This window comes from Streptopelia decaocto, assembly GCF_964273445.1.
Source record: "Streptopelia decaocto genome assembly, chromosome: 2".
NCBI lineage: Eukaryota > Metazoa > Chordata > Aves > Columbiformes > Columbidae > Streptopelia > Streptopelia decaocto.
Genome location: NC_138655.1, coordinates 131,970,237 through 132,114,415, shown reverse-complemented (window position 1 = coordinate 132,114,415; position 144,179 = coordinate 131,970,237). Strand labels below are relative to the sequence as shown.

Below are 144,179 nucleotides of genomic sequence, written 5' to 3'. Positions count from 1 at the left end.
ATATTCATTGCTGACCTGCTGGAACAAGCACAGAAATTTCTCCCAAGTGTTACATAATTCAATTATGGGCTTTGTTTAATGATTCAGAGCACACTTCAGATCATTTTTCCAATGAGCTCCTTAACTAAATAATCACTATTCTCTTCTTAACAGGATTAGAAGATATGTAGTAACTCACATGAACTACAAGAGAATTAGTTGAAATAGTCACTTGAAGAGATCCAGTGTAGAATAGGCAGAAGTAATTTGGACGCCAAGATCAATTTTCCTGTTACTGCAAGGGAGTTGGTGCTTCTGAAATTAATGATACTGAACTGAAAGACCGTCAAGATTATATTACCAAATAGTTTTAATAAATTAATTGGAAGGGGTGAGGGATGGTCACTTATTAAGATGTGCCAAAACAAGTAGCCTACAAGTTTAGTGACATATTGAAGGTGTTTCCAAACAACTTTTAAGTATGTCATTTGAAATCCCCTTTTGACATAATCAACTACATATCTTAATGCTGATGGGTTTTGCCTGTGCCTAGTCAGTAATAATGCTCAGGAGGGGACCTGGGTAGCTGGGGGAGGGACAGTGTTTGTTTTATAGTGTAGGCATGCAGATATTTATTCTTCTGCAAACATGAATGTTACCAGTCACAAACTTTTTTAAGAATGAGCAGACTTATGTGGTCAGCCATCTCCATTTTCTGTATCAGAAGAAAGGTACAAAATTTTTCGAAGTAGTTAGTCTTCATTTGACTTATCATGTCAAGAAGTGAATGATTGAAACAGGTAAGCAGAAAAGTTAAATTAATTGCTTTTCTTAGTTCAATTACTGATTTGAAGGAAACAAAACAGCGCAGAAATAAAAATGTTTTTCTGGCTGAAAGGAATAAAATGTTTTTAAAAAGAAGGTGTCACAGACCGAAAGGAAATTTTTATTTAGACAGAGAGTACTTCCTTCAAAGTGTCTGTAGTAAGAGCCTCAGAAACAAAAACTAGATTTAAGAAGAATGATTAACACTTTCGCCAAATACCTCTACAAGTAAAATAATGCCCACACCTATATGGACTTTGGCTCCATTTATTGAGGAGTTTTAAATCTACGTCACCTAAATAAATGTCTGAACAATCAAGTTGTAGACTTGTATTGGAGAGAGTACCCTCAGACTCTCATTGCTTTTCCTCACTTCATGTTAAAACACAAGGTAATAATCAGAAATAATCACAGATCAGAAATCTGTTTTCCCATCTCCCAAGGTGATGGACCTAATTATTGGGCTGGAAAATAATATTTTCTGTGCTTCCAAAAAATATTTAGATAACTTACAAAAGAAAAATATAGAAGAGGGCAGCCTGTACTGGGATACTTTAATAAGGAACATTAGAGCACTCTTATGAGTGCAGATTATCCATTTTATGCGTGCAATGCTCTTAAAACCCTTTAGAGTTGAAAAGTGATTAGATCTAAATCTCCCAATGTCTAAATAAGTCCTCTGACTTCTGGCTATTATTCACAAGATTCTTCATCCCTCTTCTCATAAACACACCCCTAGCAACATGTTAAGATTAATCTTATACCATTACTATGTATTAGGAACCATAGAAATAACAGCCCCAGAAACGAAACTTCCAAAGAACTAAGGCAAGGGGAAGTCTAATTTCTTGACCCCAAACCTCATCAAGCAGAAGGCAAGCTACTGTCGGGAGTTTAGTCAAACCCAGTCATCATCTCAAGCGACTGGAATGGCTTATTGCCAGTCATCAATGGCATCTGTTACATCAGGTGTGCTCCCAGGGGCTGGATCAGATTTCTTGCTCTCCATCTTCCACATGTTCAACAAAACTGCAACTCAGCTGCTATTGAAAATCTTTCCCACCATGCATTTACCTAAATTTTGCAGTTATCAAAGCCAATTGCCATTCTGCATACACAGATGTGTTGAGAAAGACCCAGTAAAACCATGTAATATTCTCCCAGGCTTCTGCTGGATTTCCACGGGCCAGCTGTCCAGTGGAGCTCCACCTTATGCTGAGTCTCTCCACTACTATGGCCAAGTGCAATGCTTGATGGTTTCCTCTTCCTCCAGCATCTAGAGTATTAATACCAGCTCAGGAGTCATGTTTTACACTGTCCATTTCCATTTTATAGATATTACTGTCAGTCCTCAGCTCCCTGGTGAACTACCTTCCTTGCTTAGCAGATGCATGCTAGATTGTGGTAATAAGAACTACAGTGTTTCAAAAAAGAGGAGTAAAAGGATGCTCTTAAGCATATTTTGAGGTTAAAGTCACCTCCTCAGTAAGAGACCAGCAGTATGATTAAGGACAAGAAAGGTGATAGGGGAGGGAAGGGAATGGAAACTTCCAGTGATGGAGACATAGAAAGAGCAGAAGAAAAAAAAATACATATATATGCATCCATACAGATGTACATAAGCCCATTAAAATGTAGATCAGTAAGAAAACAAAATGAACTGGAAATAAAAGGAAGATTCAAATAAATGGTAATGGAAAGAAAAAAAAGAGCAAGAAAATAAAAAATATTAGAAACTATTCAATCCACCTCATTTTTCACAGTCAGTCTAAACCTGAAAGTGAAAAAAAACCCAATTTTCTAGGGAAAAAAATACATTATTAAATAATTTATGCTTATTGCCTTTATAAAAGCTATAAATGTTTTTGTCTTCTTAGCACCACTGAAGTGAATGGCAAAACTGGTTATGACCATTTTGGTAAGGAAACATCTTCCATGCTTTTACAAAAGATACAAGCAGAATATTTCCAACCTGATCAGGCCACTAAGGCTTGAAAAGCTATAACAAAAAGGGGAAAAATACAATAGATTCAAAGAGTTTAATTAGGAGATCCCAATGGATTGTGTCAGCTTTCCCTTTACTCAAAATTTAATCTGGTGTTAAGTCTGAAGCTGACATGGATAGAGCAATAATGATTAGAAGAAGATATAGAGCAAATGCCTTTCTCATTTAATTCTCATTCATGTATTTTTATGAGTGAGCTGGCTCTCAAACAAACTGGGCAGTGGGAAAGATTTAAGAGAAGCAGCAACTCATCTGAATGGCAGCAGTTTTCCAGAATAAAGAGGAAAATGCTTTTTATTTACAAAAACTCAGCTGCTTCAAAGTGGCAGAATATGTCTCCAAGAAAAAAACATCTATGGTGAACTTAGCTGAGACACTGAGGTTTTGCAATTGAAAAAGCCTACCCTCTAAATGGATAAGACATATATGAGATCTCTTTCTTCCACTGGTAATGGGCACAGACAGCGTTGCAGTGTCACAGCTGCCCCTCTCCCCTTGCCAGTGACAGCAGCAATGCTGATGATGAAAATTAGATTTCCCTGGGTGCACACAGTGTCCAAAAACCAAATCGGAAGAGACAGTGTCAATGAGGTTTTTAATAATCATGGGAATATGGAGGAGATTGTCAAGGAAATGAGGGTTGTGGGAAGAAAAACTGCATTGAAGATGGAAGGTAATATCTTGAAATTCAGGAGTCAAGGGCAAAACTTCTGCAGGGCCAGGCACTCACCTTCAAGATGTAAAACAGTGAATGCAAAACTTATTAAAGAGGCCGAATCATTTCAACATCAGAAAAAATTCTGTCAAGCATTCACTCCCCCTGATAAACCTGCTATGATGATTTAGAAGAAAATCTGTTCATTGCCACTAATGGTGATGTAAATGAAGTTTAAAATGACCATGAGAAAGAAGCTTCTGAAATTATGGGATGCTTGTTATGGCAGCATGTTAACTTGTGACAGGAGTCACAAGACTTCTCCCTAAAATGAATAATTTGAAATAAATTTCAGAGCACGACCGAGGTATGTCAATTCACAGTGGAAAACCTCCCTACACACTCAGGGACCAATATGTGTGAGGGCCTTCCTATGATCAAACAAAACTGAATAACATATCCATAGCTGGCCTTGGTCAGAATACACACCTTAATCATCTTACTTTGACTATAAATAGGAGTAACATTACAACTGAAATAAAATTTATAAGACGGCAGTTAACAACACCAGCAACCCAGAAGAGAATTAGCCTGGATGAAAAGCTGACATCCCAGCTTCCAGAAGTTAAAATCTAGTCCAGTTTCTTCCCTCTCTGTTCATTTTCCTCTGCTGGAAAGTGACAGTGATTGATGTCTTCTCCCACCCGAAGTATGCTGCGGTTATTGCTCCTTATGGTTAGAATTAAGCTAACAGCCCAGCTCAAACACTCACCCATTTAGATGAAGTATTTATTAGCCACGAATCTCTCTGTTCTTACACCACCTCAAAGTTCTTGTGTACGTCACTGAGGAACACAAAGGGAAGGACCCTGGTGTTCAGTCAGAGGCTCCAGCACCAAACCCTCTAATAAGGCAAGCAGGCATGGAACAGCTCCGAAGGCCCAGATGTTTAAACCATATGAAGCTGCAGAATAAAATAAAGAACAGCTGAATTACAAAGGAGGGAAGGATACAATGTTTGTCTATGGTTAAACTACTGTAAACTTTGAAATCTGTATTATGGAATCCATTAGAAAACCCATAACTTTGATTTAAAAGTAATAGTCATAAGATTCTTACTTCGCCATTATTTATGGTATAATGAGAAGGTATGTTACTAGAATCCCACAAACTAAATAGATGGATTTCATTAAAACTGTCCTCATGAAGAGTAAAATTGAAGGAAAAAGGAAATAACAATTTTTATTTGATGCCAATTTATTTTCATAGAGCTCTTTGCACAGCAGAAACCTAGGAAGATGAAAAGACAAGGAAATTTTTTTCTTTCCTTCCACAGCACTGTGGAGCTTTTTAATAGTATTTGAAGGGCGGAAATGACCTACTTCCAGTTGTTTCTATATTAAGAATCTGGCTACATATCCAAGACTGCCTGAAGAATCAAAGCAGTGTACAAAATCAGATCAGGATTGATTTGTCAACACATTGGTTAAATAGAAAATTTGTTGCTAAGAGGGTGTTACAAAAAGGAGTACTTGAAAGTCCACCCTGGTAGGGTCCTTCAGGGACATACCTCAGATGCTCTCCTTGTCTCCCACTCTGCTCCCGCTTCCTCTCTCTGCTCTGATGGCTGTCCTGGGGAAGCAGAAATCGCAGGAGTATTATGGCTTTGTGCCCCTATTTCAGGTCAGCTTTTCACTTCAAAGAGCCCACAAACCAAGTCTTCACAAAGTGGAACCAGGCCTGCCATGGACACTGCACTTTTCATGAGAATCCTCTCCCCGCTGGACTCAAAGGAGCTCCATGAGCTCACCCACTCGCCCCTTCCCCAAAACAGCTCCTGCCAGAGTGATTTCTCACAAGACAGCACTCTTCTAGAAAGACTACCATGACTACAGCAAAGAGACTGTCCTGTCTTACAGATTCAGTTTCAAAATAAGCATCAGGTGAAGTCTGCCTGTCTCTTTGGTGCGAAACCAGCACCAAGCCAAGGTCTGCCCAGGGCATGAAGCAGAAAGGCTGCTCTTCTCTCCCTCCTCCCCAAGAGCATTACGTAGTGATTTATACTTGTGGTATCGAGACAGATGATACATCATGTAACATCATTTCTGGGGCTGAACCCACCCCATGCAGATCGCAGGTGGGAGGGGAATGAATGATCCAGTATTTGCACATGATTATCTCACAGAGACGTAGGAAGGATACAGCCTTTCCTGAACTACATACTCAGAATTAAAGACATGGTATAGTCTACAGTTGGTTTTGTAGTAGAGGGGTTTCTGTCCCCAAACCCCATCTCTCTACTTTCAAGCTCAAATGGCCACTTCCCCCCTACTAGTTCTATGCTGCCACTTTCCTGCATTCTAGATCTTTTTTTCTGGCAGGCTACCATTGGCTTCCCTTGGCATGTTAGTGCTTGTTCACTTCCAGGCTACACTCACCGCTACTCAAGGCTGGGTGAAGCCTTCCAGGTGAGTGCTCAGCTGGCCCCAGGCCAGAGGTGCCAAAGTTCTTCTGACTTTACTGGAAAAGACTCTTCTGTTTTATTCTAGATCACACTTAGATTTTTGAATGACAGAGTATATCAGTAGCCCATTAGTCACCACCATAACTCAAGCTTTCTTTTCACTTGTTGCCTCATGATGTACTTTTGGCTTACTGTTCCTAGATGTGAGCCTTTGCATTTTATTTTAATATGTGTTTCTCCTTCAGATGGCTGGAGCCCTCATGCTCATCCACCCTTGCAGCACTGTGTTCCAGTCCTTACCAACATCAGCAGCACTTCCCTAATCTGTGTCACCCTCTCATTTTGTAATAGCCTCTGATGTGTTGTGCTGAGACCATAGCCCAGCAGAAGTTGAAGTCTGAAAACAAGCCACATCTTACTGAATATCTGGAAAAAATAATAATTTTTTTGCAGTTTTTCATAATAAGGTTGCATCTGCTGGTGCACACATGTGCTTCTCACATGTACTCCTGTGTGTACACACAGAATACAAGAATTAAAACACTGGTCTTTAAAACTGCTCAGTCATTTTAGTAATTTCACACTCTCAGTTATTAAACTAATGGCCTGAGCAGCTGAATTTCTTTGGGATGATATGTTCTCAGATAGATTGTAAATCCAAATTTTGAAGAAACTTCGATGCTCCCATTTCTTGTTCCTATTCTTATGTTTTAAAGTGTTGATGTTGATTTATTTGAAGTTAAATAATTGGAAGAAAATAAGAGCCATGGAGTCCTTTTCATTCGTTTATTTTTAAATCTGCAGATTTTTTTAGCATCATTGCCTTACAGTGACACCTTCTGGAAAAAGCTTGGAGAGCGGAAAAGCTTCTCTGTGGAGGAATGTGTGCGGGACGAGCATGAATGAGCAGAGATCAGCTTTGGAGCACTCATTCCTGGCAGACTTCTGATGTTAAAATACCTGTGTAGTGCTGTTATAGCCATCCTTCAGCTTCAGCTGTCTTTAAGAGAATTAATCTATTACTAAGTAATTAATCTCGTCATATTTGTTTTCTTCCATAAAAGAGTACTCAACTGTAGGATGGCAGTAGTATCACACTCTGATTAGCATTTCATAGAGTCAGGAGAAAAAAAGAAAAACAGAAGAATGTATTTATGCTGGATATAAATTTCTTCTGCTTCAAATCTTCTCTAAAAATATTGCTGTATTTAGTACTTTTGAGAGTAGTCAAAGTAGACTTCTAGTTTGGTTAGGCAGACAAAACAGCGCAGGGGTGGGAAATCTGTTAAAGGAGAATAGCAGAAGATGTGAAAACACATTATCCATTTCTAGACAGCAGTTCAGCTGCTGACAATCCACTGTCATGGCACAGCTCCCAGTTTCATCCGCTGCTACCTCAGTTTTTAACTCCGAAGGGAATTATATCGGCATCAAGGGTAGTTTCTGAGGCCGCTCACAACACACTGTTGCAGAAGTGGCACTGTTGTGTCTCACTAGACTTCCAAACAAAAAGAGCTTTGAGACTGGTTGCCATTTAAGCAGAAACAGGTTTTACAAGTAAGGTCTAGGACCGGGGGATGGCCACGTTTGGTTCGTTAGCAGCACTATGCTGAAGTATAGCTTGTGCAAGGATTGTGTAGAAGTAGAAACAGTGTATTATGAAAAGCTGAAATCTAATGGAAAGCAGAGCTCCAGGCCCCTGCAAAGAGTACGGAAGGGTGATTTTCCAAATTCTCAGCTATGGACGTCACAAAATGTCTCAACATCCTTACTCACATTGTCACTGATGACCCAGTGCCATGAGTCTCCATCCATTTATATAACAGTGCTAGCTGTAAATTTCCAGCTCTTGAGTTACTTTACGTAAGCTTGTGTTAGAACTTCTCTAACACATGAAATCAGCATAGTCATCGTGATTTAAACCAGATGAGGGTCTGACCTTTAGTTTGGACACAGGATCATGTAGGAGAGGAAACTGTATTATATGGGAAAGAGCCATTACAACTACCAAAACAAGGCATTGGTCAGGTGAGCTCAGCTGTACTTGAAGGGGACTGAAGCTTGTACCCAAAGCCACCAGGCTGGCTGGCACTGATTCAGACTCAAGTACAACAGGCTGAGTGCTGCTACCACCAAGTCCTCACCCCTGAGAGATGAGGCAGGCTGGCACCATGCCATGCTAAATCCTGGTCTGATCTGCCACCTGTGCAGATAGGCTGTACTCTGACATACCTGCCGTGGGGACATGCCAGATTTCTGATCTCCAGAGCAGTTCAGGCTGTCCAACTGGTCCATCTGGTCCCAACATGGAACTGACACAGGGCCAAAACCTGGATTCAGGCTGAAGAAACTGGAAGTCATCCCAGTGCTGCCAGCAAGAGAGGATTCAGTCTTAAAGGCGTTTGCTGAACTCATAACAGAGATCTTCCCAATGTTGATTAGCACAATTATTCATTTATTTCCAATGGTTTCCCTTATCGTTTGTGTTTCAGCAGTTCCTTTTTTCTGATTCTATCTTAAAGAGGACTTTAACAGTTCCAAAAATAAATTGTATTTATAACACAAAAAGAAACCAGGGAGACTTTGCTATGCACATACACTTTCCAGAAGAAAAAAAAAAAATGAAAAAAAAAAAAAGTCCAACGAGCAATTAAAAAAAAAGATTTCTTATAATCAGGGTTGAACACAGATTTGACCTAAAACCCCTGAAATTTCCAGACTTCCGATTTCCGTCCCTTAGAACTGATTTAGTTAGGTCCTCCAGCCTCACGCAGAAGGTGAGGTCCTCAGGTGACAAACCTCCAGTGGCCGGTGATTTCAGAAATACCAGGTACTCTGGAATTTGCAATAAAGCAAAGAGTAGACAACCCTGATTTTATTCCTATATAAATCTAACCGCGTTGTATCTGTGTTGTTCTTCCAAAGGCTGTGCCCTCTTGTACCAACCCACTACGAAGGAGATCACAAGGCTGGGTAAAAAAGGTGTACTATGGAGAGTGTGAGATAAAAGGACACATAACGTGTACTCACTGGAACTCGTGGGAGCATAAAGAGGAAGAGGGAGAAGCAGCAGGAATGAGACCAGCACAGTGATTTAAATTAAGGGGCCTCAAAGCTGGAATGCAAGCAGATGTTTTTCTCAGAATTTGATTTTCTCTTAAAAAACAAACAAACAAACAAAAACAGGTAATCAGATTTTCACAATAAGCCCAGACCATTTTTTGAAGACTCGCAATAGGTGCCCCTTACTGAGAGTCTAGAAACGCCACTGCAATAGAAGCATTAGAGGAACTGAAAGAAGAAAAATCTCTTGCAAAGAACAGCTTAAGACGGTGACTATAATATTTCAAGATACAAAAGACACAGGTATTTTTCATTGATAACTGTGGGAGTCACATGGCTACAACAATAAGTTTATTTCAGCCTGGATGTAAGCCACTGGTCTTGAGACCACAAAATTAGAGAGAAAGAGAGGAAAACTGAGACACAAAGAGAAAGCGTGTGAATATTTGCAAAAGGATACAGTATGCTGGCTGGTATTGCTCAGCAAAGGACAGGGAGCCTTCTTTATTGTATATATAATTGTGATAAACTGTCCCTCATAAAATATTGAAATGCAAGTTTCTTTTCAATTCAAGAAGCAATCTTCAAAAAGGACCATTTTGCTGCAATAGTAATCCATATTAGTTTACTACAACAATAACAGAAGTTTGCCAGTTGGTCTTTGCTTTTACTATAAAGCTTGAAATGGAAACTGTGGCCTTGGTGAAAACTGTAAAATTCCAGTAAATGGGATTAGTCATCCTTTTATGTGCCCCAGTTCCATGTATCAAATAACAAGCAGTGACACCCTCAGCTACCAAGTGGAAGCAAACATACTTCAAAGAGGGAAAAAAAGCCACAGAGAGGATGAGTAACATTTGACATTTTTATGTCCAGATTTTCTGTAAATGTCTCTTTCCCAGGGGAGAAATATCTTCCAAAGTATTTAGTTCATTGTGGTAATTCTCTTTGATAGAGTACTGTGAAATCAAGAGGTGGGAAACCCTTAATAAAAACATCTTAATATTTAATTAACTCTTTGCAACCTGGGACAGTTGAAGGCATTTCAGTTCAAGGTTAGTATAGCTGATGGCAAATGGCAATGAATTTCAATCTATAAGATTCCTGATGGTCATGGAGAATTTCCCTGCCTGCCCTTTCCCTATCTGACAGGGCCCCGAGGCTTTTAATTTCATCCTCAGGAGAAGAATTTCATCAAACAAGAAGCTATTTATCACATAAATATGGTACATCTAATCACTTAGGTTTTGATGAAATATGAAAGCCCTTAGAAAGGATTAATATTTCCACCCCAGACCTCAGCGTCCCCAGTAGAAACCCTGTATATTCATCTTCTGCACATCAGTCACACAGTATATTGAGCCAAAGCCTGATACATTCTGCTGCTTGTGCAATCCCAAGCAAGGCAACTGGATTGAAAAATTTACATATATAAATTTCTGAGTTAATTGTCTGTTGTTATGGAGTAAAGCACTCAAATTTCCTAAGATTTCAACATGTTGAATGGATCTTAAACAGGTTTCCAATGCAAACATGCTGCCAAGCATATTGTATAATAAGGGTTTATTATTCTGATCCATGGCCAAATTACAGAACAGTAAAAATACATTTTAAAAACATAGTTACAAGTTTCAACAATTGACTCAAAATGAAACTGACTGTAACAAACCCAAATCCTTGCAAGCGCTTAGTGCTTTTGTAATTCTAACTTCATGCCACGGATCAGAAATAAAAATCCCAACATAATACCTCACTAACATCAGTTAAATCCTCACAAATACTGGTAACTCCACAGCACTGGAAACATCCCAAGCCATTTCTCTCCATCTTGCAAGAAAGCCATGCTCTACAGCAAGCCTGCTCTTTAGTGCAATGAGGGGTCTGCCTCCAGAAACTCAGCCCTAGATGCCTTCCCTTGGCAGTATTGGTAAAAAAGCCAGAATGGGAGTGCTCCAACCTCCAAGATGGCCATGGTCTATTTCTATTAGTAAGTTGGCATCTGAAGTCCAGAAAGTGCTGTCTCCTCTTCTGCAGTGGTAGAACTGGCCATAAAGGGATACTGCTACACCTCAGTCTTTCCATCCTGACCAAATGGCCCAAGAAAGTGGTGTACAGGTGAGGAGAAGACTAAAGCCCTTATAAAAACCACCTGCTCTGCTTCTCTTGGGCACCCACAGCTATGGCAGTAGGTTTACACCTCAAAATGCATTATTTTAAATACTGGTCCCACAATGGAGATAATCCTGTCTTTATAGCTGATATAGACATTAGTTGCACCACACTCCCATCAGGAAGAATGAAAATTTACCTCTCCTTTCGAGATGAATGGGAGAATCCATACTACACAACCAAGTCATTCTTCTCACATTGCATATGAGCATTTTGTGGACCTCAGGTTGAAATCCCCAATATTTCACTGTTTGGTTTTCACAAGTTTATGTCATACATTTGATATCAGCTCTTTCTGAAGGAGCACTAAGTTAAATGAAGACAATTAGGTGCCCTTCACTGCATTCACTCACAGACCATGCCAGGAAATGCCTGTGGATGAAAGGACAGCTGACACAGGCTAAGGTAGTTTGTACAACAGTAGGAGAAGGCTGTGTTCTCCAGGCTCACAGCAATTACAGCAGAGGGAGTGCACATGTGCTGCACAAAGTCCAGCAAACCCAAGTGGGGCTACAGCCAGAGCTGGCAGCGATGCCAGCAGAAAATCCCAAACGCACTCAAAATTCTCCTTTTAAGCTACAGCTGACTGCCAACTGTTCAACAGCTGCAGAGGAGGAGGAACAGGGAATCTTTAATAGTATATAGCTTTGATAGGAATAATTTCAGGGAGAAATGCTAGAAGGAAGAAACTACACAAAACATATTGCCCTCCCCCCTGTTTGAAAAGGCAAACCTCAAGGCCATTTGCAAACACCAGGTTTCTGTACCAGCTGAAAGATCAGTAATAACAGAACAGCACAGACTATACTGTTTCCTAGCTGGGACAAGGACTGGAGTTTAACTGCCCTACAAATACCCAAACGAGACTCTTCAAGGTCTATAATATAAATAAAATGTAAATACCAATGCACAAACCCCAGTATTTCAACATTTAAAGAAAGCAAAGGCACATGAACAGATGGCTCAGGACACTTGAATCAGAGCATGGTTACCAAATGAGACACAAGACCTATCAGCACACTGCTCTATGCTCATAGCATCCGTTGATGAGACGTATCATCCGTTAAGCTAAATTAAGATGCACAAAGGAAGAGTGACTTCTGGGAAAGAATTTCCAGTAAAGCCGCACTGGCATGAGTAGCACAGACCACGTAGTCTGACACAGCAGATCCACCACAGAATAAAAATTAGTATCAGAGCTTTGAGGTTCACCAGGCTGCCTGCTGAAGGATACCAATAGGTATGGCACAGAAGAGAAAACCAAGAGCAGCATGTCACTACCTTTCTAAACATACTGACATTGGAGATTTAAACTCATATGGTGATGATTTCCTCAATAGAACAGCACTATTGCACTATTTGCAGACAAAGTTACTACCCAGCATGTGCGATATGTCCCTAATCTGGCCCTTAATAGGAACATATTGATACACACTCCATCGGATGGAATGCATTAGACATTAAATATGAAAGTTGTTTTTGTTTTTAGAAGTCTATGTAACTTCACACACACATTAAAAAAATATCCCACAGACTATATATTAATCATGTTTACTGATCTCTGGAGAGTATTAGTACACTTTGAAGTGAGCCTACTGTGCCAAGCCTCTGTCAGTTGAAGGCATAAATTTTCTTCTTTGCTCCTTGTGTAACTTTTTCTTTCTCTCCCCATTCCCACCCCCAATGAAGCAAGGTTAGACTGGAACTAGATATATTTTTATATTAGCCTGCAAGAGTTTACTAGATGTGTGAATGAGTGATTTCACTTTGAAGGTACCTGTTCTACTACCCAAGCCATCTTTTCCACCCTGTAAACTTTTCTAACAAGCTTTTTTTCTTTTTTGAATCGTTCTGTAACAGAATGAAAACTTGTCATAAGTACAAGTCTACCCGTTAGCACCTCATTAGCCAGCCCAGCTTCAAACCTAGGGCTGCAAGTTACCTTTAGAAAGCAGTGATTATAAATAAATCCTCTGAGATATGTTTTCCCCACATTATGAAGCATAGTAATAACACACCTCCTTTACATGAATAGGCATTTTGAATTGGAATACCAATTAAAAAAAAAAACAAAAAAAAAACCAAAAAAAAACAAACAAAACAGGAAACAGCTGCTAGAACGTAATGAAAAGATGTGCTGTTAAAACCAAACAGTCATACAAAATTTCCTTCCTTAAGACACAATGCCATCTAGCAGTGGAAAAGGAGTTATCTTTCAGCCATCGGCTGGTGTAGGCATGCACAGATATGGCATCAACGTGGACATGTCATCAGCACAGATGTGGCATCAGCATGGACATGGCATCAGCCAGGCAGCTAATGGCAAATGCTCTTGGCATCTTTCTGCAAATCCTGGTACAGTGGGAATATCTCTCGAGAATCTCTCCACAAAAGTCACTGAGAATTATTATGAATCCCAGGTATGAAAGCACTTACTGGATGCTAAAACATAAGTACTGCTTGATCAAAGCAGGTCAGGAAAGTCAGTCTAAACTATAAATGCTTCAACTATTCACACCATCTTAGGCAGAGCAAACAAGTAAATGCAATACTACAAAAATATAACCCTATTCACTCAGAAAAGAAACACGTACTGCATATAGAAAAAGGGCACAAAGACATCTCAGCTGTAGCTAGCATACCTGTCAACATTAATGAAGTAAGATGAATGTTCCTTGCAGTCTCATCAGCATAAATGATTATTTGTGGCTGTGCATAGTTGATATCTGTATCTATCCACACTGCTTTTGAAAACAGGATTCTGATTTTGACCCTCTGAACGGTACTCAAGCAAGCTGCCTACAGCAGCCTGAAATCAGCAATGAGAATACATGATCCTCAGTATAGTTTTCATAGCAAAGAATTACTTCAGTCACGAGTTGCCATCTGACTGCAGCTGTTTAAGATCAAAGACACCTATCTCAGCTGGAAAGGACAACGATCAAGTGGCCTTAAGAAAGCATATTGGGAGACTTTTTCCTCTGCCTTCCAAAAAGTCAGTCTGCCCACAGCTAATCAAACAAAAATTGAAAGACAGAGTGCACAGAAAGCAAAAGTGCCTCTGAAGATACCGGTAGCACCAAAACCAGCAAAACACAATAGAGCATTTTGAACATATTAACAGTCAAATTTATTTATTTATTTATTTAATTTTGGTGGAAGTGGGTTTTTTTGTAGAGCCAGCGTTAAAAGCCAACTTGCAAGAAGTACTGAGAAGCTCCTCCCTCAGGATGGTCCCAGACCACCAAGCAGGGGAAGTCACCCCTCTGGATAAGGGCTCATATCTGCCATGGTGGGAAGTGGCTCAAACACTATTTTTCTCAGCTGCTGGTAGGTTGGGAATGTATAACAGACAAGAATGGAGCACAGAAGGGAGATTTAGGACAGAGATGTGACACAAAATATTGCTGCCTCAGCCCCAGGAAACTGTAATTAGCTCAATGACATCTGAAAAGTCATTGGTTTGACTCACCAATAGGCAAGTAAATGTCTTTTATCTGACTATGCAGCCAAATAAACATGGTTTTTCTGAGTGTCTGACTTGTGAGATACCGCGGCAAGGGCTGTGCAGGCTCTCAGAAAGAGCAGTTTTGAAAGGTATCTACCTCCATCACCTTGGAGCTGCCTGACCTGTGCTGTGTCTGTAAACAGTGAGTGCCAAAACCTTACCCAGCCTGGGATGCTCACCAGTTTCTGCTTTGTTTTTTTCCACCATTTTCTGGGGACAAGAATCTGATATTTTAGTAAATAATTGTTGAAAAAAAAAAAAAGAAAAAATGCTACATTCATTTTTAAACTCTAAATAAATCATTCTAACCCACTGTCTTCCTATTATACCATAAACACACATACATTGAAATGAAAAGGTTATATGAGAAGCAAACAAAAAAATATATTAGTAGGTCAGAGTAGCCCAGGTTACATGATTGTGTCACGAAAGATCCTGCTATCAAAACAAACGAACATTATTCACAAGGGAGTGTTATTAAGGTGACAACAAGCCACCTTAACTCTAAATTCCCAATTTTAAAATCATATATCTGAAATCTAAGCTAGTAGGAGTATGATGGTCCCTTGGAAAAATACACCCATCAGCATGCTTATTGCTGCACTGACACAAGTTCTCTCTCCCTATTCTTAGTATGCCCAGATTGCACAGGCTCTTTCCCACATAACCCAGTATGAATAAAGATAAAAGATCAGAAACTCTTCAGAAGGCTTTAGAATTTGTTCCTACTTTGAACAGGTTAGTTATCAGGACTAGAATACAGTCCAGAGGAGGTTTTATGATGAAGCTGAAATGGCCACTCTCCTGGGCTGGGAAAGGATGTTACTCAAAGGGCCCCATTAGTCACCAAAGCATTTTTCTCTTAATTGTGCAAGTTTTTAACTTTGGAAGTGAGCAACAGACTGTATGTCTGTTGTTGGTTGGTTTTCCTGAAGACTCACATCTCAGCACTCAGGATGATGTTTCCCTTATTGCATTTCCTTTCTAGAACAATTTGCCGTGGCTCCATTCAAGAAGGAATTCATCCAGCCTGGAAGGGCTTTTTGAGGCACTTGGGACAGAGTCTGCTCCATTATCTCTGGCCAAGAAAGACCTGCCAGGCAGAGCAATCACAGACCTTCACATGATGGTAAAACCAGCCAAAAGGATCCATTCAGAGCAGGGAAGCAGGGGGGGTGGAAAACAACAAAAAAAAAAAACCAAAACTCAACCATATATATATCTATATATGTATATGACTAAATCAGAGCCATCCTGGAACAGGGTCCAGTCAGCATGTACCAGGCCACAAGGGAGATTTTATTTGCATTCAACTACACGCAGGGAGATCCTAGTGTATGAACAATGGTATAGGAAGGAAAGCGACAGCAATTACTATCAAAATAAAAAAAAAAAAAAATTAAAAAGGCAAAAATGGAATAAAGACATGTTTTCCTAAATAATTCAAAAAAATGAGTAAAACTACAAGGAAAACTTTTCTCTTTAAGAATCTCTCTCCTTGAAAAGACAAATACATCAAAGAAGGAAGCAAGCAGTTACAATGAGGGTTATTGGTGGTAAGTGTTGTTGTTTCCAGTAACTATTTTGATCTCAAACATGTGCTTCAGATGGCTTAAAGAGAATATATATATATATATGTGTATATATATATATAAAAGAAACACTTCTGACAAATGCAGAGAAGCAATTTTTTTTTCTTGCTTTTCTTTCTATGTTACTTCCCTTTTATGTGTGCATATTTTAAAGCAAATACATTTAACAATTTGTTTGCATTCACCCAAGCTGTGATGTAGAAGAAAGGCAAAACACTGAGTATCCTGTCTATATCTTCTGCAGATGCGTAAGACTAATGTTTTGCAGTGCAAACCTCTGTGCAAACTTATACTATTGGGCTATGATAGAGAAACTCAGGTTCTATTTACCCTACCAGCTGAGCATGTTGTTAGTAGTCAAGACTGCCTGAAATCACTCAGAGTTCCACCATGTTAAAACAGTCCCTAGAGGAACAAAAAGCAGACCCCAAGATCACCTTGGAGATGACAGATACAACATATGGATTAATATTTTGAATCAAAGCCTGAGATTTCAAAGTTCCTTTAAAAAAAAAAATAAAATAAAGAAAAAGCAGTCCAGCTGCACTTGATTTCCTGTTGTCATATCCTTAAACCCTGCCAGTGAAAATGTCACTCAGGAACAGCATTAAATGCACATGCTACCCTTGTGTGCGTGCTTGAGCATAAAACAAGTTTACACAGACACAGAATGGAAAACTTTTCAAAGAGGTCATGAAAAATAATGCACACTGGCTTCATGAGAAATTACGTACCTGAAAAAAAAAACAGCCCGTGATGTGACGTATATCACTTTGTGGCAATACTTTGCCAAACAGACAAGCCTTTTCACAGTAGCATAAGTACAGTGTGATATTTAAAGTCCAAACATTTCAGACTTGAAATTCAAGCAAAATATATTTACTTAGCAAAGCTACTCTTTTACACGTTATGATATAGTTGTAGAAGTTGTAAACTCATTTGGTAGAGGGTTGTAGACGTTTGTTAATTCCTCTTTATTCACTAGGTGGCACTATTAGTCCGTCACTCTTACGGTAATGAATTTATTTTTTTCCAACGGTTATTGCAGACGTCTGTCTGAAAAGCAGCGTTATGCTTTTAAGTCTTTTTAAAGAGCTCTTGTGAATTTTAACTTGATGTGTTGTCATCTTAAGCAGGAGAGCAAATTTCCAAAAAGACTGTAGAAAGCAAAGCCACAAAATGCATCATATATCTATCTCTATCTCACTGTCTTTACAATGCTCTGAATGGTGATATAACCACATAAAACAAAAGATCCAGCATGGAGAGGGAAGGAGCAACTGAAGTGTGTCTGAAGCTTCGCTTAAAGCGTTTATGTTTTGCACAAGTTTTCTGTGAAGAAAATATTGAAGGAAGAAAAAAAATTCTGAGGCAGCAGAAAACTTTTTCCATTTCCAAATGTTCAGTTGTGGAGCCTGAGCTGTAATAATAATACATTATAGTAATTCTGTTTGTAGGCATTTGGCTATTGATTACCAAAACTTAAAGCAATCACCCACATGGTAGAGGTTAGCTGATCTTTATTGAGAAATAATGTGAAAATGAGGGGAACTGGAACCTGTCTTTTCTTAATCTTAAGAGCTAATAACGCAGGACACAACACGGAGAGCTTTCCAGCAAGGACCATACACTAACAGGGAGGGCAGATGTGCCAGCCCAAGGGTCTCTTACTCAAGCAAGCAGTAAGACACTCTGAAACCCAGCTGGAGCTCTAACGTTGGTTTGGTCTTTAGGTCAACAATTGGAAAGGCTGATTAGAAAGAGGAAGAGGGAAAGAAAAAAGCTGATTTTAGCAGAGGAAAACAGCAGCCCCTGCTGTATACCTCTGCTGTTTCTCCAGCATGCTTGATAGACTACTTTTCCTGGAGAACCCTGCAGCTTGTCCATGGGCCATGGACGTGGTAAGCACCAGCCCACAGAGCAGGAAAAGACAGAGGAAAGCCAAAATAAGAAATGGCTGTGGCACTGCTCAGCCCAAGTGAAGACTCAATGGTTGCCTGTGAAAGGCCAGTGCCTGTTCCCCATGAGAGTCTTCTCCTTGATGTCAAAGTCCCAGACAGGCTCTGCTATGAAGCTCCTGTCCACTTCCATAGCAGAAAGGATCTGTGTGTACAGGAAACAGCTTTTAAGAAGTGGCCTGTGGTCTAGCCACAAAATAAGGCCAATGCCGGAGACTGCTGTATGGGAGACCCGAAGAGGAAGGGTCGGACTGGCAGGGCAGGCCTGACAGGTTCCCAGTACCCAGGGAGAAGCTGCACCAGCTCTTGCAAGTGCTGCTGAAAGCCGTGATACGTGTCCAACTGGTGCATCACAGAAAATAAAGGTCCATTCGGACATGTGTCCCAAACTTCACAGAGGACAAACTACAGCCTTGCTCAGAGACTAAATCATGCATCAGCTTTCCAAATGACCTGTAGGTCTTTAGAATTCTGTTTTCAAAAGCACTTAGCAGTTTTTTCTGAAAATCTGGATCTCAAGTGGTGAAAAAGGAGGTGGGATAAATCTGATTCTTAGAAGGTGTCAGAATAATAACTATGAGAGGTGAAAATCCATACTAAATCATCCCTTCCATCTTAAATCTTTTTCCAGTGCTTCCATGTGGAGCATTTATTTTAAATCATATATTGAAATTCACAAGAATGGGCACTTTTAAGTAATTCCTGAGGTCCTTTAAAAGTATTTATTTCAATGTTTTTCTTCTTGCAATTTGTCACTTGCTCAGATATCAGAAGTTTAGAAAAAGGCACAGAGCACCACTGTGCTCACAACCAGCTCCCTGAATAGTCCCTCTGCAGCTGTAACTCAGCAGGAAAGTTGAGCTGCTTGGATGTGTTAATTAGTTGGCAGCTCTCCTCAAATTTTCAGCAGTAATGCTTAGTGCTACAGGTCTGTCTCCAGGCATACACTTTCATTTTGCTGTTTCACCAAGCAAATCCTGCAAAAGGAAGAACAAGCACCGAGTTTAACAGGAGTTAATGCATTACTTTACAAGCTCTTCATGGTTAGAAGTCTAAATTCTTCCTTTCGGTGAAGTAACTGAGACAGCTGCGAAACGCTAGTAAGGACCTCCCTTAAATGAGCCAGTTGGTTCAGTGCAACTCCCAGCAGATAAATAATGGCAGATATATCTACCCTTCAGCTATTTGACTAAGCTTTGGGAAGGAAGCGGTGAGGTGACCCTTGTCCTGTTGTAGCTGCACAAAACCAGCTGTACCCAAGTGAGCAAGTGTGAGGCTGATGCTGTAACTGCAATCTCACAGCCACCGTGAGACTGGACAGCCCTGTCACATGAACCACCACAGAGCGTTAACAGCCTATGACATGGCATCAGTCCATTAAACATGGAACCCAGGCAACTTTTTGTTCTGTTTCATGTTGTCAGTGCCTTATCACATTGCCTCAGCCAAATGCATGATCATCCAAAACTCTAAGATGGGGATTTTACTTCTTTTTTAAACTCAAAGTAGCATCTGCAATGAAAAGTTAGCTCAACTGGTTCTTTTTCAAAGCAAGATTTTAAAACTGCTTGCTTTATGCATTTACTGAGTTAGTTTAAACACATGCTAGAGTATCATGCTTTATCTCCTCAACACTGAGGGCACTTTCAGACACTGCATTATTCAGCACTTTCCACACTGCAGGAAGCTATTTCAGTTTTCAAAACAACATAAGGCAAAACTAGAGTCACCTCTGAGCACTGAAAGAGTCCAGTTTCCAAAAGCTTGAGATTTTTCTTTTTGTCTGTTTCATCAATAAACAGCAAGTAATTATCACTGTCAGGATTATTTTTTCCTCTGTTTTCTGGAAGTGCTTAACACTGTACAGACTGAAAGGTTTCTTTGATGAGTAGGTTTTTTTCAGCATCTTTTCCTTACAGCAGGATAACATCATAAGAGGACTTCAGTCAGCTGTATGCAGTGGATATGAGATCAGTTCACTTGAAGTGACATATTGTAACCAGCAATCATATATAATTATTTGTACTGGTGCAAAATAGATGCATGAGCTGAAAATAAAATACAATGCACTAACATAGTCAGAGTTCAGTTAAGGTAAATGGAGTTTACATAGTTTTGTTTGGACAATACAGCATTTAACCACTTCTCTTATATACTGGATAAGTGGGTTTCTCCTGAGTTTGGATGTGTGGCTATACAACTTCCATACTGTTTGCCTTCTCACCCCTTACAGTTGAAAAAAGATCAGTGAAGCAACTTCAGTCATCATAAATAATTTTACATTGTGGTGATATGGCAGAAGGGCCATTTCTGGTGGCATTTGAACAGCAGAACAAAACTGACAATGAGGTTCTCCACACACAGTGAGTGGTTCCACCCAGGCAGCTTTGAAAATTACTCCCTTTAAAATTTTTACAGACATAGTTTATTTTTAAAAAATACTGCATCATAAGGGTCAGAAGGTCTTTAGCCTCACTGTCTTCAGAATGACTTAGGCCAACTGTTACATGCATGTTTTTAAAAAGAATAACTGCAGTAAGAGACTAAATGTGGTGCTGCTTGCTCCACTGGAAAAACAGGATTATACACTACCTGATCAGTGAAGCGATTCAGTTCTTATGTTGAAGTTTCTGCTTTTTAAGGAAGTCCTATATAGTTTGGAACTAAATAGGACTGCAAGTGTTTACCCATACAGTGGTACATTTAACACTGAGACATTATCACAGTGCTTGAAAGAAACTTTGCTAAACACATTTCCAGGCTTTAAAAGAAGGAATTAAAAAAAAAAATATGAAAACAAAGCATTATTATTAAACATCTACATTTTCCATCATTGTATTTGCCAAGAGATTGTTTAAAAGGATCAAATATGAAATATTTGTCCTTTCTTATGCCCATAGGAATATTTGAAGCACTACAATTTTTGGGGAGTTTTTAAGGTGGCAAAGACAGCTCTCATTGGTTACAGTTCACACGTCTGTAATTACTTAATACCTTCAAATTGGTTATTATGTATGTCTCCTGTATTCTAGGGCTTTCAAGGGGCAGCAGAGGTGGCTAAAGCTGATGAAGAACACCCTCACCGTAATTGCAACAGCTTTCCTGCATCGCTCTCTCAGGGTATCATGGACTCATCGCAGTGGAGGAACTCAGGCTTCGACCAGCTGTGCAGTTTCCTAGCACATAGTCAGAAAAGCAGAAAATAATAATGACTACCGTCTTAAGATTTGTTAAAATAAATAAATAAACAACATTTTAAAAAAATCCCTCATTGCAAAGCATCCCTTTCCACTCAGTTTCCAAGGCCTTTCCAGAAGGTGGCAATCTTGTTTCATGTTCATGCCGTTTCCAACCAGACTCCTGCAGCAAGAACTGCAACCTGTGCCCCTGCAGAATAAATGGAAACAAACAAACAAACCAAAAACATCACCCCACCACTCGATTTTAAACTGGCAGCTACAGGCTTGTTATAGGCACAAAATCAAAGGAAAGGGGGGCAAAAAACGCTTATCTTTAGAGATAAAGCTGTTATAAAGTTGAGCATTTCGACTGAAAGCAACATAATTTTTAAAAGTTGTTCTTGGTAGGTAGATTTATTTTCCAACTGTCCTTTTATTTCTAATTACTTTTTAAGACTGAGAAACTGATCATAGGCTCTTTTTACAGACAGAACTTTTTGAGTGAAAGTACATGCAATGGAAAGCTTTTATTTCTCACAAAATGAGCACAACGGAGCTCTGTACAGAAAAGACACTGTGAATTTTGCTTCCTGGAAGAACCTGGAGTAATAGAAAAGTAATAGAAAAGTAATAGGTGTCTGAACACACAAAATTATATGAACAGTTATATTAAAAAAAAAAACAAACAAACAAACAAAAAACAGACTACGAACCAATTCAGCCCTGGTTTGCAGAGAAAATAATTTCCCAGGAATAAAGGGGAAGGAGTTATTTCTTGCACAGGGCCTAATCACACCTGCAACACCTTACTCAGAGAAGGAAATGGGAGATTCACCACAGAAAATTCTGTGATCTGGAGCAAACATGAGGCCAGGATGATTTTTCGCTCCCCAGGTCTACTCTTCTTGCACAGCTTTCCTGTGTATTTTGTGACAGTTTTGGCCATTCTGCCCCTCTGAGGTCCTTGGGTGCAGACAGAGACACACCACGTCACAAAACTGTGTCACAGAAAACAGTTTTACCGGGAACTTTCACAGGCATCACAGTCACGGGCCTGGTTATGACTTTTGCCAGTGCACATGCTCTCTGGGGGATTAGTGTAACACATGCAATACTGCACACAATTTGGTATTTTGTACCCCAGGCTGAGGACCTCTTGAAAAATACTCCTTCTTACAACCTGTATGTAAGACCCAGAGCTTGGTCTCTACAGAGATCTGATCAGGTAGTAATAAAACATTTCTGATGTTAAAAATCTCAAACGTAATGTTAAAGGAAGATTTCATCCACAAACAGCACCAGAAGTTGAGGTTTCTTGTGAGCATCCCACAATGTGCCTGGTATCAAGATTTCCCGTCACTGTACCTCGGAGACGTGCCAAGTCAGGCTTTGGGTGCATTAATGTATTAATAGTTCTGTACCTACAAAGGCAGCAGCTGAAAAGGGATCAACTTCTCTATCCCCTGGGAGTGGCTGTTGCTCTGGACATCAGTACGGCACAGTAACTGTAAAGGACAGAAGGTAAGAGTTAGGCCAATAAATTTTATGTTCCAGAGCACAACAATCATTATGTTGTGCACAGACATTTGCAGTTAGCTTAATGAAGTGAGAGTGAAGGCCCCAAGACCAAAGGGTGTAGAAACCTTCAGTTTCCTGCAGACACATAATAGCAGCAACCACCCAACTCAACATAAGGCCAAAATAAATCACCAAGATAAGAGAGGATTTCTCCAGGAGACTGAAAAAAAAAAACAAAAAAAACCCAAGCACAAAACACCAGAACATCTGGACTGAAGGAAAAAAAAATGAAAAGGAAAAAAAACAGTTGAATGTATGCTTTGGACGCTCTGTAGGAAAAATATCTGCAAGAAGACTGTCTTGTCTTTAAGCACTGAACGTTGAGACCTGTGACATTTCCTGGGGATTAATAACTACCTAGGAAAGTTAATGACCTAGAGAAAAGCTGAGGGTCAGTAAAACCAGTCAGTCATCAGCTCATTGGGAAGTGCTCTCTGCTGAAGTTTGTTACGGTTTGTGCTAACATCCCCTCCCTCTTGGTAAATAAAAGAAAGAAAACGAGCATGCTTTCTGCATAGCCAGAAAGGCCTGCAGCCATGTCTCTGCAAGGGGAAATGCTGGGGGCACCACCATCATGCTAAGATTTCCAAAAAAGACAATCAAAATTCTCCCCTTGAATTTAATTGCACCTCATAGACAAAATAAATAAAATAACACTTTTTAAAAGCATTCAGCTGGCAAGGTACTGATGAGCTATCAACAGAAGAATGTCTCTAGCATTGCAGCATGTTGATGCACGACAGAAGCTGTCTCTCTCTCCTTGCTGTGAGAAGAACTTCACAGTCTACAGGGAAGGGATGGAGAAAAATTGACGCCAGTTTTCTGTGCGTCCCTAAAAGTGAACACAACACAACTGAAATTAGGGCCTAGAAATAAAACATTTATAGACCTGAGAGTGGTTTCTCCCTTCCTTACTTTTGCTTAGCAATCCACTGCCTCACTCCTGCTTCAAAAGACTCCCTGAGCCAAGCTGTGCTGCCCGTCGGCCCACATGTGGGGGATCCAAGAGATGCCCCAAAGCTGTGTCACCCCCAGCAGCTCCATCTCACCCTGGTAGCAGGGCACACGTGTGAGTCAGAGACCTGCCATGCCACCGCAGGCACTGCACGGGCTGGGGCACGGCCGCTAACACACGCAACCCCAGCAGAGCCCTACGAAAAACAGCAAGAAGTAAGAATAAAAGCATCATGACAGTGTACATTTCTTGCAAAATTTTGTGTAACGATTGCTTTCTTCTTCAGTTGCCTTAACTCTGGAGTGTGGAGATGCACAAGGGGAAAAGCAATGTTACGTTGTGAAAGAGATTGAATACACCAAGTTAGGCAGCCAAGCAAAACTTTGCAAAATCAGGTATTTCATCTATAAAATCTGCACATTTCAAACATTAAAAGTAGTATCGTTATATCATATTTCAGTGCTTTTAGATTAGGTATATTTGCACCTGGAAAGCCTCAGACATTTTTCAGTAAATACTAGATATCCGTTAGCTTAAGTATTACTTATTTAAGAGGTTCTTTACATAAAATATTTATTTTATTAATAAGTGCACTTAGTTATTGATAGCACTTTTAGCTGAACAAGGACAGAGCAGGTTTCTGTCTTAAGGCACCCAAATATTATCAGTTACTTGAATTCTCTGATTTAGCAATCAACACTGGGAGAAACGTGCTTATCTGAACATTTCATTCCTCTGAGGGTTCACCAGCAACAAGGGTGAGTACAACAACAGGCAACAACTACAGTCACGTATTTCCTACCATATTTATATGCCATGATACCATTGCAGGAACCAGCAGCCAAAAGCAAAGTCACAATTGCTCTGAAAAAGACATTCTTTCAAGGAAATCTGCAGGTGTGTTTAAGTTAAGGTAGTCAGCCATAAAAAAAACCAGAGGCAGCAAAGCTTCCTTTAACAAGTAGATTTGATAGCTAAGCATGTCTAATCTAAAAATGCATCGTTACAAAACTTGAACAGTAAGAGGCAGGGGGATCCATTTAACAAAGACAGCTTGAACAAACAGCACTTATCAGGTACAGCGATCAAAGGACCTTAAACACCAGTCTTCATTCTCAGCTGTGCACAAATATCCAAATGGGTATAGATGGCCGAGCCAGTGGAATAACATGGGTACTACATTCCTGGGGTCCTCTATATTGTGCTTCAGGCAGACAGCAGGGCAAGAACAACCAGGGACTGCCCAGGCCATCTCCTTCAGCAGCAGAGGCTTCAGATAATAGTCAAGAGAATCATAGAATCATTTAGGTTGGAAAAGACCCCTAAAATCGAGTCCAACCATAAACTTAATACTGCCAACTCCACCACTAAGCCATGTCCCTAAGCACCATATCTACACGTCTTTTAAACAGCTCCAGGGATGTTGACTCAACACTTCCCTGGGCAGCCTGTTCCGATGCCTGACAACCCTTCCTGTGAAGAATGTTTTCCTAATATCCGATCTAAACCTCCCCTGGTGCCACTTGAGGCCATTTCCTCTTGTCCTATCACTTGTTGCTTGGGAGAAAAGACCAACACCCTCCATGCTACAACCTCCTTTCAGGTAGCTGAGAGAGCGATAAGGTCTCCCCTCAGCCTCATTTTCTCCAGGCTAAACAGCCACAGTTTCCTCAGCCGCTCATCAGAGGACTTGTTCTCTAGACCCTTCACCAGCTTTGTGGCTCTTTTACCACATGATAAAAGGCCTACTGCATCCTTCCCCACCATGCTGGGGTGGGCAGTGGAGCTGTGTATGAGCAATTTAAGAAGCACAGGGCAGGAGCTGTTCATCTCAGACAGGAAAAATCATACAGACACTGCAGTATCTGTGCAGTAGGGACCTTCCGGAACTAAATTATCTGGAGCAGATAAAATAAATTCTGTACAAAATCTTGCTTCACTTTCAACTGGGAAACCTTCTTGCCTCTCTTGACTGAACATTTGGCTCCTCTTGAGAGAAGCGTTCCACCAAATTTCTCTTCCTCCCCACACCTCACAGGAAAAGGATGAACCACTGCTCCTTACAAGCTTTGTTTGGACGTTACTCCTCATGACTTTTCAAGATGTGCTGGGGCTGAAATACTTGGGATAGAAACTTCTCTTTCACTGCAGGAAAGGGAGAAAGCTTATTTTTAAATGATGCTACTTTTGAGCCAAGAGCCCTAATCTTTGGACTTCAGTTGTAGAATTTCTCTGCGCTTAGAAAAATAAAAGTTAATCAGGAGACAGGATGGTCTTAAGAAGTTTGGTTCAGCCCACTCTCAACAATGCTAATTAGGCAAATTTATTTCCCCAGTGTTAACTTCCTTTCCAAGCTTCATTTTTATTTTCTCTGTTTCAGCATGACAATCTGTAGCAGCAGCATCCTTCATCAGAGAGAATGGAAGAGAAATTCAGCAGCCTCCACAGACTAACTCACATGTGATGGAATTTTAGCAGTCATTTCTTTGATCAGCAATATACACACAAGTAAAAATGTTTGTAATATCAGCCCAGTGATAACTTTTAAAGGGGTATGGTTCAAAGTAAGGGTTGAAATAAACACAAAGAGGGAAGACTGCCAGCAAGTCAGAAATCTCCTCTAACATTTTATACAAACCTTTCGCTTTCTGAGTTTAGCTGGAAATCTGTCAAAATAGGGCCTTACCATTGGCACATTTTTTATTTGAAATAGTGGCAATCAGCATGAAACGTAAGTAAATAGAGGCACATAAACAACAAGAAAATGTCAGCTTAATAGTTCTATTATCGCAAATCTGCAAGGCTAGAAGAGAGGAAGGAGAATATATAGAAATTCAAAACGCAGAGGCAAAACACAGGGAAGCCTCCAATTTCACTGACATAGTATCGTTAGATATCAGGCACTACATGGAAGATGAACGTCAGCAAAACAAACCCTTATCACACAGTAGGTGGATGTCACACATCACAGTGGGGTGATTAGGAAGGCACTGCCACGAGCAGGTCCAGGTCTTCAGTGGCACCAGCAGCCACCAGGCTCCACCTGGGGACCAGACTCTTTGCTCCACATTTGCTTGAAGAAACACTTGCTGTACACAGAAAGTAGGTGTAAGACGAGAATAAAACAGTACAGCTGGAACAGGTTCTTGGGGAGGAAAAAAAAAATAGTCTACTGCAAATCAAAACGAGTATGTGGATGCTTTTTAAATAACATATGCCAAACACTGGCAAAGAGGACTTTTCAGATTTTGTTATGGGATCTCTGTGGCTTAATTTTTCCTGTCTCAATTACTGCTTCTACAGGTTCTGGGGGACTAAAAAGACCACGTACTCTGAAAACAGTTACAGAAGAAAAGGAGAAAATTATAATAGCCTAAGTTTAAAATATGGTCTTTTTGAGAGCACTCTGGAGAGGTAGGATTGCACTTGCCAAGGCCAGAGGAAAAAGCAAGCTACAATAACCTGTATGATGATAGCCTTGACACTTGTTAAGTTTCAAGCTTCAAGCAGCAGCCGGCTGTGACAGAAGTGACTGTTCTAAAAATTCCTCTTTAGTCAACATAGGCAAGCAGAGACTTACTAAAAATCAAAACCTGAAGACTGAAAGATTGCCTCTTCTCAAATATCTGTCCTCCATCCATGAAATACTGGTAGAAAGAAAGTAACATTTTAATAGATGTTTGTTCTCTTTCCCACCAGGAGCTTTTACAGACAGATGGAGGCAAGAAACACAGAGAAGGGCAACAAAGAACAACCTGCTGAAACTAAGCAGGTTATGGGGACACCCTTAATAAAACAATGTAATTGTTTTGGGGTTGTAGAAAATAAGAAAAGTTTCTAGACCTTCCTAAGCACAGTCCCTGCGAGCTGGCAGGGCTGACAGCTCAGCCACAGCTTCCACCCAGGTCCTTGCCTTTTCCACCTACAAGATCATGTGTCCGATGACAGCTCTGCCAACATCGTCTGCAGCCACAGATTGTGCCAACCAAGATTGCTTCTAAATTAAGCATTTTTCAAATTTTTCCCATGAAGCCACAACCTTCCCCAGCCCCCCCACTAACAACAAAACAATCAAACAAACAAACAACTTCATGCAGTTCCTCAGTTTAGGACCCATTTTCAGAAACACATTTTCAATCTAGCTTATTATTCAAAGACAACTGTTAACATATTCACTTCTGGAATAACTTATGGAAAGAAAGAGGAGCCGTATCATTTAGCATAAAGAATGTGCTACTCTACAGGGCTTTTCCCAAATTAAAACAGCAAAACTTGGTAACAGCACTCATATTCTTGCAACAATAACAAACTACTAATAGTGACAATGAGCTCTATAATAGAATGAGGTTATAAGGACGGAAAAATCCTGAGCTAACAGGTTTTAGCGGTAGTCAGTGCTGCTAACTTGGATTAACTTCTGCAGAGCAAATTAGCAGCCTATTTAATCATATGCACCACCTCATACAAACACTGCAATTTTTAGAAATCGTCAGAGCTGACAGAACACGAGAAACATTTGCTCAGGGAGAACAGGGCTGGGTAATTTGCTTCTTTCTTGACCTGGAACGCTGAGATCCTCTACAAAGGGAAGCTCTGGAGATAACACTGGCTTCTGTGTCTTGCAAATTCCTTGTCTTTTAGTCTGTCCATTAATTTTGCCAGACATCCATGCCTCTTATTTTTGAAGATAGTTGTTCTTGAGAGGAAGAATTAAGCCATCATAGCCTGACGTCCAAGAAATTAAATTTGCTACTTCTCTGAACGTCACTTTGGGACTGCCTTAAACTTTTCTGGGGCACGGGGGTGGGATGTTGGATTTCTCCAGCCCTGCTGCTTTTTGTGTACTTGCACATAGGAGGGAAGGAGAATGCAGCCCTTACACGTGATACCCTCACAACTGCCGTGCAGCCAACCCTTCTGCAAATACCATTAGGAATTTTTCTGTTCAAAAAAGCAAACTTAAATCAACATTAGCACAGTAATTATTGCAAAGCTGCTGAATGGGCCACTCTGTTACCTAAAGTCCATTTTAATCCCAAAACAACATAGTTAGGATGGGAAAGACTTTTTAAAGGTATTTGAAATATGCATACTCCATTTCAGGTCCAGGGAATCAAATTACCGGCCTGTAAGTGAGATAAGGAAGCAGAGAGTGCTGAGACCAGGGGCGGCAGTGGGACTTGGGTAATTTGCTCAGCTCGGTCCTTGGGCTGAGCTCAGCCGCCAGTAACACCAGCTGGAACCTGTGCACTGTGGCCCCGGACAGCTGGGAGGAGAAAAGGCCAGTCACAAATTAAATTAAGAGGTGTAATATACTGTGAGAAGAAAAACAAATTGAGATTGTGAAAACAGGTGCCAACTGACATTTACTCAATACTCAGTCACACTTTCCTTTCTCTCTATGTGATTAGTAGCTAAGCTGAATTAGGATAGATTTCATGCTTCTGTGACCTTCCAGAACCCCGCTATGGAAAAAGAAAAACACCTGTAGCTACAAGTTTTTTTTCAAGTGGGTAAAAGTGTCCAACTGCTGTGGAGCTGGGTTGGCCAAACTGATACACTGAGGCAAAAATATATGTATATGTTGGGTGACTGAAATTGGATTTTTTTTGTTATTGTTATTCTAATAAGTAGCACTAAACACGAGGCTTTAAAGTAGCATCACACTGGCAAATTAATGGCTTTAGTTATCTGCATCACTCAAGGCTGTCTTAATAGCGGTTATTTGGAGAATAAGGTGAAACTCATGGGCACTATCCTGAAGTTCCTGGGAAGGACTGAAGTGAAGAACAACAGGCCTGGTGACTCCCTGCAGAGACCGGCACTGTTCCCCCACCTGTGCAAGCAGGGCTGTGATTTCTGGATCAACTCCATTTGGGGTCCTTGAAAGAGAGGGTTTAGCCGGGATGGTGCAAGAAATCACCCCGATACAACTGCACCTGAACATCGTTCCTCCACTGGAGCTCTAGCTGGTCACAGCACAAAACACCCCTTCCACTGCCCAGGCAGCTCCTCCTGCCCAAGCATGGAGGCTCCTGCAGGCTCAGCACTGAGCCTGGCTGCTCCTCAGCTGGAGGGATCACCTGAGGTTTCTCAAGACTTCTGCTCAGCACAGGCTCTGCACAAGTGGGTCCTACTCTGAGCTTCTCTCCTAGCAGGGAAGCTACTGCAGATTTTCAGCAAATCAACCTGCAATCAAACTGCTCATTTCTCTTGAGCCAAATTCAGATGCCAAAGAGGTCCCTGAGACAAAGCCCTCTGGTAGGGTAACATTAAGTAGAAGATGTGTCAGGTCTAACTGCTAAATCCAGGACAACCTCCTCATACACCGCCAGCCCTGGCAAATGCAGAAGAGTCTTCTTTGAAACAAAAGAATCTGCAGGTCTGTTAAGTAGGGTCTGTGGCCACAGGGCAGACGTTTCTCTTTTTCCCAAACCCACCAGAATTAGCAGAAAAAATAATTTTGGTGGAGCTTACCACCAGCAATGCAAGGATACAACCAACCTGATGACACCTGGCTCCAGCAAACATTCAGCCTGTCCTGTGGGGTCAGTACCAAACTCACTCCCACTCCCCAGTCTAACTGCAAAACATGCGCCACCCACAAACACGCTACGACGCACAGAGCCCAAGTGCTTCAGCAAAAAATTCTTCAAACTACACCTTCCGCTTATTTTTATCTCACTGACTTCATGTGATAACATGAAATGTTGGGGCTCTGTTAAAAACAGCAGCCTTGAATTAACATTTTTTTTTCTCAAAACTCTCCACAGCTGAACAGATGATGGCAAGCGCGTACCGTGAGACCACTTGACGGAAACGTCAGGGGCCTTAGAAATAGTTTGCATTCTCTGGCCTTCAGTTTCATGATCATTATAATAATAAAATGTTTTTGCTTATTCCTCGCACACCTGCTGTGTGTCAGTTTTCCCCCATCGCAGCTCCATTACCGCAGGCACTGCTCATACTGACATATACAATCACTTTCTTTATGCCAAGCAGATCTTAGGCACTTTTGGTCCATCACACACTGATAAAAACCACAGCACATAAAAAACGCTTTGTAAAGAGAGAGGAATGTAGACGGGGAATGTGGTTCAGGGTTAGATTAAATGAGAACAGAAGTCTGGAACTTGCTGTCATGAAGTTTTGGATCAAAATTCATAAATATTTCTAAAGCATTTGTTTTCATCTCATACAACCAACTATTGTGAAATGTCAGCAGCAAATCAAGCCAAGAGACGGGCTCCTTGAGTTTTGAAGCCATAAACCAGAACCAAAACACCCTGCAGGGAGTGGGAAGGATGGATAGAAGGGGTACAGATCCAAGAACTCCACTGCCTGACTTCTTTTAAACCTCTGCAATTCAAGGAGACATTTGGAGTTTCAGCTCCTCTATCCCACATCATCCTAACTGCTCTCAGTAAGCACAAACAAGACTAGAAATGTCTGGTTTGCTTAAAACACATTTTTTAAGAAAATCAATAGAAGCGCTTTAATTTTTTTTTAACTTGACATGTTATACTAAGCAAATGTTGGAAATCTCAGGTAGTTACTCTTGCAAGATTTTCTTGTTAGCTCTTGTGAATTGAACTCACCTAAAAGATGCAGCAGGGTATCAGTATTAAGTAATGGAATTTATCTTACATGTGGAATTGTTTGTAATAAAGAGAAGATTCATTTAAGTGAAATTATTCCAGGCCCATTAGAGACATGCCCAGAAATAAAAGTCCTAAGAGAGATTTCTTTCTCAATTAACCTAAGAAATTGCCATCATGTAGAAGGCAAAAATGTACACAGCCAAATTGGCCTCAAGGACAGAAACTCATGAACACAAAATTTGTATTACTGTGTTGTAATCGGCTTCTGTTAGCCAAGATTTCACTCTGTGTCCCTTCCTGCATTTATACTGAAAAAGTGTTCTTCAACAATTTAGGTATTTCCATGCTCTGAACATCTGTAATTGCCACAAAACACAATTCTTTGCCCACATCTTCTCTACAGACACAACCTCTCTACCTTTAAGCTTGTCCAGTATTCTTGCAATGCGCAGATCTATGGCACCACTCACCATAAAGGTGCTTATAGTGTCTATAATTCAAGAGCAACTTCACAGAAAACCTTTCAAGTATCAGAAAACACTCAATATCACTGAAGAAGATATGCAAATGTATAGCAGTTTTTTTAAAGCCTCTTGTGATGTAAGGGCTAGTAGCAAATATCAAAGTACTATGATAAGACTAAAAAAAAATAATCTAGAAATCAATCAAAAAAGTCTTTGAAACAAACATTAACATGGTCATTTTTTAAATGAAAAATCAACAGCATAATGCTTTGCTTCCTCATATTCAATTGCAAAAGTATAAAGTTCCTAAAAGATTGAAAAATGATCTGTTTGTACTTAATACTTTACATTAAACACATTATAGAAATATACACAATTTTTGTATGAAGTATAAAACCCCTAATGTTACAAAAGGTGGCAATGGGTATATATTTCTGAAATCCTTGTTTTATTTTTCCTTGAAAAAAGGAATGTGGGATTCCCACATTGGAAAAAAAAAAAAAAATCAGTGAAAAACTGTACATTATCTCTGGCAATTCCTAGTGGTGCTTATTAATCCATTTTGTCTTCTAACAAAAAGACAAATATTTTCTAGATAAGCTGACTGGCCAACACAGACTGAACTAATTTTTTACATGGTCAACAAACACAGTTTACAAGGACTATGCAGTTTATGTGAAGAGTAATTCTCTCAGCCTGTGGTAAAACCTACGAATAGTTTATAAGAAAGGAAATAAGTATTTCTCATGAAATAGTGTTTCTCTGATGTGAAATGCTTAATGTTTGTGTCAGAACCACACATGCACACAATATTAGAGATGCACAAAAAAATTAATAGACCGATAAAGAAAACGCCACTCCAAATCTGCAAAGTTCAATTGCTTACAGTGTATTCAGCATAAGCAATGGGAAAGCTTAAAGTGTTGGGGTGGGAAAGGAGGCAGGTGTGTGTTTGTTTGTTTTGGTGTTGGTTGCAAGACACAGAAGCCAGTGTTATCTCCAGAGCTTCCCTTTGTAGAGGATCTCAGCGTTCCAGGTCAAGAAAGAAGCAAATTGCCCAGCCCTGTTCTCCCTGAGCAAATGTTTCTCGTGTTCTGTCAGCTCTGACGATTTCTAAAAATTGCAGTGTTTGTATGAGGTGGTGCATATGATTAAATAGGCTGCTAATTGGCTCTGCAGAAGTTAATCTAAGTTAGCAGCACTGACTACCGCTAAAACCCATTAGCTCAGGATTTTTCCATCCTTATAACCTCATTCTATTATAGAGCTCATTGTCACTATTAGTAGTTTGTTATTGTTGCAAGAATATGAGTGCTGTTACCAAGTTTGGCTGTTTTAATTTGGGAAAAGCCCTGTAGAGTAGCACATTCTTTATGTTAAATGATACTGCTCCTCTTCTTCTCCATAAATTATTCCAGAAGTGAATATGTTAACAGCTGTCTTTGAATAATAAGTTAGACTGAAAATGTGTTTCTGAAAATGGATGCTAGACTGAGGAGCTGCATGAAGTTGTATGGTGAGTTTTTTTGTTTGTTTGTTTTTAAATTTTTAAGCTTCCAAAATAATTCTGAAGTTAAGGGATATTTCTGACCCATCTCAATTTTTCTTCTGCAGTGCTTTATTTTCAGTTTATTCAATTCCCTAAGGTAATGGGAACAGTCAGAATATTGTACGTCACATGCGGTTACTAGGTTAAAATTTTAGTGTTCGTTTTCTGAAGAAACTGGTTAAAGGACCCATTATGAGAGTACATCTCAGTTCAGTAAACTATCACTTGACTTGGCACAAACCATCAGTACAGTATTTTTCAGTTAAAATAATTTTTAAAATTAAAATGTAGCTTCTTATGGATTCTTACTAATTCCAGTCCACAATACTAAAAAAAACAACTGTTAAGGTGGCCACAATGGTGCACAATTTCACAATGAAAATCAAGTTAAAGATTTCTTTTCAATAGACAGCTGAAGCTGTGATTGTCAAGTTATTTATGTACAAATCAGCCAACTAGTTTTCTTAACTATGAGTTCGTAGATTATTTTGTATATAGGATTATAACCTGCTCACATTTTCTTGTGCCATTTACAGTGATTGTGTACCTATTGTCTCGTCCCTTGGCACAGAAAACACCACCAGAATGGACAGAGAAAGCCTGGGCAGAGCAAGATGTGTGGTAAGAGAAAAAACCTGTGTTGACTGATAGCGTTTCATCTGATGTTACACAAGTTTGCAAGAGCTCTCCCCTCACACAGATCACTGCAGGAGTAATAATCGAGCTTTGGTTTAAAAAACTAAAACTAATGCTGATGTGACTTAGCCAGCTGAATTCAGCCATGTTTCTGTTCTGTCTTTTCTCCACAGAGATTCCAGTGAATTAGAAATTTGTCCCCCTAGTGTTGTCAAGAAATGACACTGCTCCTTAAGTCGAATGAATGTGCATGTAGTACAACTGATGTTGATGTCATTTTGCTGAAAACTGTCCAAGATCAATCCCACTTCTTAAAAATCAGGGTAGGTAAAAAATAAAGCAAAACAATCCCTCCTCCCTCTCGTTTTCAGACTGCAGTAAAGCCCCTACGATACACACAGGCTCTATTGGTATTACAACATCCCTCATTATCCAGTATTCTCAACTCAATATACTACATAGAATGAACAGATGACAGAGTCCAACTCAGAGACTTCAGATTATATAAATCCCAGTAAGACAAAGAATGAAACTAGTCACATGAGACCTCACTTTGCTAAACTGCCCATATTGATTCTTTTAAATTCTTCCCTTGATTACAATAAACTCAATTATAAAGGAAATTGCTGAGAACAATTTTATGTATGAATTCTACAAATTGTAGTGAATTATATTGGAGATTAAATGGTCATGCTATTACTTTTCCACCGAGCAAGTAAATCATGAATCATTTCAACCAGTGCTCCATCAGTAGTGGCCGTAACAGCAGAGAGAGAGAAAAAGATATTTTAATAAAAGTTTAAAGAGTCGGATTCTTGACAGTGGCATCTCTTTCCATACTTAAATCAATTTATTGCTGTTGTTGGTTGGTTTTTCTGTTGGTGAGTTGGACAAAAATGCAGAAGTTTGACTCTGCCATCACAGCCAGAAAAAATTTGGAAAATGCTTTCCTGTCTGGTGTCCACCTGCACTCTAGTCCATACGAGGTAGTGATGATCTGTTGTGACAACCTCCTATGATTACTATGAGATCAATTCTAGCTTTTGAATCATGGTACAGCCTTTGCCACAATTAAAATCTTGCCATATGAGGTACCAAAAATTGAACTTAAGAAATCCAATGACTGCTTAGATAACCCAGTTTATACATTATTACTTCAAAAAACTCTAATAACGTGGATGCAGCCTGCAAGCGTGTGGGTTTGTCAACGGGTTTTCTTTGGAACTGAGACATGGGCTCTCACCAGTGGAAGAACTTGAAGTATTAGAGTTTTGCTACAGCACATCCAAAGACATTTAGCACAACTGTTAACTGGAAGCCTCAGCATCACTTACAACCTTCATATATGAAAAATATCCTTGTTTTCCTTTTATATATGTGATATGCAGGAGAACCCTGGGCCCAAGTTTCCTTTACTTTGCACTGCACCAAGTCAGAAAAAATGGTCAATTCCAAATTGCATGACATTCCAGTTTCACTTTGCACAGATAAGATTACCCAAGATAGAAGAATACCGAATGAAGTTTCCATCCTTGTCTCCCCAAAACACCTGTGTTTTAACTATTAGGTAGAAGCAGGCCTTGCTTGTTTGCAAAAATGAATTTACGGATTACTGGCAAGCTAGTGATTTAAATCAACATAGAGAATAGAAAATTGAGCAGGTAAAATGTGAAACCAATTTTTAAATAAGACTATAAAGAAATGTTTTCTATTATGTCCTTCAAATCAAAAAGGAAGATGTTGTCATTGATAATCAAATTCTAGCTTCACCTTCAAACTGAGAAATAAGAATCCTGTAAATGTTCAATGTGAGATGACTTGTGTAAAGAAAGTTTTGTACCTACCTGAGTATTAGCTGGCTATTTTAAGACAAAGAACAAAAAGAATAAAAGTTTATTTCGAATTCTGGCTATTCTGTGCATGGAATCATGAGGTAACTCGTACAGTCATCTTCCACATATTCTAAATGAAGAAGAGTTCCCAATTCTCATAGTTTTATCAGAATCTCTTACCTAGAACACCAGTAAATTGGTAACAATAAATTGGTATCTCTACTTAATTCAGATTAACATGTTTTTAGAGCTCAAGATGAGAAAATTACGAACACAAAGACTCAAAAGGCTTCTCTGGACTTGCATTTAAAACATTTCTTAAAGCTACATTTTTTACTCCCACTAAGTAGCTCTTGATTGCAAACAAACTCAATATAATCTAGTTTTCTACTTAAACCCAATCTCAGAATTAACTTATGTTCTGTTCAAATTTTCACGTCAGAGGAAAATTCCAGTTAGCCCTTTCTGAACCAGGTATCAAATAATTTAACTGACCCATGCAGATCATCTCAACCCCAACATACCATAGTAATTCAAAGAGACACAGCATGCATGGGAACCAGTTATTTGAGATAGTTGAATAGGAAAGTATTCAAATACATTTTCATGAGCGGGTGGTGGAAACTGCAGTGACACAGATGTTTCACATGTTTCACGAAGAAGAAAGCTTAATTTCTTTCCAAGTAATTAACAGAAGTGAACTCATTGTTTTCATTACACAATTACTTTTCTTCCAAGAAGTAAATAATGAAATTTGTAGTCAAATAAATGGATGCAGAGTGATGCTGATTACCAAACTTTACAAAAACTTTATCAATCCTCACACATTCACTAGACATCAAAACCAGTAAAAAACAGACAACATGATAGGACTGGAGAGCTAAATAAGCACCAGACACATGTTACCCTCACTTAGCAAACAGCAGATAAATTTTTAAGTCTTCTAAAGGAAGTTGATAATGGAGTTAATTTCTTTCCTTGAAGTGATCCTAGGATAACAGCTTCAACAAATAAGAACTTGCAATCAGCTAGTGGATGAGATGTGTCTATATCCTCTAGCAAAAGCATGTAAGTTAGTGAAGATAGTAAACACTTTATACTAGGGTCAAAGAACTATTATAACATCTCTGCAGCTCAGGACATCTTTTTGATGAATGTGAAACAGCTGGAATAAATACATCAAGGGTAACAATTGTGCTCCCATGGTACATCCAGCTGCTGCAAAAATAAACCCAGGGGGAAAAAGCCAAAGAGTAAAAAAACCTCCTATCCCATGCAACTCCACTATTTTTGCACATGTCCTTTTAAAAGACAGGACTACCTGCAAATACGGCTTGAAAATCATTGTAGGTATTAATTTTTTAAAAGCAAAACCAGTTTATAAACTGTTTTAAGAAAAAAAAAAATCAAGGAATGATTGTTCTATTTAAGCAGCACTTAACAGCAATACTTTAGCGATTTTTCCAGACTTGAGGAACACTGGTACCTGCTAGTGAGAAAAGTTATTTTAAAAGTAAACAGAGACTCATAATAATCCTGTTAATACTTTATTAGTGTAACTTTTTAGCTTTCTATTGGACAGAACATAAATGCAAACTCCAAAAAAAATAAATTCAGAGTCCTCTGCCATTCAGTAGAAGTGACCATGGCAGCCTGTTTCATGTTCATTCTTTTGTTACAGAAACGAGAGGGGCGGGGGGAAGGGAGGGAAAAAGCATCAAGAGAACAATTAGGCACACAGCTGACACTTACTGTACAATGATATGCACAAGTAATTTTATAACAGCTAAATTCATGAGATGTGCTCTTCACATTTTTCCCTTGAAATGCATGAGCTTTGCTCAGATGAGCAAGGATCATTGAGAACAAGGGAATTAACAAAGGAGTAACAAATAAGACTTTTAAAACAAGTCCTTAAAAAAACTAACACAACAACAGAATGCAAAATTGTTCAGCTGAGAAGACATTTTTAACCTAGACTTCAAAACATTAAAAATTCATTTATTTTCAGTTATTCAAATACACATGCATTAAATGAAAATATTGCACAAAATTAAAATTTAGATTGTGGAATCCACGTGTTTTTATTTTGGTACACATTCTGGTAGCACTTAAAAGTTACTCTTTAGGTCTAGCAAACACCAGCAGCACAAGCTTGAGGATGAACCAAATGAAAAATACAATTGCTCGTTTTCTCTTAAAAAGAATTAAGGCTAAAACAAGTGCATTTGTTGACAATGGCACAATTTTCAGTGGCCAGTCACAGCACCCAAAGGCCAGAAGATACATCCAGACACTTAAGTGCTGTAGATTAACATTCAGTTGTGGAGAATTTCTAGAATAATAGGCTGCGTGGGTTGACTGGGCAGGTATTTTAAATCGTCAACAGGAAAACCATTTAAATAAAGATACATACGAACTCTTTTTAATACAAAGTATTCATTTCTGATGATTCTTGCCAGCCAACAGGCACCACTGAATTATGAAGCCACATTCTGTAATTAAATACAGAAGACAAAACTTCAATACATATATACATATGCACACACATGTATATAAATGTGTGTATAGGTATATATATGTAATAAATTCATTAAGTAAAACGACTAATAAACATGGCATATTATGTTCAGTTCACATTCCTAGAGATATTATTTTATTTTTGTAAATAAATGTACCAGATAATTAAAAAAAAAATTCCCAAATCTGCACATGATCACTATTCCCTTGAAATTTTTCATGGTACCTACAGATAAATAAAAGGTTCCACAGATGTGACAAAACAGTATTTGAACTTCCACTTTCATACTGCATAACAAATTCAGTGATTTAAAAGACATAAATTAGATTGGGTAAGGATCTATGATATATTTACTATATCGCCATGAACAAGTGCTGAACGATCTTTCATCAGTCAGATGTCAGGTACTCTGGAGCACCCTGACATCGGAGGAAGATACACGCATGTAAACAAGAGGAGCTGGCTATGTTGTTTACTTCACATAGAACTCAAGAATTTTGTTAAATTCAACTGCATTTCATCATTACACTTCTACAGAATCTGCAGAGAGGAAGGGCGAAGGGTTCTTACATATTTACCAACTTGTCTTCCTAGGGATTATAAACAAAAAGGATTTCAATTACAGTATTTATTTCTGCAATATAGAGAAAAAAAAAAAAAAACAAGTGCACTTGAGCCCATGCATACTGTATGAGAATGTTAACAGTACAATATGATCATCATAAGTAGTATAATAAAAGGCTACATTGCATTAATAGAGTCCATGAGAAAAAATGATCTATATAGAGGCTTCAGTCAATCTAACTAGGTCCTTTGAGAGGCTTCTATCTTCTCTTAGAACGCTTTCATAAAAGGTCTATGTTCCTCCCTCACATTAAAGGATCATTTGTTCCCATTTAGACACAGATTACTATAAGGAACCTTGATCAATAGCTGTATCTTACCCTGTGTCTAGCATTCAGAAAAAAACGGACTCTATAGGATTAACTTTCTATTCACCCAGACAGCGGTGCTCAAACAGTAGGGAACTAGGAAAAGGAAAACACAAACTGAGATATGCTGTGGCCAAAAAGGATGATTCAGTTGTTACTTTATTTTTAATCGGACAGAAATTCTTCAATGAAACTAACCAGATGGATGTGGGGCCTTGATGTCAAACTTTTATTAAAATTTTACACTATGCAAAAAATAAAAAAATTATATAAAAAAATATTGTTGTTTTATCTCCTTTTTATTTTCATATATACAATGAGATGCGTTCAGGAATTTCCAAGTGTTTGCATATGACTAATGAAATCTTTTACCTGTGAGGAACCAACTAATTCTAATATTTTTCCATATGACGCTTACACACTAAGAAGGAAGGAATCTTTCAATTAAGTAGGACATAGTCTTCTACACCCAGAAAAAGTTCCAAATTTTAGTGGGGAGTTGCATGTAAACTGTGTCTTAGTGCAATTTCCTCATCTTCTAATATGATGTCTATCCTCTCTGAAACATGTACCCCCTTCCTTCTACAACAATCAACTTGACATATGGTCAAATATGCCAAGTGAACATAAATACCACGCCCCTTCTCCACTGAGGTTACATGCAAAATGTATGTCAGGTGCCGTAAGAGCAGAATATGCCTCTTAAAGCTACAAAATAATCAGAATAAAGGGTTTATTTCTACTGCACCTCTGCCTTTACTGAAACTCCCATTAGATCTAATGTTAGTTTATTTTTCAAAACATGAAAGGTGAAGTAAATGTGGCGTAAAAGCCACATTACCTCAACTTTTCTTTACTAAATGTACTTTTTTTATGGGGCTGTAACTATTATTCCCCTCTCCTATGAACCTGCTACTCTAGAGGCTGCTTTTCCTGTCAGCTCAGCCTTTACAGGAATGTTAAAAGAGCCCTACAGAGCCTCAACAGTCGTAACACAGAACCAGTTCCACCTGATTCTCACACATTGCACTATCTCCCAGCGCCAAAACATCCTTTTCTTCCATTGTATCACCGCAGTTGTGCTTTACTTGAACAGTCTGGCACTTTTCATTGCTGGCAAAACATCGACTCAGGAACGGAAGGAATCAGCATTCTTGTACATTGGGCCAGTATTCTTCTCAAAGTTGCATGAAGACGCACCAAATCATTTAAGACACACAAACCCTTCTGGTAGTGGTTGAATTACAAGTGAAGATGAGAAGATCCACAGGTCTTACAGATGCATTAATAATCTAATATGTGACACTAGAAGACTGGTGCAGAAATAACAGCATGTGAGTTTGAAGCCCCAGAGAATCTGCCCAAGTAATTAGTCCTGGACAAACATACACCAGCTTAATAGGTTTGAAGTGTCACCTTTTCTGCAAGGAAGGCGCTTGAGTACAATGTAGTCTCTGCTTATACCTCTGCATCTGCTTTGACCGTGAATGCAGTTTGTTGAAGAGCTCATGGAACTTATTTTGTGGAAATAAGGTTTCTAGGAATCTCTCCAGAAACACGTACACCATTCTCTTATTGAGTTGAGTGTGCTGGAACATTTCGAAGACCCGAAGAATGCCTTTCCGTGTTGTCTCAGCACCTATGATGTGCTTCAGTTCATCTACAAAAATGAAAGTTACACAGAAGCTTAAGCTAAATTCTGCTTCTATGTGAACGAACATAAACTGAATATTAAGTCTTTCAAATTATGCAGCTTGGAATTTGAAGTAACAGTGCCTCTGTTACACAAAACATGACTAAGCTAAAAGTTCTCTTACAGCAGAAAGGATTTCTGAAAATTACTTCACTTTTACACTATATATGTGCAACCATGTTATTTTACATGAAACCATGCTGCAAAAAACTTCAGTCCTCTAGTGAAACTAGATACCAGGTTGGTTCTAAGAGAATTGCAGTTGCAAAGTCAGAGTACCTGAGAAAATGTTGAGTGCTTTAATAATTTAAAACCTTTTTATTTAAATACAATTTGTATCTCAAGATTTCCTTTCAACAATCAGCAAGAATACTGACATTAATTCCAGTAACAATGTATGGTAACAATTATTAGGCTTCAACCCCCGAATCACTTACCTGGCATTACCTCCAGTAATTTGGTCTTTCCTGCCACTCTTGTTCTCATTCTAATAGCTTTGTCCCTTCGTGGAACAGTTTCTGCTAAAATGCCGTTGGGCCAAAAAGCATCTCTGTAACAAAAGCAAATCTGTCAAAATACATTAAAATTTTATCAAGTGAAAGGCTCTTTTTAACCCCTCAAAGCTAATTCATAAAATACAAGAAAGTAATTTACACACAACCTAACACACACTTGAAACATTAGAAAAGAGAAAAGATTAAAAAGAAATCAAAAGCAAGAAGTACAATACACTCAACCTATTAATAGTTACCATATACTTTTTTGGTACAAGGATCACATGAAAGAAAATTTTAAGAAAAATTTAAGAAAATATTACACACCAAAAACACTCAAATACCACATGGTTATTAAATAAAATGTATCTAATATTTGCCTTTACCAATCAGCCTCTATTGCCACTGAGAGACTCCAGGCTTAAGTCTATTAAATGTTTCTTTAGATCTCTGACAGCAGTTAACTTATCAACAAGCTAAAGCTGAGATGAAGTAGTTCCAGTGTAGTATAAAACCCATGGTGTAAGACATGCCTTTGTCTGAAAAGGTATTTAGCCTCAGTGAATGACATTCTGTTTCTGAGTAAGAAGTGTACATTCTTTCTTGGTTTTATTAAAGAATAACAGAATATCTTTGAAGCATGACCCTTTGGCTAATAGGCTACTTTATCTCTTTCACCCCATCAAAAAAAAAAAAAAAGGCAAGGGCAGGAGTGGCTTTCACTCAACAATATTGCAGAAACCATTAACACTTTTAGGAAACAGAATGACAGAGCATTTGATACATTCAAACTCAGACTTCAGTTCTGTTGTATCTGCCCACATGCAAAACATATCAGCTTAGCGCTGTGGGTTTTTTTTCCATAATTGTTTATCTTTCAAGAGAAGGCAGGCACATGCCTTCAGCAAGGTAAACAAGACACTTCATCCAGTAATAAGACGAAATTCATAAGTATACCCATACTCTAGCTCTTTTAGACTGGTTAGCAAATAACTTTCTAAGGAAGAGGAGAAAACTCAAAAATATTCTTCATGTCATATTACTCTCTCTCACTTTACACATAAAAAGCAGTGTATGCTCCAACTAGAATTCTGTAATAATAATTTCCTCAGATAAAAGGAATAGGAAGGATACACAGATATTAGACATGGATTGGCAAGTACTTCATGTTTATCATCTATGATAAAAGACATACCTGAAGCGTTTCACCGCATCTGCTACTTGCTCAGGAGATGTCATCCAATCAACATGATCAACTATTTTTCTAAAATCAAAGCAACAAGTCTCTCATTTAATTTTTAAAACAGAGCACAAGTAAGTATGGCATTTTAAAGAGAACTCTAGGGCAAAATAAGTATAAGTTCACCTTTCTCCAACTCCATAAGTAAGTTATACAAAACTTCACAATCATAAGGCAAACACTGATTGTCAAGATAAAAGTCTAAGCTCACTGATCACTCTAAAAGCTAAAGTGATTATAGCTTTTTTTTTTGTTTCTACTTTTTCTTTTTAAGTAAATGTACTATGACTATGCAGTCTGGAAAACTGACGTTGCAACTCAATTCAGAGAAATGTTCTGCTTGTAGAGCACTCCTCTTCATGGAGCACTCTTCAAGTTCTGCCTCTATAAGCAAAGAACCTACTTAAAATCTCAAATTACCATACTTATGTATGCACTTCATAATCTTTAACAGGAGATACAGACTGGCCATAAACTTTGACCTTCATTCATCAACATACACACAACTCAATAGCCAAATATAGCATGTTTACAGAAACAATATACACATCTGTGTATCGCCACAATCCCAGTTATTTCTCTAAACATTATTTGAATTTAGTTTTCTAAGAAACAGAATAACACAATTTTGCTGCAGAATGCCCTTAAGCCCCAAGAACCTGCTAGGATTGACTGCTGGTCTGGCTGCTGAACCAGAGGAAGCTGTGAGCATCTGGAATAGCTCCAAATGCAGAACAGTTCTGCACACATCTCTGCAGAAAGAAAACACCAGCCTGTGCACAAACTCGGCTAGTTATACTACAGTCTGAAAACAGCAAAAAGGATTCAGAGTTGTTCAACAGGGCAGCATGTTTTTGGAAGCTGCTGTTATTACATGGCTGCATCACTACTGGTACCACAAGAACTGTCTATACGTTTAACAGTGATGATGAAAACATCAAAAATTTACTTGTGAAAGGTAAAAAGTAATGATACAATGAGGAATGTTCTTCAGAAGTAATAGGAAATTACTTGTCGCCTGCCAGAAATTAAGTTTTTGATTCATGGCACTAATCCAAAGCGACAATTTAGTGCTAATCCTGTTTCAAGAATTTTTTTGTTCTACATTTTTATTTACTTTTCAGAAACAAATTATTAGAAGGGAAAGCCTGGAAACAGTAGATTTCTAAGCTGTAGGCAAGAAACACTGCTTATTTAGCACTAGTAAATTGCTTTGCATTTGCATGAAAAAGGGCATAAGTGAATTACAGAGAACATGGGTGGCAGAACAGACCCCCAGTCCTTTCTCTTCTTTTCAAGTATGACAGCAAAATCTTAACACAGCAGCTCCAAACAGTTCACATAATTTGATAGTGTCAGCATATTATTTGTGGCATCAAAGAGGTGTAAATAGAAAGAGTGCAGAAAGCAATAAATATAATTAAAACCAAAAAGTATAGTGTAAAACACAGAGCAAAAAGCACAGACACCATCAGTATTAAGTTACATTCACAGAAACGTGAACTCTTGCTGATAATGTGAAAGCTCTTTCGGAAGCTCTCTAGCATAAAAGTTACGGGAATTTGTCTTTAAGGAATGTCCTGTGTTTATCTCCATTTTACACCACATTTGTGCTTGGTTTATTGACCCTCTTCAAAGGGGAGTGCATGCAGATCTACACCACAATAATTCAGTAATACCAAAAGGGATTTATACACACATTCTACACAGTCTCACTCAATCGCTCTAAGAAAAGCATTACCTATTAATTGTGTCACCATATGTTGCTCTAATAAGTTGCTGAAGCAGATTTTTTATATTTCTTCTTAACCACTGATTTCTTTCCTTTAAATCAAAGACTTCGTCCATAAGGAGGAGCATTACTCTCAGTGGAATATTGTCATCCACCTGATCAAGTGAATAAAAAAATATAATCAGTAAATTTTTATTTAAGAAAGCTACAGTTTTAGCTGCCACTTCACAGGCCAAATGCTTCAGTATAACGACAACAATGTCAGAAATACTTTGTTCTGTATTTTACTGGAATATGACATCTTCACTAAATCTTCTGTAACATCACTGATAGCAAAGAAAGATTAAAAATTAAAAGATAAACTAGGCTCAAATCCATTGAAGATTTAAAATAAGACAAAAAGAAACAGTTATTTCAAAGCTGAACAAAATTAATATTAATACAAGTAATAGGTCCTAAAGAGAGCTTATCCCTGACCTCTTCCTTTGGTAGCTGTGCTTTCCACTGCCTAACATTAAATCTCTGAAAAGAGCTTCTGTTTGGCATCTTTTTCTTATGGATGCACCACGCCAAATTCAGAACCTCCTAAGAACAATGACCTTTTGCTGCAATGAACTGCCCTTTATTTAAATATTGCACCAACCAGCATGGCTATTAAGTGCTTTTATGCTTATAGATTAAGAAAAGCATCATCATTTTACTACTTAATAGAAGATGTTATATATACTAGCTTACAAAACCCAACTTTTGTGGAAATCCTAAACCAGAGGATTCACTAACTTTGGATGGCGTACACTTGTAGTAACTGACAACATTTTTTCAAATATTAAAATATGAGCAAGAATTTACTAAATTCTGTCATATGAGATTTTAGATTTTCATCTTAGTCGTTATTAATGTTTCTCTTATAGAAGCCTACATATTGTTAAGCTATTGCATAAAAGATAGCATTTGGAGTTAAAGTCATATTCCACAAGACACCGCAAATATTTATCTCATATACAGCATATTAATTTGATATTTTGACTGATTCATTATTTAAACTTTGTGTTTACTACTAAAAACCTTATAAAAATCTTAATTTTAGCTTGGTATTCTACTATATCCTCAGCAAAATGTATTTAGAGAGTGAATGCTCTTTGGCTTTTTGCTTGTTTTAATTAGGATTTTTAAATTATAAGCATAACATTCAGAATTTTGTTTTGCATTTTAAACCTGATACAGCTCTACCTGGAAGGGCAGTAGTTTGCACTATATTGTTAATCCTACACTGGAAGAAGTAGCAAGATCTCATAGCTCCGTGGACTGCACAACTACATCTATAAATGGAACACAGACAGTGGATTCATAATTCAACTGCAGATTTTACAGATCCATGTCTCACTTTTACAGTGCTTCTCCACATTTAAGAAACAGGAAATGTAAAATTCTATTCAGACTGGCCTATTTTTTGACTGATTTAATGACTAAGTTGTGAACGTGTCTTAAAAGAGCAGCTTGAGAGTTGAAAGGTTTTAAAACATTTGAAATCCACCTTTCAGAAAGCTGGTGTGTTAACTTAGAAGCTTTCAAGAATTGTAGTTTCTATTCATTTTACAGAAGATCAATGAAAATATTTGCAGAGAAGGCGCTCATATACTTCAATGACATTGTTTTGTTTCGCCTGTGAAAAACAGAAGCCTTGGGACTATCAAAGATACACATTTGTAATTACAAACTTACGAATACAGTGAAAAATAATGGTGAAAAAGACTCCAGAAGAACTAAAGGCTGTGTTATTTGAGCAAAACTACATCTATCAAGTCATCACGCCATCATAGCAGTTATACACAGAAAGACAAACTGGAATGCTTTGATGTGACCAAAAAACCCAAAATGTGAAGGGCAGAACAGGTGCAGATTTATGACCATAACAAATTGCACATAATCACTGGTAATCTCCTGGCCCTTCTGTCCCACTTAAAAGTTTTTTTCCAAATTGTTTTCACATATATGATCAATATTTCAATCAAAACAACAGCAAAATACCACAGCTTATGAAAACAGCAAGAGCTTAAAATTCACTTTCAAGTTTCTAATGCTACTATTTTATATATTTTAGGTATCCACATACTAGAAGCTTATTATTTAGGAAAACATTTGGAAGGTTTTTTTCCATAAAAACATAGCAAACACTATTTCTGATCCATTAAACAAATGCTCCCTGAAATGTCACATCAGAAATCAGAATCCATAAAATGCCAACTGAAATGATGCTAACAGTCTGGCATCGCACGTTCTTTTAACAGACAGAAATAGGAGGAAGGAGGAAAAAAAAAAAAACAAAGAAATCCCCACCCAGAAAACACAGAAGCAGTAGCATGGATACTCTAAGTTATTGCACTATTGTGCAAAACATTTTAGTACTAATAAAATGTTAATTTTAGAAGGAAGCATCTAAGTTTCTTTTTAAAAAGCTAAAAAACTTGTAATTGCCTGGTATAATATCAGAAAAAAATAAATATGTAGTTTAACATAAAATAAGTAACACATTTATTTGGTTTTAGAGGAGCCAACTTTGAATTTGTCCGACTCACATTATCATCAATGGGTGCTGCAACACGGCAGTGTTCAGGATCTGAGTAAGTTTTCTGGATCAAAGGAGGCACCTACAATGAATAAAAGGTAATGTTTATGAAGGAAAATATACTTTAGAATGCCAATAAAAACATTGTTTTTCCTAATAAATTTGGTTAGGAAAATGGAAACCAAACATATGATCAAAAGTCTACATACTACCACAGATGAGTATACAGCAGTCCTTTCATCTTGCAGCAAACCAAGCCTGTATGTATTATCCTATAGCTATCAAAGTTATCAACACCTTTAAGACAATCCACATATATTTTCTCAAGTGCCTAATGTTTCAACTGAAAAACACCCGAGAAATTCATATGGGACTGATATTTCTTTTGGTATTTCCTCTTGATCTTAAGTACTGCCCAGCCACGGACTTCCCAGTGAATATAACTGCAGATATAATATATTGTTAGTCACCCGAGGGAAATTACGAGTAATGAGAAAGTCCAGAGCCAGTCATTTTATCTCACAAGTAATAAAAAAACCCAAACAACAACAAAAACAAAAGGAAAAAGCCCTCCCCCACCCCACAGGTTTATTATTCCATTTCATGGTCTAAGGGTTAACTCATCTCAGTTGCTGTCCTACATCTGCCACATGTAAGTGTTGTGGTCACATCAAATAGAACAATTCCCGACCACAGACCTTACAGCTACACACAGAAAGTGGAGGGTAAGGGAAATGAAGTTAAGATGGACATATTAGGAAGATTACTACTTTCACAGGACTTCTAGACAGCCTGCCATGCAACCACTCCCCCAACTCTAAGGTATTATGTTTCAGGAATATAAGATATGAGGAAAGATGACAGGAAAGACAGAAGAAAAATTAATTAAAAATTCAGCAAAGAATAAGCAGAAAAGAAGATAACTCCTTATTCTAAATTTCAAAATATATATTTTTTTATTTTTCTAGTGAAAGCAGTAGATGCAGCAAACTAACTTTGTGAGAACGGTTGGTTAAAAAGAAAATCAGTGACTCTCATATTCTTCTCAGTGGCTGCACTGAATTAAGTGAAGGACCACTGTAACAGTCTGCAGATGTCATCTTAAAATGTGTTACTTAGTAGCAAAAAACCCTCATGTTCATAATATAATGACTGCTGAATCTTTTTTAAAAAAGGGTGTAAGCATAAACCAGATTGCTCTCCTGTCTAATGACTTGACTCTTCATTATAGTATACAACATAAGTTTAAGCGAGTTGATAGCTAACCTCCTATTAATTTCCTAGTATGTTTTAACTACCAAATATATTCTTACCTTGAAAAATGATTGCTTTATGTCTTGTCCCAATCTCTCTGACATTTTACCCATGTTGTCTGACATTTTAGTCATTCCCTCTGCCAGGCTGTCAGGGAGAGACTTGACTGCATTTGATACATTTCTCATAGAGTTACGCAGTGGGTTTACAAATGTGTCCATCTGAAGAGGAAGATGTTTAACCAGAATTGTATAATCTGAGGACACTAGTACATTAATACACTATGAGAAGTATCATACTGTTCCAGAGAACAATAACATAAAGAACAACTCAAATTGCTTAACTTCATTACAAAATGCAGAATAAAGTTTTAGCTTCACTTTGATTTCTATTTCTTGCTCCTTACAGCCCTACTGTAGCTATCTTCAACTTTCAAGAGATCTTTTTCCTAAATCATTTCCATTTCCCACACCTCAGTTTTTCTTAGCTTGAATTTCTTTTCCTTCTCTTCTCCATTCAATGCATGTCTCCCTTCTAAGCTTCCTGCTTCCAGATGTTTCACATCTGCTTTCAACTCTTCATCTTCAAAACATGCCTCTTAAATACTACTGCAGTAGTATGTTTTAATATCATGGCAAGTATAATTAAAAAAATATAAAGTAGTTCCACAGAAACTGTTACAATTTTTCTTGCAGTATGTATTCTAAATTCAGTCCAAACAGAGGCAAAAATACTAGTGTGATGACCTTTAAAAGTTAAGTTTATGAAGAACATAAGCTAGAAATCTTAGTCATTACATAAACCTTGATAAATATTTAACTGTTTCATTATTAAATATTTAAGGTATACAGGTAGATCACCAACTTGAAGTGACAATACAGTTGCAGATGCTCTTTATATCAAAATCACTAGAAGTTTAGAAATAGCTATTTTTGCAAAGCAGATGCCCACACAAACTGGTCAACTAAACAAATAATCACTTGTCTGAAGAGAGTTCTGGTGGCTTAACAAAAAGGGTGCACAGCTCAGGGCTCCATATTTGACCAATGACTCCGCTGTTAGTTAAAACAGCTAAATACATCACAGCTGCTTTTGAAGGGAAATGCATTTCATCTTTTCAGCTGAAGAGTGGAGAGCATGGTAACAGCAGCAACTACAGAGAAAAGAACTGAAAAAAGAAACTAGAGGGAATGAGACTACAGAAAAAAAATCACGGGTGTCTGACAGAAAGTAATTTGCAATGAACATATTTTAAAGTAGTCTGATTTGAAAATTCTATTTCCATGTCATACGAGTAAGTTTACCTGGTATAAAACCAGTAAATTTTTGGTTCCGTATGTCCTCAGATACTTTGTCACTCACAAAGTATTAAAGCAAGTCACTCGCAAGTTGTTTTTAAAGTGTCATATAGCTGTTTAATATCAGTTTAACATCTCTGTTTAATGCAATCATTGCACTAATGAACGTTCTTAAGTTTCCTTGACAGTGCAAAACATTCTTACCTTCCGTGCAAAATCTCCCTTCCCTTTGCTGTAGGCTTTATTCTCCAGGAAGTCATACACGTAATGGGCTAAAGCTGGAGAAGCTTTCATCATTTCAGGATTTAACAAGAGCTGAGGAAAATCATTTTTAAAAGCCGCTTTTTAATAAATAACGAAAAAGGCCATAGCAGTCAGCCTACTAAAAGTTTAGCATGCATAATCAAAGACACTACATCTTGCAATGTATTTTTTCATTTATTCTCTGAATTTTATAACATTACACTATTCTCAAGATGAAAACAAGGTGCTTCTTGATAATTCCCATAATTGACTAGTATGTCAATTATAGCACCTCACAGAAAAATACACACCCTTCTCACCACCAAAACTGCTTCTAACACTCCAAGAAAAAAAAATAGCTGTGACTGAAAAAAATATTTCTATTAAGATTGGGGCACATATGCCACACAAATTAAAATAGCCACGACTGAAAAAAATGTTGCTATTAAAAATAGGGCACACAAACAAAAAATATATTAGTATTCCAAACAGCACAATCAGATTTCACAATTTCTTATTCATTTTCACTGTTTACTGTTAACATGCCCATTGTGTTGGTTGACAGACTTTAGTGCTAAATGACCAGAAAATCGCTATGAAAAAGACAGCTTCATTTAGCCGGGCTGATACAGGCCATATCCAAAGGGAGAAGCTGTGTGGTTTGCTGCACGGCCAGAATGGGTGCCACGTCCATCCTTATGCAACGGCACAAGGGAAAAACAACCACAAACACAAGTGTAATGTAAGAATGAGTCAATGGCATAGAGCTCCAAACCAACACAACTGGAACATCACCAGCTCAGAGTTGGGACAGAACTAATTGAGAATAAACCAAAACAGCAAAAAAAGGCAAACTTATAAGATAACATGAAGTTCTTACAGTATAATATTTAGGATTGTGTACCACCTACAGCACAACTGCTTTTTATCTACCTCAGTAAAAAGAATTACAACCAAGAACACAACCACAAAAACATAATGGCTTACCTGCAAATATGCATTTAAATCTTTCTTCCTCTTTTCCAAAAATTCTCTGTCCATATTATTAAACGTCTTTTTGCCAGGAAGTTTCAGTATATTTGCAAGGTTTTCAAACTAGAAAAAAAAGGAGAAGATTTTTTGTTCTTTTAAGAGTTTCAAATCACAACATAATCTCAGAAATGACAGGGGTCATTATATTCACCTATTCTTATCTACCATGTAACACCTGAAAAATAATTTCTCCCTCAAGCCCAGAACTCAGATTCCTTGGAGAAATGAAAATAAAAGATAGATCATCAAGAACAAATGCACGAAAATTCTCAGGCAACTGCCAAAGGTAAAATTTAATTTCTGAACACACACGATACTCACTTTTGAAATACAGATTAGTGTAGCGTGCAAAAGGTTTAAACTGGATATTTATCATTACTATTTGGGCAGAAGTTAGGAACGTTATGAGACTACATCAAGAGAACTTGCAAATCTTTCTAAAACATCTTCCCTTTCCTCTCCTGATCAAACCTACTACGGTAATGATTAAGCTTTTATCCCTGGAGTGGACAGCAGCTCCCAGTTTACACATAGGTTATCACACCATGCTTTACAGGCCATCACCTGTGCCTCTTCTCCAGGTAATGACAGCGATTGGCACTGGTTGACATGTCTTTCGCTGTCCCAGTTTTACAGAAAGAAAGGGTGTTCCACAGAAGTAGGAGGGAAAAAAGAGGCCCTAACACTTAAGAAGGTTGAAAATTTTTGCTACAATGCGCAAAATATTAAGAAGTGACAAGAATAAAACTCAAAGAATCAGGATTATACACATACAGAATCCAGACTTGCTGTAAATAATAAATAATACTGTTAAAGTGATAAAGAGAGAGAAGTATAGTATCTAGGATCTATGAAACAACCTGGAAAAAGGTTCTGTCCTTTTTTTCCTCTAGCAAAGACCACAAAACTACAGATTTAGTGAGAGATTGATTCCATTCAGTCCCTGCAAAGTGCCTTTTTGCAAAGACATCATTGAACTTGGGAAGGTCACAAAGCTCATATGACATCTATGGCCTGTAGAAGCACCAAAGAATAACTACTTCCAAATTCACGAATCCCATTCCCTTACAAAAAGCTCACAGCCTCTATTTTACATATAGTATCTACTTCAAATTATATTTCTTACATTACTGACTAAAGAAACTGGTATGAATCTATTCAGTACTTCAAGGAAAAAAGCTCATACAGATACTACAGACAACTAACTTCAATTCCATTTTGAATCAAGTATCTATTTCATCTGAAAAAAACACAAACAATAATCTCTGCCCTTCCTATTAATTTTAAATAAAAGATTCTAACCTTCACCGTCAGCATGTCAACAAAAATGTCTCAGACACCAGAAGGGTGTTCAGTGTATCGGTGACATTCCTGTGCCCCTAAAGCCAGTAGAGATGTCCATTTTCTTGTTGAAACAAAACAAACTTGTTGGGCATTTCTGAAATGCTACAGTAAATCACGGGAATCTCTTCACCTTTCGCAATCTTAGTGTTCTAGAATAACATTTCTATTTTCTGTAAATCCAGAGTCGTCATATTACAGTAACAAGAAATTTCTGAGCTTTAAACTTTGAAAACTTTTGCTTCTGTCACTTTTTTCTAGTCATTTACTGGCAGGTCAGTTTTAAATGACTGCCCCATACCAGCAGAACATTAACTCCACTATAAGATCCACGAACCCGTACCTGTTTCAGGTCACAAATTCTTCAAAGCAGTGAAATGATTAAAAAAAAAAAAAAAAAAAAAAAAGAAAACCAATGCAAAAAGTCATATTTCAAATTTACTGACAGCACACTAAGATAATCAGAAATTAAAAGAAAAGTCAGGCTCTGCTTATAATTAATACAAATATTCAACACAATGTTTGCCTTGTTTTAATAAATCCTCCTTCGTTTTTACTACTGTTATGACTGTGCTAACCTACCTGCATAGAATTTGTTCTCTGTGCCTCTCTATTAATAACAAGCAAAGGGATACAATCCAACACTTCTGACTAGTTATATGCAGTCAAATCTGACTTCTCCAAAAACTTGGTCTAAAAGCATTTCACCTTCCTCTTTTAAAAGCACTGCATTTTCAGCACTTTTTCATGTCAGCAGGTTCTACGTTGTACCAGCTGCTGAATTACAAGTCTCTGTTTATTCTTCTTTCATCTTAGAAGGCTTAAGAGTCTGAAAATACAAGTACAGCAATAAAAGGCAGACTGTCTAGCCGCACACTGAACTGCCAACAGCTGTCCCTTTTAAGACCCCAGCACTCCTTAACGTTTCACTTAAAACCTAAATACTTATTTTCCAAGCTCAGTTTTTATTTCTTAATCTCTGTGACAAATATAACAAATAAAACACACCACTGCTTGAGACCAGTAGCACTTCCATACAAACATTTTAAAGTAAAATTAAGCAAATGGGGGCTGGGGGAAAAGCTTTCTAAGTTCCATTTCTATTTGTTAGAGCAACTATATAGCCATCAGGTACTGAACTATATACACATGCACCTGTAAACTGCTCAGTACAAATAATGTACGATACAAACAGTACAAAAAGTACACTTCAATGGAAAACAGCGTAGTGCTGTAACTCCACATCTTAACGCACTTTGAGAAAGGCAATACACAATGCCATACCATGACACGGAAAAAGCACCTTCCAAAGAAACCGTGAAAGATTTATGAGATTAATTACCTGCTCAGTGATCCTCATGTGAAAGTCATGGAAATCACTGTAGCGTCGATATGTCTTCCATGTCTCTTCGCCGTTTGGATTTCGCCGATGGACTGTGATAGCGTACAGCGCGTATGTCTTGCCATGGTCATTACACACTCCTGCCACAGCATATGGGTCATAGTCAGCATAGACTAGTAGTTTAAAAACAAAAACAAAAAAGGAACAAACAGAAAAAAGGAAGACGGAAGGACACAAACGTGAAGTGAAGAAATGTCTGGAATGACAGACTTGAGAGACAAAAATGGACATGCAAGCAGAAAAATAAGCCATCCCTTTATCCAAAACCCTGCATAAGTGATAACCTTCAGAAACTTATTACATCAACTTAAATAGAGAGATTAAGCAGCCTTAAAGTTGGACAAGTTTCACTGACATGCAAAACACAAAGCATAGCAAAAGGTTTCAACTTAAGAAGAGTGAATAGAGCTTTTAAAAAATAATTTTAACCTAAAAAACTCAAGATAGAGGTGAAAGCTGTAAAATCAGAAGAAATTACAGTCAGTAATAGTGTTGAATAGTGCACTAATAATATAGAAAAAATTGTTCCATCAAAAAAATCTGTAAATACAAGACAATGCTAGCAGGCTGTAAGCATTTGGTTTTGTTATCAACACGAGCTGTTTGTTATTAACTGTAAGATAGAAAACACACCCCATGCTATTTATATATAACTATATGTACACTCATATGCATTCTGCATGTGTATTACATTTATATAATGTATTTTGTATGTGCACACACACATTTTATGGAAAGAAGACATCCATCTTAAACAGAAGTAAACATCTTTTTGTTCTCCACTGAATATTTAATTTCTCCTGGACATTTGTCCACCACAGAATTCTCCCAGTATAGAGTTTGTTTCAAAAATTTTCATTTCATCTACAGAATAACCCAGAACCAATATTGTTTACACTGCACAACATGTTACCAATTTAAAGAGTGTATCTCAAAGTATTGAGCCAATACCCGGTAGCAGCAATTTTCCAGTGGCTAGATTAAACTGATTTTTAATCAAGTTCTGTGAAATTTTCAATGCACCCATGCTTCATAAAATACATTTTTACTGACAAATCATCAGCTACAACCTCTGTTGTGCTTCCAGCTTTGATTTCTCTCAAGTATAATGCCAAAGTCTGAGCAGTCAGGGAGTGCAGCCTCTAGAATAGGGGGGAGCTACTGACAACGTAAGAATTACTCCCTAGCAAGGTGCACAGTGGGCACAGAACTTCTTTGCCATCTGTCCTCTATAAGAAGAATGTTAAGTGCTGAAGCCCAAGAGGAAAATCAGGCAGCCAGGATGTTGCTAAAAGGCTGCCCAAAGAATGGAGCTGGCAAAGCCCAGTCCCAAAGACAGGGAGCAAGCCCAGTTCTCGGAACTCCCACTGACCACCTTGCTGTGCAGCCACCAGACCACATCTCAGGGGCGCTGCTCAGCTGCACCTTTAGGACAACCAACCACTTCAGGGCAGGAGTGGCAGAAAAAGAAAGAAGTTGTCCCTGCCATAGCTTATGTTACAGCTGTTTAAACAGTGTTTGTTTTGAAACATGAGACAAGGTGAATCCTCAAAGATGATGGAGCAGACCTTGTTTACACCCCTCAAGCACAGTAAAGGGTAACCATCAGCAGAGGAAAGGAACCTGCGGACAGATGCAAGATGCAACTACTGCCTGTAGCATCCAGATAGCAGGGACTCATATTTCTTGTTCAAACACGAGGCAAAGAGCACTAAGATTGCCAGTTTAACCTTGTATTACAGCATGACCTGGTACATATCCCCTGGTTCAACTGGAGTATTAAGGACTCACAGAGCCCAGCTTATAGTTATGAATACACACTGCCATCAAGATTATGAATTGAACATAATTTGTGTGGTTCTAAGTTTACCTTTTTTCTTAGATCAAAACAATGACGCCTCCGAGTTTTATTCAGAAAAAGGTATCAAATGCCATTTTAATTAAGCAGCTAAATTGTGATTCTTAGCTTTTATTTTTCCCCTTCTCCAAGGACTGACTACATGAGACTTTCACTCACACTGGTTCGGAGGAACAGAATTTAATTAAAATATCAAGCAGCTGAATTCTTACTCACAGCTCCTGTGTCCACTATATAAACACATAGATTTAAAACTCTATTGCATAGTAAAATCTACCCCAAATAAGTATCTGAAGATTCATTCACAATTTGATCACCCAGTGCAATCTCGTCTAACTAGAACATTATAAATAATAACTGAGAAGTTTTTGTTATTTATTCTCACATAGTATTTTTTTTCATTTATTACTAGGCAATTTTTTTCAAAAGACAACCAAAAATGCCACCACTGTAAAGACTGAAGCCACTACCTTAAATGAACCTAAGTCAATAAGGAAGCACAAAGAAATAGGTGAAAATATTCTAGTAAGAGAAATAACAGTCAAGAGTTAGAATTGTGTGACTAGAAAAAAACAACAGATGGTTTTTTTGAATTTGTTCTTTAAATAACTGTTAAAATAAATGCTACTCAAAATTAAATTTAATGAATGATTCTCCAGAGATACAAAACAAAAATCCCATAAACAACAAAAATTAAATCACATTTTAAGTACAGATATACAGTTTATGACCTACAGCACCAATTCTGTAAGGATTTCCATTACAAGGACTTCAAGGGAAATAGGAATTTAAATGTTTTATGAGGTTAAAAAAAAAGTGAAAGCATTAGGATTTCAAGGGCCTGGAAATATCAAAAAACTGAAAACAAATTGAGGAAAACAAGTAAGCAGCCATCGTAACAGATTCACTTACCAGTATCTGAGATGTATGCATGGAGCTGAACTGTCTCATCAGAAGGGACATTTGAAAGGTCATCTAAGGACTGCAGGGTTGGGGAGAGAGGGGAGAAGGAAGAAATGAGCAAGAGAGAATAAGACTGCAGATACATCTCATTTAGAGAGATGCTTTTTGATTCATCTATTTTGTTTTCAAACTTTCCATTCACTACACTAATAGAACAGCTTAATGCACTGTAACATTGCAAACAAGTGTCGCTATTACCTGGTTACTAAAGCCTTTTACAGAGTGTATGGTCCCTCATTTCCCCTACCAGTTTCACAAAGTTCTGTAATCACTCTAACGTATTTGCCACTTTTGTTTGATTTCTCAGTTCCAAGAGAAATACAAATAGTTTCCTACTGAGCATAAAAAAGACAACGAAAAACCCCCACACACAGTGGAGATACAGGTGTTGTATACTAAATCTTTTGTGTACAATTCTGTTTTCTTTCAACTGACTTAGAGCACTACACAAAAGTTACAGTGCAGCAGAAGTTGAATAATTTCTCTGCTGTATGTAAAAAGCAGCAAACTCTTTTCTCAGAAATGTTTTCCCTCATAAAAAATGAACAGGTACATCACCAGCTGGCTAAAATCCTGTCTCCCTATTCAGTGATTATTGACATCAAAAGAGGCCCAACAGGTCTTTTATAGCAGCATTGCTACTATTTAAAATTAATACATTCGACTACTAAGATTTAACAAATCCCTACAAGATTTTTGAATGAAAAACTTGGAGCTACTGAAGTAGAATTCATAGGCATTGGGATCCCAGCTTCTTTATATATTTTACTCAAAAATTCTAAAATTCTTCAGATACAAATTCAGAATGAAAATGCAGCTATGAGCCACCTTTTATAATTTAACCAAGCCAGTTTAATAGCAAATTGCTACAAAAAGTTACCTAGAATGGGACCTACTTGCTAGCAGGTTAGTCCACCTGTGTCGAACTAAAACCTCAATATGGGAGACCTCATCATGGCTACAGCTTCCTCACAAGGGGAGGAGGAGGGGCAGGCGCTGATCTCTTCTCTCTGGTGACCAATGACAGAACCTAAGGGAATGGCAAGAAGATGTGCCTGGGGAAGTTTAGGTTGGACATTAGGAAAAGGTTCTTCACCCAGAGGGTGGTGGAGCACTGGAACAGGCTCCCCAGGGAGGAGTCATGGCCCCAAGCCTGACAGTGTTCAAAAAGAGACTGGACAATGCCCTCAGACACATGGTGTGAACTTTGGAGTTGTCATATGCAGATACAGGAGCTGGACTTGATGATCCTTGTGGGTCCCTTCCAACTCAAGACATTCTGTACATGTCAATCAAGTTTCCAAACTGTTCAGTTTCCTTGAACTTAAATCAATCTTATGTGATAAAACATAGGTTGTACTTGAAAACATAAATTATTCAAGACTCTGCTCTTGCCTCTTCTTCACCTGAATCTTTCTCATCTCCACGATGCCCCAACATAATATTCCACTCCTCCCTTCTCAAGCTCTCTAGAGGGAACAACTCTTCTCTGCCTCAATCACCTCAATCAGTCTCTGCCTAAATATCCACCATGGAAGGTGAGGGGAATAACCTTTCTGTTATAAAGTCTAGATACTGACTAAATGGCATTGTTAAAAAGCTCTGAACGCACTAACTATGCTTTAACATGTATTGAAGCAAGGTGTCTCCTAAATACCTTATGAAACAGTTTGTAGACTTATAGCACAAAGTCCCAGTTTAAAAAAAGGCAGAAGAAAGAAGTCTGTTCAGGGAATCTGTTCTGCCACCACATGCTATAGTGCTAAAAGCTTATGTCTGTTCCATGGTAGAACTAATGAAATCACGCAAAAATATTTTGTGAGCAAACATCATCTTTTCCTCAACGATTCTCAAATCTATAAGTTACTGGATGCTGAAGACTACTCTGGTAGAGTATTGCCATCAGCTGACTGTTCCTATTGTCTTCATTAGACATTTGCTTTTGGTCACTGTTGGATACAGGGCTTGACATTCTCTGACCTAGTCCATTCTTAAGCAACTCACCCATGGACAGCAATAACCCTGTGCAGTGTTCTCTATACTGCAGTGTCTAAATTTAAGAGCAGAATATCACCTGACACTGACCAACAGCAGGAATTTGTGGAAGCTTGGATAAGTGCTTGATATTCTGAGAGCTCTAGGATTTGATTATCAGTAAAGTGGAAGGGATATTATTAAAGAAGACAGGTAACAGTCAATTGCTCTAATATTTTGTTTGCTATGAAATACTGACATTAAACTGTTATATTTTCTAAAAGGCATCATTATTTCTTGTTTTCCTGCCTCTAATTCCACTCTGACAGTTCAGTTTTCTCTTTGATAACTGAATGGGGTTCAAGCTGACATACTAATGACTGTCAGAAGATCAACCCTGTCATTTCTGCTGCCATTCAAGGTCTTGGATATGTAACACCTGTGTAACTACTATTTACTCAATGCAAAAGCAATATGTATAGCTCACATTATGGATCCATTTAGATGAAATCTGCAAGAGTCTATAAATATTCTATACCCCCAAAATACACCCTACCGGTTTAATATAGTAGATCAATGTATCAAATTAAAAGGCAGAAATTAAGATATATCTGTAAAGTAACTTTTCCTCAAAATAGTTTTGAGTCTCTCTTCCATATAATCTTAAAACACATTCTTACAGTGAGAGTATAAACTGCAAGCAATGTATTTTATAATAGAAACTTGAGGAAATACTCAACTGCTGTGGCAAGGCATTATGCAGCCACAATTAATAACAGTAAATGAAATGGTTAAAACTTGAACAGATAAAACCCAGACAGTTGGCATTTAATATGATCAAATATCTTTGACTTTAGGTGTATTCGTTGGAACAGAAGTTAATTAAAAAGCAAAAATATCACACCACAACCCAGTGTTATTTAATGCACAGTCATTAGCTACAAGTACAGAATTTCCCTGACCTTTGAAGTAGCCTCTCCAAGGTCTATTTTTCTTCATGCAACTGACTAACACAAGGGACCTCAACTATGTGTACAGAAATTTACACTTGACATGGATTTCAGCCAGGAAAAACTCATCTACCAGTATTCAAACACCTGTAAAAGCACTGAAAACCCTGAACAATATGGACTACAGAAAGCAAAAAGTTTTTTTGCATAAACACAGTTTTATTACACATTTCTGCTAGATTCTTCCTCACTCTCTACAAAAATAGTGCATGTAGTATTCTAATAACTCCAAATTATGTGTATTTATAAAACCAAACAGGGGTAACAAAAAGTATGCCTTGCATAAATTAACTCTAGATTATTACTGTTTCTGTGAAAAACAATTACAAATTTCATTAAACAAGGGGGAAAGTCAAAAGGGAGTTTTAACTTACAGATTAATGGATGTCTTACGTGTGCTTCAATTTGATTCCAGAACTTTTTCAGAAATTAAACTGTACTGAAATAAAACCTCTATGTTACATAATTTCAACTATTTTTATCATGCTTTGCCCAGTGTTGAGGAGAAAAAGTAATAATAATTAAAAAAAATCCAAGCACTTACCAGATTTATGCTGCCAGTTGGAGACCCATTAAAAGATTCTGGAAACAGTGAGGAAGGGGAAAGGAAAAAACAGGTAAGAAATTTTTTCCAATGTAGGGCCACACAAGAAATAAAAATGCAAATACAAACTATCATGGAAAATAACAGAGACTGTGGCACTGGGCAAAATGTTACACCCAACACATAAGCACTTCAAGTTCCCAATGAGGACACGTAAAGAAAAATGTATGTAAGTTTATGCAACTACAGACATGAAATAACACTCCAGAGAACATTCCTTTTTAAGCTTCATGAAATTGCTTCATTAAGGAGTCAGCTGAATAGTTAAACAATTTCCATTAGATTCGTACTCCAGTTAACAAGAAGAAAGATTTTAATTGCCTTAAAAAGCCACATCTCCTACATACTCTGAATTTCTATTTCCAGGTGAAGAATATAATTATGTATTAAAACAACCCAGCATGTTGAAGAACCTCAAAAAAATCAGAATGAAACAGTCACCTCCTTATTTTAGCAAAACACTTGTTGCCAAGACGTGAGAAAAAATTTACATGAGATGAATAAAGTTACTACATAAAAAACTATTTGACTCCCTAAACACTTTACAAAAAAGCACAAAGAGAAAATGTTAATTTAAACATCAAAGATATTACAGGAACTTTTTTATTTCTCAAAAACGGTGTGGATAATTGTCTTATTTTTATTTTAAAGCAGAAAAAACACTGGATCCAGGAAATCCACCTTACAGGTATGCAGCTCACCTCCTTCACCATCATCCGATCCTCTGAAACTGGGATCCTTCAGCATATCCAGCTCAGCTAACATACGTATATACAACACATTCTGTTTGAACGAAGGGTAGAATCTTTCATCTCGCAGCATTAATTCATACACCTTATTGAAATAAAAATGCCCACCTTAGCAATACTTATTACATTTTTTAATAAATCAGACAAGCTTTCATAAATTATACTTGACCAACACCTATCTGTGTATCCTATAGTGTGTTTCTGGGTTTTAAAGGAAATGTGAATCTGCGAAATTTCAACTCGTGCTTACTCTTAATGGAAAAGTTATGAGGACTAATTGTGCCAGAAGTATAAAAATACTTCTCTAACTAGTGAGACATGCACACATGGGAAGAGAAGCAGCATGTTAGCTGTAAATATTTCCTTCCTCTCCTCTTAACCCTTCCAATTGCACTATAAACATATTTGGTCTCTACACATTTCACAATAGGTTCTCTATCAGTCCTTCCTTGTTCAAAAACTATAAACGTGGACCTGCAAACACTTAGGGGGAGAGGTGAAAAGAAAGAAAGGAAGGGAGAAAAGATACCACATACTACTTTCCTGAAAATTTCCAGTTCAGCCAATACAGTATAACCCTAACTCACGAAGATTCAACCACACCATCTCAAAAAGTTACCTATATAGCCTATACAGTGACAGTATATACACATACACGCATTTATCTGTAGTGCGAATTAATTCATACTAATTTTTAGCATGAAAGAGAACATTAAGTTTATGACCTAAAATAAAAATCTCTCAGACTGGGTACATAATTTACTGCCAGAATACTAATAATTCACCTTTTTTTTTAATATATATATTGGACTTGTGTGATAAAGTCTATGTATGCAGTTAGTAAAAAGTCTGGTTTATCTTCAGTACTTTCTGCTTCTGAGTGCCACACTGTGCAGGCTTGAAGAAACAGAACAGTCAAAATAACTTCTGGAAATACATACAGAATTTAACACGGTAACATGATTACATCCACCTTTAAAAAAGAGAGCTAAAATTGGACCAAAATTGTATCACTTAGTTATTCTACATAGGCACGTTTTCGCAAACTGGTCCATAAACAAAAATAATGATCCCATAAATTCTAAATTGTGCTTTGTAATTAATTTCAAAACAGACACCTACTCTTTCTGTCTATAGCTAAGCAGTTGGAAAATGGTAAAACAGGTTTTAGGGTTCAGATATACGAGTTCCTCCTTTTCCAATAGCTGTAGTGACAGTTAATACTCTATAGCATTAACAGTTCTTATGAAATACAAGATGAATACAGTATACCTTTCTCTGAATGTCATCAAAGATTTCAGGTGTTGGATCCTCATGGTTCAGTGTTTCTGCCAGTTTTGCTACTAAGTTGTCATCAATATTAACTCTCGGAGATGCCTGTGATAAAGATCTAAATCAACTTTTGCAGCATAAAAATAAGAAAGCTTCTATTTTCACAAATAAAATCCAATACAATTCTGCAATTACCTAAATAAACTAAATTTCTTCTTGATGAGTATCTCTAGAATCATCTAGAACACACGAGAGGATAATCAGATCACCTCCTCCCCGCAAAATGAAGTTCAGAGTTTGTAGTAAAACTGAGAAGTTTCAGGACTAAACACTAAGAATCACCTCAAAAACAATTTATGCACTTTATATTGAAGCAATATCTAACCCAGATTTACTCAGACTTAAAACCAGATTTTATTTATTTATGAGGAGAAAAATCAAGATTCAGAAATGAAGAATGAGCTGGTAAGAAAGTCAATGGAAGTTCTGAAGCATTTGAGGAAAGGGTAACAGTTTGTCAATTCTGTCAACTTCCAGAGAGATTGCCAGTAGCTGTATGCAGACTTTATCACAGCTACCAGCATCCTAACTACATCAGCCATCAGATTCCTAGTCATCCCTTGGTATGACATATTTCAACCACCCTTTTAGATGGGCCCAAGTTCACACATTTTCCCCATTTTCAGTAACAGAGATGGGGATCCAGCACCGAACCAAATCCCACATCACTTGCTCTACTAAGCACAGCTTAGAGGCTGTATTTCTTGGCTTTGGAACAGCTCTGGTGTTAGGTGGCTTCTGACTTCAACCTGGTGAGCATTCAGTCAACTCAAAAACCCATCAGAGCAAGCTCTGCACAATCTAAAAACCACGTCACTAGACTACTGAGGTGGAAAAACAAACTGAAGGAAACTATACGGAAAGAGCAGTGTCCTGTAGGCAATCCAGGAGACTCCTGGAATACACTGAAGATAACTTCTTGAGCCAGGTAACAGACAGACCTACCAGAGGGAATGCGGTACTGGGCCTGTTGGTCACCAACACCAGTCAGCTAATCAGTGACATCAAGACTGGTGGCAGCCTGGGCCGCAGTGATCATGCACTGGTGGAGTTTGCAGTCCTTAGGGATACACATCAGGCAAAGAGTACAATCAGAATGCTGAATTTCAGGAAAGCCAAATTCCAGCTCTTCAAGGAGCTGGTCAATAAAACGCCCTGGGAAACTGCCCTCTGGCACAAGGGAGCAGAACAGAGCTGGCAGATCTTCAAGGATTCTTTCCATTGAGCACAAGAGCTCTTGACCCCCAGGTGTAAGAAATCAGGTAAGCAGGGCAAGAGGCCAGCATGGCTGAGTTGAGACCTGCTGGTCAAACTAAAGGGCAAAAAGGGAATGCAAGAGGCAGTGGCAGCAGGGACAGGTATCCTGGGAAGAGTACAGGGACACCGCCCGGTTGCGCAGAGGTGGGGTCAGTATGGGCATGGTACACCTGGAGCTGAACTCGGCAAGAGATCCAAAGAATAACAAGAAGAGCTTCTACAGATAAGTCAGACAGAAAAGGAAGGTCAAAGAAAGTGTACCGCCCAAAGAACAAGACTGGCAAACTGGAAACAAAGGCCAAGGAGAAGGCTGAACTACTCAACGACTTCTTTGCCTCAGTCTTCACTGGCAAGCTCTCTTCCCACACTGCTTGAGTAGATGGACCGCAAGATGGGTTGCATCTTTCTGCAAACATTTCTTTTTGGGGCTAGGGAGACACATGTGGGGATGCTGACAGAGGACAGAGTAAGAAGAAGTGAAAGGGGAAAGGACAGCATACAAAGGGAGAGAATTTTTTATTCTGTCTTCATATTTGCTCTAGCTTTTCTCCATTCTAGAAAGTCAGCTTCTACAGAACACATTTCACAGGAAAGTCAGTACCAGAGCCTTTTTAAATGGGGAGGAGAAGAGGGAGACGTTTTCTTAGTGCTTGACATAAGGAGAGAGAAGATACACAAGTAATAGCTTTAATGTCAACTTGTAAACAACTTGTGCTACACTATATCCATTTCATATTGTTGTAGCCATAACTAATAAAGAAGCATCTGTACAAAGAATAAATTCCAAACAACGCAGAAATAAGTTATTCCTACCTTTTCTGATAAATATTGCTCATAAACTCCAAATGCAGCTGCTCTTAATAGCCCCTTGGTTTGATTAGTCTGATGTTTTCCATCTTTCTGTCGGCTTTGAAGTACCTCCAGCTGTTGCTGTGCTGTCACTCTGTATCCTTCCACTGTCATCCAGAAAAACAGATGTGCTTGGCCACCAGTCTGCTGCATGTAATCTACAGAAAACAGCCACCAAACAACCATAGTTATTGTTGTGCATCTTAGAATAAGAACTCTCTGTGATGTTAACCATATATGGAACTCCAGGATCCGGTTATACATCTGGAACACTTATAATCTATAGCTGAAAAATAAAAAGTGCTATACACATAGTGGCAATAATCAGTAAACAAAACTGGGAGCAAAGTCCAGGAACTAAGGACTGAGTCCTAAAATGCACATGTAAAAAGTGAATCCACCTTTACTGGTGTGGATGTAACCGGCTTGTACAGCATGATACGAGAGGAACTTCAAACTGGAATTCTAACAAATCATGTGCATTTAACTGCATCAATAGGACTATCACCACCACCAAACAAATCTACATTCTTAATAATGACCATCAGCAGCCCAATTAATTTACAGAAGAGAATAAAGCATTAGAAAGTATTAAAAATTAATTACACAACTTTAATCCACCTATCAATTTTTTAATTATATAATAAACCTAAAATAGTACATAAATTACTGCTGTATTAAATAGAAAGTCTTCAGTAGCCTTGTAATCCTCTAAACTTCAGCCTAACATCTATAGTCATTAGTTCCATTAGCTTCAGTGAGACCAGCAAAAGACTAACAATTGCAATAAGTTTCAGTGTAATTCCAGTTATAAACCTCTAAGCAATTCTTGCAATGATTCTGTTCTAAACAGAACAAACTTGTTAAGTGACAGACCAATAATCATTGCAAGAACAGTCTTACAAAGAGATCAGTATTAAAACAAGCTTGAGACAAGCTTTTGGAAGTACTGAGTACCATGTTCTGAACAGTTAATTACAGACCAATTTGCCAAAAAGGTTTTGGTTCCCTCTGGCAAGGGGTTTATACACATTTAGCTCTCAGTAGACACCTATATTTAGCAATTTCAACTGTACAGCCCTGTGAGTCAGCATATTCTTTATAAATAAAAAAGATCAGATAAGTTAACACTCACCCATAAAAAACTGTAGTGCAACATTGTCTACCAGAATATGGTCCAGAGGGACTGTGCAAAGTTTTCCAAAGTTTGCTGCCAGTTTCACAGTATCTATTTCCTGTAAGACACAGTTCAGCAAGTTCACAGGCCTTATTTTTTTTTATTAGCTTTTAAAACTCCTCCTTACCAGAAAGCAGATGTAATAGAAAGTAAATTACATTACAGATAATAAGGCAGCCTCTCAATGATTAGTTATTTTCACAGTCACTAATAAGTGAAGATCTACATCATAAGCTCATGGTCTCATAACTACTTGCCTTCAACACAGATGATCTCTGCGACATAGGAAGCTGGCTTTTAACACTGTCATTCATGTAACACTATACAGGTCAAATTAACACCAAAATCCCCACCAACAGCAGCAGTGGCATGAAAATGAATTCACAAGATGAACTAATTTCAGAATTTGATGGGATGCGGGTCACCACAACTTAAATTCATCTCTGCCCAACTTTCTTCTGCTAATATGACATATCTTGGTCTTACAGTATTGCTTCCAGGTCCAGCTGTAGAATACTTGAAATTTTAAAAGTAGGCACAAGATTACATAATCTTGGAGACACATCTAGGTCCAATTAAGAGAGTTAAGAAACTAAGCAAAGTCAAACATACTGACTCTGTCAGCCTCAAAATATGTAAAACAAAATATAAAAAAAAGTAATAACGTGAGGTTCTTAAATTTAACATCCAGTTTGCCTCAGGCTTTTTGTTGAACTAAAGAGGCAAATATGTCTGACAAAAGGCAATACACTGGGTGTACAAGGCATTGCAAAATATTCAGCAAGTGGTGCCCTTATCCACAAGAGATCTTGCCAAATACTAAGCTTGAAGCACATAAGGTATACACTGGAGCAGCAAAACAGAACTGGATCTAGGTATATAAACCAAAAGATGCTTTGCATCTATGTAACATTTTGGTTTAACTCCTGTATTAAGAAGATAAGAGTAGTTTTAAGATATACTGACATACCTAAACTCCTAAAGCCAGAATCAAAAAAACTCAAAACGTGAACCTTTAGAAATTATTTCTATACTTAAACTGCAAATTCAAGACTAACTTCACTTCTATAATGCATTCCTATAACTGCATACTTCCGGTAGCGTTTCAAAATGCGAGAATTAAAAAGCGAGACCAAACTAGTAAGTCATCTGCAACTTCACTCTTTCAGAATTAAAAAAAAAATATAAACCACTTACTTTTCCTGACTGCAACCTCTGAATTCTTGAATCACATACTTTAATAACATATAATAAACTGTTTATTTGATTTTTTATAGTGTTGATATCTGAAAGCAAAACCAAAGAGGATTAGCAATGCAGATAAGTAAATACATTCTTGTTTCAAAATGTTCTAAAATGTAACACAAAAAGTGACATACCACATACAAAACATATCAGCTTTGAAAACAAGGGTTTTTTTCAGTTTAAATACCTTACTGATAAAAGTGAACAAGAAAAAAGATTTTTCTTCTTTGTTTTCCAAAATAACTGTTAACTGACTATCCATTAATATGTAAAGTATTACTGAAATTCAGAACTGCCAGTCAGACAACGTTTCAATCCAGTGGAAGTATACATACCTAACCAATTTGTCTACAATTAAAAAAAAAAAAAAAAAAAAACCACACACCAACAAAACCAACCTATGAAGATTCAAGTTTTAACACTTCTGTTTTATACTATGCTGCACCAGTTTTTATTTCCTAAATTGTTTTAATATGCATTTCATATTTTGCACAATACAGCACTAACCATCTCCTGCTGTATCTAGAGATCGAAGATATTGCAGTTCTTCACTTGCTTTATCTTTCACTGCTTCCAATTCTCCTATATTATCGCTTAATTTAATAATATTCATAAAGGCCTCATAGTTACAGTTGGAATCACGAATCTGAAACAAAGTTTTACAATGTGAAAAACACAAAACAGGTAAAAGCACATGACACGACTCTTCATTAATTATTTTGATACAGCACCACAAAGTGGCATTTTGAAAACACTCTGATGCTTCTAAACATTCTTTTTGATGCTAAAATTTTACATGGACTGAGAAAGGTGATGCATGCATACAGTCAAAACCTATTTCACACCATCATTTTCTGTTTTGATTAAGTACAAAGACACATGGAAAGTGCCTTAACATCCTTAGCGAAGATCTTGTCCAAAACCCAATTAACCTTCCTCTGCTATTAACCAGCTCCTTAGCTAAGTAGGCAGAAACTGGTGAAATCACTGAAGAGATTCCCTGCAAGAGTACATGCTCCCAGTGTAATGGCTTCTTAAGATACAGGATTACAAAAAGAATTAAACTATTTCACAATGTAACCTTAACCTACTGGGGGGAAAAACAAAATAGGAAATGGCTGAATTAATATAATGTCTGAAACACTAATTCAGATACCCCTGTAACTACTATTAAGCTATTTCAATACATCCTATTTTCCTACTATTGGCATAGGGTAAACCTGCTCTGGAGACCCAAAGGACTTTATACAAGTGAAGGAAGCCTGCTGTGCTGCTGAGATCCTGGACACTGTGCTGTGAACGCAGCACGAAGCTCAGGGGAAGGCTGGCGGCTTCACAGCATGGGCACCCAGGGGCAGAGGGTTCAGTTCTAACACTGCCCTTGCGATCCCAAACTGAAAATAGTCACTCCACCCACATCCTTCATAAACGCTCACTGTGATATGGAAATGTAATACTCAGTCTGCACCGCAGAAGTGCACTCACATAAGCTGTGCGAGCAGGGAGAAAAGAGTGGATATTCTTTAATGGAAAATCTACCTAGAAATCTGCTTTAAAGAAAGTAAGAGTACAAGCAACACTTGACCGTCAGACATTTTGTGAATATGTGAATTTCACAGCAAAGAGACAAGTTTGGATTAACTTCTAATTTTATATTGAAGCTTCCTAATTTATTGCAAGAAAATTAGTATTAAACTAAGGCGTTCCTAGAAACATGGAATTAAACTTCTCATATTCAGAAATCCATTTTTTTCATTCAAATCTGATTTTATGTCAAAGATTCTAAAAGGAACCAGAATTTGAGTCACCTCTACTTATTACTTTAATTCATGCAACAATCTTCATTTCATAAGTCTTGTATTAAGTTTTTGAAAGCATTTACTCTTCCTTATTTTTACTGCAGCACATTTACTTCCTCATCTCAGAAAGCAATTATGAATATTAATATTTGGGACACCACCATTATAACAGAAAGCTTTATAAAAACCACAGAACTCTATCTTTGGATGCAGCCGGGGGCAGTGCTCAGTAAATAAAGAACAAGGCCAAGTTACAAATAAAGAACATGTGTGGGAGGAAAGGGGAAACAAAAATTGAAAAGCTTGGTCCATACAAGCAGCAATACTTTTTCATTTTAAAGCTAGATTCCTGTAAGAAAAGCTGCATGGAAACTTTTACATAAAGTAGAGGTGACTGGAGTGCACAAAACATTGTACGCATACACCTGAATTCATTCCACAGATCAGAATTTTTACTGTGAACTCTTCAGGGTGCATTCAGCATAGTACTTGAATGCACCTTCTAAGACGAAAATGTAGAGAGAATGTGGAGAAAGGAAAAAGCAAGCACACAAACAACAACAAAAACTCAAACCCTGACTCATGACCTACAAAAGATAATCAACTGTAAGAGTAAGTTTCAACTGGCTTTGCAAAAAAATCAATAACATTAAAGTGTGAATGTTCTGTTTCTGTTAATTTTACTACATATATTTCTTTAAAAATTGTCCGTTTTGTTTTGTTTTTTAAGATGCATTAGAAAGATATTGAAGACTTTGTTTCTTCCCACTCAGCTAAATTATTAAGGGTTACTACAAATATCCCTAAAGAAAACACACCTTTCCAGAGGCAAAAAGAAGATTAAAAAAACCCTCATTACTTGTCATCCTGGAGGTCTCTTAAGCTTTAAAGGACACACTTAAAAAAAGGAGTCAAGGAAAAAAACCAACGACTTTGAAGGTTACTGCCATACTTTCCACACAGCTAAGTGAAAGCCAGAACACTCCACGTTACACTTTGCCATACATCTGTCCTCAGTCAGTCAAGATTTGCCAAAAAACAGAGAGAGTACAGATAATACAGATAGTGTGCGTGTATGTACCTGTGTGTGTAAATACATATATAGAAAAAAATTCAGTACAACACCTATAGGTTCACCATCTCTGCCAATATACCCACTGGTATAACTTTTCTACCAGACACCTGTCTGCCATGATTACAGGAAACACAAGTAAAGCTTGTTTTAAATTTTAAACATTATAAATCTTACCATCCATATGACATACTGATTAATATAATCAGGATCACTGAGCTGGTTTATTAATGGAAGAAGAATTCCTCGGGAGAGGATTTCCTGAAAAACAAAATAGAATAAACCATTTTAATACATGTATTCATAAAGCTAATATAACTGCAACAATTTAAAAATAATTGTGTAAAGCCTAAATAAAAAACGTGTAATTACAGAAAACATTCAGTAGGCACTACTGCATTCCCTTCCAATTAACACTAGAAGATGTTAATATCAAGAAAAACAACAACCATTTTGTCATGCTTTTCTAACGTTGCTAGAGCTAAAAGAAACTTCAAAAACATTTCACACAAACTGTTCTTTGCTATTAAAAACTTTTCAAGACTGAACTGTATTTAAAATCATCTAATACTTAACTTGGTCCGTTTTACAAAACAAAATAAGAAGAACAGCTCAGATATAAAATTTCTGATGGCATTAAACCAAAGAATTGGGATGGTTTTTAGAGTCTGTACTTACCCTGACAAAGTATCGCATGATCTTGTTCTGGAAGTCTCCAGGAGGTAGCAATATATACAGTAAAACCTCACACAGATCCCTTAGGAATCCTACAGAGGGAGAACAAAACAAACAACAAAGAAATACTCAGCACAAATATATATTGCCTTATTACATATCTTATATCATAAAAACCAAGAGATAAATCCTTAAAATGAAATTCAAATATGCAGTCATATACATCCTTACAGTCCAAGCATCCCAATAACACCTTTCAAACTGAATATAAGCAGCACAGATATAAACCAAAGTGAGACAGATCTAGAGTTTCAAAACCAAGACAAAAGAAAGCCAAATTCCAAGAATCAAAAAATTAAGTCCAACACATAAAGGGTTTTTTTTTTTCCCCTCCTTGACACTTTGCCCAAAAACGTAAACTGATTTTTTCAATTAAGGCTATGGAGCAGTGATAACAAAGGCAGCCCTAACAAAAAGTAATAAGAATCTGTGAAACCACCCCCTGCCTCCCAGAAAACATAATTCTACCTTAAAATTGTTCCAATGAAAAGAGAAATAGCTATATATACACATAAAGATAGTATTGCTTTGAAAGTCATATGCTACAATTTCAGTATATTTCATACTGTTAACAGGACTGTTAGTATTTTAATTTAGTCTGCTATACTAAAATAACTTCAGAGGATAATATTGAGAGACCTTCTTCATCTTTGGGAGAAGTGCAGACTAGGTCACGACAGACTTCTTTTTCCATTTCAACTTCAACCTCAAAGAATGTATCTACAAGTTCCTCAGCTTGGTCTATACAAAAGAAAATAAAAAGAAACATACTTTTCTGTAAAGATCAGAAACTTGAGAGTAAGCTTGAATTATAAAATAAAGCTAACTATATTCCATGCAAGAAGATACCTGGCTACTCGGATCCAAAGCAAAAAGTATTTAACTCATTACATTACCTTTCATCTGATCACCTTTCTCTGCTATTCTTTGCTGAGCTTTTCTGAAAACTCGAAGATGAGTGCCAAAGTCATCAACAAGTCGTGTAGTGAAATAAGGCTGCCAGTCTATTTCCTTTGACCTATCAGAAAAGGGCATCGATGAGAATGAATTATTTTATCCTGAATACAAAGAACAATAATACATTTCTACTTCTCCTTCAGCCCTGCCAAGAGCCATACTGATACCAAACATGGAAAAACAAATAACTAAATCAGTCTCCTAATCGCCTATTCACTGAATACAAATAAAATATTGTAAAACACCACTCTTGCACCACATTAATATTTATGCTTGATTTACTTTAAGGTAAACATTCATATCTGGAAATAGTGTTCAGATTCACTATATTGTCAAATATCTGTGAAAAACCCTGATATACACAGCCTACTAACATCTACAACCTAAAACTAAAATACTCCTCAGTCATCCTTTCTATCATTTTGGGAGGCACCTAAACAAAATAATTGTCCTCTGAAAATTCTTCTCAGCTGTCTCAAAAGGCCACCAACCAAAACCACCAATAATCCAGACCAATCACCTGTTCAATCAACAAATCACACACAAGCACTAGGTGGCAGCCTTACATCATTCTTCCAAATGTGCCAATCAAAGAAAAAAGAAAAAAAAAAGAACAAAAAAAAAATATATATATATATATCTCCCTGTACTCATTCTCTCCAGAAGCTCGCATGAAGTTAGACATGCTAACACTAATCTAAGACTGCTACAGCTATATCCAACTACAGTCATTATAAATACACAATATCATTTTATCTTAATAATAACAATGAACTGTTGCAGCCCTATGAAACAGATTTGATTTGTGCAGAACACCACAACTGCATGGGAGTGGTGGCTACTTCTGAAGAGCTATATTACAAGGAAAAAAAACAAAACAAACAAACAACAAAACAACACCCCACGAAACAAAACAAAACCCACACACCCATTTAACCTGCTTTGACACAAACCCAGTGGTCGATACTCTTCATGAAGTAACTTTGTCAAATACACAAGAACACTGAAATTGAGTAGCCAGGTCCATTTCATGTAAACACGGGATTGTTTGCTGTAAGGTACCGTTTATTTAGCCTTGTTTTCACTATTTCCAATACTGTTTCCTAGGGTTTCCATTATTTCACAATTAATGAGATATTATGATAATGAATTTTTCCTAGCATTAAACCTTGCTCTCAATCTTGACTTTTCTTGACAGAAAAGCACACTGACCTACATTTTCCAGTCAGACGGAGGGGATAACAAAACCTCAAAGTTGCTAAGAAGTTTACTATATTTGGATGACCCACAAACTCTTCCGAAGAGACAACAGATAACAATCAGCACAGTGGGACAAATACCTGAAATCATTACTTAAGAAAGAAAAGAGGAATATAAAAGCATGAGGTACCTGGGCTGAGAAATCAGCCATACTAAAGAAGATAAATAATTTCCCAGGCAAGTTCCCTGACTTCCTGCTACACAATTAAGCAACAGCAGAAGAAAACATGAGACAATTAACAAACTATCCATTTATTGTGAATCAACCCTATTTTTAGAAAAGATTTACACTTGTGACATATTATTTTGTTCCCCAGATTACCATTCCTTTAAAAGTACTCATTGCTGTTACATATTGAAGAGCAATACCACTTTCAAAAGTTATCTGAGTTGATACAGACACTTGAATTAAAGGCTTCCAAGTTGACTTACCTTGGGAACAGCCCTGCTGTTTATATGAAACACACCTGCATATAAAAAGGTGATGATTTGTGCAACTCAATGCTTCAGTTGCAGAGAAAAAGCTATTTGGTAATTTTAGACATTAATCTAAATTCTGAAAAGGCCATTTTGCAAAAGAGCATGACTACAAACATCATTCTCCATTCATTCCTTGAGGGATCAGCAACAGATTGTAGTTCTTAGATTATGATCTTAAAATTTTACATGTTCTTTCTGTAAAATGCACTGAACTATGCCAATAGATAAACTTAATCATTTATCTGCTACCACACAATCCACAGAGGTATTTGCTCACTTGCTTAGACAGCATATTGATGTAAATACACATAATCTTACCTGGCAGAAAACTGAACAAGTGCATACTGAAGAGCCTGCCTGATTTCCAGAAGAAACGATTCATCATCACTTAGTGTGTAATACCAATACTGCACATAGTCTCTCAGGGAAAACTGGATTACCTGAAATTCAAAAGGAAAAAATAAAGACAAACTAATGAACAAAAGACAACAAAACATAAAATAGCTTTTTGTGCCTGATAATGCAACATCACGTTTCTTAAAATGTTAGCATAGTGAACTATACTCCCCTACCATTATGAAATTGTGAGTGAAACAATGAAACTCACATACTGAAACCCCTTTTTCATATTGGTTTACATGCATCCATTACCGCTATGCTGAGAAACTATAATATACAGAAAACAGACTCAAATGTTGCCCAATATCCTGGCTCATCCTCCATGTTTTTTCACTTACCACTCTCAAATGTAATAAAATTTTTCAACTTCTATTTCTATCTCAACTATTTAGATACTATGTAGTCAATACTTGCCAAAATAAGTTGAACAGTCCTGGTTAGAGCTTACCTGTTGCAAAGGCTCATCGATTATATTCGCGCCCGTCAGTCTTCTGTCAATCTTAATAGGTCTGGCTTCACGTTTCATTTCTTCTATGCACTTGAAAGAGATTAGGAAATGTAACTTTGAAGGTTTTAGCTAAAACTAAAAAACAGCTCGACTGTTTCTGACATATGTATACCTCCAGTAACGACTTTATAGAACATTCTCCCCATTATTATAATTTATAGAGTAGATAAGATATAATCATAGGATGGGTTGGGACCATTAATGGTCATCTAGTCCAACCTCCCCTGCAATGGGCATCGTCAGCTAGGTCAGATTGCTCAGAGCCCCATCCAACCCAACCTCAAATCCTCCCAGGGATGGGCTATCTGCCACCTCTCTGGACAACAATAATATATTTCATTTTCACTATGTAGTAAATAATGATGAGGAACTAACCTGAAAACCTACTTCTTGCTTACCATAAAAGGGCAAGTTTGCTAAAATACTAGATCAGAAAGAAATAAAACTCAAATAGTTATAAAAGGAGGCAGGGGATGGACACAACAGCAGCACAAGAGAGTTTGTATTTAAAACCCCAGTTCCATACTTGATTATCAACTTCCTGTGCAACTTCAGGCAGGTAACTGTTCTGTAGGTTTAGGGTTTTTCGTTGTTGTTCGGGGTTGTTTGTTTGTTTTGTATTTTTCTTGTTTTGGTTTTGTGGGGTTTTTTGTTTCTTTGTTTTTCTCTCAGGTTTTTTACCCATTGTAATTTATGCTGTATGTCAGAAGAGAAATTACTCTTTTATACTACCACTACTTGACAGATGAGTCTTTAAAAAGTAATCAATGACGGGGCAAAAAAATAATTTTCCAGAAGGACTTGCAACTCAAAGCAGTTAGAATTACTTCATCAGAGCTGACTTTCGACAAGTGACATACTGAAGAAGTAAACTTTTTAGCAGTGCTTCTCTGAGTAGACTAATATAGTGTCTTTCTACAAACTTAAGACGAAATCTACAATAAACCCCTTTATTTTCACAGAAATAACAATGCAACATCCTACAGTATTGTTCAAAAATCAAGTTATTTTATTCATTGATATAGAGAGAAAGTTATGCCTCTGTCGGAAACAGAAGAACTGTCAAAAACTATAAATGAAAACATTTTAAACCACATGCTCAGTGTTTCTATTCTACATGACTTCCCCTAAGTATCTCTCATTCAAACCAGTTAACAGTGAATGGCAGTGAAACACCTGAGGCCAGAAGACATTCCTCCTACTACTTACACCAAGTGCATATCACAACACAAAAGTATTTTGTTGCAAAATCCTGTATATTTTTTACTTTCAAGACAAGACAATGGTTCAATGCTACTTTAATATGAATAAAGTTCACTCATATTCAAACAACACTCCAGCTTTAGTGAATTTGCAAAGTACCTTGTCTTGACAGTGTCAAAAATCCCAAAAAGTACAGAATGGAATTATTAAGTATTTTACTAAGCTCAACATAGTTCAAATTTCAAAAAAAAATAGTTAAAAGAGTCTGAAGACTGCATGCATAAAACCACATTTGGAAAACACGGAAGAAAAAGCAGCAGCAAAAAAAGCAGCAGCCAAGAAAAAAAAAAAGGCAATGACACAGAGAATACACGAAGTTACTTTGTAAAAACTTGGTAAAAATCTGAATGTTCATAGGCTCATGGGTTTCGAGTTTGGGTCTGGACTTCAGGAATTCATCTTGTCCAACCTCCTGCTCAAAGCAGAGCCAACTACAAGGCTAGATAATTCTTTCATATTCCTTCCTCTCCAGTGAAATACTTGTACATGCAGTACAATTTCATTTGCTTTTGATATGTCTAAAGACACTTAAAATTTAGAATAACTGCTTTTATTTCATTGCAGCTACCACAGCTGACCACAGCTCTCACCTGGAAAGCACTGCCAGTTTTAAGCCCAACCTTCCAGACACCAACTTAGAAGATGAATTTAAAAGAAAGCACCCAACTCACATGATGAAAACTTTCCGATTTGACTGTCACTTCATACAAAACAGTAGTCTGCCATACTCTACCAGTAGTGAATCACTAGTTAGGAAAAACTAATATTATTCATTATTGTTAAATTTGACACCTACTCACTTCATGTTGAGCAGGCAGGAAGCACTTATGAGGAACGTGGGATGTACACTCTGCAAAGTGCGATGCACCAGCGTACAAGAAAACCAAGTACCTAAGTGCAGTGACAGAGAAGACTCCAGACTGCATAATAGATAGTTTTTAAGTCCTTTTTTGAAACTACACTAGGTAACTGTTAAATAGGAAAAATGCCCCATTTGGACTGTGCCACTATTTCCCAAATCACATACTTGCAGTCAACAGGTCATGGGCTTTCATGAGTGGACAAGACACAGGGGATTTACACATCTGCATCAAATTGATAATAGAGCATATGACCAAATGACGCAAAATAAATAGATTCACAGACTGGTCAGGGATCAAATATGCAAATAGCACTTACAACAGTGATAACTTATGCCATAGTAATTTGGCAATATTGTACCCAGCCTACAGAAACTCCTTGTCTTTCGGATGAAGCATAAGAGACATCATTATGATAACTCCACACTTCTGGTAAAGATGGACTGGATCTATATTTTTTTATTGAAAATGGCATTCCAGTTAACAGTTCAGAAGGCTCTAAACTTGCTTTTCATTCAACATTATTTTAATATAAACCTGCAGCCAACTGTGTATTTAACAGAGCCAGTACATTATAGCATCATCAAATACATTCCTGACACAACAGTTATATAAAGTAAACTTGCACAAGGAAAAGCAGGTTTAATCCTAATTTTTAACCTTCCTACATGTATGCAAACAAACAAAAACCAGCAGAAAGGTAAATAATCTTACATCAAACTTACATAACTATATATCTTTAACATAAGGCATTCATTATATATTCACTAATAAGTACAGTAAATGGCAACAAGGAAACCTATGTGCACAAAATCCTGTATTGTAACTTAAGAGTCTGGTACATTCTACACATTATTTTCACCCCCAATTTTGGTGCTCTGAATTATAATCAACACAACTCCAACTGCCTTTGGGGAAAAGAGCTTCTTATAAAGAACCTACATCACCTGATTACTTCTGAAAATATAGTATCACAAAATAACTTAATCTTGAGGTGAGTTTGGTTTGTACTTGGTTCACGAAAGCAGCATATCCTATACATTAGCCATTTGAAAGAATATTCATTATTCAAGACCACTTAGGACCACAATGGTTTTAAACATAAAAACTATTTCAAGTTAAATATGTTACTTTCCAATAAAGGTAAGTCAGCAGAAATTTAATACAGAAACGGCAAATACAAATCCCAAGTGAACCACACATTTGATTTTGATTAGGACTCTTCTTGCACTGCTACTGAAAAGCTCAGCTAAACTATCCAATGCTATTTTAATACAGTGGCAAAAATGAAATACAAAATGCTATTGTAGAAGACAAAAACATTTTAGCTGGAGAACAACTTCAAACAGCATTTGGTAAGCCAGCTAAAAATAAATACCTTTGCACTAAAAAACAAACCCAGAGACTAGTCGAGACAGGCCAGTTGACAAAAGTGATGTGTCAATAATCCACACTCAAATCAGAAGATAAATTACTGAATTTGTGAGGATTACACACACAAAAAACTCCAAATATTTTATTGTTTTATAAAGCAACCAGAGCGAACATATTTACTGAGCTCAAAGAAGCAACATTAATGTAAAAAAAGTTTCAACAATGTAGAGAAAATGAAAAAGACAGTAAAACTTCTTATAAATCTGCTCTCAAAACATGAGACATAAGCAACACTCCACAAGCTATATTATGTAAGACCTAAAGTCTATCCAGCACTAAGAATCTAGGCCCCTAAAATGAAGTTTCATTAATGGAACAGAACCATTAGTTGATGGCTGACTTGCCCTTTTTCAGCCTCTTGGCTATTAATAATTTATTCTGTACTAAACAAATGCAGATTTATCCAATTAGGAACCCTGAATTTAGGTCCATCAACTGCAATTATGTGCCTGTTAACAACTCAGAAAAAAAGGAGCTGAAAAGGGGATCCCACTCCTGCTCCACTACTTTGTATACACTTCCAGGATTTTTACTTGGTCTTAAAGACAGTCAAAGACAATAACTTCTACATGCTTGGAGTACTGTAAGTCTAGACTTAACAGTTTAATCTTCTTATCTAGGCAAGCAACTTTGTGACCACAACCAAAAGAATCAGAACCGGTGAGACTACAGATCCATTGATGGAAGAATCTTAAATATTCGCAACAATTGCACAAGAAAAAGCAAGAAGGAGCTACCACTCTCCTCTCCAAAAAACACATGTAAGTAGTCTAGGAAGGAACGGTTTAGTAATTGCCTCACAGATAATATTAGGTGGTTACATCTTACTCATTTCTCAAAATGAAGCCAGAAACAATACTTGAAACAACCTTTCCATAAATGCTTAAAAAGCTTTTATTTCAAAAAGAAAAATTATTTCATTTCACTTGCACATTGCAGAGGACTGAAAACATAAACCCAGGATTCTTTACCATGTGAAACAGGTACAATTCCCAGATTAAAACTGATTATTAGTGTTATTCTAATTTTCAAAGTCATAAAATCTGATCTAGGTGTTTAGATCAGTAAACTCTCCTTACCTTAGGGATCCCAACTGATGTACAAGGAAGAAATGAATGTTCACACTGCTCAAGGTATTTTTCTGAGTTGCTTTTTCCAAATAAAAGAGTAACCACAAAACCCCTAAAATGGAAAAAGAAGGGTCAGCTAGAACAACAGTTATCTTCTCCCCAGCCCCCAGTATTTCATTGCAAGTTACAGAATGGCAATATATGCCAATTCTCACTGTTTACTCTCCTAGTACAGTGGTCTTTCACAGTGCAGCATGCTGCTCAAAATAACTGACACAATGCTAAAGACGAAGTTTCCCAGTTTTTTTATTATCAGTCTAAATATATTCTTATCACACAGCAGAACTATATAGCACAGTCTATACTAGGGAGCCTGCTGCATGAGAAGCAGGTGATGGTATGCTACCTGGGCTCACAAATATTAGTACACAGAAAGAGGGGCAGTACACACATAAGCTGCTCTGGTTGTATTTATACAAAGATTCTTTTACTTCAACACTATGAAGAAATAAACTCTTTACAGATACATTTAGGCCACTGAAGTGTAGCACACACAAGCCACAGAAACACAGAACAGGAAGAAACCGATACAGTAAGTATAGTAACTAACTACTGACTGCATATGTTTAAACAAGAAGAAAATTTTAAACTGGGAACTCCTTTTAAGCTGCAAAGAAAAAATAACAAAACAAAACAAAAGCAAACAGTAGTCCTGTCAGGCTGCATGAGAACAGAATCAAGGAAAACATCAAAACCAAAGTTTTTTGGGGGGTTTGTGAGTTTTTTGGGATGTTGGGGTTTTTGTTCTTGTTGTTTTTAATTAATTCAGCATGCAAAATCTAAATAAATGCACTCCTGGATCATTTAGAACGTTAGATCAGAAATTCATTATCTTCTTTCCTCACAATTCTACAATGATATTTAAATTATGACTTATTGTTAGGCAGGACAGCAGTTAATTTTATTATTGTTTTCCTTATGATATAATGAAGGCATAAGGAAAAAGCAACCATTACAAAAATTCAACTTTGCTACAACAGCATTAATTAACTTACAATTTACGACACTAGGATACAAAAACATATAAACAGAAAGCTGGTTTTACTAAGAAATAGATGAAAACCTAAAGGCTGTGCCAATTATAGCAAAACCAAAGTATGTAGTCTTTGAACAAAGTCAAGCATTAAAAAAAGGATAATATGAAGTTACTGCTGCTCAGACTAGCCTTGGGATGGCAAAATACACACAGCTTTTTACACAAATTTCAAGCAGTCAATTCGAAGGCCAGCTGACCAACATTCGTGACCACAGGAACTCAAGTTATTTCAAGCTTGAAACATGACAAAACAGTATCTTCTATTAATATCAATCACTGCTGATATACAATACTCTTAAATGATTAGAATAAAATTCCTCACTGAGGTAAAATACACTGTTTGAAGGTTTTAATTCCCATATTGGCAAACATTCTTTTTAAGTACCCCAGAGGCTCAGTAATTAAGAAGCAGGGAGGTGGTCATTTATACTGGAACAATGCCAGGAGAAAGAAAAAAAAAAGGTACATAAAATTATTACTGGTAATGTGAAAATGCGTAAGAAAATTTAACTTGATACTCTGATTCTCTCACAGTCATCTTGACCTGCCAAGCACATGTACTTCCTTTGTATGAGGACAAAAAATAAAGGTCTAATTACTCTTCTGCTCCAGATACTTCCAGACAGCTTTATGACTGTAACACCAATGGTGCTAGTAGCATCATAACTCAGATCAAGGACAAAAACTCTCAATATTATTTTCACTATGCTTAGAAGTTAACTAATGTTTTGGCTTGGAGAGACAGGTGTTTTGTTGGTTTATTTTTAATTATTAAAATGTTTGAGTTTTCATTATCTATCACTTTTCTATTAGAAACATCAGTCTTCTTTTAAATAAAAGAGTATACACCTTTTTTTTTTTGGCTAAAAATAAGTTTTAACTTCAAGCATGCATCAGCAACCTGGGGAAGAGGTCTTTCTCCTATTTAAAAAGAGTGAATCTTGGAAATAGCTGGCTATATATATGTTTTCTCTCAAATATTATGACATTTCTAAAGTGAATAACTTAATTAAAAATACTAATATGCTACCAAAATAATTTAAGTATATGCTCAGTTTCTTAGATGCCTCTATGTATTTTCATTCTTAAGCAAGGAACGCTAGGAGCATTTGCCACTGTAGCAGAAATTAATACATTTTATTCTCTAATTTAAAATCTTGGGCGCATTAAAGAGGTATATACAGCCTGACCATTCAGTACAAATTGGTAGATGAATTCATCAAGAGGATATTCAACACACTAAATGAGAAATCATTTTAGTCTTTCTTCTAAATGAACAAAGCAGAAAAAAAAGAAAAATATTGTATTTTACTTGAATTTTTGTTGAGTTTTTCCAAAGATTATTGGAAGACCACATTTACACAGAGGCAGATTAACAACAGAACAAAGGTGACAGATAGAAAAATGAAGTCTACATTTTCCCATCAAGTCTAAAAAGTAACAGACTCAGCTGAATGGTTTGTGAAAGTCAAAAAACAGCTTCAGAACCATTCCCGATTTGGTCAGCAGTTAGCATCATCAGTGCAGGCAGCCAGTCACATATATGTGGGTATGATTAAGTATCAATAATTATGTTTTTAGACGACAGAGCAAATTCTTTTAAACAGCAAAGCAGTGGATGGTCCAAGAAATTTCAATTCTCACAACACTGGAAAGCTAAGCCTGTTGCCAGAGCCACGATTCAGATTATTTTTATTTTACTCCCTTAGGATGGAAAGAGGGAAGGAGAGAGAGTAAGGTAAGAAACATACAAGGTACAAAGAAAAGGCAGATGGTAAGACGGGCCCAGCACTCAGGTTAAGAGGTTCGCACCAATACTTGAAGACAAAAAAATTTCATGAATATGAACACTTCACAATGACATTGACTACACAGGTTAAAGAAACAGTATCTTTTGCCTCCTGCTTTTGGTGGAAAGAGCTCAGCTTCCTAAGCAATGAGTTAATAGATTCCAAACTGTAAAGGGACATACTACAAACCAAAAAAAAAAAATATAATATTCTATAAATCAGTCTTGAAACAAAACAAAGACAGCTTTTGATCTAAAGCTTTCATTTGTACACATTAATTATTTCAGTATCCTTCCATCCACACAACAGTACACTTACTACAAGATATGTATGTAAGAGGAAACACACAGCTAAGAGTAAATAAAAAAGAAATAATTAGCATATAACAGAAGGGAAACCATATGAACGGATTGATCGTGTTGACAAAGCTATGGCATCAACATTGTTTCCCATTGCAACTCACTGGCATATACTTTAAATGGTCAGGTCAATACTAAGGGTGCAACCAGCCACAATTCAACATTTTCTTTTGTTAGAACTGCAAAATGTGACAGAAGTGAACTCCCAGCTAGTGGAAGTCAGAAACTGCTGATATATGCCACTGGTTTTGAGCAAGTAATAAAAAGCTAGAAAACTGCATGCCAAATTGGATAAGGACTCCAACTTTAAACATAAAATTCTAACATAAAACTCCATGTCCAAAATTGTTATTTTGCTCCAGATAAGGGTAAAGTATTAAGGAAAGTATTATAATATTAAACCAGAATCCGATTTTTATTTTCTTAATTTATATAAATGATGTTATGATATATAATTGCTAATCGTAAGTAAAAACTTATTTCATAACATTCATTTCTGCTGGTTTCCAAGAGAAATAGTACCCAGTATTTTGCATAACTTCACAGGAATTAATTCAAAAATAAAAGGCTGGCAAGAATAATTTAGACAAAAATCTATCTGACCTAGGTAGCACTCACAGATCTGTATGCTGAATGTTAAAAGTCAAAGTAGGTCTGTGACTTTGAAAAAGATTAATAGTGTAAAAAAGGGCCAGACCACAGTCTTGGCCAAGAAGATGCGTATGTTAAAGCTGCCAAGTAATTGCATTCTACTGGAAGGGCTGCAACTTTTTATCTACCCAAGTAATGACATAATAGGAAGATGGATACAAATTCTGCTTGAACAAATATAATACCACAAGACTAATTTATCCCTAAGAAGATCAATGTTCACCGACTAGCTACAAAAATGAACCAAAGCAGCAAAAGTATGACAGCAAAGAGCTATCAGAGGTGAGCTGGGAAGGAGCCAGCTCAGGCACCAGAGGCTGTCACAGCAGGAAGCTGTGGTCGACTTCAGACACATTCCATGAGAGCTGCTGGGACCGTGGGCTTTGGAAAACCAAGCAAATGAAACTGAGCAAGAAGGACAAGCTTCTAATAAATTATAATATCCCACATTATTTTTCATACTCCAAACACTAAGGAAGTAGTAATACAAAAGAGTAAATGGAGCAAACTCTTGCCCTTTGGATGAACTCTTTGCCTTCTGCCCTGGACAAAGAGCCAGCAAAATATGCCAATCATGCATGTATCAAGACTTAACAGGACAAAAGCATTGACTCTGAAGTTAGTTTTATTTCAATTAAATCCTCTCTCTGGTAGACTGACTACTCTGATTTCTCAGAGATGGAATTCCAAGTTTCACAGAGCTGAAACCCAAGTGTAGCAGCTCTAATTCTAGCTACTAAACTCTTACATTTTTTATGAGACATACAGGAACACACATATATTCTGTACTGTATCCAATAGGAAGGTTAAAAGGATGTTTCAAAGGGAAAAAAAAAAAACCTAAAGATAGCCCAGACACCCCGTTAGAAGTCAAGTAGGTCTTTGAGAACCTACAAGTGTTACCATCCTGAAAATTAGCCTTATGAGCAAGAGTAAAGAGAAATGTCTCACTAATACATTTAGACTTGGCATTAAAAATAAAAGTTATAATGGTTACAAGACAGACATTATAAAATACAATGAAATAATGATGGCTAAAGACTATAAAAATGTCACCTGCTTGCTCCCTTGCTGTCTATAGATAAAATACAAGAAGTCTGCAGCTGCTGAACTCATCTAGTTGTTCAAGATGCAGCATCATTTCCACACACCCAGGAAAACACCCATTCACTTTTCTCATGAATGAAGTATCTTAGGTAGGAAAATGAGACTGTGATAAGAGGACATAATTACTTAGAAAGTACTTGGGAAAAGAACTGACACTGTAACAGAAAGTTATGAAGTTAAACATTGGTTTTATGTATTTGTTCTCCAACACCTGTTGTAAATAGTTTGGGGTGGTGGTGTTGTTTTGTTTTTTTTTAACCAAAAATCTTATTTTTGCCTGGGCAAATGTAGTACAAGCACTATTCAATAGCAAAAAAAAAAAAAAAAAAAACTTTTGATAAAATCAAGATCTCAAGAAAAAAACTTGGCTCATAAAGAGCTGCTCAAATGTGGAAATATTAATCACACAGAAGTCACTTCAGACTTTCAGAGCAAACTACTTTCTAATATACACATTAAAATTTTACTTTCATAGTGAATTATACAAAACATGAAGTAGTATACTTACCCACCCACAAAGCAGAGGATATAAAATGCTAAGTAAAATATAGCGAAGGGTCCAAAAGTTACTAGAAAAAGCACAACACCAAGACTTCCCCATCCCCATATGGAAAGACTGGCCTGTAAACAAGAACACATGGAAAAGGAATAATTAATATGATATTTGTACAACTTTAAGTCTCCAAAACAGTATTTGTAGTTTCTACAAAGCTTTATACATATCTGATACATATGAAATAAGTTTTGCTTGATGCAGTAAAAGTGATCTTAATTTTTTAAAAGCATATTGCTATCAAGTTATATTGTGGGCTAGTAGTCCAGTTAAGCCAACATTAGAACATTTTTCTTTCAAATATTGTTACCCATCTCTTGATTCAGATGCAACTATCGCCCTTTAAAGTATTATTTCTTTCTCTTCTCTGTTCTCATTTAATGTACTTTTATTTCTTGAGATCCATTTTTTTTTACCCCTGTGAAATTCTCCACTACTGCCAGGCTTTGTAACAGAATAGGGAGAGATTAATACAACGTAATTTCACACAATTAAACATGTAATTTTCCACAGCCAAGCAAGGCTATTTCTTCCATAGATCAAATCAGTTGCAAGACCAAAAAAAGTGTCCCTTTCTCCAGTCAAGTCACACACAGGTCAGCAGGCACACCAGATATTTGGTGCAAATTTACTTTTACTCTTTCCTTAACACAAAAGAGATGGAAACTTAAGAAACTGGCTACTGTATCTAACAATTTTTACCACAGAAATCAAGAATCAACAGTTCTTTGACATATCTAAATACAATTCTATTTTTAAATCAGCAAATTCAATACATAAAAAAGCGGGATCACTGCTGAGCATCTTCTCCATGCAGGTATTACCATGTTCCTGGAAAAAGATCAGTCTTAGCAGGCAGGACTGACACTTTGGCCACGGGGGGAGATGAGAGTTGTTTGGGAAGCCCGTGATGCAGCTGAAGGCAGCCACAAGCGCATCTGTGGGGCTGGTGGCATTTGGGGGCTGTTGGCTACGTAACACAGCAGACAAAACCTTACCTGTGCCGGCAGATTCACCAGGACTATGAAAAACGCAGCAAAGTTCAGGTTATCGTGCCAACATAGATTACAGTGTAAGTGCATTCATATACATGAATACATACGCACACACTTGATCTATCTAGATAGATACATGTATGCATGTATATCCACATACACACAGGGTAATCTAAAGAGTGGGGTAGTGAAAACGTGACTGAACTGAGCTACAATAGTTTTGGACCTTCACAATACTGCAATGCAGTCAACAAAGATTATATAAATCAAATTCAATCTAGTCTCGAGTTCAATATGGAAAGCATGTTTCAGCCAAGTCCCAGGAGTGTGAAAGCGATGATGACAAGTATTTATAGGCCACCAAAACTGTTTCCAGCTCCAAGGTTCTCAACTTTTCTTTTTTTGTTGTCTAATTTACGCCTTTCCTAGCCGTGATCCAATGACACCCTGATGGGAACTCAGACAACTGTGATGTCAACAAGTAACATTAAGAAAGTATTTAAATAAACTCGTCTTGCAGTTTGACATGTAGAAAACAAGGATGGTGTTTGATCTCTGCAGAGAGCCCTGTTTTAGCTTTTAATATGGAGTACAGGGGAAGCTGGACTACAGCTCTTATTTCTCTAAAGGGACTATTTAGACTTCATCTTTCCATCTTAGGCAAGGGATTCAGAAAAATCAACTTCCTGACAAAAAAAGTTTTAAAAATTCTATAAACAATGAAAAATAATATAAATGAGGCTCCTACATGAAGCAGCTTTGGTTCTTTACCGAGAGCAAGACATCAGACTGCCCAAAAGCAAAATCATAGCTCTAAAGAGAGACTGTTTCATAGATGTAAACTGTAATAATCAGAATTTAATTATTCCTATTTTAATGTAAGTTTAATGAAACATTGAGATTAAATTCTATTTTCTTCCTCATTAAAGCTTCTTAGAGAGAGATAGAGAAGCTATAGTGGCTTTTCTCTTAGTGTTTGAGGCTGGAAAAAAATACACTTGTCTACATACTTATGTGTTTAATTAAAAAGTGCTGCAAGTCAAAAACTGGATTGGAAGGGATTCAGTTCTCTTCAAGCTGAAAAAGTGTTTTATTAGATGATATTAACCATACAATCCACACAGCTAAAATGCCAAAAAATGGTGCTACAATAAAGAAAAAACAAACTTGGCCCCAGTTGAATAGAAGATTTCATTGACTCATAATAAGTACATGCATAGACAAACTGCTTGGGGGATGGGGAGGAGAGAGAGAGCAGGACACCAATCTAAAGAAAACTGTCAAATACAACAATTATCTAAGAAAGACATGAGCTCTCATTATACATCTACATTTCAATACACAAAGAAGATTCTTCGTATTCATGCCCTCAGAAATGCATTTTAACACTTCTGCAGAGCAATACAAGCAAGCAGAAGATATGCACATAAAAGATCACATTTAATGATGGTCTTTTTTGTCAAAAAAATCAGAATGCTTAATGGCATTGTTCAAAAAAAGTTTAAGTTCTAAATATGGGATAAGGACTCTCAGTGACTTGACAAAACTTAATTAAACTAGATGGCGGAATGCATATTCAGAGTTGCATGAATGCATAATTAACAATGAAAGTTCTATAATTCTAACAGATAAAACAATGACCTTTTGTCCTATGCTCTAGTTTTGCAATTTAGCATATGGCTACAGAGATTCAAATCTCATTTGGTATTTTGATAGGATTTCTTAAAACTCACATAACTTGGTACACTGTAGTAAGTACAACAGATACTAGCCCAATTCTTGTATACTTTAGATGAGTGTTTTATAGTCATGGATTCTGAGACATTAAAAGGGATCTAAACATCAGCATGGTTCCATTTAAGCTGACTATAAATAAAACTTCCCGTAACTTCACATTTGTTGAAGGGACTTAAGCAGTATGACTCCCAGACAAAACTGAAAACTTTGAAGTTCCTTTACCATGTCAAAAATCAACTATTAAAGGCAAAAAAAAAAAGTCCAAACTTCACAAAAATATATTACTAGGCAGCTGGTCAGTACTGTGGAACTAGCTCAGGTATTTAAATTCAAACCTCACTACTTAAAACTTACCAGTAAGTTTTATTTATAATATCACTTTTTAATAGAGTCAGATTTACTGAAGCTCTGCCTAGCCTTGCTAAAGCTAACTGCAGGGTGAACACTGCTCACTCCTGACAGAAAGAACAAACCAGCCTTCTGAAGAGATGGTGTAATGCTGGCATGTAAGCAGCAGCTATCGAGACCCTTTGAAAGAAGCTGACACACCCTAGGGTGGGACGCAAACTTCCAAACTGAACTGTCATGGTACTATTGATGAGATTTCAAGTATCTAGGACAGTTACCTCAATGCTAGAAAATAATATAGACCTCAATCCTGTGGTAGGTATGTATGAGTACACACTGTATACATACCTACATGTGCACACATGTGGAAGATCTTTATTCCAGATCAACCACCATTCCACCTCATAAGTTTTAGCCACTTTTGCTTACCATCACTACAGATGCCATGTGTTAGCCCCACCATTGCCACTGCTTCTCTTTCATGTCTAAAGTCTTACAAATAAGAGTTCTGCAGTACTTTAATAAGGTCATATACACAAAGGCCTAATGTAGCATCATATTCACTCACAGGAATTTTCTGCCCCGGTGTGGAACTGCTCAAGCGAAATAAACTGCAACTGCAGCAAAGGGCTGCCAGTAAGCCCAAACAGTGCACTGAAGAGCTGTATCAGGTGGAAGTGACACACCAAGGTGAATATTCACATGAGCTTGATTCAGTTGTTACAGATAATAAGACTATCACCTCTTAATGACACCTGCTTTTTTTTTTTTTTGACAAGGCTTTGTCCATTTTTCCCATTGAGTGTTGGCAGTATACAGCCAACTACTAGAAGTACATAAAGAACTTGTTTTCTTATATACATTTGCTTTCCCTTTTTTTGCCTTCAGCTTTCTAATTAATGAAGCATTTTGATGATCCCTGTTGGACACTGTCATGGCTAATGGTGCTGAGGTAAGACTGACTACAGGACTTAACGTGGCCACATGGCAGCTTATGTAAACCCACACAATTCACTGCCTAGAAACTGTGTACTAAGGCCACACAGCCAGTCTTAACTCAAAAGTTTAAGGGAAGAAAAATCCCACTGTAATTTAGTATGCATGCAGTTATGCATGATATAATTTACTAGTTATGAATTAGCTGAAGTATTTTGCAGACAAATCAATGGCAGTGTGGCAAGGATTTAATGTACCAACCACAACAGCAATGATTTACTCCAGTAACAAACACAACTATGTCCTACTATACTTTAAAGCAGCTTCAATAGGTTTCTTTTTTGCTTAATCCAGCTGACAAGCTTTCAGAGTTTTGCCTCTATCCCATCTTTAAACAAACCCCTCAGCCTTGATACAGCTTTCACTAAAATGATTAACCAAGGTAAATATAGGTATCTTGTTTGATTTAAACTGGTGCTATCAATTTTAGATTACAAATGGCAGGAAGATACGTGTTTCCCGTTTACTACAAAAGCACTGCTACTCCAGAAGTCCAGCCCACAGGTAGTCCTTTTCTTCCTATCATCCCCTTTGCCATCCAGCAGCCGACACACATGTTCCATCTCTGGAGGCTCTGGATGCCACAGTCCTCCTGCTGCAGGTAGGAACTCCTGCTCCAGACACCTGGCTGTCATCACAATTCCCCCACGTGCTCAGAGTAATTGTGGTTCCAAGTTTGGACAGAGGCCAGGAGAGGAAACAAGGAACATTCCTACAGGAAGGCTGGGCTCTGCAAGGATCCACTTGTCAATCTTAAAGCTTCAGCAGCATGCTACTGAAATCTTACAGCTGTAGCATTCAAAAGGACAATACCACTTCTGATAGTTGCCATTGTGGTTGCTTTCAAATTTGTTACTAAAGAATAATCTGAACATTGAAAGAGCAGCATCATTTATAAACAAAAACATGCTTCTTTGCCCACAATTCTTTTAGTGCATCCAGTTACATTTGTCCATTAATATTACAAAAATGACAGTAGCTGACCTGTCCCTAACTAGACAGTGATAAGCAAACTATTATTTGCCATTTGGGTAGTTCAAACTAATTTTTTTTTAATATGATGTTTTGCCAAATGTATTTAATGCCATCTCAGGGCTCACATTAAAAAAAAGTCAAGGATTGCATATACAGTAGATGTCAAGTTTAATTTTGTTAATTCTACACATCTGCCTTTTAATTTGACTTTCATTTTGAGTGTAAATGGAACATGTTCACGTGGAAATCTTTCTATAATTAAGGTGGGTGTCATTTTTGTCAAGTGATTAAAAACATTATTTTAGGATTCAAATTACTGTCTCTTCACTAGCATGACAAGTAAAATTGGAAAGCTGTATCAACTGGAGAGCCAATTTCATCTGCGACAAAATTGTTACATTATGCTACTACAAGAAATATTTAACAATTGTGAAATAAACCATTAACACCTTCGTAGTTACATTCTCCTATCTGCCAAAGTTAGAGCAATGAAGTAAGAGACATGTCAAGCGGGGTTTTGAAAAAAGAGTTCTGCATATCCTTGTTTTCTAACATCACTGAAGGTCTCTTTTTAACCTCCTCCTTCTTTTTGCCCTTTTCCTTCCTTAGACCAAAAAGGCAAGGCAAGGCAAAACCCTAAGCTTCATTTCTACTTCAGACTAAGTAAAAATAATAGTAGTGAATCTATACAACAAATTACTAACGTATTCGCAAGAAAACTCCTGGCAATTTTTGTTTTCAAAGGAATTTTATGTAGTCTATTTTGGTTTTATTGTTTTAAGTTTAGATTTATTTTTTTCCAAAGCAAGCCTAAAACATTAAAGTATATAAATATAAACTAATCACCTCTTAAATAAAAAATAAACCCTACAAAATTAATGTTAAGTTTTACGAAGTCAGACCAATGAAGTTTTTTCTGGCTAAGTGCAGTATTCCTGCTGATGCCTCCTGGTTACAGAGGCTGCAAACCCTCTTCCCTGCTAAGCCAGAGTCCATCTGTCCCCTCCCCAACTCATCTCCTCCTCTTCCGCTCAGTGCACACTTCATATGTCAAATGGCTTAATTGATTAACAGTTGGATTAATTCAAGTGCAATCACGTCTAACTCTATTTAGTTTGGATTTTCCTGCTGCTTCTCACACTGCACGAGACAAAAGCCTTCGGGACCATTTTCTCCTACCCTCCTCCACAGTTATACAAGGTGGTCTAACAAAGCTCTCATGGACAAGTAATAACTTTTCATCTCTATTTTAAAATCACAATTACTGCACTGCTTTGATGATTCATTAAGTTAAATTTTAAAAGTGCAAACCTTTAAATGAAAAAACATGCTAGTATTCTCCAAAGAGCAACAAATTCCATTACTAAAAAAAACCCAAAACAACAAAACCCTGCCTGTTTCCTATAGCCAGAATGTCACTATTAAAATAAAAACAGAAAAAATATGTTCCATATTTTGACATGATTGGTTTGTGCAATAAAGCTGATGAAGAAAAATAACGTTCTTCTGATTAACACTCATAATTGTTGTACCAGAAATGGTAAATAATTTCAACACTGAACTTCCTTTTCAAGGGAAAAAAACAGAGTAAAATTCAGCCTGGATTCAAGAGTCAAGATTTTTTTTTTCCCTCTCTCACAACACCTGCTCTGCCAGCATTGCTGATCAGAACATGAAATTAGGAAATGGATTTTTTAAATTTTAAACTGACCTTCATTTTACTAACATTTATTTTGAGCACTAACAGCTATTTTATTACATAGCAGAACTATCAGCAAGGGACAAAAAGCCTCATTTCATGTAACCTTATTCTGAAAGTGAAGTAAGTATTTATCTTACTGCAAAAAACATGAGACTACCTTCACAGACAGACAACTCTTTCTGACAACTTTTAAAAACTGTTAAAGTATCTAGTTTAAAAGGATGCAAAGTTGTGGTCAAGTTTAAAAGAAGCACTTGAGCATCCTGGATAACAATGGGAAATAGAAGATGCAAGCCCATTTTCAGGTACTTTCTTAAATATAGAAATTAAATATTCAAACTCATTTTAGTATAATTTCAAAGAGAGCGATCCTTCTCCTTTGTAACAATCCATATTTATTTGTATCTAAGCATTTTGGATCGCCTTAGGTGATCCAAACGAGGCCAGGCTTATTGCTTGATAGGATCACCTAAGGCGATCCAAAAGGAGAAAATAAAGTAATCCCTCTAAATCTAGCTTGAATTCAAGCCAATGAGATAATCTAGACTGTTCTATGTTCAGTCTCTGGATAAACAGATTACACCTATTTCAAGTTTCACTAGTGCAAAACAGAGGCAAAGAAGAGAGAGGGGGAAGCCCCCAGAATCTTTATAAAGTAAAAAAACCCAAACCAAAACAATAGTCTGTTCTCCTAAATAGCTAAAAATAATGATGTCACATGTTCTTTAGTCAAGAAACTGTTACAGCATATTTCATTTGTGATTATCACTTAAGCAGCATTTTAAACTTCTTACTCTCTTGCCTAAAACTGCAGAAAGCAGTTATTGAGAAGTTCCTTTCAGCAATATTTTCTTTCTTTAACTGCTAAATAAACATGATCCCACCAAATAAATTTTCAAGAATCATCAAGTTTACTTATAGAACAATTTCTACCACTTAAGATTCCCAGTATTTATCCTGACAGAAATATATTAAATCAGTCTCTCTCCACGGGAGTCTGATGCAGTAGGCTGTCTCTTCATGTTCCATCTAATTAAAAACCTGGAGGCAGAGCTCAGAGCTACTGCAAAAACAGTTGCACGAGACACATTTTTTAAAAAGGTTTCTTCATACCTTAAGAGCTATGCTTTTGAAGGTAGAAAAGAAATCTCTTCAGCTTTAAGCTAATGTTCCATGCTAGTGGTATCTTCAACTGAGCATCCTTTCTAGCAAGCAATAAGCAGTTTCTTATTCCTTTAACTCAAATCTCCACTCTACTGCTCAAATCATGCTACTACCTGTATCAGCTCCTACTTGCTAAGAAAATAAATATAAATATTATATATTTAAATGGTGTGGGACCCAGCTTTCTGTTCAAAGGCAATCCATTCTTGTTCACAATCTTTAGAGGGAAGAGAAAGTAGAAAAAGATGGGTTATAACACGTCTGATGAAAAATGATTATTTTTCTTTAAATAAACCCATTATTTCTTCTACAGAGATACCACACAATTTCAAAGCTGTTGCTGTGTGTGAAATAGTTTGTGCCATCTTAAATCGACAGAATTAGCTAAAAAAGAAAGTAAAAAAAGAGACAGACAATGATAGAGTATCTACTTTAGGAAACCTCAGAAACTTCAAAAAGCAACAGCCTCAGAAAACCAGAAAGTCAAACCAAGCAAAAGTTCTTGCATTTTGCAAATAAAGATCTGTCAGGGACATGAAGGTATAAAATAAGATAAAATCCATAAAATTATGAACTTTTTAGAATTGCACACTGCAGCAGCAGTTATTGTGCTTTTGTTTTTGTTTGCCTTTTCCTTAACAACCCATCACATGTCAAACAAGAGACAATACCTTCAAAATTTTGATTGAAAAAGAATAAAGTTTTTGTTTCTACCACTTGATTACTTGCCTAGAAGCAGCTATAAGCAAATAACTATTCTCAAACAAACTCCTTAAAACCAATACTTTCTTCTAAAAGGACCAATAAACCATCAATTTTAAAGACAAATCTGCAGGATGTGCAGCTCTGGTGACCTCAGCACAGGAAAGACATGGAGCTGTTGGAGAGGGTCCAGAGAAGGGCCACAAAAATGATCAGAGGGATGTAATACCTCTCCTGTGACGACAGGCTGAGAGAGTTGGGGTTGTTAGCCTGGAGAAGGCTCCAGGGAGAACTTATTGCAGCCTTTCCGTACTTAAAAGGAGCCTATAAGAAAGACTGGGACAGACTTTTCGGAAGGGCCTGTTGACACAGGATGAGAGGTAATAGTTTTAAACTACAAGAAGGTAGACTCAGGCTAGGTAGAAGGCTGAATATTTTTTACAATGAGGGTGGTGAAACACTGGCCCAGGTTGCCCAGAGAGGTGGTAGATGCCCCATCCCTGGAGACATTCAAGGCCAGGCTGGATGGGGCTCTGAGCAACCTGATCTATTTGAAGATGTCCCTGCTCAGTTCAGGGGATTGGACTAGATGACCTTTAAAGGTCCCTTCCAACCCAAACTATTCTATGAATCTATGATGTGTGTGATTTTTTTTTTTTTTACTGAGAATTAAACTTATTATATGTGGTTATGTATATTTCATCTATACATAAATATTATGTATATACATACACACACACACAATCCAGTACTGAAGTTTACTGTAAAAAGATTCAGTCATTAACTTCTGAATAATCTTTTAGTACCCTGGTTTCCTCAGGCTATAAAATTAGTGACCTCGGAGTTCTGTTTATGTCTTTAATCCACTGGTAATATTATTATATCTGCTATTTGCTCCTTGCAGCAAAATTTTCAGAGTCCTCTGAACCACAACATTATCCCACAAACTTTAAGATTAAACTACTTTGGATGCAGTACAGTATTTTATTGTAGTATTTTATTATTTTAAAAGCACATACGAAATCTACACGCCCTCAAATAAGTAACACTCCTCATCTAGATGAAAATGTTACTTTAAAAACATTAAGTTAGCAACACAACTTTAGAATATTTTTATCTGAGACCGTTCTAAATATGAAGAGAGACTCTAATTGCCTTATTAGGTCAGGTTACAAATGTGATGGAATTCAAGTGAAAGAAGCTAATTCACATTATGTATAATTGCCGAAAAGAGTCCTCCGGTAACAGACATGCTCAACAAGACTAAACATTAATTTCCACATTGTCCCTGGTGAGCAAGGCTGTTGTCTGGAACTACTGTCAGTCATGTCATATATCTTTCTGGAGTTATTTTTGTAAACGAAATAGTCTGGTTAAAAGATCCCCAACCCTCCCTACCCCTGAATTTTTTTTTTTCTTTATTAAAAAGGAGGAGAAAAGCTAGGAACAATACTGTAGGTCTCAGAAAGGAAAATGACATTTTGTTTCTCAGCTGTGATGTCAAATGGCACCTTGACTACGAGGCAGTATTGCAACCAATATTATGGAATCCAGAAAGCCAAAACTCAACAGAAAGCCAACATAAATGTTTTCTCAAATTATACTGGCAGCAGAAGAGGATCTGCAAGAAGGAAAGTCCGGGCCAGAAAGGAAGGAAAATACAGGCCAGTCAGCCTCATCTCAGTCCCCAAGAAGGTCATGATCTATCAAAATGCATCTACCAAGGGCAAATCATGCCTGATCAACCCAAAAGCTTTTTATGATGAGGTGACTTATGTTGAGGACAAGGAGAAGGGCTTAGATGTTGTGTACCTTGTCTTTAGCAAGGCCTTTGACACAGTCTACTTATCACAAAACTGGTGAAGTATGGGCTGGATAAGTTTATGATAAGGTAAGTGAAAACAGACTGGATTGCTGGATGCCAAGACATGATCAGTGGCACAAAGTTCAGCAACTTCGCGGGAACCTTCAAGGATTAACACAGGGACCGATGTTGTTTAATGTCTTCATTAACAACCTAGGTGACGGGACAGAGTGCATTCTCAGCAAGTTTGCACAGAATACCAAACTGGGGGGTACTGTGCAGGGGGATGTCAATGGGGCAGAGAAATAGGGTGACAGGAACCTCATGAAGTTTAACAAAAAGAAGTACAGGCTTGCATCTGAGGTAGAATAACCCTGGGCCACAGTACACTCTGGGAGAACTCCCTGGGAAACAGCTCTACAGAAAGAGAGCCAGGGTGGTCAGTAAGATAAACACGAGTCGGCAGTGTGTCCTTGTGGCAAAGGCAGCCAATCGCATCCTATCCTCTATCAGCAAAAGTGTCACCAAGAAGTCTAGTGAAGTGATCCTTCTTCTCTACTTGGACATATATGACTACCCCTGGAATCCTCTGTTCAGTCATGCTCTCCCCATTACAACACAAATCCATCTGGAAACCAATGTACAATATTCAATTCCACCACAAGGGATTTTGTGCCAAAACAAAATATATCCATATACTGAAGCCACATACTGGCTGGCTACCCTGGCCACCAAGGGAATGGTAGATTTAAAAAGTGTATTGGTGCTCCAAATTAATATTCTGACTCCTCCTTTATGTGAGTGGGAAGTAACACAACTTTTAAAAGTATTACCTCTCTGCTCCACGCCCCAGCGCTCACCTTTATATTCAAAAATAAGCAAGAGCAGTTGTCTCCTATACACCTACCACCAACATAATTAATGGCATCTACTGCCTAAACACTGGAATCCGAAGAAGCAGCTACCAACATTATATTCATTGATTTTAATATTTTGGGGGTTTGTTTTGTTCTTAAAATTCCAAGACCTCAATCAGTGCCACAATTGTGAATCTAGTTTCAGTTTGGACTGCTGCTTGCAATGACTTTCACTGTATCTAATTTCTCAAAAATTTACTGATAGTTCCCCAACATTTTTAAAAGTATGTAGTGCTTTATTACCAGCATCATAATTAACAAACTACAAAGTGAAATGAACGTAAATAGAGGAAGTTCAAAGATCAGAGTATGCACCATAAAGAAGCGTTTTTCAGTAGTCAAATAACAAATAGATCCCAAATTGCAAATACAGCACATTTTCAAGAAGAAACATAAATCCACCAACAGAATACTAGCATCTTCCTCTGAAGACTGTGATGTTACCCCACTGTTTCCTTCTTAAGTTTAAACCTGCTGCAGTTCCTTAAATGCCATAACTCTTCTCCAGTTACAAAATACAGAAACTGTGATACAACCACTATTTCACTGCAAATTCCCAGTAGTCTCTGAGAGTACATCTGAATTCCTACAAGGCCAAATTTCCTATGAAGCATGCTTAACGGATGAAGACAAAATAACCATGAAAACAGATGTTACACAAAATGATGAAAACTTTTACAAAGCTACAGTAAGCCTCAAAACTTCCAGTTCTTTGCAACTGTTTTTCTGGACAGAATACCATCCAGTTGCATAAAATAAAGCAAGAAAAAGAGATTAGTTCATTGTCTCCAAACTATTCAGTGGTCTACAATATCAAAAGACAACTGCAACCTCTTTAATGAGCCATTGATGCCTAACTCTTGGCAGAATGGACAGTGCCAAAAAAAAAAACGAAAACAAAAACCACCCACACAACACCACACACACTGCTTTGAAGATACGCCTAAAAATGCCTCTACTTAGAGGAGGGGGGGAAGTGTTTAAACATTATGGTCTTTTTCCACTGGGATAAATGCCATAGGAATATTTATAAAAACATTCCAAACCTTTCCCCCTCATGTGCTTCATATCCCCCTTCCCAATCCCTCCTCCAGTCCTTATTTGCTTGCCTGCTTCACCCATTTCGCTTACAAGATATCTTTGGTTGACCATCTCTTTTGGGAAAGCACGATCACTCTAAGCATCTTCCATGGTCCTCTCCCCCTTGTCTTTTCTGAATAATGTTACTGAGAAAACAACTCTGCTTGCTGCTTCTGCAACCCCTCAGAAACTTCACAAGTGAAACGCTGCTGACAGGGGCAGATATGTTTAGGTAGAATGGAGCCTCCTACAATTGCTTCCAAGCCTCTGCTCCGTAATGTCTGCCCATCTGGCCTGTCTATGGAAGCCAAGAGCAGTTAAGTATCCTAGATGAATCTTCTACCCTCACATAGTCTTCCTCTCAAAAAATCTCGGCGCAGAGTTACTGTGCCAACTACTTCCTGGCTATCTTCCAGGTGTATACACTACCTCCTGCTCACTGAAGAGGGAAAGCAAGCATGAACATCTACAAATGAAGTTTACACCAACAGACAGTTCTATGAACTCAGTAGAACAGCTTATTCTCAAACATCAGGGCATGGAATATTTCCAGCAAATTTCAATGAATTTGGAGGTGAATGGAGGAAAGAAACCACAGAAACAGTGCAGCAACTCCTGCCGCTAGTATTTAAAGATTATCAACTGAAACTATCTACAGATGAAACTAATTAAGTCATTTCAGTACCCAGCTCTCAGGGCAAGTTTACAGAAGACATCTAAAAACATCAGTCACTGCCAGTCGCTCAAGAACAAAAAAGAAACCTAGCAAAAGTGGAGCTAGCTAACCTTACAACTTTTCCTGGAGGCACAGACACAATCAGAAGTCACAGAAGGAATGATGACACTGTTTTCAAAAGGACAGGAATTATTTTGGATATTGATTAACTTTCGACCTAAACAGAAGGAAATGCAGGAAAGCACTATGCACTTCCTCACACCGGACCATGCAGCTGTTGATTCGGCAACTTCTCCTGCGTTCCCACTCTCACTCGTACCTCTCCAGAAGGGCGGTTCAACAAGACGAACCAATTCCTCATGCAGTTGCTGTTTAGCTGCTAGACCTGATACAAGAACCGGCATCACACCAGCTTGTGTCTGATGGGAGGGAGGAAACCTCTTTGGCAGCAGCTGAAACTAGATCCAGTTAAGTTGAACGTGAAATGGCACTTTCAGTGTTTTAAATTGCTTTATGCATGTATGATATGTAACGAAAAATACATGGCCAACTCAGTGACAGCAGCAGGAAAACAGATAAGGAAGAAAAATAAAGAGGAAGGAAAACACACAAGAGCAACAAGGAATAAGCAAAAGAACCACCACACAGACAGCAAGGCAGAAGCATCCATAGACTAACCAAGGTATATTATTTCACACAGCAGCAATGAAGCTACTTTGATCAGGGGAAAACAGAAAAGTTATTTGCATAATGCATCAAAAAAAAAAAAAGTTATAGGCAAATGTCTAGAAATCCAGAAATAAAAACTAAGAAGAGTGCAAGCATAACGTTATATTGAGATTATTAAAATAGAAAAAATAATTTCAAATAGAAAACAAAAGAGGATATTGGTAAAATAAAGCACAATTAAAAGAAACAGTAATGGGCAAGACCAGACCATCATTAATCAGAGAATTCAATAAAGGAAAATACCCAGTTAAGTAATGGAAGAGCTCAGAAATATTCACAGAAACAGGAAGTTCAGCTTTGGTCTCACTATTGCTAACTTGTGATCTTTTCAAGAAGTCTTTAAGAAGCTGTAGTAGGGAAACTGACAACTGAAGGACACAAGACCAATACTATTTAAAGTCCAGACCTTAAAATCAACATAAGGAAATGAGTAAGACTTAATTAAAAGTTTTAGTCACACATGCAAGTCAAATTAATGCAAGCATGAAGCACAAGAGGATTCACTACATGCAGTTGTAAGACCATAAGGCGAGGTGCTAGAACTACATGTTTGTACACACACAGTGAGGGCAAATTAACACAACTACTGTAGTGTACTAAATTTAGAAAAAAAAAGTTGACTGTGCAAAGGAAAACTGTGGAAAGGATGAACATTTAAAATAAAGCCTTATTCTCTTAGCCTAGCATTATAAAGAAATACCATCTTATCAAACCAACAAAAGTTATATTCACACAAAACAATGTTTTCCATGAGAATTTCAAAATTATATGTAAGCAATAAATTAATTGCCATAACTAATTCACATTTCACTGTATGTACCATCAGATTAAATCTGTAATTGAGACATTAAATCACAAGATTCAGTATTTCCATAATATATTATTTTACTTTACAAAGTTAAAGAAATTTCAAGTTGTTAGCACTGTGATCAGAAATACTAATTTGATTATATAAACCATAAAAAGTAGTTTTCTTCCAAGTATGTTAAAAGTGGTTAGCTACCCCAATCAAACATAAATTTCCTTAAAAATTAAGGTATCAGTAATAAATATGCCAAGATACATACACACACACAAAAGAAAAACAAACACGCACACAAAAACCACTTGGCATAGCACTTAAGAAGACCAAAAAAAAATTTGCACACCAAAAGACATGTAATTTCAAGCATAAATAGTTCCTTCAGTGGATAAGGAACACACATAATTATTAATATTACCGATCCTATTATTTTCAAGATATCACAAATATCATTACACATACTTCAGAAAAGTAACACAATACAATGTTACAAAATACTACAACATTTGGGAAAACCAAAAATAAACAAAGTTTTGAGTCACTAAAAAGGACACAGAATGCAAAGGCTGAAGTGTAGAGGCTCCAGGCCTCACACAGAAGAAAGGACCTGAGACTCGGAGACACCTCACCTCACCTGCAGCAGCCACTGCTAGAACAGCAGCCTAGCAACCAGCAAAGCTTCCTCATGTCTCTACGCCAAACAGTTCCAAGATCATTTTGACAATGAGCAAAATTTTAAAGCAATCATTCTTTCTACAATTACACTGCTTGGCTATTTCCTCAGGCATGTACACCACCAGTTTTTTAACTCATCCGTGCAGTGTGGAATGCCAAATGCTGAATAGGGGATGACTGGGAACATCATGTATATTCTTTCCCATTGCTTTCAGAACCCATTAAGAGCTATGAAAGAAATTACCTCAAGTCTGAGGCACAGTTTCATGATCAGTTAGTTCACTGTGGCAAAAACTTCAGCATGAACTTTCCAAGTATTTTCTACTTGGCCTTGTCTGACAGCACCGACAGGAAGAGTGGAAATGCAGAGCATCCTACAGGATATGTAGCAATTTAAACTTCCTGCTCAAGTTCATTCCCTTACATCACAAGATAAGCCTAACCCCACTGTCTCCAAGGCACCAGAAGTGTTGAGCACAGCTATTTCTTAGAACTGCAAAAATATACTGAAGAACGGGAATACATGATCTTAAAATAGTGATATTTGTGAAATAACAGCATTCTGACAAAAACAGATTTGATGAAAATAGAACTGGGATCACCCCATTCCTCCCCAAAGCATGGGACTAAGGGAAGAAAGGCAGACGAACAGACATTAATAAAAATAAAAATCACACTGTAACAAAAGCATGGCTGCATTTTAGCAGTTAGTACTCTTCAAAGTAAGCCCCCAAATTCATGAATATTCTTGGAAAGAAAACTTGTAATGGGATACTGAATTAACCATTTTCAACATTAATGTTATAGACCAACAGATACCTGTGAACTTTTAATTAGGCCATGTTACATCTCACTTGAATAAACACAGTGCTTTTTCCACCTGCTAAATAAAAAGCAGTTCTTGATATTTAATATTTTTGATTATGAAAAAATTATTCTAACCAAGTCAAAGCACAGAAAGGACATCATACAGGCCATTTGATGCAGGAAGGGACTTAATGGAAAGTAAGCAAGCAGAGATGGGTTTATCTCCTTCTCCTGCTGGCAACTGGCGAAGTTCAAATCAAATTGGTCTTAACTAATCTTGCAGTTACTGTCCAATAAAATATGCAGAGCAGCAGGTCTCAAGAAGTTTAAGGGCCACTGGTCAAATGGCTTCAAAATAAACTACTGAACTAACCACTACGGTCAAACTCTATATTCTGTTCTGGGAAATCCCTGGATTTTCAGAGAATCCCACTTGCTCAAAACTAGTTTAAAAATAGTGGGGCTTTTAAAATATTTGTAAAACACCCATGTTAGAATACAAGAATGAATTTGACTCACACTGTTTCAACTGCATCACTAAGATCACAGCCCTTCCATATAGAAAACAGAAAGCAAATCAACACAGAAACTTCAGAAACCCACCCCCCCGCTCCAAGGATGTTACAGGTTCTTCTGCTTCAGAGCAAGAATAAAATCTTTGACAGATATTCCCAGACTTTGACAGGATAGAAACTGACCTCTTTTCCAAAATAAATGGCAATTATAAAAGGAGTCCCCTGGCTGATGTTTACTCACATTAAAAAGAAATGCCCCTTTCACCTCATACCCATTATAAAAATTACACAGTCATCATTTTAAGGTGTAATACTATAGAAATTCTGTAAACAAGGTTAGAGTGCTCTTGTTAAAACATTTCAATATGTTTACATCATTAAATGATGACTCATTTTTTCAATTCAGAAATCTGACATTACTTACTGGGGGAGGGAAGGAGGAGAACAAGCAACTAAGTCCAAGATCACAATGCCTTCTACTTCCTGAAGTTTCTCTCATGTAAATGAATGTGCCAATTGCAATTGATTTTTCTGTTTCTCATGCCTTGGTATTCTCAGCCAAGCAATGGCAAAAAGTGCTAATGAGTCTTCAAAATATTATTTTTTTAAGTATTGCCAATAACTTACATTCAACACAAACAGTTTCTGTTTTCCAATAATAGCAACTCTCCTAATGCTAGTTCAAATGCTTTGTCATCTTCACAAGGGTGGGGAGAAAGGGACAAACATTTAAAACAGAGATAATTCCCTAGAGTGCAACCAGACATAGGAAATCAACATTTGGAGCTCCTTCAGCTGTCTAACCAGACGACCTACTAGTATTTTTTTGAACTAAGGAACTTTACAGTTTTCCTCTTTCACACTGTTTTGGGGAATAGTCCAGACTGACATTTTAGAGTTGATGCAGAACTCTCCATTCAGCCTCAGCAGTTTAGGCACAACTGTATGCTCTAATAGACCTGAGCATTTAGACACTAGCTTTAAAAAAAAAAAAAAAAAAAAAAAAAAACCACGAACATATGACACCCATTCTTTGTAAAAGGCTACTTTTCCTAATTTTTCCATTCCTCATATAATTTTAACTGACACTCCACAGAATATGGAGTTATTAAAAGAGTTGTCATAGCAAAAATTAGGGACACAAAGCAGACCAGCTACAGCGTAGAATTCATACACAGAGAGAGGCTTTTTATCTCCCAAGGGCTTGCAACTGATCCTCTAGCTAGATTTCATCTGGAAAAACACTGACACCAAGGCAAAGCCTCAGCATACGAGTTCCACAAAAGGACAGAAAACTAATTTCTTTCCACACCCTGGCTAATCACCTACACTCTCGAAGTTGTCTCTACCAGCAAAATGTATTTCAGTCACATGAAGCATCAGAGAAATCTTCCACAGCCAGGTACCAAGGAACAGAAAAGATTAACAATGTCATTGTATGTCAATTAGCTAACTGTGAACTGCACCTTTCAAAGCTGGTCTAACATATACATTACAATGTGCTACTGTTTCAGTAAGGCTAATTCATTGTTATTCTAAAGTAACTCAAACCAAGCTGCTGAGTCAACCTTTATTCTTAAAAATCAGGCTTATTTGATTGGTTTTGCTCAAAAACAGTACTTAGTGGTTAGCAGCTATCAAAGCTTAACAGAAAAGTTTCTTAAATACCTCTTATAAATAAAAAGTAGACTGTTTAAAGAAAAGGAAACACTACATGTAGTTAATGAATTAGCTTGAACAGTTGCAATAACAAGAAACACCAGCATGTCAGAGCTCATTTTGTATGGCTCATTTTCAGCTGTGGACAAGAGGGAAAAAAAAGTTTTCCTACTTTGTCAAATTTCAAAAATCTTCTCAACAGTCACTAGTCCTGCAACTAAGTACTCTTGCTGATCTGAGATTAAGTTGTCGAAAAATTAGCTGCTGACAAATTCAGAAGGAAGGGCTCACTAAGCATCTCAAAGCAGTTTAATGAGCAACCGGAGGAAAAAAATGGAAAAAGAAGTCTACTCCTTACTTTTCTTTAAAGTGCCTTCTTTAGAGGCAACACAGGCTGCAAATGCAGACAGCAAAGGGCATCAATTTGAAAGACATTCTAAAACTTCTTGTAAACTAAGTCCCATTGAGATCCTATTTAATGTCCCCATCGGAATTTAAGACACTGTTGACCAGGAAGAGCCAGAGCTGCAGAACACCAGCTGCCTTGCTGTGGTCAGGGCACAACAGTTGCTACCATATAAGAGTCGAGAACAGCGAGGACAGCTGTCTGAAAACACAAGAGAGGGACCATCGCTACGCATGTCTGCCATGGCCTCTCAGATGAGAAAGTGCTGAAACAGTCAGCCACTTGGAAACAGGCCACACTGGGTCTTGAAAAGCAAAGGAGACATCTGATAAACAAGAAAAGGGGAGCAAGTGAAAAGGCACAGAATGGACAATCCAACAGGCTTGGGAAATGGTCATTGCAGCAGGACCCTGAATGCATGCAGACAGAATGTGACTGTAGAAGCACGTTCCAATCACCAAGATGATTAAAAACTGGGGAACAGTGTTTGTTAAGTAGGTAAATAAGTATATGTGCTTGGCATCCAACAACATGATTTCTGATGCAACCAAAATTTAAAAAAAAAACCACACGTGATATTTTTTCCTGACGGGAAGTGCAATCTTCCCCTGAAATTACTGATTACAAGGTCCTAATCCTAACTGCGTCCACACAAGCCTGGACCAAATCTGCTGCAGTCTGCATATATGGATACAGTCAAAGGAAGAAAGTAAGAAACTGGTCTCAAAAAACTGTAGGTTATGTTTTAACTGCAAGGTAACAATAAATGTGGAACCAGATTCTGTCTTTCCTTCATGCTTAAATATATTCAAGAATAATATTGTCTATAAGATTAAATTATAAAACTAACAGTTACAGTAGGAGAATGTTTCTAAATTTTTAATCACTAAAAAAAAAAATTACAGTGATCTTGGCCATTCTAGATAGTAGCAAACTACGCAAGTCCACAAGTATCAAGCAATTTTTAAAATTTCATTTAAGTTTTTGAATAAAATAGTTTGAGAGAGAAAAAACAAAACAAAACACAAAAAAACCCAGACTTCTTGACTGTCTAGTGTTCCCCACTCCTCAAAGTTATTAAGATAAATTCAGGCAGCCTACAGACATGTCAGTTTTCACCACTGCCCTACTCTAATGTCAGTGCTCTCCACATTCTACCTCAATTCGCACATTTAAATTATTAAAAAAAAAAAAAAGAGAGAGAGATTTAGATGTTTATGGAATACATTTATCTGTAAGCTTGAAGCAATCTGCATTTTCCTGCAAAGTCTGGAAAGGGTTCATGGGTGTGACTGCATGCAGTTTTCATGAAGTGTTTTAGCCACCAAGTCACCATTGGAGCACCCCAAAAAGCAGACTGGAAAGTCCTCCCTCCACTTCACATGTCAGATGGATACTTTGACAGTCAAGAGCTGTCTGGTTGTTTGAAGAACTCCCCATAACTGCTGTTCAGGCAGGCAAGCAAAGCCTGAAAATTTGCTAGATGCTCCCAAATTTAAAGTCATCTCCTTGGCAGAGACCAAGCCTGGAATACTTCACCCTGAAGCATCTTGCCTACAAATATTTTACATAAAGGAACTAGAAGTAAAGGACATCAGAACCCAGTCCTCCAGTCACCCAGGCAAAGTATCATCACTGGTCATCACACACATAACTGCTAGGTTTTACTTCAAAAGGCCAGTGAAGCAAGTGCCATCCACCCTGCTAGACCAGTGCTATTTGGGGAAAACAGACAAACAAACAAACAAAAAAAATCCACTAAATCCCAAGACAACAAAGTGTCTTGGATAGGCACACGCAGCCAAAATCAAACAGAAGAGACCAGTATGGGGCACCGACCCAGAATGTTCTAAGCCACCCCTAAAATAATCTAAATTACAACGCTTAATGCTTATGCATCACACTCAGCAATACTATTTAATGCAGATTATTAACCCTGACCACCCACCAAATACTGCTTGCACGAAAATAGGTCATGTATTTCTACAGGTTTAAGTCACTCGGCAAATTTTACCTTCCCAGGGAGATCTAAGAGCTCATGGCACTACAGAACCAGTTTCCTAATGCCACAAAACTTCAAATTGATGCACACTGAAAGCTTTAGGGTACTTTTTTAGCTATCATTCAGGAAAGCAAAACTAAATTTTTCAGGTATCGGAAAGCAGGCCTTCACCCGTCAAGATGCTTAAAGTACAAGGCAACTCAGTTTTGAACAAATAACCTTCACCACAGGATGAAATAACAAATTATAAAATACTTATCATGGGTAATGCAATCATCATGTTGGAGAACTATCAGTATGCCAGACACCTTGCTGACATATTAAAAACAGAAAATCCATCGGTCTTTCTAGAGAAAACTGAGTATGGGGGAAAGTCTCATTTCCAGAACTAGAAAACACAGCGAGATTCCCCCCTTGAGAGCACCTCTGGACACAATGGCCATTTCTAGCCCACACTGATCCCAAAATACCTGCCTGCCTCACAGCCTGGCTGTCCAGCCACTTTGGGACACAAACCCCCGCAATGGGGAGAGGCAAACTGAGGCAGCTAACTTCCACCAATTACCTACAAACTCCCACAACAACAAAACTATTCGGTTATGGCCGCTTTAGGGAAGAAAATTTAAAAATGCAAACACGGAGCCTTTATGAGTCTCCCGCAGAGGAGGCCAGAGGAGCTAAGTCAGAGCCGGCCTTCGGGGCCCGGGCGGGGACACGTCTCCGGCGCGGCCTAGGGCCGAGCAGGCCCCTCCTCACCAGGTGCGCTCCTCCAGCAGCGGGGTCGCCGCGCAGGAGCGGCCCCTCACCGGGCGGCAGAGCCCACTGCCGGCGGATCGCGAGGAGGGCGGGCCCGCCCCGACCGGCCGCCGCACGGAGCAGCCACGGCCGGGCGGGCTCCACCGCGGCGCTGAAGCGTCTGCCGCCCGTCCCGCCCTGAAGGGGGAACAAACAGCACCCGGCCGGGGAGGGCGGAGGGGTGATAAAAGGGGCCCGGCACTGCCCTGAGCGGGCCGGCTGGCGCCTCTGCTCGGCCAACGAGGCGGCTGCCTGCCTGCTACCTAAGCAGGTTGGAGGCCCCGGCTGAGGGCAGAGCCTCCTCTCCGCCGCGGCGCGCAGCTCGGGCGGACGGAGAGGCGCCCCCTCCCCTCCCGCACCCCGCGGGCCGGGCAGGGCTCTTACCTCTGCTAACATTATTACCCCGCTGCGCTGCGGCGCCTCGGCGGCTCTAGCCCCGCAGCATGGTGAAGCCTGGCGGCCGCGCCGAAAGCTCCCCCTCACCCAGCGGGGAGGCGAGGCGAGGCAAGCGCCGCCAGCCCCTGTCGCTTCCCTCAGCAGCCACCCGCCGCCCCCAGCCCCGCAGCCGCCCTCGCAGCTCGGTCCAGTGAGGCCGCCATCTTGGGAAGCTACGTGCGCCGCCGCCGCCGCTCCCTGCCCGGCGCGCCCGCCCATTGGGGCTGCGGGACGCGGGGCCGCCCCTGCCGGGGCCGGCTCACTGCCCTGCCCGCCCCGCCTGAGCACGGCCCGTCGATCTCCCGCTGCCTACCTGGGTCAGGGGGACCATAACCAGCCCAGACGGCCCGCTGCCCGGGTTCGGCCCCAGGGCTGCGGAGTGGCGGCCGGGCGGCGCCGAGGCCCCGTGGTCTGATAAATCCGGGCCCGGGTATGGCTCGGGGTTCAGTGCTGCAGCCCCAGCCCGTGCTGCGGCCCTGGAACACTGTGCAGCCCCAAGGGAGAAGTTGAGGGCTGCAGGACTTGCAACGTTGTTGTCAAAGCCGCTCCGCTGTGGGTTTGGCGTTTTTTTTTTTGCCTTGTCTCCCTTGGGACGCCGGTGTGTCTTCTCTATGAGCTCTGCGGTGCCAGGCAGCTTAATTGAAATGCTTTTTTGAATTTCTGACCAAGAAGCATGCTTGTTAACTGCACTTTAAAGTTACAAAGTTAACCTAGGGTCCATTGGGAGAGTAGAAACAAGATGGGTTGTTTTTTTTTTTACTTTGCCAATAACTGAAAGTACACACCAAAGTAGTAATGGTTTGCAGTGAAGATGGAGGAAAAGCAATGCTACTATTATCGTGAAGAAAACCAGCCTGCTTCAATTACAGTGTTTTTTCCTCCAAGAGTGAAACACAAAGCCCCTTTTCTTGCAAAGGTGCAAAGGGCAATAGGCAGCTCTTAGGGCTGGTGGGTTTTGTAGAAGTTCTCTAATTTTCCCAGGGATTTTTTAAGTACTTAGCACTTCGAGGTTGCCCACTTCTTAGTTTTACTTGTGAGTATTACTGAGTTTCAGTTTTACTCATACAACTGTTTTTCCCCTGCTGGAGACCCAGCTGTTAGTCGTGTGAATCAAAAAAAGCAGACTCTTGATATTCATGATTAATTGCCTTTTCTAGATAATAAAAAATATTAAGTTTTAAAGTATTTAGTAAGCTTTGTATTTCTGAGTCTCTATTTTTGAACGTTTCATGTTAGCATTACTCTTTCCTCCAAGCTGATCCCTCAGAGAAAATCCAAATCTCACAGCACACGCAACTTTATTTTAAACAATAGGTTTAACAATAACAGAATCATGCAGTGGCCTTGCACATGGTATTTCACTATCTCGATAAATTAAAAATTGTTTTAAAACATTGAGCAATAGGAGTTGTGAAATACCAATTCCATTGTATTGCTTTGGTCCCCTAACATTTATTTACAGCATTCTCTAGCTGCTCATTTGCAAGACATGTATATACACAGCTGTGGTTCTCTGTGCCTTTCATCACACTTCAGTTCAGTCAAACAATGCCATGTGCTCAGGTCTGTGGTAGAGGAAACCCTGAAGGGGCCCGTAATATAGCAGAATGATCAGCAAATCATCAGTCGTATAATTATGCAGAAACATCAACACATACTTAGCTGGGTAGGAAATAGAATTAAAATAATTGGAAAAGCTACTGTTTGCCACATCACTTAGTCATACATACATTCTCTGGGCAAGGCACAGTATCATACACTGATAAGACAAACTACCTAGCTTATAAAATCTAAGGGGTAAACAGGAGGTAAAAGTCTCATGGTATTTATGAACATGTATAAAAGATAATTAAACCAAGATATTAGTCTAGCAAAAGAAACTGTCTCTTGGCACCATATTTCTTTACCTTGTATGTTTAGACACATAAGGTAAGGTTTTCAAAACAAGTAATCACTTTTGAAAACTTACTGCAAAACTATATATATCTTATATGTGCTGGATGTGAAAGAAAAGCAAATCTCACAGCAAGATGAGGTCACATTTAATAATTCCTACTTGAATTTGCCCCTACTTCTGCTTGAGATTTGGCAGCCCAACGCCATACTAGTCTGGGAAGCACCTTCTGTTCTTGTACTGCTGGAATAAACCTACCAATACTTCTACTGAAAACTGTTCCATGGTTTTACACCTGTCAGCAGAGCCTTAGTGTTGGTGCAAAATAGTTATTAATGTTATAATGCATTGTTCTATTTTTGGTTAATACCATCTCAGCTTCTAAAGGGAAAGTTAGTGTAATTGCAACAGCAGCAGTGAGGCTGTGAGAAGGACAGAACCAACCACACAAAGGTAGACTCAAGGCAGAAGAGAAAGCAGCATTGTAAAGGAGGGGTGAGAAGAGGCAGTAGCTTGGAAAAAGGATGATGTGAGGGACTTATTGAAAAACTAGTCTGCTAGGAGTAGCACAGAGGAGGAAGAGAAAAGAAAGCTGCCCATTACTGAGGAATTAAACAATTATGTTGCCCCTTCCCATTCTTGGAATAAACTGAAAAAATGTAGGTACAATTTTTTGTGTTGGGTTTGGGTTTTTTTGTCTGTTTTTTGGGGTTTCTTTTGTTTTGTTTTGTTTTTTCTGGGGAGGAGAGCATTTCTAAATTAGTACGAGCCAGTCTGGAAACAAGGCTTCGACTGTGATTGAAAGGATCCTCAATGGCAGGCCAGAAGCACTTGAACACTTACTTGTTACTCTGCGCCCATCTTCAAGTGCCAATAACGCCATTAACCTTGCTACGTCACCCATAGGAGACTCATATTCCCTACTTGTACCTTGGTTACACGTTGGGGCTGGTGGTGCAACGAGCTAGCGTACTTACAGAAGCGGCGCAGCTATATTAGCACCCTGCTCATCCAGGCAGAGCAGCACACTCGACATTTTTCTTGTCACCTCCGCAAACCCTCAAACACTCTGCAAAGAACTGTGTTAGGGCAAGTATATATATCTGCAGTCAAATGCCAACCTGGCAGAAAGTTTTTGCACCCAGTCTTTAAAATACCCAGAGAATTTTCTTTCCTATGGGCCTAAAAAAATGCTTAATTCAACTAGAATGAGTACCTTAATGCTGATGGCTTCAACTACCTTCATACTTATAAGACGACTCCTACCTGTTGCCAAATGTCTTCGAGTTCTTTGCATTTATTACAGTTTTCACTGACTATAAGGAAAGAAAGTTGTCTGATGGTCTAGATTCACATTTTGAAATCCCACTGCAGATACTGGAAGCTGCGGGAGGTGTCTACCAAAATTATGGGTGAATGCAGCATTAAAATGTGAAATAGAGCAGGAGGAGAGAGGGACAGAACCAGCAGGCTCCCCATTCGGAAGTTTATAAAGATTTTTGTGAAATGAGGCATAGTGAGCACACTAAGTTGAGAAGCAGGCTCAGAGACAAAAATATAGTTGTGAGGGGGTGGACATGGCGCACACAGAAGGGGCACAGGCAAGATTTAGCAGTAAAAGAGCAACTGTGCCAACTTGCAGCGAAGCATAAAAGAGCACCCATTATTTTCCAGCACTGAAAGCAGGGCAGCTCCACAACCTAAATAACCGTTAGCACACCAGCTTATGAAAAATTAAATCAGTGACCTAATTGCCACCAAGGTAACCTCTGAAGCAGCAGTAACCTGCATTTGGAGGGCAAAAGAATATGTTCTTATGGCATACACAAGAAGACAAGTGAAAACTAAAGAAAGGGGAAACAACAAGCATGGCTGGGGGAGGGACGGACTCAATGAACAACAGTCCAATTTTGCTTTATTAAACAGTTTCATTAGGATGGCTAAGAGATTGTTTCTAACTTAATTTACAAGCCTGGACTTCTGTACCCTTCTCTACAGTCTAGAAAAGATCTTTTACAAAATTCTCTCTGTATACTATAAATTATCTTTGATTGTTCATAAACAATGGATGTAAAACAAAGTTTGGCTTCTGTTCTCTGTTGTTTAAGTTGTCGTGGCTAAGGCTGGCAGTATGGCTGGAGTTTGCTTAGGGTTGTTTGGTTTGGGATTAGTTTTTTTTTGTGAGGGCAGAAGGTGGAGTGGAGGAGGTCTGAAGAAGGTCTAATCATTAAATGTTTCAAGAGTTCAGTCTCACTGTTGAAAAGCAATTCTCTGTCTTCAAGGTTGAATTCCATTGCATTTCAAGTAAAAACAGATGACCCCAAAAGCTGCACAGTAACATGACTGAAAGAGGAATTCAAAGCGTCTTTTATGTGTGAAATTTGAATATGATGTTGTTTCAGGATGTTGCCTATTCTGAGCTCCTTGGTTTGAGCTGCCTGATCAGAAGTTTGCTTTTGATCAGCATCATGACTCTATAATTTTCTGTTAAAGAACTCATTCACTTTCTGGTTTCTCAGCATTCACCTGAGATGCAGCACAGACAGAAAATGCAAATATATGTGAAAGGGCCGCTCAAGAAAATATGATGTGAATGTTGGGCATTAGATAAATAATTACTGAAGAAGCATCAGGTGTAATTCCTGCTTCATCTTTTGCAATAAGGATGCAATATCTGCCCATTGTTCGTGTTCTCAGAATTGTTTATTGGAGGCTGAAATTGCTTTTAAAGCTTTTGCCAGCTTACATTTCTTCACTGTAGTGAACTTTCTGCTATCCAAAGAGCTGTCTCCAGCTAGGACTGACCTTGTTTGCCTTAGCAGCTTAATCCTAGTTGACTAAGCATGTGTTAAAGAAGCACTGTATTTCTTAACACAAAGGAAGCTGTCTCAAAATGATAATGGTGTCTCTTTCAGAAGTCTATATTAACCTGACTAGAGTCATCTCAGAATTCTAACATAGATGTTGGTTATCAGCTGCTTAGTTTCTGGCCATGAATTTTCTGTGAAAAAAATGCACACAAACAGAAGGCTTCCTATGCTATTTGCACACTACTGCTACAGAGGAGAGCAAGGTAGGATATAAAACTCTTTAGAAGAGTCACCTTAATTCTTAAAATTCATTTGGAAGCAACAAATGCAATTCTTTATCTGAATGATACACCAGTTTGAAGACAAAACTGTTAAATGGAATGCTTTATTTGCAGCATAGTATGTTATTCCATTCCCTCCTTCCAAGTGGGTCAGGAGTTATGAGAACGTATCTCTGTGGTTTGAAGATATGTTGCTCTTCAGAGTATTGGCCGTTACCCATGCCTGCTCTAAAGGCAGCAACTACTTGTGGCAAAAGGGTTCAGATGGTTTCTCTTCTGAGATTTGAACTCCTGAATGTGTCTGGCAGGTAGATCAGCCTAAATGATGGGCTCACAGGTCTGAAAAGTACCTGTCTGATGGTCTAGAGCAACGTTTTGAAATCCTTCTGCAGATACTTGAAGTCTAGCACCTTTGTCATGTTTGCGCAAGAGCCAGCGCCTGGCGGCACGAGCTGCAATTTTCTGTGAAATGCTGCAGCTTGCCACAGATTTGGAAAGCCCAGCAAACATTCTGCTTTGTCTGCGATGTGACCAACCCTGCTTGGCCACCGCTGACAGATGCAGACGGACGCTGTCTCCTGTGCAAACATGACATTGTCGTGTTTACACAAGAGCCAGTGCCCAGCAGCACAAGCTGCAATTTTCTGCAAAATGCTGCTGCTTGCCTCAGATTTGGAAAGCCCAGCAAGCATTCCACTTCGTATGCAATGTGACCCAACCTGCTTGGCCTCTGCCGCCGGATGCCGCCAGGCGCCGGCTCTTGAGTAAACATGACGAAGTGGCTCTTGCGCAAGAGCCGACACCAGGCAGCAGGAGCTGCAGTTTTCTGCGAAATGCTGCTTGCCAGAGATTTAAAAAGCCCAGCAAGCGTTCCGCTTTGTGTGTGATGTGACCCATCCTGCTCAGCATCTGCCTCTGGATGCCACTGGGTGCCCGCTTTTGTGGAAGCACAACTTTGTTGTGTTAGCGCAAGAGCTGGGGCTGGCGGCATGAGCTGCAATTTTCTGCAAAATGCTGCTGCTTGCTAGAGATTTAGAAAGCCCAGCAAGCATTCTGCTAACTGTGTGATGTGACCCACCCTGCTCGGCCTCTACCGCTGGATCCCACGGGGCACTAGCTCTTGTGCAACACGACAAAGTAGCACTTGCACAAGAGCCAGTGCACAGAAGCATGAGCTGCAATTTTCTTTGAAATACTGCTACTTGCTGCAGATTTGGAAAGCACAGGAACCATTCTGCTGCATGTGCGATGTGACCCACCTTGCTCGGCGTCTGCCACCGGACGCTGCCAGGCCACAGCTCTTGCGCAAATACGACGAAGTTGTCCTTGCACAAGAGCTGGCGCCTGGCTGCATGAGCTGCAATTTGCTGCGAAATGCTGCTGGTTGCCACAAATTTGGAAAGCCTAGTGAGCATTGCATTTCGTATGCAATGTGACCCATCCTGCTTGGCCTCTGCTGCTGGGTGCTGCCAGGCGCTGACTCCTGTGCAAACACGCATTCATACGTTAGTGCAAGATTGGGTGCCTGGCCACACGAGCTGCGATTTTCTGCAAAATGCTGCTGCTTACCCGAGATTTGGAAAGCCCAGCAAGCATTCCACTTCATGTGTGATGTGACCCATCCTGCTTGGCAAGCAGAAGCGTTGCAACTCCTTCTGCTGGGGCTGCCCTGGGATGACACCAGTGGGGGTCTCTGGGTGACCTTGAGGTAACACCAGGGGGGTCTCAGGATGACCCAGGAGGTGCCCTGGAATGATACCTAGGGGATCCAGTAATGACGCCCAGGGGGGGGTCACAGTGTGACCCTGCAGGTGCCCTAGGCTACACCAGAGTGGGGTCTTGGGTGACCCTGGGGTGACACTAAGGGGGGTCCCAGGGTGTCACTGGGGGGGGTCTCAGAGGGACCCCAGGGTGAAACCCAGCAGGGCCTCAGGGTGACCCCCTGGGGGGTCCTGGAGTGACACTGGGAGGGTCTCAGGGTGACCTTGGGTGACACCAGTGGTGTCTAGGGGTGACTTCTTCATGTTAGCACAAGAACCGGCTGCATGAGCCGCAATTTTCTGCAAAAAGCTGCTGGTTGCCCAGCAAGCGTTCTGCTTCGTGTGCGATGTGACCCTATGCCACCGGGTGCCGGCTCTCACGCTAACAAAACTTCATCATGTTTGCACAAGACCCAGCGTCCAGTGGCACAAGCTGCAATTTTCTGCGAAATCCTGCTGCTTGCCACAGAAAAGTACCTCTTTTTATTGTGTAAGAATTGGAACAGCGTATGGTACTGCTGCTGACATGAGGAGATCAACAATACATCTAAGGTCATGAAGGATCTGTTATGGCGTAATCTTAGATAGGCTTTTGCAGAGTGACTCACACACCTGAGTATTAATCCTTACAGCAAAGTTATATCATAAAGTAGGACAGTGAAATTCTCCATATTAAATCCCATAATTTCCTGATAATTCCTTTTCTCTCTTGAAATAGTTCCTCTTGAAATGCCAACTTGAAAAAGGATTTGTAAGCCTAAAATGCATGTTTTGCCTTTCCCTTCTTCCTTGATGTCAGGGGATTTAACAAAGGGTATCACTTTTTCTCTAGGCCAAGCATACAGTACTTCAGAATTATTTATGCCTCATATTACAAGCAGAACAGATGCTGCAGTCAAATTACATCCTCACATTAAACCAACAACACAATCACATGTATTTTATTTGGAAACACTGCCTATAAACATCACTTAACCTGGACCACTCTGGAGTCAAAGTTGACATTGCAAAGTTACAGACTAAGCTGAATTCTCTGAAACAGCTATGCACAGGAGTCTGCAATGGAGTTTTGAGTCGAAATTCAGATCTGCTTAGTCATCATACTGATAAGAAATTTTGGATTTATGCACATTGATTAACAGCCTTTTATAAACCTGTTCTTGCTAGATTCCCACAAGGATCACCAGTTCACTTTTGAGATATGAAATAACTGTCAGAAAAAGCCTGACTTAGCCCAAATTTACCAGTGATTTGGAGGTGAAAAAAAGGAAAGGAAAAAAAGAAAAGATGTGTTCTATCCAACTTTGATACATGCTTGTTTTTAACATTGTTATTTCAAATTTTTATTCATCTATTCAATTAAAAACTTGCCAGTTAAGAACAACATAAGCTACATGAAGTTCTTCCTCAGTACAATATGTAATTAAAAACTTTTTAAATATCTTCACATATTTCTAGACTTAAAACCCAAAAAGCAGCTATTTCTTTAAGCTCCAAAATATCCGACAACAGTGACAAAGAGCAAAGCTGGAACAGAGATTTGCTAGTTACAAAACATAAATCGACTGCATTAGTTCTTTTATTGCACCTTTCCGGAGCAGTCCAATAAACACACAGAAAATATATCAGGGGAAAGAAACAAAACCAAGTTAGCAAAAGTACACTTATTGCACAATATTAAGAAAAAAAATCACAGTCTTGTCTGCAGCTGTGAAAAATAAACATCTGCCCTGCAAAGTCTCCTAATATTCACCTTCATCCACCTGTACACTCTCCTCACTCAATACCTTTTTTGTTGTTGTGGTTCCTCACCCTACAGTGTCTGTACTTAATACTTCTTTACTTCTATTCCTTCTTTTTCATTTTGGGAATATACTTTCCTCCTCTTTTCTGCTCCTAGACCCCTGGTGTGGCAACATCTCCACATTCCTTACAGAAATACCTCTCTTACTCATGGCTGAGCATGAATATGAGCTGATGTCTTGTATTTTGCACCTGAGGAGGGTATGGTCCCAGCGGAACCAGAAAACTGCCAGGCTTCATCCATCTTCTACCTCTCTCTCAAGCCAAAGAGCTTCTGTCTCTGAGGGGAAAGGTGCTCTGGGATGAGGCTGATGGTAGCTACCAAAAGCATTTCTGGATCTAATATATCAGCCATTCTCACTAATGGGGAAAGGAAATTTCTGCTCTGTGACTTTCAACTGCATTTCAATAAATATGAAGTACCTTTAAATAGACATATCAAATATACATTGCAATTCATCATTATAGAAGGTCCTGTGGATGGTTTTGTTGCCACTGTCTGTGGAGTCCTGTGTCTGAGCCATGTGATGATGAAAGATTCTGCTCTAGTCAAACAAGTTTTCTTCCTTCATCTTGACATGGAACTGCTTATGCTTGTGAATCCTAAAGCCTTAGAAAACTAAGCAAGTACAGAAGATGCATTTCTGTTTTGTGATACAACACTCCTTGATTCAAAACCCTCTGTCTTTGCTACTCTTGAAGCTTTAAGCCATCAAAAACTTTTGTATCTGTTAACTTCACTGCTGGAACTACTTTTTTAGTCATTCTAAGCGCAGAACTAAAGCAAATATGTTTAAATGTGTGTATGATTGTGACAAAAACAAATTTAGACATCTGACACCTGCATGATTGAGATTGGGCATCTCTATTCCAAACAGTGCTCCACAAGCAGGTTATTATTTCAAAGGGCAAGTCATCAGTATTCTGCTCTGAAATCTGGATATTTCCAGAACTCAGCAGACCTCTTTATCACTTTGGCATTCTGTACCCAAAAATAACTATAAAGAGACAGAGCTTTATTCCCCAAGGACATTTATTTCTGGGATAATAAGGAAAAAATACTTTTCTTCTCTTACCCTAGCTAAGAGCTGTGAGTAGAATTGCATTAATTAATCAGAATGCACATAGCTAGCACTGAGCAAGTTACACAGAAGCTGTCATAGCTTTGTAAACTCCTTCTTAAATCTTTATATTATGTCCAGAGAAAGTTCAATTGTGGAATGAATTACAATGGCTTGGAATGAATCTGGAATGAATTGGATTGCGACACTGGAGCTACAGAAAGCAAAATTACATTTCTTTCCACAGAACTTTTTTTTTTTAATTTGTATTTAACATTCTCATAATGTATGTAAAGTACACAGCTGCTGATTAAAAGATTGCAAAAGGGATGAGGAAAAAAATCTTTCTAAACATACAGAATGAAATCGAGTGGCACTTTGTGATTTGTTTTCCAATTAGGAATGACATTTAATTTTAAGCACTGAGCTGGTTTTAAGATAACATTTTGTTGTTTCAGGTGCATATGTCTACTACTGTGATTATCAACTAATTTTCAGGATTTTAGACACAAACCAAAAATTATTTATGGTTCTGGTTTTATTGATTTCTAGATTATTACAGAAGCTGTAGGTTTTAGCTTTTCACTGACTTCATAAGTATTTGAAGTAGGTCTTTCTCTCCAAGAACAGGGGAAAACACAGCTTGTTATGCAGATCATAAATTGTCCTAAGGTCAGTTTTGAGGTATGTAGGCATTTGCTGCTGATTTGACAGGTTTAATCTTAAAATCTAATGGTCAAACTAATAAAATATACTTTCTTCATAATAAATATTGTTAAGTTGTTTAGTTAAAAATGACAACTGTTACAAGGAAAACACACTTTTTGAAAGTACCCCAACTGTATGAAATGCTTCATAGGAATAAGTCAAACTACATCTCTGCTGCAAACTTGCAAGTAAGAGGCCAGCGGCCACTGCTACACACTCGTGTTAACCTGACACGAATTGACTCTGTTTTCTGTGCGCCCTCTTGTTTGCTCCCATCATCTTCCTCGTGAGGGTACAAGTGCCAAGGCTTCCAAGCGGGTGCAGTCAGGCAAGCCCAATAGCACATGCCACACATTTGGCAGCAGCATTTAATCAGCAGGATTTAACCACATTAAACTGACTGTATAATCACGACCTGATTCTGCAACATTGTAAGTTCAAGTTTTGCATCTCAGAAGACTGCACATTTTAATCATGTTGTAACTCATGTGATACTAAGCAGAAAGCTGGAGACCTATGGAAGAGAAATCTATTTCCATTTCAATCTGATACAGCTGAGAGTAATACTGAAGGAAAACTGTGATGAGGGAATTAGTAGGTTGGATATGTGCTTTTTATATAATATCAAAAATACATTTGCCACAAAGTGAAAAGAGGAAGGACAGGGAACTGGATTATTTCCTGTTTTGCTTTCAGAAAATGGTTTACTTTGAAATGCTTGCATGTCTTTAAAAAATGGTTTAAACAAAATGCCTGGATTAAATCAAAACTGTAATTATGATTCCATGAGTTATTCTTTGTGTTTTAGGACTGAGGCTTTGATCTCTGACATGCTATATCATATTATTGTTTATTACAGACCACCGTGCTGCTACTTGACAAACAGGTAATCTTTCATAATGCCAGGACTAGCATTAATTATTTAAAGTATCTTGCTGGGACTATAAAAATAATCTTATTCTTGTGTGATCTTGAATTTCTTTAAAAAAACACACACACAAAACATAAGTTTCTTAATTTTGTGGTTGAAGAGAAAACTTTTGAGTGATGTAATGACTTCAAAAGAAATTAAAAAATCCTGCAACCCTGCACCTAGAAAAATAATCTCAGATTGTTTGTAGACTGGTCTCATGATTTTGACTCATGACCTTTATTGTCCTTGTATATTAACAGTGTATCTTAACTGGACAAAGAAGTCAAAGGGGACATGCAGAACACCCATAGCAGCAGCAGTACTACAGTTCCATACTGCTTTTAGATTTTTTTGGTTTGCTGTAGCCTAGAAAAGGTGCTCTCCATTTGGAATAAGGTATAACTCTACTATAAAAATGTGTTGAAAGTTGTCATTTGGTCTTTTCTAGTTATTCTATCTGCAAATATACTCAAAATGTTTGATGAAGAACTAAAGTTTTCTTATCTGCATTTAGTGTAGAAACTGGGAGAAGAGACTGGTTTATTGTTATTGTTATTTTTACTCTTACTTTAATTGATGGGCATTTGATTTGGCAATAGATTTTCCAGGTTCTAAAAGGCTAAGAAAATATAAGGACAACAATTTACCTATTTAAAATTAATTACAGAGGAAATCTTGGAAAATAATCACCCTCTCTGCTTGAAACTATTGCTTTAAAGGCAAACAGCAGTCAAAAATAAGTGGATTATGTAGCTTTTTCATGTAGTGGTGTACAGATATAGTAAGAATTTAGAAGCTTTTATGGAGTTTAAGATCTTTTATGGAGCTTTTTGGAAATATTGGTATTTCTAAAATATCTTACTGTAGAAGCTCATATGGAAGAACACTGATGATAAATAAAACAGCCTAATTAAAAATTTTAAGTATCTGTGAATGCATTCAATAGTTCAATCATAAAAACATATTTATAGCCAAGAGATTTCAAAATAAAATGGTTGAGACTCCTGTAGTGTCTTTCCACAAGACCTAGAATTACAAAACTTAAAATTTTTCATAATTTCGAGCTAAGAACATACTTTCAAACACCAGTTATGAATGATAAGGAGCAATATAAGCTGCCTTAAAATCTGGAAATTAACATAAAAGTTTGATTTCCTGTGAATTTATGACCTAGTCCTGCATATACTGTCCCAATAATCCCATGTTGCCCTGGTCCATATAGCATACTCACTGCAGAACTCCGATCTTCTCCAAGACCTTTGCTGACCTCCTCCCTAGCAATATCTCCAATGTCCACCATGATTTGCAAATATACCCCAGCACATCTTGTATCTATCTTTTTAGCTGTTGGCTGTGTAAGACAAAGCACATGGTATGACCAGCTCAGTCACGTGTGTGCTGGCCTATGGGCCAGCGTATGTAGATCAGCCAAGCATTTCTGTTAAGCAGTATGTAAAATGTCTGCATTCTTCATTTCTCTCTTTAACGAACATTAATAGCAGCTCTCTTCTCTTCCCAGGTGTCAGGTTTTTTTCACTGAACTTGAGGATGTTATGCCAGCTGTGAAACCTCAGTGCTTTTGTTGTTGCTGATGCTATAGGTTCAGAGTTACCAGAAGAGGAACTTGCAGAAGCACAACCATTTCATAACCCTTATTTTCTGAAGAAAACAGTCCCTAGATTTTGAGTACAGGGTGTCACAGATGAATATTTCAGTCGTGAGGCTCATTCTGCATTGTCTCAGTCAGTCCAATTATGATTATGTTTATTCATGAAAATCTGTAGTAGCTTCTGATGCTCTCCTAAGCTTCTAACAGTAGTGCAGGAATACCTTAAGATTCTTTATTTTGTCAACTTTAAAACAATCTATCTGAATTTCCTCTTAATCATATTATCTTCTTTCTCTTCCCCATATAAGCCCCAGGAGACCTAATTTAGTGCATGATATCTCCCACAGTGACGCCTCTACCTTTATGCTTAACTGAATAACTGACTAAAAATTAAAAATAAAAACCTCTACCATCAAAAGAGGAAGCTACTAATAGGTGTATAAATTCATAAAATTATTTAAAGTCAGAAAGTATATCCAATATATCTGCCAGACAACAATGCCAAAAAGCACACTTACTATAAAATTTGTGAAAAAATGTTTTCAAGTATTACTGTATTTTATTCATCACCAGAATTGCTTGGTACAAAGCCTCTTGAAGAGTAAAAATCACATTCACTGCTGCAATGCAGATCATAACTAATGGGAAAAAAAGTGATTATTTTCTCCACAGTCTTTGTCCCAGCTGGTTTTGCTAACATTTATAAATGTATACCTATGTTCAATTATCTTTTTGGGATTATTATCTTTCTGAAAGGATGCCAGAGGCTATCTCATTGTTTAATTATATCAGTTGGGCTATTCAAGGCAATATTTTTGAGCTACTTTTTTTCAGGAGGATAACCGTAATTCTGTAACCAGAGCAAGTCTCCTGGTGAATTAAGACAGTGGGTTCATGTCAGAGCCACAAGTGCACAAGTGGCTGCAACTGCTGTAAGAGGCCTCACCTGGGACCTTCACCTGCACAGCCACCACCATTGGCCTAGGACCTCCATTTAAGCTCTGGCCCAGGTCATTAATCTCTGCCTGAGCTCTGCTTTTTTTTTTTAGCTGTGTTTGTGGGAGTTTTGCTCAGACTTGTTTAGATTTTGTGAGTTAAACTAGGACCTGATTTGTTACCTTGCCTTTGCCTGGTGATAGGACCCATTGCTGTTACTGTCCTTGCTCTGCTGTGGTGTGGTGGGACTGTGCCCTGTTGGTGAGGTCCTGCCTGTGCTGTGCTCGTTCTTGGCTCCCCTTCCCTCAGGGGGCAGCCCTGCTTGTCCCACTTCTTGACAACTTCTGGCTGTGTCTGTTGGCTACCTTGACTTCCTGGCTTGGATTTTGTTTCATTTCTTCAAATACAAAGTTTATCTATAAAAGGAGAAAATGGTGGGTTTTCATCTTAGATTTCGTTGTACCAAGTGAAAATGGGAAGACGGACATCCTTCTAATTTTGGAAGAATATTGGAAGATCTCTGCTAACCTGGAAAGTTGCTGATACAGAATGCTTAGTAAACTTCACCAATCAAATTTATTTCCTGGCTGTAACTAATAATTATTTATTTATTTACATGTCAGGTTAATATACTGAATGTTGGTCTTTCAAGCCTGTTACCATATATTAAACAACCTGGAAAGTGTTTTGTAGTGGAAGTTTGCATAATTTACTACTTCTGTACGCCAGAAGCAACAAACGTTCAGTTTGGCCTGTTGGGCTTTACTGAGAGTATGACAGTGAAGAAAAACTTTGTGTAACCTCATCTAGTCTCTCATATGAAACTAAAGTCCCTTGCCATTGACTGTGATGGATGGAGAGCTATGCCAAAACCATCAGTTTTCCACGCGTGCTACCAACCTGTTTCTTCTGAAGCCCTCTTGCTTGACACCTCAGAACAGAGCTAATAAAACAAGTTCCCTGTCTAGAAGTCTGCAACTAATTTATTGCACGATCTAAGTTTCTACAGTAGCATGTGATAAAATGGGGGAAGAAGGGGTGGGGAAAGCAATGTGAGTAAAATAAACAAGAACATGCTTTTCTAGGAGAATCAAAGGTACCAGATGCTTCCTTGTATTTTGGAAGGTCTTGGGTGGTTTTTCACTCATCTGACAGATAATGTTGGTTTTATTTTGGGGCTATGAATTGTCATGCTGATCTGTTTACTGTGTGTAATTCTGCAAGAAGTGTTGGACAATGTAGCACAGTGTTTTGTTTTGGAATGTGCTAGGACATAAGATGAATTTTCCACTTCAATAGAGCAAGTCAAGTCATGGAACCTAATTACCTATTCTGAGAGTAGAGCTCTGCTTCCTGCAGAAGTGCCTTGTAGGTGCCAATGCTATTTTGGGCTAGCAAAACTAATTCCTGTCAATGAGAGATCACTCCAGCGTGAAACCTAAAGGTTACGAGACAAGTGTGGAAGGAACGCTCTCATGGGGAGCAGCTGAGAACTGCAGCTGCGTATCCAAGAAGTGCGAAGTATTTCACACATCACTTATCCGCTGACAAGTGTAACTCCAGATCAATGTTTTGGTTTTGTTTGCTTTGTGGCAGTTCTAGACAGCAACTCTGAACTTCTGAAATGCCAGACAAGGGCAGGGAAACAGAGTTGCTCTGTTTCTAAGACATCTAGTTTAAATTATTGCTAAGTACTCTTTCAAAAGCCGTTTCCACTCCTACCATGCACCCCAGGGCTGTGGCCTTTGTGACACCCCATGGTGATGCTCGCAGCTGTGGGTCGGGAAATGGGGCTGCGACTCCGCCTCCTCCTTCCAGTCCTCTTTTAACCTCATTTGGTGCCAGGTCAGGCACACTTTATTGAGATAATTTATTAGTTTTGGTTTCTTTCTGTCAGAAGATATGATTTTTTTACTGTATAAAAACACCAGCTATTAACTGGTAAAGCTTCACTGATCAATGCTTAGAGAAACAGGGCTTGACGTAGCTTGTGAAATTTAGATAGAAGCACTTCTTTCCTCAAGCAAGGACTTTATCCAACTAATCCTGCATCTCTGTCAGTATTTGGTGTATGCATTGAAGTATTAGAATTTTTGAAGGCAGACTGTAAGGAAAAACTGGTATGTGTTTGGGTACCGTGTGTTCTTCATTGTAAACTTATCTTTATCTCTTAGCTTATTCTGTGACAACAGAAATAAGAACAGCTTATTAACTGATGCCTTTAGCTAAGTTCTGCAGTTTGACTTCTGAATTGCATTATGGAGGGTTTCTGCAGCCAGAGGCATACTCAGAGTGAAGCAGCATCACTCTTCAGTGCAGCATTATCTCCAAAGTCACTTGTGTGATTTCAGTGGTCCTAGATGAAGCTGGCAAAGTATGTGACTTGTGAATAGACTCAACTGCAGCAAAGCAGATCATGTTTGGCAGGTAGAGACGTGGATATTTCACCCCTTCTCTTGTCTTCCAAGTTGCAACTGACATTCGAAATTCCAGACTGTGGAGGTCATACATTGTGTTTGTTAACATTAGAATTGGGTCGTTACAGGGTATTTTTATACCTCCTATTTCTTATCTTGCAAGTATTCAGGCTGCTAATGAACAAGGGCTGCCTGGGCTACTATTAGAGTTAGAACCCAGCCTCTGCATAGATTTAAAAAACAACAACAAAAAAGTGATCAGCTGGAAACCTAGATTCTGAAGGAATTCAATTGTCCGGAGAAAAAAAAGTATACTTTTCTATAATGCTTTTCAGTACTCTGACAGTTGCCCATCATTGAACGTAAGTACCCAAGTACACAAGTATCTGAAGAAACTTGTCTGTGAATACTGCAGATAGAAGCAGTTCTGCAGCCGAGAACTTTACAATGACCTGCTTCTAGGAAAGCATAATGTAATTATGGATAGTCCAGGTATTCACACTTCTCGTTCCAGGTATCTGAGGCCTTCAAGACTTTAACTGCTGTGATAAATGTCTGTTTTGTAACTGAGTAAGGTATTGGCTTGAGCATTATGACATGGATCATCAACAGAGATAAATGTACTTTTAATACAAAGTATGTACTTGTAACATTTTTGAAAATAACACGTACCATATCCTTTTCAAATAGTCCTTAATGATGCTATGATCTGAATACTCCAGGTATACTGAGAAGGAAGAACAGGATACTTTAATTACTGCAGACAAGAAATATCCCTTACAATATTGCCTCTCTCTTCTATATTTAAAGAATGCTAGTGATAAGGAAAATAAACACACATTTCCAAATGTGTGAAATCTGCCATTACTATGTGTCCAAATCTTCTTTTCAAAGTCACTGGACTTATACAAAATAAAAAGGGTGGAAAGGAATTGCTGTGCATGAGGGAGCCAGGAAAAAGCTTAAAATCAGAGCAGACTTACAAAGTAGGGCAGCAATCACTTATTACTGTATAATATAGCTTGATAAACGATTATTTGACATAAGCTATACTGCATAGTTTCCCTGTACTGGGACAACTCAGTACTTCAACTGCAAGAACAGATGCAACTTTTTGAACATCTAATGGCTTGCAATGAGCTTTGTGCAAACTTTTTTTCTACTTCAATATTTGTGATATGACGTCTTCACAAACCATGATCGCGATATAGCAACAATAAACCATGGCTTCTACAAATGCTTCTAAAGCACTAGTGAGAGACTTAATGCTGCACAACAGCTCTGTAATGGGAAGTAACATGGTTATAATATGTCAGCTACTGTCTGCAAAAGAATTTACTGGAGCAGTTGAGGCTTTCTGTAAGCTGTTACAGAGGAGAGAGACTTTGAACTTCCAGTATGTAGTGACAATACAGTGAATATGCACAAAGAACCTACTTTGAAGTAGTTGATAGTGGTTACTATCCAACTGTAGAAACAAACCTCTTGTGGCTTAATTCCCACAGTTGAGAGGGGAGTATATACTTTTGGTCAGAGGAGTACAGACAGTCAAACAGAATTCAGCAATCATCAGAAGAAGCTGGAGGAAAAAGAAATGTTGACGTATTTGAGAAAGGGGTCACGTTATCCTCTATGTGTATCCTGTACCTAGTGGCAATTTAAAGTGAGGCTGCTGGGTGCTTCTACAATACAAACGTGAAAGCTTCTAAATGAATACATGTTACTAATTTTTTCTAAAGGAAAAAGAAATGTCTTCTATAGTGATACATTAGACTGCCATACTGCGGACTGGAAGGCCCAATTTCAAAAACAGTAAGTATGAATAGAAAATTCATTTCAGAGCGGTCAGTTCCAAAAGAACATAAGTATTCCTACTGAAACTAAGAAAACCTTGACCCCTTCTGTTTGAATCAGATGTGCAAGTCTGCTACTATGCAGTTTTACCATGACTTGCTCCAATTTGATCTTTCAAGACACAAACACTGAGAAAATGAAAAAAAGTGAAACTTGCTAATTAAGAGAAAAAGACATAATTATTTTGGAATCTCTGTATCTGATTATGGTAGGTATACTAGATAGTTATATTAATGGCATTGTTATTAAAATTAATGAAGTATCTTGTCTTTACTAATAAGACAGACCAAGTTCTCAAAGCTAACATTTCTTTACTATGTTTTCCAACAGCTCTGCCTCTGTACATCACTAATCATTTAGATGTCAATTAACACCTTAGACTTCCACCTCTATCAGAGTCAAATGCATTTAACTAGGATGGTAATTTTTCCCATTATTCCATTAAACAGGAGTACATGTTGATAAGATACCCCTGAGCTTTCTCTTCTCCAGGCTGAACAGTCACAACTCTCCCTCTCATGTGAGAAATGCTCCAGTACCTTCATTTTTGTGGCCTTTCACTGGACTTGCTCCAGGGCCCATGTCTCTCTTTTACTGGGGAGCTTTATCACCAGAACTGGACATCAGACACATCTGCCTCACCAGTGCAGAGCAGAGGGTAAGGATCACCTGCCTCAACATTGTCCAGCTACCTCACCACTCCTGGGTGCATCCCATCGGGTCCCATGGGCTTCTGTATCTCCAATTTGCTTAAATGTTCCCTAACCTCCACGGATGGCCAATTCTCATTGCTTTGGACTTACCTATTGGCCTCAGGTGGCCAGGGATTTCTGTGAACAAGTCATACTAAGTAAGAAAGCATTTAGTACCTTGGTCTTTTCAATGTCCTTCGATACTAGGTCCTCATTCTATTCAGCAAGAGGCCCACACTTTTTCAAATCTTCCTTTTGTGGCTGTTATCTTAGTAGAAGTTCTTCTGGTTGCCCTTCATGTGCCATGCCAGATTCAACTCCAGATGGGCCTTGGCTTTCTTAATCCCATCTGTGCGTGGTTGGATAGTGTCTCTGTATTCCTCCGGGGTCCCCTGTCTCTGCTTCCACCTGTTTTACTTCCTTTTTATGTTTGTCAGGAGCTCCCTGTTCATCCATGCAGGCCTTTGTTTGACCTCCTGCCTCTCAGCTGGATGGATCCTTGAAAATCAACTAGGCCTTTCGGACCCCTCTTTCCCTGGAACTATCTCACGGAGTTCTTCCAGGGAACCCCATGAACAGGTCAAAGTGTTTTCTCCTTAAGTGCAGGGTTGTGATTCTGCTTCTTGGCCTTGTTTCCTCCTCTAAGGATCCTGAACTCCATAGTGTCATGGTCACTGCAGCCAAAGCTACTCATAACCTTCAACTGCTCAACCACTTCCTCCTTGTTTGTCCAGCAGTGCACTTGCCTTTGTCCAGTCCTCAGGTGCCTGTGTCAAGAAGTGTCAACCAATGCCCTCCGGAAACCTTCTGGATTGCTTGTGCCCTGTCATGTTGTCTGTTCAGCAGACAATGGGTGGTTCAAGTTGTTCCTGACGAACATTAGGGACTGTAAATGGGAAGCTGTTTCAGTCTTCTGAAGAGGCCTCATCTACTTCTTCCTGATCAGCCTGCCTGTAAGCAGACACCCACCTCAACATTGCCCATATCACTCTGCCCTCCCATTCTGGCCTATAAGCTTATTCCTTATTTCCCCCTTCTGCCATGTCTTGTTGTTCTGAAGGTCTGTCTCATCCATGTCTTCCTGCAACCTTTGCTTACCAAACGTGGTCCACCACTTCCTCACTTGACTGTTGGTTGTCATATCCCTGGTTTAAATCTCCCATCAGCAGGTTGGCCAGCCTGTTAACGAAGATGTTATGTTTTTTTCCCCACCTGTTCAGGTGAATCCAATCTCTTTTTACCTATCCTCAAAGAGGTTCCCATCATAAATGCTGGATCTGTGTCATCAACACCAGCTCTACAACCAGTTGTTGGCTCATACTTGAGTTATTGCAATTCAACGTGCATGCCAAACCACTTGCGAGGAATGAGGTCTCTGAGGAGATCTCTAGGATGTCAACACATCCTGTCTTTTCAGCCTTTGATTACATGTTTGCTGCCAAGAGCACTTTTGGTACAAGCTTTCTGGATTCTTCTCTGTTGGAGTGCATTTCTTACAGATAACTTTTTTTTTTTTTTTTTAATTGAATGTTTACTAATTTGAAAAAATACTGTGCACATGGGATTTTTCAAAGTGCATATATTTTCTAATAACTTACAGCTGCATTTTTTCATTGGATTTCCTTTTAATAAGTCATTTGAGTAGTCACACTTTCCTAACTGAAAAGAAGGAAAGGATTAGGAAATAATTAGCAAATTTTTGTTGAGGGCAGAAGTAGTGATCTCTACTTTGCTCTAGATTTGACTTTTATTCCTAATGCCTCTCTCCAGTGCAATAGCCCAAATTATCTCTGATATTCCTTTGAACCTTCCCCTCCATTGGACAAATTAGACAAAAGCTCGTATGTGGTTTTTCTAACGTGGAGTTGAGCACAAGCAATCAGTTGGCTGCAAAAACAGGGGAAGGTAAAAAGGCTGAATTTCGTTGGTCTTTCCTTTATAGGTGGATACTAATTTGGCTTTATCCCCTCTGCTCAATCATAGATTTCTTTAAAGCTTGTAGGAATTGAAATCTTTCCAGTTTGGTTTGTAGGGGTCAATGCATTCAAATGTTATTGAGATAGCCTTCCAGATTTGTGGACATACAGCATGGTTTTATCAACCTCATTGCATCAGAAAACTAGCCTAAAAAGGGTATGTGATAAGTCCGTCCCATGTGAAATGAGGGACGTGTTCATGTAAGGGAAGATATTGAAGTGATCCATTTCCCTTCCTGCCACAGACTTGCATGCATCTGCAATATACCACTTGTATCTCCAACTGGGAGATAAAGTTGTTGGGTTTTTTTTAAATGTAAAAATCTGTGTAAACTGCTATAGAAAGTCAGATTACAGAAACCATCAGTGTCTGGAAAAGCTGGGTATTCACAGGACTCTGTCAGGGCACTGACCAACTGCAGGATTCACTGCTGTCCTCAGCATCACAACTGCCCTAACACAGAGATCACTTTTCTACAGAACACAAGATTTCTTAGCATTTTTAAAGTTACTTCTTGTACTGGCTCTGTCTGAAATGGAATTGACTTCCCCACACCAGCCTCTATAGTGCTGTGCTTTGTGTTTGTGTCTAGAAGGGTGCTGATAACCCCGCAGTGTTTTGGCTATTGCTGAGCAGTGCCTGCACAGCACCAAGGCTGTCTCTCCAACCCCACCCTGCCAAAAGGGCAGCAGGCTGGGGTGGGCAAGGGGTTTGGAGTCCCAAACTCACCAAAGGGTTATTACACACTATGTGACATCATGCTCAGAAATAAAAGATAAGGGGCAGGAGGGTGCGGGAGGTGGAAAAGGGGCACTTGTTATTAAGGTATTTGTCTTCTGAAGCAACTGCTGTGCATACTGAGGCTCTGCTCCCCAGGCAGTGACTGGACATCACCTGCTGATGGGAAGTAGAGAATAAATCTTTGCTTTGCTTTGCTTCCATGTGCAGCCTTTGCTTCTTTCATTAAAGTGCCTTTATCTTGACCCACAAGTTTTTCATCTTTTTTTCTCCCCCTGTCATGTTGAGAAGGGGAAGTGAGAGCAGCTTAGTGGGTACCAGGCAGCCACCACAATTATTTAATATAATTAATAATATTTTGGTTTAAATGAAAAAAAGTGAAAATAAAATTCAGAATTCTTAGAGCAGCTATAGAGAACAGTCGATATTTATTGGCTTTAAAATTGCCTATGATGAAATGAACCAGCTAATGAATTTGTGGAGACTTGCTAATACGAATGCAGTCCCAATGGACTGAAAGTGATTGTCAAGAAAAAAATATGGCACTCTGTTTTCAATAATACTTGCTCAGTCTATTGATCACCATTAATAGGGTGAGAATAACATGTGCTAGTAATGATCTCTAGTTCCTTAGTGATTTTCAAATAGATTGATATCTGTCAAGAAATTAAGCACCCCATCAGGTTCAATTTGTAATCTATGACAAATCTGTACTTACTTTACCAGTGTTGAAAGACTATACTCACTAGTGATACTTGGGTCCTGAATATTACTAAAGCTGTCTATCTTGAAAATAGCTGATATTAACATCAAGGATTTAACTCTAGGTGGCAGTTTATTCCATCATTTTTTGTTTTAAACACAGGCTTAGCACCAGCATATTGATCAGCAAGCTTTTGTAAACGCAACATTATGAATGTTGAAAGAGACAGCAAATCAAGATGTGATAACATCTATTCTGCTATTTTTTAATATATTTCTTCCTATAGCTGGTTACTAAGCAAATGGATTTAAGAGGGTGTGATGCAAATTTTACTGAAGATTAGTCTTTTCTAGAAATCTGATATGGCTGGGAAGGGCCTGATACTGACTCCCAAAACCCACTGCCAAATCTCCTTTTACCAAATTTGGAGTCTAACCAGTCAGTAGCTACTGAATAAATTGTCTCTATTCTTGCTGTTGCTACTTCGAGTACTTGATGCTGGGTGCTGCTCCTGAGCAGCCTGTGCCTGTGTTTGCAGCCCCTTGCTGGGGTGTTTACTGCTGCAATGTGACCTTTTGTTCTGTCTTTCTGCAAGCCATTTGAACCAACACTGTGGGTTCACAGCGAACTGTTCTATCTGGTTGCACTTGCTGTGCTACTTGTTTATAGTTCCTGTACCTTAAAAAGAAAGCAGTTTTACAATTAATTTAGGGAGAATGAAGAATCACTAAGTGATGGTGTAGTACCATTGCATTGTTCCCGGATCTAGACTGTGCAGTTCTGGAGGGGCTCTGATCAGATCAGTTATAGACAGATTTCTCTGTTGCTAGAATTGCAAAAGATAGTGAGCTTTCAGCATCATTTTGGGTCTTTCAATTTTGCACTTTGGCAGTGAAGAATATTTGTCATGTAGCAGGCAGAGTCCTCCCAGCTCATATGCAGCCACCTTGAGGATTATATCATTAGATAAGCAATACCACTACATTGACCTATTACGTGAAAGCTATACTCCAGTTTCTTCTAGAGGTCAGGTTTGCTGCAGATGCCACTAAGTGCAGTTATATATTTGGGGAGGCAATTCCTCTGGGCTACAGAATTGAAATAAGGCTTGTCCTAAGCAAAGTATGTTCCCTACTGAGATCCACAACACCTCACACAGGTTCCTGTGCTCAGCTCATTCTCAGAGAAGTTTGCGACCAAAGTGGCTTCAGATCGGTCTGATAAAATGAAAACAAATATAAACACCAGTGGATTGATGGTTGTAAAAAGGACTTTTTCATGTGAAGAAGAAAATCATATGGTCATAACATAATTCAGACTGTCAGGGAAGAGCCCTGGAGGGTTCCAGTCCTCCCACCTGCTCAAAGTGGGGTCAGCCAGGACCCAGGCCAAGTCACTCCACTTTCTGCTGAGACGTTCATTTTGATGGCTCTGATGTTGGTTACACATGTGAAGAAAGCCAAGGGAGAGGAATGAATATCCTTCATTTTAACTGGAAGTAATTTCTGAGACTGACAGTATAACTCATAATTGTGAGAGTCAGCGGATATTATTAGATGTTACTTACAAGCAGAACTTTCCCTCTTAAGAGACTCTCCCTTTCCTCCTACATCCACTTGAACTATATGAAGAATTTTAATAACAGTCTCAAATGAGGTACCAAAATACTTCAGGTACATATATCCGTGCAGCAATGAAAAAGAATTGTGATTTGCCATTCAAAAATTAAAATTTAAAAGCAAATAAGCTGGGGATATCATTAGAGAACTCTTTTGCAAAACCATCTACATTGGGAAACATCAATTAAAAATATCAAGATAGGCAGGTACAGAGGAAGGGCATAATGTGTCATAAACAGAACTCCAGCAGTTATTGCTGATGGGCCAAACTCTGGTCTATCTGCTAAGCTAGATATTTAACACATGAACTAAAACAAAAATTAGGCCAAGAGAATACCTGATCACAGAAAGCGTGTCTTGTGACACACAGCTAAGATCAGACTAGATGATTTAGTGTCCCCTTCTGGGTAGAAAAAAGAATATATTGGTGAATGCTTCAGATTTCATCTGCTCATTGTCGGAGGGAAGTCAATACACAGGATGATAAATTCTCAAGCACTAAGTATTTGGTAACTGGAAAAGATATAGAGCAGCATGGTCAATTCATTTTGTATCTGAAGCTACAGATGATTAACCACTACTTTCACAGAAATTACTATATAAGTAGTTGAAATCTTGGTATGATATGGTTCACCAAAGGAAATAATCTAAATTGGTGATACCTGAGGAAAAATAAGAAGTGCACAGTAAGGAGCTTAGAAAGAAGAATGTATAGTAAGGCAAAAAGTAGAGTATTAACTTGGTATACTTTGAAAGTAGAAGCTGGAGAAGGAATTTAAAATGTCAAGAAGGAAATAGTGTGTAAACTCTTTTAATGTTGTTTTTAACAAATTCAATAGCAAACAAACCCATCCTGCTGTAATTGATACTAGTGACAAAACATTTAGCGACATCAGGTGTGACCAGATTAGTCTCACTAAGTCCAGCACCTTTAACTAAGGTTGGAACAAATGCGTGCATATTCTACCTAATCCGTATGCAGGGTGTACCATATGCTCACTGTTTGGTTTAGAGTTGATTGGGAAAAGTCCCCAGCTTAGACTGAAATGTTATTTTCTTGCTTGTCATAAACTCCTTGTGGGACAGTAATTCAGACCTAATATACTTTGGATGGTGTTCAGTACTGCTAAAATTATCTAAATATTCAAAAGCTAAATATTGCTTTCAAAAATGACTAACCATCTAGGGGTTAGCAGAGAGTCTAAGGAACATCATCCCTGTCTGCAAGCAGTTGCATCCAATCCTGTTACATAATGTGGGTTTTGCTGATATGACTGACAGTTTCTGATTTTTAACTTTAATAGGTTTATGAAGATCGTTTAAGTTTTGTAGAAGCTATATCTACCATTTCAAAATGCAGTGTGGAGTGTTCATAGCCAGCCCAAAGCCCTTGTCTAATCGAGATGAGTGTAATGACTGAGGAATATAATAGATTGCTGCAAGAGAATATGGGAAGTAGTCCCACCAATTTAAATGCTTTTCATTTTACGAGTCAGAAAGTGTCTATGGGTGACCACTGAAATCCTTGCACCTCAGTCACACATTCTCTAAGTGCTTTAAATAAAGTAAGGAAATTCTCAATTAAATAAGTTTGTACAGAAATGTTTTCATTTGAAGTATTACTGTATTTGAGAAAGGCATATTTGACTGTACACAATCTAGATGGACTAGAGAGACATTGGGCACCAATGTGTTGAGTACATAAAATCTAACTTAATTTCCAGTGTTTCTGTAACTCTTGGTTAGATGCAAGCAGTCACCAAAGTGCAGATAGCAGGGGTTTGATAACCAAATTCTGCTGGATCTGTAAAACATGCTTTATTCTTCCAAACACAGCTGAAGAAATCAGTTCAGATGTTTACAGAATATTCCCATTATTAGCTTTTTTTTTTTTTTCTGAAGGTACTCACCCCCACAGCAGATGGGAAGATGCTTGGCTCGCCCATGTGAGACTGCTGCCTGTGTTGTTTTAGGCTTCATCCATGGGCTTTGTACAGAAACAACTGAGACCCACCCTCATACGCTGCACTCTGATGCTTCTAGGTAGAGTGGCAGGACACAAGGCTCTAACAGACACTTGAAGGAGCAGCGATGTCTCCGTTTTCACAGCAATTTGCTAAGCAAAAAGGTGCCACCATTTAAATTACAGCTGTGAATACTTAAAAGTCTTTGCCTGTTACTTTTAAGCACATATCCATTCTTAAGAGTGCAGGTAACTGTGCTTTGTCTCAGACAAGGCAGTTAAGTAAAAAGACTTTTAAGTAAAAATCTTCCAAGAGGCGAGGGCCTTCCACCAATTCTGCCTAAAACAAGCTCTAACAAGCCTAAAACAAAGCTTTCCTATCTTTCTCCCCCCCCCTCACTTAAGACAATTTAAGTCAAGGCAAGATATACAATTTACTTTTATCATTAACTCCTTATGTGCAATCATTAATTTTCTCTCTTTTCAAAATCCCCATTCTCTTTCATTACAACAAGCTGAAATATCAGACACTGAGAACTCTGTGGCCATGGAGGTCTGCTCTTGTGCCTACTGGGAGCACAATGGGCCCTCATAATAGTGTCATTTAAAAAAGTTGGTGGCTTGATTACAATGCTTTTAAAAGCTTTCCATATGGTATAGCACTCTCCTGAGGTTCAGTGACTGCTTCTCTTTTGTTCTCTTATTTTTGTGAAAAAAAATCAAAATTCTGAACTCACAGGCTTTCAGCTCAAAAGGACTTTGTTACCAGGGTTTGTTCCATCTTCTTCCAGATCCAGTAATTCAGTTAACTCCTCTAGATGAATGCCTTTTTACACGGGTATACATGCTGTCAATTTTTTCCTCAAAAGGACATGTTCTGAAAAAGACTATGGGCTGGTTTAGGCTGTTGAGTGGAAGCTCTAGGTGGTACATCAGTTTTGGCAAGTGTGTGCCTACATGGGAACATGCAAGAAACTTCATCCCTGTAGCAGAAAGGATAATGGTAAAGCACGATTTACCATGGACTGGATTTCCCTGTAATTATCTTCACAGAGAAGTTAAAGGGCCCAGAGCTGGTTTAGTTTAATGCAGTCTCATTTTTAAGTACTTAATTACAGTTCACAACTACCCTAAGCATTAATATTAATTACAATTATTTTATTGTTTTATCACTACTAATACTCATCCAAAAAAAGGTGAAGTTCTACTGATTCAACTGCTGAAATTGCAGTATTTCCATTACTACGTGATGAATAGAATGAAGTTTTTTTTTTTTTTTTAAAAAAGAGGCTACCTAGGAAATACACAAATCTCCATGGAAAATCAAATTGTTTTTAAAGTAATTTGTTAGCTATTTTTATATTTTTCTATGTTTTAAACTGCCTTGCTTTTCTCCTACATCTCATATTCTATTAACATGGGAACTACCTGACTTCACACTACTATATAGGCACATGTTAGGAACTTGTCATTGATACCCAGAAACAAATAGTCAGAAAGGTAAACTCAGCTCAAAACAACAAAACAAGTCTTCTTTTTTCTCCCCCTGTGCTTAACATATTTACTATAGCTAGCACTGTACCTTTTCTCATGCCGCAGAATTTCTCCAGAGGTGCAAATTGTCCAGTGGACTTCTAGATATGCTGATAAGAAGCCCTGTTCTTTAAGCAGACTAATTTTCCATGGCTCTGGATGAAATTTAGAAAAAAAAAAAATTAGTCTGTATTCTAAAAGAACTACTGAAGTGTATCACCTGAGGCAGCTTCCTCTCCCTCTCCCTCTTCCTCTCCCTCTCCACTCCACTCCACTCCACTCCTCTCTATTTTGAAGATACAAAAGTTTCTGATATATAAAAATTCAAATATTTTTTAAAAATAAATTAAATTTCAAAATACAACTGTACAACAATCATGACTTAGTCTAAAAATGAGACATTGGCTCTTTTATTAGGATGGCCTTGGGTATTTTCCAAGCTCCTGTTACAGATACAAAAGATAAAGAGAAGGAAATGTCTCTCTGAACCAGTGGGAGTTATCAGAGAAACACATGCAAATAAAAATTTGATCAAAATGTAGTTGTTATTCTTACAGAAAAGTGGAAGTGGATTCCCAAAAGAGAAAAGTCTGGGCTGTGAGTTGAGCTACATGAACATAATATCACAAATAAAGGCAATTAAGAAAAAATACCTGAGCTAATTCAAGTATTAGTTATCAGAACTTTTTCACTTACTTTGAAAAATGACTCTTTTTTTTTTCCCTTGAATTAGACACCCACTACGTTCTGAAGTATCTCCAGAACTACTCAGTAATCATTTGCACCCAAACCTTTTTGAATTCTGTAGTAGCTGGGTACTTAGGCCTTTCTGAAAATTTCAGCTCTAATCCAACACCTCAAAGATTTAAATAGAAGTTATTTTGCTGAAAGAAATAAAATATTGTAACAGTGCACTTGGCAGTGTTATAAAGAGGAATATGGGCAACCTTGGGAGGTGATTTAATCAATCTATCTGAGCAGAGCAGGAATATTATGCCAGGTCTCCTGCAGTCCCTATTGCTGTTAATTGATTCTAGTGTGAAGTTTGGCTTTTTCATAGCAGCATGAAATTGCTAACTCATGCTCACCTTCTAATAGAATATATCTCTTAACTCTTGTTTCAAAGCAACTTTACCTAAACATTACATATTTTTGCATTCTTCCTGCCCACACATAGTATTTTCACTTTTGTAATTGTATTTCATCTGTTTTTTCCAGGTTTCCCTGCTAATTTCTCAACATAATTTTGAGCTCTGGTTCCATCTAGGTCTGCCTTTTCCTTGGATATAATAACTGTACTCTCTATTCCACCATCCAAGCTGGGAGAGACATGGAGCATGAGACAGGCCACCTTTACATCTGTCCTTTCATCTTGCCAGTGAAAATACATTTTTAGGTGTTTTACCCAAACAATTTGCATCAGTTTTTGGCGATTTCATCAGGGGACCATATTTCCCCCTGGTTCCATATAAGAGTACACTGGACAGTGTGATTACCTTATTGAACCAAGGTTTAGGAACCAGTTTCCTATAAGAGCAAGGCCTGTTGTAAAGGAAAACAGACTAGTTGGTCCAATAATGTAATTTGCTTGTAAAAATGTCAGTTGTCTGCAACTGTTTTGTTTTGTTTTGTTTTTCCTAGAGTATACGAGCCCTTCTTTCATTTTTTTTTAAACATGTGCATTATGCATATCTTTGTTCCAGTCCTGTAGAAAGTACTCTGTCTTTCATGAGTTTCTAAATAGACTTATTCAGTTTGCAATTGTGTTGATTAGGTCTTTATGTATGTGATAAAGTTCATCAGATTGAACTAATCTGAAAATTTTTAAGTTACTTAAGTACTTTCTTACTGGTTCTTTCCATACTCCAAAGCAGAAAACTTATTCCTCTGTTATCAGTATTAATTTTCTAGGTCTTTGCTATCAGTCGGTCTTCTTAGTAAAGACATTTAATTAAAAAAAGACCAAGTTGACCTTGGTTCAGTAGCAGACTGATGCTTGGTCACCACCCTATTATTGCTTGTAAAATTATTTGTTACCTTTGTTTTCTCATTTGCTTCTGTTTTGTGTTCCTAAATTTTGCACGACATATCTGTGGTTTTTTATTTCAATAATTACAAATTGACATGGTTTTCATTTTCTCCCTTTCTTATATTTATCTGAGAAAACATCTGTTGTGGTGTTTTTGTTTTGTGTTTTGGTTTTTATTTTAGATTAGTCTATTTTTCCTTAGATTGATTTTTTTTCTTAGGTTTCCTTAGGTTGCTGTGATTTTATCAATCAAATCTCTGAGTCTACTGAAGTGTCCTTCTTTTGTTGTTGTTAGTTTCCACCTTTGACTTTCTAAGGATTGTGAACTCTCTAATTTCACCATTTTCACCCAACTTGACACAGACAGAAACCTTAATATTCTTATTAGCTACTCTTCACTGCTCTTAACTAAATTTGGAAGAATTAGCCTTTTAGTTGTCTTATCTCCATTTTCTGTAAAAAAAAAAAAAAAACAACAACAAACCAAAACCATAGACACACATTCCATAAACTTACTAGGAAATCTGCTTTGCTACACTAAAATAACCTCTAAAATGCATCATTCTTCCTTAGTGAATACAAATAACAGTTTACCTGTATCATAGCAATAGTTATATTTCTGTAAAGTTACTCACATATTGGGTTACTTCACAAGTGTTATTATCCTAAAAAATGCATTAGAAAACTTTTCTGTCCAGTGAATTGGGTGTCACTTCAGTGTGCAATTTGACTGACTTCTGGGCAAAAGACTTGCAAAAATATTTTTTAAAAGAGTGGTGTTATACCTGTGTGGAAAGAGCATCCCCCATCCAACTAATTTTATGTCTTATTTTAAAAGCCTTAGCCATAAGCACTAAACTCTTAGCTTACTTCTCACTGCACCACTTATTCATGCATGTGAAATACAATCTTTAGACAGATCTAATGGCTTGTGGAAAATGAGCATTGAATTACTGGGCAGTGTTGTTACATTAGTGTAGTGTTCATTTCAGAACATGTTTTACTTTAGGTAAACTTGCGTATCCTGAGCTATTTTGTTCATGGAGCTGAACATTACAGAATAAGCCTTATGAGAAAACAACAATGAACAGCACCGTTTAGGCAAATGGTTAATTTTCTCTTTGTTTTGCCAAGTCACAATTCATTGTCCTTCTTGATGGTGCAAAACTAATTGTCTCTTATCACAGTTACATTACCTCCAAAGGCAGATAAAATTAATGCAAAGTAAACATCATCATGATCAGAGACTGACTGATTAAAAGGGAAATAGACTTGCATGAAGTTGATGCTGAAACTCATAACAGACTTTCTCAGATTATAAATCAAGTTCTCCAGGTTATCAGCTATTGCTCCAGTTCATTATTTTGTATCTTTTGCTTTAACCTTGGGTCACCCTTACTACATCTGCTCTGCAGTGATTAATATGACTGATGAAAATAAACTGTCGAACAGCTATGCTGTCCTGCATGACTAATTACTCCATCAGGTCACTTGTTTACAGATTTTAAAAAATGGGTTTGTTCATGTAAATAAATCAAAGCTCTGTCCTGTATGTGGAACACTGTCATGTCTGACTGTGGAACTTCCAAGAGGAGTCTTGCACTTTCAGTAAATTATACTTTGAACTGAAAAATCTCCAGCCTCTTATTTTCTTCCATTAAATCCCTTTATTTGCCACATTTGCAGGAAGGTCCTGTTATGTTATTTCTTTCCTCAGAGAGTATAGACTTGAACAAGTCTTTATACTAAATTCCTTCTGAGAAATCTCAAATAACTTTGGCAACAGGCAATCGCTATTGAGTCTGAATGGATCAAGGTGTATAGGCGGTGACCACTAAGAGGTCAGGATCATAATTTGCCTTTTTAAATTTAAAAATGAAAATGCTTCTGACTTCATTTAATCACAGTGTTCAAAAGAGAGTGCAGAAACATTCTTGGAAAAACAGACATTTCAACCCAAAGAAAGTATGTTATATTTAACCAAAAGTTGCGGTTAGTTTTCTACGAAGCAAGTAAAATACTAGAAAATGAAGGAAGATATATATTTATAGGGGAGCTGTCTTTGAAGATTTGACAGTTATTCTGTATGAGATAATTATTTTAGGGAACATTATTCTTAATTAAACTGAATGGCTTATGGTCTCTTATGGGTAAAAATGTCTAAGAGTTATTAAAACCCATGTAGTTGTAGGAAAAGTTCAGAAATCATTGTGGTCCACAAGCTCATACACTGATAAATATGTAGAATACTTTTGTACAGAGGAAGGAAATTAATTATTCCTCATGTGCACTGGTGATTGCACAAGTCTGGAGCTTTAACCACGTTCATATGAATGTGTTTATACCTGGAGGACAGGGGAAAGAGGAACTTCTCTTCAAATCAACCCTGGACAAGACAAAGCCTATCTGTTTCTCATAACCTTCATCACAGAGGATCCAAGCAAGACAGACTTGTTCTCCAGCAAAGAGTACACTGGAAATTATATGCTTCATTAGAAATATCTATAATTAATATTTTCTACTATGTTTAATATGTGGAATATTAAATACCTCAAAGAGAATGTATTGGGGTATTGATGTGAGTATAAAACATTAGGCAAAGTGTGAATTGGGAGTCTCCATTCTCTATGCCAATATATGGAGCAATAAAAACAGAATCTGAAGGATGAAAGGATGACGTTACTTGAGGAACACAATGAAATATCCATACGCAGCTTTCCAAAGGAACTGTCTATATGGATTGTAGGTGACATTCTGTTTATTTTACACGCAATTTTTTTAATTTCCAGTCCTTCAAACCACAATCCGAGTGTCTCAATTTCTTAAAAAGAAGAAGGGAAAAAAAGTATGTGATTTTTTACATTGTTTTACCAACAACTTTGCTTATTGTCATGTAACATGGTGGATGGGTTAAGTTGTCACCAGCAAACTAAGTGAGCTCTGTCTTGTCAAAGACAGACAATTAGTATATAAATGGGGTGCAGGCAATCTGGAAGCAACTAAGCTGTAGAGGTTGTGCTTTGTAAGGTGAAGGTCTGCACAGCATTCATTGATGGTTCCCAGAAGCTCACCATGGAGGCTTTGAGCTTTTTTTTGATAGACATAGAGAAGTGTCCCTCTTGTAGGTGACAATGAGTCACCAAACTGCCTCAGCCCTTCTGCAAAGCAGCAGAGGAAAGTTTAAATTAGACAAGTCTACTCTTGGGATAAGGATTGCTAAGTACTAGAATAGATATCATGGGAGGTTGTGTAATCATCATCTTTAGAAGTTTCTGAGAGCAACAGTAAGGCAAAACCACTCTCAAGGATGACAAGGCACAGCTGATCTATTTTTATGTGATACATATTTGACTTTCTAAAATCCAGCATTTTACAGAATGCATTCCACTTCATATTGTTGGCTCACGGTGTCAAAATACTCACTTCCAGGTCATCATGTTTCACATAAAAACCTAAGCCTGTGATAAAGATGAACTGAACTCTGCCACCCATGAAACTATTTTTCAATGAAATAGTTTCACCTTAGAGAGTACAACTGCAGAACAGAATTCAAAACAAATTTGTTGCCAGTGTATTTGTCTAGTCATCTTTTTAGAGTCACCTTCATCTCTGTATTTAAGAATAATAAACAGCCACAGCTGCATTCCTTGCAGTCAAATGGGTAAACAGAAGGTGATTTTTTTTTCAAACAGCAGCTAAGTCTTCCTGTAATGAGGGAATGAATGTGGGGCAAACATAGCTGAGAAACAGACATTTTGGATAAACTTGTTCTAGTTTAAATGCGATTTCCTACTTGTTAATCCATTATCAGCCCACTCTGAATCTGAAAATCTTATTGATGTCCTTTTTACTCCCCAATTCTTTTGCTCTTCTGCAGCACGTTGTGAAGATGAGAGAGCAAGTCTTTCCCTTTCTATCAAGACCAGCTTTTTATCTGACATGGAGAAACTTTCTTGCAAGGACTTTTAGCCTCTGACAACCACCAAATGGGCTTTCCCATATACTCCCCAACAGGCAGCTAATGCCAGGCCCTCTGCGCTGCTCCAATGGCCATTATCCTGCTGGCACGATTTCCCTTAAAGTTAGTAGCTTTGTACCATAGCAACACAAGAGCATGCCAAGCACAGATGATACAGTGGTGTTTTGTTACAAAGAACAATTGGAGAATTCCTAAACTGACTCTTATGTTTGAATGATCTTTATGTGCAAATTCACAAAGCAGGTTTCCTGCATCACATACATAAATAACAGTATTCTAGCATTAAGCCAGTTTCTAGATGAGCAAAATGACCTCTTTCTGCCTTAAAATGTGTGACTATATCACCTGCTTTTCAATCGTGCAAGGAGAAAGAAGTTCCACAGTCTTACTGTGATGAGGGCAGGTCAGCTGGTTATTTTTAGCTCGAGCTAGCACATTTAGCAAACTCCCACAAGAGGAAACATTCTTCACCTGCAGCTGATTAGCATTCAGAGCTGCACAACTCCATCTATTTAAGCATCAAAACAGCTATGTTAGTCTTATTTTTACAACCAAATACTTGCTGTTCAGTATTAGGAAAAAGGTGCACACAGAAGGAATGGTATAATATGTTTCTGATCCCCAAAAAACTAAATGCTGGTTACTGAAGTCTCTTACGTTGGAGTAATAAGCACGTAAACATTAGCACAGCTACCCTCTGTCATTAATGGCTGTAGCCATTAAAACTCTTCTGGAGTAGGGAATGGAATTTTCATTGCATTTTTTTAAGGTTTCTTTTAAATTTTTCCTATCTACATATTTAGAATTTTAATAGAAGCTCCCTCTCAAGTTCAACCCCTTTTATTTAGCTCTAGTTAGGATGATATTTTTAGGATAGGCAGGATCTCTTCTAACTGTGCTTCTTGACCTGCCTGCGTAGCTTCACCCACCAATGAGTTCATCTTTCTCCCTACTTAATTAACCAGACACAGGTACCCCAGGGAGAATGCCAAGTTAGCACCTGGAAAGGTTTGGAGGCATGAGCTATAGTTTAATGCTAATTGTGTACCTTAACAGAGTCATGTGGAGGAATACTCTCAGAAGGAATGTCTCAAAAACTCCTTTGCTCGCCATCGTCTGCTGGATTTATTCCCAATGCAGGGTGAGATTCTGTCTGAATTAGTAGACACCTCTGTCCCTGGGAAAGTAATGGAACAGCTTATCCTTGGTGCCATCTCAAGGCATATCAAGGATAAGAGTGTTATTAGGGGCAGTCAGCATGGCTTTACCAAGGTTAAGTCATGCTTGACCAACCTCATAGCCTTTTATGAGAATGTAACAAGGTGGATGGATGATGGCAGAGCGGTGGAAGTGGTCTACCTTGACTTCAGTAAAGCCTTTGACAGTCTCCCACAGCATCCTCACAGCTAAGTTGAGGAGGTGTGGTCTAGACAATAGAGTAGTGAGGTGGGTTGCAAACTGGCTTAAGGAGAGAAGTCAGAGAGTGGTAGTCAACGGTGCGGAGTCTAGTTGGAGGCCAGTATCTAGTGGAGTGCCTCAGGGGTCAGTACTGGGGCCAATATTATTCAATATATTCATTAACGATTTGGACGAGGGAATAGAGTGTACCATCAGCAAGTTTGCTGATGACACTAAGCTGGGAGGAGTGGCTGACACGCCAGAAGGCTGTGCTGCCATCCAGCGGGACCTGGACAGGCTGGAGAGTTGGGCGGGGAATAACCTGATGAAATTTAACAAGGGCAAGTGTAGAGTCCTGCATCTGGGCAGGAACAACCCCAGGTTCCAGTATAGGTTGGGAAATTACGTATTAGAGAGCAGTGTAGGGGAAAGGGACCTGGGGGTCCTGGTGGAAAACAGGATGACCATGGCTGTGCCCTTGGATGACCAGCACTGTGCCCTTGTGGCCAGGAAGGCCAATGGCATCCTCGGGTGTATTACAAGGAGGGTGGTTAGTAGATCGAGAGAGGTCCTCCTTCCCCTCTACTCCGCCCTGGTGAGACCCCATCTAGAATGTTGTGTCCAGTTCTGGGCCCCTCAGTTCAAGAAGGACAGGGAACTGCTGGAGAGGGTCCAGCGCAGGGCAACAAAGATGATTAAGGGAGTGGAGCATCTCCCTTATGAAGAAAGGCTGGGGGAGCTGGGGCTCTTTAGCTTGGAGAAGAGGAGACTGAGGGGTGACCTTGTTAATGTTTATAAATATATAAAAGGTGAGTGCCACGAGGATGGAGCCAGGCTCTTCTCGGTGGCAAACAATGATAGGACAAGGGGTAATGGGATCAAGCTGGAACACAAGAGGTTCCACTTAAATTTGAGAAAAAACTTCTCAGTGAGGGTGACAGAGCACTGGAAACAGGCTGCCCAGGGGGGTTGTGGAGTCTCCTTCGCTGGAGACATTCAAGACCCGCCTGAACATGTTCCTGTGTGACCTCATCTAGGCGTTCCTGCTCCAGCAGGGGATTGGACTAGATGATCTTTTGAGGTCCCTTCCAATCCCAAACATACTGTGATACTGTGTGATACTGTGATACATATACAAGGAATCATAAAAATGAAAAGACAGAGGGAAAAAAAATGTTTTGTTTAAATGCTATACTGCACAGGTGTTCCAGTTGATTAAAAAGGTAAACTTCAGTCAAATTTGTAAATCATTCATAGTTTACCAGTGAAGAGCAGAACTTTCCTTCAAAGGAAAGGCAACCTACTTAGAATTTCAAGATATCATTTTTTTTTTTCTATCAGTTCTCGTTATAGATACTAATTGATAAGACTTATGAACATCAGTTCTGAGTGTTTGAAACCTGACATCGAAGGGGTTGAGTCATTCACTTTGCAGTCGCTGAAGGTGCCAAGCATTGCATTTATCAGAGACTTCTTGCAGTCCCAGTGTTCCTTTTTCCATTCCCATCCATTTAAAAGATTTCTTGAAATCTCCTGCCTCTTTCTGTCCATTTCCATATCAAGAACTCCCTGCTCTTTTTCCTAGAATCCCAGACTGTTTTTTGGGGGGTTTGTTTTGTATTTTTTTCCCCTTGCCAAGGTTTCTGCGTATGTCCTAAATTCTTCTTTCTTACCCTCACTCCCCCAGAACATACTTCCATTCCCTCCTCTTCTCCTAGGGTTTCTCTTTTCCAGCTTCCCTCTATGATGATTTTTTTAGGTCACTCAGGATGCTTATTTTTAAAAACTGCATTCTGGAGATCAATAGGAGGATGATTAAACTATTGTTTCTCTGGAAGTGTTATTCAATGGCAAAACCTGAGACGTGCATCTGTCTCCAGTTACAAAGGCACTGGTAGCTGCTGGATATCTGACCACAATGTCAGCATTTAAATTTGACCTATATTTCTAAAATTTTCTTCTCCAGCTTTCGTTGACCCCAGTAGCTACTTAGGGGTAGAACTCAGAAGTGCTATTGCATTATATAGAACAGATGAATAAAAGCATATAGGTGTGTGACCAGCTTTGTTAAGCAAGCAGCGTCACTGAAACACAAGAATGTTGCAACGTTCTTTATAGATAAGGGATATAAAACCTGAGACAGAGGCAAACCCCCCGTCATCCAACACCCTCATTATTAGTTGCTCCTACTGAGTCTGACTTATGGGCAGATATTAACTTTAGACAAATCTAAATGGACCAGTAGTAGTAATTTTGTATGCTCAAATAACTAATTCAGAACTATTATCCATTTATTTGCTTGGTTCTTGAAATAAGTTTTCCCTTGCTTAAAGATACTCCTAACAAAATGTACTCATTGCCAGTATCTCAGTGTAAACAAGTAAAAGCTAACAGATATATGAATTGATTTTATTCCTTTAAGCAACTTCCGATGTCTTATTGAATGCCAGGCAACATTCATGGATGTTGGACCGTCCTTTTCAGTTATATTTAAGAAAGTGTATTTGACTAGGAGTAGTTATTAGTTTGTGAGACTCTTCCTGTTTCTAAACTGGCTATTTGGTGGGTGTCAAATTATTATTTTATGACTTACTCTTTGAACTGAAGCTGAGCTTTGGACTGACCACACAGTGTGGCCATCTATCTGACATCCAGCTTTGAGGTGTGGTGCCACTGGACACCCACTATGGGCAATTGTCTGTGTGAGAAGGAATCAATAATGGTTGTGATTGGAATGTAAGAGAGCCTTAACTGGCAGTTAAATAAAGAATATAGCGCATAGGAGTCTCGCAATTAGGACTGAACAGGAGGACAAAGTTACTTAATGCAAACTTGTATTCTCACTTGTACAGCAAATTTTTTCTTTTGGCTTCCCACTCAAACTCCAGTCAGAAGGAAATGTTTAGTACATTTACTGACCCCTCTGGCCAACAGAAAAAGTGTTTGCCATATTCTTCCTCAAAAGCCCCATGGCAGCACAGTACAGACACACCAGGTGGCAAACACTTCTCACCAAGTGTGCACCTGGCATGGCCAGGCCAGGCAAGTATGAGCAGATGAAGGATCTGGGGACACCTGCTCTTTGCGTGTAGTCCTGCTTCCATGTCCCTGCTGCATCCACCACATACGAACAAATACCAGGTCTAGTACCAATGTTCTCCAAAGCACAGATTGTTGTCTGATTTTTTGAACATTCCTGTGAATAAAATTTGATTGCTAGATGGTTTTCGGTAAATAAACACAGAAGAACCCTGAACGCCGCCAGAGTGAATTGGAGCAGTGATGCTGGGGAGTGATGACTTTTAGTGCTCAGTATTTCAAGAAAGCAATTAAGACATAAACTCTTAGGCCTTGTAAGAGCTTGTGTACTTCTGAACCATCAGGGGAAATAATTGGTTATGCATTAGTTG

The 144,179-nt window shown here is 38.2% G+C and overlaps 1 protein-coding gene across 2 annotated transcripts; it reads right to left on the bottom strand.

The window, feature by feature from the left end:
• Positions 1-37,546: 37,546 nt before the first annotated feature.
• Positions 37,547-106,458, bottom strand: SNX13 (sorting nexin 13). Of its 2 annotated transcripts, none has more exons than XM_082045712.1 (26): positions 106,406-106,458; positions 84,127-84,239; positions 78,625-78,727; positions 73,929-74,018; positions 73,400-73,521; positions 71,281-71,402; positions 71,024-71,125; positions 70,328-70,416; positions 69,827-69,910; positions 67,286-67,424; positions 66,731-66,819; positions 65,492-65,591; positions 64,321-64,514; positions 62,191-62,295; positions 60,871-61,003; positions 60,110-60,147; positions 56,531-56,600; positions 53,701-53,840; positions 50,973-51,080; positions 49,947-50,057; positions 48,504-48,665; positions 47,201-47,272; positions 44,634-44,779; positions 42,848-42,916; positions 41,596-41,708; positions 37,547-41,125 (listed from the first exon to the last, which is right to left on the bottom strand). In XM_082045712.1, the coding sequence occupies exons 1-26, from the start codon at positions 106,421-106,423 to the stop codon at positions 40,878-40,880; spliced, it is 2,880 nt and encodes a 959-aa protein (XP_081901838.1). In that variant the 5' UTR covers positions 106,424-106,458; the 3' UTR covers positions 37,547-40,877. The 2 variants fall into 2 exon arrangements, with proteins under 2 accessions (XP_081901838.1, XP_081901837.1); XM_082045711.1 differs by lacking the exon at positions 106,406-106,458 and adding an exon at positions 106,042-106,264 and having other exon boundaries at positions 53,701-53,873.
• Positions 106,459-144,179: the final 37,721 nt, after the last annotated feature.

Bases quoted from the DNA above. Each gene is read 5' to 3' on its own strand.
- SNX13 (XM_082045711.1), bottom strand. The intron at 50,058-50,972 runs GTAAGCCATTAT...GATTTTCCTCAG, and splicing joins ATTTAAATGCATATTTGCAG to CTCTTGTTAAATCCTGAAAT. The intron at 42,917-44,633 runs GTAATGCTTTTC...CTTTGATTTTAG, and splicing joins TATGGTGACACAATTAATAG to AAAAATAGTTGATCATGTTG.